Source organism: Zingiber officinale, chromosome 1A (assembly GCF_018446385.1).
Source record: "Zingiber officinale cultivar Zhangliang chromosome 1A, Zo_v1.1, whole genome shotgun sequence".
Taxonomy (NCBI): domain Eukaryota; kingdom Viridiplantae; phylum Streptophyta; class Magnoliopsida; order Zingiberales; family Zingiberaceae; genus Zingiber; species Zingiber officinale.
The window spans coordinates 183,592,591-183,736,769 of record NC_055987.1 but is presented as its reverse complement, the minus strand read 5'-3'; the positions used below and the strand labels follow the sequence as shown (position 1 = coordinate 183,736,769).

The following is a 144,179-nucleotide window of genomic DNA, read 5'->3' as shown; positions in this document are numbered from 1 at the left end:
TGAGGAGGTTTTTTCTTGGTCTCTGCTCAGATGCTTTGGTCCTGAAGATGTTGAATACGTCCTTTGTGAAATTCATTAAAGTAGTTGTAACAATCACATAGGTGGTCGAACTCTTGCCATAAAGGTCCTACTGGATGACTATTTCTAGCTGACTCTATTGATAAATATAGTTAATCTGGTTTACACTTGTGTTAACTGTCAAAAGCATCAAAATCTCTTCCAAACTCCTACGAAGTTATTGAAAACAACCATTATTTCATGCCCTTTGATCAGTGAGGAAACGATACAAGACCCAACCAGAAGAAGTTCCTCTTGCTGGTGGTCAATTATTTCTATAAGTGTGTGGAGGTTGAACTCGTAGCTCGAATGATGGAAGAAGTTGTACTTAAGTTCCTGTGGAAGAACATCATATATTGGTATGACCTCCCTCGTAGATTGCTATCAAACAATAGTTGATACTTCCAGGGGAGTAAACTTAGGGAGTGGTACGAAGACTTTGACATTCAACATGCTTTCATCTTGGTCGCTTACCTTCAAATTAATGGGCAGACTGAGGTAACCAATTGGGAGATCATTTGAAGACTTAAGATCAAGCTCGATCATGTCAGCAGTAGTTGGGTGGAAGAGCTACTGAACATTCTATGGGCTTACAAAACTACCTCTCAAGAAAACACAAGGTTGACCCCTTTCCATTTTGTCTATGGAGGAGAGGCACTTGTTCCCATCGAGATTAGCATGAAGTCCGCCAGAGTACAAACCTACAATTCCGACAATCCCGACAAGCGACTACTTGAGTTCGACTTGATCACTAAAACTCAAAAGAAAGTAGTAGCGCAACTCTCATCCTATCGATAATGAATGTGCTAGACATACAATAAGAGGGTCATTCCTCATACCTTTTAAGTTGACAACTTTACCTAAGAGAAAGTCAAGCTCATAGGGTGATGTGAAGAAGCAGGCTTCAATGGGGAACCCTATCAAGTCACTCATAAGTTAAGTCAGGAGCATATTATCTAGAGGACTCAAAAGGCAAAGAGTTCGACAGACCATGGTCAGCTATGCATTTATGACCTTATCGAGCTTAGAGACCTTGGGTACCTATCGTTTTCTATTTTATCACAAATACTCATTCACTTTGTACCTACCATTTTCCCTTCAGTAGTAAAAGACTATCTTTCCTTTTTAAATCACTCAGGTCATACATCGAGGCTATGCTTGCATACTCCCATGAAATTGAAGATACTCAAGTAATACACTAAGTCTATGTGTGCTCCTATAAAATTGAAGACACTCGGTTCATATACCAAGTCTATGCTTGCTTCCATGAAATCAAAGACACTCATATCATACATCGAGTCTAACCATGTTCCCACAAGTTCACCTTCACTCGGGACCTTCAACTTGGATCTTTCACTCAAAAATCTCAATGCTACATAAAAAATTCCATGGATATTTTCATTTAAATTTCAACATTAATTAGATACACTATTGAAAAACTATGAAAACAAAGGACAAAAGTTATAGACTACACGACATCCTCAAACTACTCGATGAGGACATCATTATAGACTTTCCTCAAATTTAGGAAGCCTTGAGGAGTGTCACCAGATAGATGCCCAGCTTCTCAGAGCTGTTCGATAGCCCCCTTAGCACCATACTTGAACATGTGAAAGATGCGGGTGCTGAATAGGTCATAGAATTTTTCAGACCTCAAAACTACTCCTTATCAGTCCAGCACTCGCCTCCCCAACTTTGTAGCCCTCCGCCCTCTAACTTTCTAGCGTCATCTCCTTAGCCTCCATCTCAGATGCTTTGCCCTCCAATATGGTCTTGAGAGTTTCTACCTCTTCTCCCTAGTGTGCTAAATTGCAAGTGCAAAATTTCATCATCAAGTAATAAAGATATCAAACTCATAAGGATTAGTTATCAAGTACTAGCTAACTAACTAAATTTAATTGTTTAAACCGATTACTAATGTAGAGCATCAACAAAGATAAAATCAAAAGACAATGGTGAAGAGAAAAGAGAGAAAGAAGGATTGATAAAAAAAACTTTAGAAAGGTAGAGTAAGTCTAGAGAAATCGATTGGTGAAGGCATTCTAAAACTTCGTTTCACCACTATGTTAGTAAACACTTGATCGATATTTCATTTCCCTTCCTCAATATTAGTTTATATAGGTAAATTATCCTATATAGTTGATGTAAATTTTTGAAACTATATCGACGTATCAATTTCAACTCAACGTCTACATTCGAAGCGGTTGAAATTAGATATTGCTCCCCTAAGGAGACCTTGTCATGAGATCCCACAAACCCTAAATAACCCTTCTCCTACTTTGTGAAAATGAATTGGGATTGATTCATTAAATCAATGATAGCTCATTGCTCCTCGTAGCATACCAATCTACTTTCGTAGCCGACTCTTTGCGTCTCAATTTTCTATAGATAGGAGGATTGGGTTCTCTTTTCATTTCATCCCCAAATCTTTGTGGAATATGAATCTCATGCTTTTGATATACTACAGATCATGTTTACATAGTAGATCTACACCACAAATCAACTCATCGTTAAATAAAAAAGATCAAACATTAATAGATCAATTAAAAGAGTGTTCTCATCACAAAGGGTTAATCCCTAATCCTCGAATTAAGAATCTACTACGTAGATATAGAGTTACAACCAGAAATCATATTCAAATGACGACAATTCATATACAAATTCATAAATTTAGAAATTGAGAAAAATAACTTGGGCTCATCATAAGATTTCTCATCCGGATGCTCTCAATCTCTCTTCCAAGAGTAGACAGTGTCAGACCCCTCTAGGTCTTCTCAGGTAGCCTTGGAGCCCTGGGTGACTTCAAATCAGAATCGCTTTCTAAGGGGTTGAAATTAGCCTTTTATGGACAAAGGGTGGGTGCTACTACATAGGTCATGCTAGCGGGCACGAGCACCTGTGTCGCGTTCAGTGGCTATAGAGGATCATTGGCCATGGGTGTGCTGGCGGGCATGGGCACTCATGGCCGGTTCAGCTGAAGTAGAGGAGCATTGGCCACAGACCATGCCGGCGGGTAAGGGTGCCCATGATCGGTTCGGTTGAAGGGGCACGGGCTCTCTGATATAGAGAACCGAACAGAACACGCCCCATGCTGACTGGTACGGGCACCTATGGTAGGTGCAGTAATTTCCCTTATTGAGCTTTAATCTCTATTTCCACTCCTTTTTGCACCCTATCATAAGAAATACACGAAAATAGTTCTCTGAAATAGAAATATATCATAAGGAAGCATAAAGAAATGATATCTTGAAATATAGGCATACACAATGGGTCAAAAGGTACATCAAAACATTAAAAAAATATATCCTATATAAAGTATACACATGAAAATCCTCAGACTAATCTTTTACTTGTCCTTAAGCAAATATCAATATATAAAATGCACGTGCATAACTCTCTCCTAAGCTTCAATAAATTCATCTAATCCTATCAAATAGTATTACCTTCCAGCGAAGGCATTCAATAAGTTTCACCAAGCCTATAAGTTAGTTTACATGCACAGTGCATAGTTTGTTCCTAATGTTTTAAGTTCTCTCCTAGTCAAGTAATCATTTTATTATGTTCCCAAGGTTTTCCAGTGTTAGACACTTACCTATCATACATGAGGTCCCCTATTTCCAACACAAAGTCTCAAAAGTATGCTCGATATTGCGAGAAATAGATAGGTGTTTTCTTAGTAACCTAACTTGGTCTCAAAAGAGCATATTTTCATTTCCACCGACAACAACTATTTTCTATCTCTTATTCTTTTTACTTGAAGAATGCAACGCTCATGTTTTACTACTTTTTAATTTTTCTTCCATTTTTTTCTTTATATGGAATTTTAATTTTTCCAAATAGGCTGACACAACTCAAGCATAATCCAATAACTAAAATATTAGGCGAGAGTTACCTACGGTCACCATGGTATCAGTCTAACAAAATAAATTATAATTATTTTATACTAAATCCACCTTTCAAAATCAAACCATGAGTGAAGTGTAATAGTCAAACTATCAAATAGGCTTATGGTGAAATTAAATTAACTCAACAACACTTTTGTAAAGTTCTACTATAAGATAGGAAGATATGAGTTACCAAAATTGAGAGAGTGTATTCACATGGTATTACCAATCACTGAAATTATGCTTCAAAGGACAGATCAATGCATATTATGCTTCATTTTAAATCCAAAAGATCAACAAGTCTAAACCTATAACGTAAAATTGAGAACTAAATTAGACTTAACAAAGGGAAATGTCTAAAACAAGTATCATCAAATGATATTTATAAAAGAAGAACTCATCCTGAACATCAAAGTGGAGGTTGAAGAGGAATATGGGAAAATAGAGACCTTGCAACTTCTCCAACATGGGTACCCATGTTTCATTCGGTGAATTCAACACGGTCATGCTAGTGAGTATGACTGCCCGTGTCAGCCTCCAAAAGTTGGTTTTCACTCTGATGTTTGTTTGATAACTTGTAAAATAAAATGACTTCGTTAAAAATACTTCAAAAGCAAAGATCAACAATTGAAAAAGTTAAAAAATTAAAAAAATAAAAGACTTGGGTTGCCTCCTAAGAAGCGCTTGTTTATGATCCTTAACTCAACCCCCTTTTAGAAGTCAACTTGGAGCTTTTGCTTTGACAGGGTTCCTCTCCCCTTCTCCAAGTGATCTAAAATTAGAAAGTCTCTTCTTTTAATGGGGCTTTTGCTATGGTAATATACTTGTTTTGTTTCAAAGGCTCTATGTTCGATTCAATATCTGAGGATTTTTCAAAATGACCCTCCAAAAGCTCGGAATTGCCTTTTTCCCCCTTTTACTTCTTCACGGGTATCACTTGATAAATTGGAGAGATCAAACTCCAACTTGTTGCTTTCCACTACAAACAAGAGCTTGTGATTCTTTACATCTATAACTACTCGGCGATGGCTAGGAAATGTCTCCCAAGAATGATTAGAATCTGAGGTTCCTCTTCCATTTCCAATACTATAAAATTAGTTGGCACGATGACACCTCCAATTTGCACCAAAATGTCCTCCCAAATCACGAGAGGATACTGGCAAGAGTGGTTGACCAACTGTAGGATCATAGTTATAGAAAAACTTCCTAGATCTTTTAACTTTTGAGGATGCTCATTTTGAATAATGACACTATATTTTTTAGTTAGTGCAATGGTCACATGACTCTCCTTTCTCCTCTTGTGAGAAATGATCTCTTTCATAAATTTTATGAACTGCGACATTTGGTGCATGACATCAAGTAATGACACCCCCACACAGATTTTCATCAACATCTTCAAGAATTTTCCAAACTCCTCATCTTGTTTCATTTTTGCCAAGTGTTGTGCAAATAGGATAGGAGGTTAGTAAGCTTGAACTGGAGGCTTTAGCAAGAGATCTTCCTTTGGCTCCTTAGGTTTGCTTGATTTATCCTCTATCACTATATATGTCTTCGGTGCTTCATTTTCTTTAGAAAGATCTTTTAGTTCATTTTTCACATTCTCCTTTAAGTCTTGCCTTGTTTCATTTTTGCCAAGTGTTGTGCAAATAGGATAGGAGGTTAGTAAGCTTGAACTGGAGGCTTTAGCAAGAGATCTTCCTTTGGCTCCTTAGGTTTGCTTGATTTATCCTCTATCACTATATATGTCTTCGGTGCTTCATTTTCTTTAGAAAGATCTTTTAGTTCATTTTTCACATTCTCCTTTAAGTCTTGCAACACCTTCCTACTCCTTAAGTTCACAGCATTACAATGTTCAATTAGATTTATTTCCTATTATCTTGGAAATTTCCCGGGAGATCTTGAACTCAAGCTTGCCACTTAAGCAACTTGATTTTCTAGCATTTTTATGTGATTCATAAGAGTATCAACCGAAGTCTTCAATTCTTTGATTATGACTTTGTGATTGGAATGTTAATGGAAAAACTTGTCATTGGCCTCAGATTACGTAGCTATGAACTGTTCCATCATCTTCTCCATGTTTGATTTTTGTGGTTGATGTTCAGTATTTTACCCATAGCCTCCTTAATTTGGGAATTGTTCTTAGTTTGTTAGATAAGAAAATTGGGATGGTTTTCCACCCCAGATTATAGGTGCCAGAGTAGGGAGTAAGTCTTGAATTGAAATTATTAACTGCATTCATATGTTCCACTTGACCACCATGTATAGATGCCAAGATTGAACAATTCTCCCTGACATGTCCTAAGTTTCCACAGATTTCACAAGATGTGATGATAGCATTAACAAGATTTATACTCATTGTATTCAAGTGCTTACTCATCGCATCCAACCGTCACGTCATGAAATCCACTTGATTAACTGCATGCATTCCTAGAGCTTGCACTGGGGCACTCCTCTCATTGGCACACTGATATTGGTTAAATGTTTCACTTTCAATGATTTCCTCTACTTCTTCAAATATTTTGTTCATTATATCCCCTCCAGTAGTGGAGTCAAGGGACACTTTAGTCGCATAGGAAATCTTATTGTAAAGCATATGTATGATTAGCCATCTTTCAAACCGATGGTATGAGCATTGTCGTAGTAGACTTTTGTATCTATCCCAAGACTCAAATAATAATTCACCATCCTTTTACATAAAATTCGTGATAAAGTGTCACATGTGAGCAATTTTACTTGGGGGTAATATTTGTTTAAAAATCTTAATTCGCATTAATCCCACGTCGCAATACACTCCTGGAAAACTAATAATAGCCACATCTTAGCTTTGCCCCTTGATGAAAATGAAAATAGCATAAGCTGGATAATATCCATGGAAGACCCATTTTGTTTTAAGGTACCACATATTTCCAAACAAATTTCTAAGTTCAAATTTAGGTCTTCCATTGGTACTCCATTGAATTGACATTGTTAAACCATGTGAATCGAGGCTAGTTTGAGCTCAAAATTATTTGCTTGAATCATTAGCTGGGCAATGCTTGATCTAAATCTTCTCACACTTGGTGATGCATGCATAATCACCAAGTAGCCTATTGTTGTTCACCATGAGGAGGTTTGAGTTTTGATTTGAATCCATTACTTAATGTTCTCTTAATCTTCAATGAAATGCTCGATCAATCTCTGGATCAAATGACAATAATTCCCTTAACTTTGTGGTTCTTGCATGTGATCATGTCTAAAATCTGCGAGATGGTGTGATGGCTCCATTGAACGATGGTTTCTGATGAAGACAAACTCTTGAAGACCCGGAAGAACTCCTCGATACTCCTACACATAATGAGATGAGCCAACAAAGCGTTAGTGACCTAAGACTGGGATGAGGATCCTTGGCTAGGCCCTCTGACGCTCAAGTCAGTTCCTCTCTTGAAGGTGGAAGAAGAAGAAGAAGTACAGTAACTAAAGTACTTGGAAATAGAATTTTAGATGCTAGAACTTGCTTACCTTGTCAACGGAGAGGATTCCCCTTTTTATACTACCTCAGATAACCTCCAAAGTCATGAGGTGGTCCCCGATTTGTTAGAAGATGAAGTCATCTTCTAAGCTTCATATAATAATCTTTTAAGGAATCTTTTTTACCCCAGATGTACCTCTTTTGTCGTTTGTGACTCATATTCATGGTGAAGTATGCATAAGAACACGCCACTATAACTGAAAAAACATCTAAAAGATATTTCTCGTTAAATTTGCCAGGCTGTTATACTTAGGTACTTCTGTTAAGCATGTCTCGACTGGTCATTCAAGCAGTCGTATATATAATGAGAATACCCTCTGTTAAACATGTTCTGGCCGGTCATTCAAGCCAGTCGCATATATAATGAGAAAACCCTCTATTAAGTATGTTCTGACCAGGAATGTACTATAAGCTTTATAAGGCTAAGTACCTTTACACTTGGTCGGACTTTGTCTGACCGAGCGCGTATAAGCATATTGGTGTTCGCTTAACCTTCACTTGATTGGTAATATACTAAAAGCATCTATAAGGATAAGTACCTTTACACTCAGTCGAGCTTTGGCTAACTGAGAGCGTGTAAGCACATTGGTGCTCGTTCGATCTTCACTTGGCCAGTAATATACTAAAAGCTTCTATAAGGCTAAGTACCTTTTACGCTTGGTCGATCTTTACTAGACTGAGTGTGTGTAAGTACATTGGTGCTCACTCAACCGATAATATACTAAAAGCTTCTATAATGCTAAGTACCTTTTACATTCGGTCGGATTTTGCCTAACCGAGCGCGATTAAGCACATTGGTACTCGTTCGGCCTTCACTCGGCCGATAATATACTAAAGGCTTCTATAGGCCTCAACATCAATTGTAACAACTGTGCTCTCGGCCTGGGTACTTCAAGTGAATCTTCTCTAATCATCAAGAAAAATCTTCAAGGAGAAGAAATGGAGAGATCAATTTCTCACGATTTGTTTCCCACGATAAAAGCTCCCTCTGCATTTTGGGCCATTAGCCGGAAAGTCCAAAGGTATCTCACTCTAGCAAGATCACAATTTAAGTGAACCAAATAAGGGGTCGAGCTAATTAATGACATAAAAAAACAATTTCTTGGGAGGCAACCCAAGTTCTTCCTTAACTTCATTTATGTTTTTATTTTTTTTCTAGTTTCTTTTCTTTCTTCATAATAACCCTAATCCCCCTACTTAGTTTTCCCTATCCACTTTCTTTTTGTAAGATTCAAAGTTATGGAGGAGTACAAATCACAGATAAGAAAGTATCTTCAGAACATGAATGTCTCAACCATTTAGAGTTCATCACTTAGTAACTCCTCTAAATTCAAAATTTTCTCCTACTATATTTTATGTTTTCATTGGGACAATGAAAAGTTTAAGTCTGGGGGGGGGGATATATTGGATTTAGTTTAGTTTTTTATCACATTTCTTTTTACATAATAATTTTTTTTCTAGTTGCATTATTCATCACATCATGATTGTTTATTCCTTAATACAAAAGCCTAGCATGTTTGTTCTAGATTTCATGTGGTTTATTGGTTACTTATGGTTCTAATATGTTTAGTGATCTATCTTTTCCTATCTGTGTTACCATGAAATGAGTAATGGTTTTACTGTAGAAGTTTGAGTGTTGGTCTTCTTTTAAGATCTCTTTACACCTTGCCTAATTTTGATAGTAGATAACTTTAAAAATAGTCATGATTCATAGAACTTGATTAGTACTAATATTTGTATGATGATTTCTTAAACTACATTTTAGTTATTGGATGAGGCTCGAATCATGTTAGGTCATTTGGAAAAATAAAAATATCCTTGCATTTTTATTTATGTGCATTAGTGTTCAAGTGTTACACCTTGCAATCACTTAGAGAAAATGAAAAAAAAATAATAAGGGATATAAAAAAAATATTTATTGTGAGTGGAAACTATTAGTGCAGCTGGGCCGGTAAGAGGGGGTGAATTACCTACACAATAAAAATACCCTTCTCATTTCTTTCAACTCAAAAAATGCAATAATAATAAAGAAACAAACTAACAGAAATAAAGAGGAGACAGAGAATTTAACTTGGTTACTGTTGGGACCGAAAAGTAGCTAGAGGGGGGGATGAATAGATCGTCGCGTGCTCGTGTGCTTCGTTGCTTGTTTCTTCAGAGATGTGCAGTGGAAATACAATGAAACAACTACAACAATGCTAACAAATGGATTTTACTTGGTATCCAACTCACAAGAGGTAACTAGTCCAAGGATCCACGCACATACACACCCTCCACTATGAATAACACTCCTTTATGGTAACTATCAAAGGCGGAGAAGCCCTACAACACTCTCAATACAAGAAGAAGGAAAGGGAAACAAAATACAAGCAAAAGCTTACAAGTTATGCAGTAAAAACCCTAACCCTAACTTCTTGTTGTTGCCCGCCTCTTGATCTTGGATCACTAGCAACCTTGCTCCAAGAACCCTTCAAGAACTGGCGGTGGAGTGGAGAAGAAGTGTGGAGAGCTGCTGGAGAGGATCAGAGATGAATCGTAAAGTCTCTTCCGAATGAATCGAACGCCTGCGGCTTTTATCGACGCTAATGGTCGGATCCCGATCGATTGGATTGCTCCCAATCGATCGGGGAGACTTTGGATCGATCGACTGATCGATCCAAAGCGCCTCTGTGCTCTCGGTAAATTGACTGGATCGATCAGCTGATCGATCCAGGGCTTATCGTGCGAAATCGCAGCTCCCAATTGATCCACTGATCGATTGGGGTATCTGGATCGATCGATCGACCGATCGATCCAGCGCTGTTCTGTGCGATCGCACACTTGTCCCAATCGATCCACTGATCGATTGGGAGGAGGTTGTCACAAAGACTCGCCCAATCGATCAGTCGATTGATCGGGCATGAGCCGATCGATCGGCTGATCGATCCAGCTCATGATTTCTCCCTAAAATCAAGTCTAAAGCCTCCTAAACCAACATCTAGTCAACCATGACCTGTTGGTTCATCGTGCCTAGCATCTGGTCATCCTTAACCTGCTAGAACTTGCTCACCAAGTATCCGGTCAATCCCTTTGACCCACTTGGACTTTTCTCCTCTTGCCAAGTATCCGGTCAATCCCTTTGACCTACTTGGACTTTTCACCAGATGTCTGGTCAACCTTGACCCATCTGGATTTTTCCCATTCCTGGCTTCACTTACCAAGACTTCTCATCTGCCTGGCTTCACTCACCAGGACTTCCAACTGCCTAGTTTCACTCACTAGGACTTTCAACTGCCTAGCTTCACTCACTAGGACTTTCACCTGGCTTCACTCACCAGGACTTCCAACTGCCTAGGTTCACTCACTAGGACTTTCAACTGCCTAGCTTCACTCACTAGAACTTTCACCTGGCTTCATTCACCAGGATTTTCCATCTGCTTGGCTTCACTCACCAGGGCTTTCACTTGGCTTCACTCACCAAGATTTTCATACTGCCTAGCTTCACTCACTAGGTCTTTCACCTAGCTTCACTCACTAGGATTTTCACCTGGCTTCACTCACCAGGATTTTCTCACTACCTAGCTTCACTCACTAGGACTTTCATACTGCCTAGCTTCACTCACTAGGACTTTCACCTGGCTTCACTCACCAAGATTTTCCTTCTACCTAACATCCCAGTTAGGACTTTCCAATCAAGTATCCGGTCAATCCCTTTAACCTACTTGACTCTTCTACAACCAAAACTGATCACGCCCTGATCAGTGGATAATTGCACCAACAATCTCCCCACATGAACAACTGCACTTGCACTTGTCCATTTCATCGAAGTCTTGTATTGTCAAACATCGAAACCCAAACCAAGACTCAAGCTTGGTCAACCTTGACCTTAGGAATATTTCACCAACAGTTACAACTCAGGGGGTTGTTAATCCAAGGCGATGAAAAAGCTCAGAAAGATTTCCTTCTTTGAAGGCGGAGAAGTCTTTTACACACTGAAAGCTTTAAACTATTGCTAGGAATTGAATACTGAGTTAATTGATTAATTTTCTAGCTCCAGGGATCTTTATATAGCTCCTGAAAAACTTATCCCGAGTGTCGAAGGCGCCTCTAAGAGGGTTGAGGGCGCCTCCAAGGAGTTTGACCGGATAAAGCTTTATCCGATTGCAAACGTTCATCTTGACTAGGTCTGAGGCGCCTCCATTGCTCTTGAGGGCGCCTCGGACTGGGTTTGAGGTGCCTCAAAGGGAATGGAGGTGCCTCCAAGCCTGCAGGTAGCGCAGGCGCCTTCAGCACTTCGTTAAAGGTGCCTCCAAGCCTGCAGGTAGCGCAGACGCCTTCAGCACTTCGTTGAAGGCACCTCCAGCTAGCTTTTTCAGCTCCTTTTGGCTCCTTTTCATCTTCCGAAGCTCTGATTGATTGGGTGATTGTGGCCAACCAAAATAGGGCTCATCTGAACCTAATTTCCGTCTTTATCCTCGAGCAGGCTTCCATCCCGGCTTCTCGTCCCTCGAATGTCGCGTACGTACTTCTCGTCCACCGGTGTACTCTTCCACAACTCTTTCATCCTTCGGACGCACCGAGCCCGTCGACTCCCTTCCCGTGTCATCCTTCTCACTAGCTGCATCTTCTGCACAACTTCCTGCGCTCCTAAGCTCCTGCACACTTAGACACTGGGATAAGAAATAAAGCAAGACCTAACTAACTTGGTTGATCACATCAAAACAACCACGGGGCCCAACAATCTCCCTCTTTTTGATGTGCATCAACCCAAGTTCAAGTTAGGATAAAACAGACAAGTTGTAATTTTAAGGAAATTACTAAACTAACATTTTTAAGAATAAATTTATAATAAATTGCAACATAAAATTTAGTTCTATCTGATACCAATTGTTATACCAATTTTCAAATAATTTTCTAACTCCCCCTTAACTTGTGTCTATCTCTCCCCCTTTGATCACAACAAAAACAGGGTATAAAACATGTTCAAAATGAATTCTAAGTTAAAAGCATTTGAAAAGATTTCTAAGAATTTGAAAAGATTTCTAAGACTTTTGAAACAAAATTCTAAGTCTTTTGAAAAAAAATTCTAAGTAAAACTTAGGTAAGACAAATTTTTAAACAAAAATTTCTAATTTTAGAAGAAATTTTAACTCAGAAAAAAAATATTATTTGAGATTTTTTTTAAGAGGAAACAAAAAAATTATGCAAGGAATATTTTTTTAAGTGTAAAAATATTTTTGAAGAATTCCCCCAAAAAAATGTTTGAATTTTTTTTAAAGTATTTTAATGCTTTACCAGAAAGTTAATTAAACATTTTATTTCAATATTTTAGTTTTCAGGTCGTGGCGAGGCACTAGGCCTTCTTGGTTATTGGAGCAACAATCATTTCCTTAGACAAAGACTCAAAAGAAATTAACTGTTTAATTTTCTCGCTATAAGCTCTAACTTTAAAAAAAAAATAAACTAGCAACGATTTTGGAACCCAGTATATGTTCCTACCTACTGAATTTTTTAAGAACTTAGGGGGTACATAACTTTGAGAACTTTTCTAAGTTGACCCTGGTGTTTTCTAATATACCAATTCAATTTTTCATAAATTTTAATTTTTTATTTTGGAAATTTATTTAGGCATGCATAATCATTTTTCAATTTTAATTTTCAAATTTTCATATTCTAATTTCAAATTATCATACATTTCTAGAGGGCATGCTTTTGCTAAGTTTAATTTTAATTTAGTATTTTCTTTTTCTAATTTTGCTAGATCTTTCGTAAGCATTTTGATAAATTGAAAGGAATAAGTAGGGGTTAGAGCACGTACCTTACTTATCTCACTTAGTGATGCTCTCCCTTCATCGTAGCTTTCTTCTTCTGATGATCCTCCTCCTTCATCTATACTCATCTCCGAGCTAGTTTCTTCAAAAAGATGGTTGGCCATCAGTGCTAATCCCGAGAAGGCTTCGACTTCAGATTCCAAGGATGAAGATTCATCCCATGTAGCCTTCAGACTTTTACGTTTGGAGGACGTCGGTCTTCGAGACTTCTCCTTGTCCCTTTTCTTTAATTTGGGGCAGTCATCCATGATGTGCCCTTCTTCGTTGCAGGTTGTTTTGTTTTTTATTTTACAGGGCTATTCAACCCCCCCTTCTAGCAGCCCAACGATCCTACAAGTGGTATCAGAGCCGAGACACTTCAGGAGGACTAACCGCCGAACGAAGCAACGAGATGGTCGGATCTAACATCCACCCGCCAAAATTTGAGGGGGACTTTGCAAGTTGGAAAAAGCACATGGAGGTATTTTTTGGTACCGATTTCGATTTATTACTAACAATGGAACTCGGTTTTGAAGCTCCCGAGGGCAAAGCAAAAAATCAATGGACAAAGAAAGAGCAGGCCGAGTACGTGGCAAACAAGAAAGCAGAATTCCATCTGCTAAGCGTACTTCTACCATAAGAACTCAACCATGTTGGCATCTACAACTCGGCAAAGGAGCTTTGGGAGAAGTTCCTTGAGATGCACGAAGGAATGTCCGAAGCCAAGCTCGCTAGACGAGATCTGCTTCGCAATCAGCTCACCAGCCTGCGACTTGGGGAAGACGAGACAGTCGCACATCTGCACTTCAGAATAAAAGAAATCATCACCGGTCTCACGAATCTCGGAGAAAAGGTAAGTAACCGAGATTCGCTCAGGTACGCGTTAAATTCATTTCCGAGAAATTCAAAATGGGCATCACTAGTAGATGCTTTTTACATTTCGAAGGATTTAGAAAAAATTTCATTAGAAGAATTTTTTTCAACATTTGAAGTGCATGAGTCAAGATGTGCAGGAATGAAGGAGCCCAAGAACAATGTCACCCTCAAAGCTTCGAGAGACGAACCTGAGTCGGAATCTTCTCTCGATGACGAGGAAATGGTAATGATGGTAAGAAGATTCAAGAAACTTTGTAAATCTAGATCTACTAACCATCCGCAGGGGAAAAAGAAAAGGACAATCCGCTGCTACCACTGCGACGAAGAAGGGCATGTCAAGGATAACTGCCCCAAGCTGAAGAACAAAGACAAGGAGAAGGGTAAGAAGCCTATCCAAAAACGAAAGGCCCTGAAGGTGACGTGGGACGATACATCGTCCGAATCGGAAGTCAAAGCATTCTACGGACTCGCACTGATGGCGAGTCATCAAGAGGACTGCGATTCAAGCTCATCCGAAATGAGCATCGATGAAGGGGGAGACACGTCGGAAGAAAGCAACATCTCAGGGGGAGAAACGGACAATGAAATCGACAAGGTAAGTCAGGTACGATCTCTTCCTCCCGATAAAATGTTTAAGTTCATTAAACTTTTAACAAAAGATTGCTGCAAATTAGAAAGTGAAAATAAAAATTTAAAGGTAATTCTAGCTAAGTCTTGTCCCTTAGAAGAATTAGATAAATTAAAACTAGCAAATGAAAAATTGAAATTTGAAAATGATGATTTGAAAATTCAAGTAGATAACTTGAAAAACTATGCATGTTCATCTAAAACTAATTTTAGAAGATTTAATAATTTAAATTGTTACTTTAAATATCACCCAGGACAAATTAAGAACATTTCAAGAAAATATGTCCCTAAAATTTTTTTGGTTAATCCAGTAGGCTGGAACCTATATTGGGTCCCGAAGTCATGCTTAAATTAATTTTAAAATTAAAATTAGCGCTTTAAGTGAGAAAATTAAACAAAGAATTTCTTTATGAGGCTTTGTCAAAGAAGTGGTTGTTGCTCCAATAACCAAGAAGGCCTAGTGCCTCGCCACGACCTGGAAGCCAAAATATTGAAATAAATGTTTAATTAACTTACTAATAAAGCATTAATGCAAGAATTAATTAATGCTTTAAAAAGGTTATTCAAAACATTTTTTTCAATTTAGAAATTTACTTACTTAATTTTTTTTAAAATTGACTAAGTCATCTTTTTTCTACTTAGAAAAAAAATTTTCCTAAAAATTCTCAAATGATTAAGTTAGAAAAATTTCTTTCAAAAATAATCTTTACTTAGAAATTTTTTATGTTTTTCTTAAGTTAAAAGATTTTCTTAAATTAAAAATTTATGCTCAAATTACTTAGATATTTTTTAAAAAATTGTCTAAGGCAGATTTTCAAAACTTTACTTAGAATTGTTTTTAACTTAGAATTTCTTTTAAATATTTTTTTTCAAATTAACTAAATTCTTAACCCTTAGATTGTTTTTCTTGGAACTCCATTTTTTTGTGATCAAAGGGGGAGAAGGGAAAGTATAAGTCTTGGGGGAGGTAGATGATTTAATTTTTTCTATATTTTTGTACTGAGGTAGATAGATTTAATTTTTTCTATCTTTTTGTACTTAAATTACAAATTAAGTTAATTTACTTAATTTTATTTAATGTCTATTTTAACCCTAGCTTAACTTGGGTTGATCACACCAAAAAGAGAGAGATTGTTGGGTGTGATTAACAAGTTAAGTTAGGTCCTGTGTGTTTCTAACCTTATGTCTAAGTGTGCAGGAGCTTAGGAGCACAGGTAGTCTAGCGGAAGACGCAGCTAGCGAGAAGGACGGTAGTCCGAGGGACGAGGTGCTGCGGAAGAGTACACCGGCGGACGAGAAGGAAGCGTGCGGTGGTTCCGAGGGATGAAAGCCGGAGCGGAAGATTGCTCGGGGAGCAAGAGACGCAGCTAGCGAGAAGGACGGCACACGGTGCGTCCGAGGGACGAAGACTGCGGATGAGTACGTCGGTGGATGAGAAGGAAACATGCGGCGATTCCGAGGGACGAGAAGCCGGAGGGAAGCCCGCTCAAGAAGACTGGAAGTTGGGTTCGGGTGAGCCCTTTTCCGGATGGCAAAGATCACCCAAGCGAGCGGATCCGGAGGAGAAGAACCGGACTGAGGCGAGACTGAACCAGAGAAGAGGTCCCGGACGAAAAAGTCAACACCTGTTGACTTTGGGCTTCGGGGCGCCCGGAGCCTTCCGGGCGCTCGTACCTTGATTTTGACTAGGATATCGATTTACGTGATCTGAACGTTGGGGGATAAAGTTTTATTCCCCCAGGGCACCCGGAACCCTTCCAGGCGCCCCGACCAAGGCTATAAATATAGCCTTGGTCCAGAAGCTTTTCATTAATTCAGAACTCAAGCATTTCTTTCAAACACTTGTACGCTCTCTGTAATTAGCTTATGTTTCCTGAGCTTCAACATTGTAAGAGGCTTCTCCGCCTGAAGGAGATTGATAGTACGATCATCTTTCTTGGATTAACAACCACCCCGGTTGTAACCAAGTCAAATCCGGTGCCTCTTCCTTTTCTTGCTTTTCCTTGTTTAAGTTAATTTTATGCAAGTGTTAGTTTAAAAGTTCGAGAAGGGTTGTTTTGTTTTTTATTTTACAGGGCTATTCAACCCCCCTTCTAGCCGACCCAACGGTCCTACACTTACCTCAAAGTCCTTAGAGATGTAGTAAGCATCTACTAAGGAAGTCTACTCTGGAGTTCGTGGGAAGGCGTTGAGCGCATACCAGATAGAATCTCGGTCCGTTACCGATTCTCCGAGATTGGTCAGTTGAGTTATCAACTCCTTAATTCTCGCCTGATGTTGCGTTATCTTCTCGCCGTTGTTCATCCAGAGATTCATCAGCTGAGTCTGGAGGATGTCGCGCCTTGCTAACTTTGCTTCTAAGGTGCCTTCGTGGAGCTCCAAGAATTTTTCCCAGAGGTCTTTAGCGGAGTCGTAGCTTCCGATCCTACTTACTTCCTAGGGCGGCAAGACACTGAGCAGGTGGAACTCCGCCTTTCCATTGACCCATGAAATCAGCTTGCTCCTTCTTCGTCCAGTTGTATTCTTCCTTGTCTTTGGGGGATACAAAACATATTTCATAATAAGAAGAATATCAAACTCAGTTTTAAAAAATACCTTTATTCTTCACTTCCATGTAGCGAAGTCTCCGTCAAATTTCGGAGGATGAATGCTTGTTCTAGTCATTGTCTTGATCTTCGTGCTTCAGTCGGTGGTTAGTCCTTCTGAGGTTGTCGGACTCTGATACCACTTGTTGATGCAGCGGGGCCGACAAGAGAGGGGTGAATTGCCTCCATAATAAAATACCCTCCTCGTTTCTTTCAATTCAAAAAATGCAATAATAATAAAGAAATAAACTAACAGAAATAAAGAGGAGACGAAGAATTTAACTTGGTTACAACCCAGGGGTTGTTAATCCAAGGCGATGAAAAAGCTCAGAAAGATCTCCTTCTCTGAAGGCGGAGAAGCCTTTTATACACTGAAAACTCTAAACTATTGCTAGGAATTGAATACTGAGTTAATTGATTAATTTCCTAGCTCCAGAGGCCTTTATATAGCTCCTGGAAAACTTATCCCAAGTGTCGAAGGCGCCTCCAAGAGGGTTAGGGCGTCTCCAAGGAGTTTGACTAGATAATGCTTTATCTGATTGCAAACGTTCATCTTGACTGGGTCTGAGGCACCTCCATTGCTCTTGAGGGCGCCTCAAACTAGGTTTGAGGCGCCTGAAAGGGAATGGAGGCGCCTCCAAGCCCGCAAGCAGCGCAGGCGCCTTCAGCACTTCGTTGAAGGTGCCTCCAATTCAGCTCCTTTTGGCTCCTTTTCATCTTCCAAAGCTCTGATTGATTGGGTGATTGCGTCCAACCAAAATAGGGCTCATCCGAACCTAATTTCCGACTTTCTCCTCGAGCAGGCTTCTGTCTCGACTTCTCGTCCCTCGAATGTCGCATACGTTCTTCTCGTCCACCGGTGTACTCTTCTGCAGCTCTTCATCCTTAGGACGCACCAAGCCTGTCGACTCCCTTCCCGTGTCGTCCTTCTCGCTAGTTACGTCTTCCACTCGACTTCCTGTGCTCCTAAGCTACTGCACACTTAGACACAGGGATAAAAAACAAAGCAGGACCTAACTAACTTGGTTGATCACATTAAAATAACCACGGGGACCTAAATAATAAGGGATATAAAAAAATAGTTATTGTGAGTGGAAACTAGTAAGTTACCCCTTTAAGACCGAGTTAGATTATTGAGGAAATAACTGTATATTTCTCTTGATATTGAGCACAACTTTGAGATCTTGAGTAGATTGAGAAAGATGAACTAAGCGTCTGGCAGGTAAGTGTCTATCGCTGGGATCATAAGGAACACAGTGATATGACAACTTGACTAGGCTTAGGGATTGATACTTGACAAATTCAGGCCACTATTCCACTGAGCATGAAGAACTATTATTTAAGTTGTATTCAAATAAGTTTTATATCTTGCTCACCAATGAAATTATTTGATAAAATTAGATTGACTTGCTAGAGATTATTTACTACTATTTAACCACATGAGTTTAGATATATTTTTTACTTAAGAACAAGAAAAAGTTTAAGTTTGGAGGTGTGATGTGTGTAAATTATATATGTTTTTAAGCATTCTTTAACACACATCTATTTGTATTTCATGCATATATTTATTGTACTCTATTTCATTATTATGTCATACTTCCATTCTATTTATTTGAAGATATGTTCTTTGTATGTTTTGATTGATAGAATATTATTTGAAGTGAAAATGGAAGAAAAGACACACATTGAAGCAACTTGTGAAGATCATCAACATGGGCCGTGTCTCCTAGCATGGTCGTGTGCTCTCTCCCGAGGCAAAGCCAAGGGAGGTCATGCCTGAAGGCATGGTCTACCTCCCACCAACAATAAACAAGGGGAGGTTGTGTGAAAAGACAAGGTCGTGCCCCCCTTCCACGACCAAACCATGTTCCGACCGTGCCATTTCCAGAGCCACATCAGGGTGTGGCCGTGTCATTTGACACGATCGTGCCCCCTTCTAGAGCCCATTCATGACTCGATCATACCAATGGCATGGCCATGCCAACTAACCAAAGTCAATTCAGAAAGGGGTCGTACCTTTTGGCACAACCATGCCTCTTCGTCCGTGTGATATGGAGTAGGGGTTGTGTCCCGTAAAATAAGGCTGTGTTGAATCTGCGCGGATTGCAGACTTATTTTGAAACAGCTATAACTTTGTGCTCGGTTAGAAATATAGGCTAATCTTTATATTGAAATATAGATAACTTCAAGATTTACAACTTTAGTTTAGGTTAAACAGAGAGAAATCATGGTCAAGATGTGCTAAAAGTCACAGCCATGTCTCCTATCCTCGGCTGCATCGGGTCCTCGCCCAGATTGTAGACTAAACTTTGAACTACCATAACTTTCAGCTTGGTTAGAGTTATGGGTTGTTCTTTATATAAATTATAGGTAAGTTCAAGCGATACAACCTTGGTTTAAGGTAGAATATGAGAAAACTAGGTTTAATAGGTGAAAACCCTATTTTGGTGGAGACCTATAAACCTGATAGATCTAGACAGTTTGGAAGAGGTATAAAGGGTCAAGAACTCATTCTTTGACTCATCTTGGGTTTGGGACTTCGTCCCTCTCCTTGGGGAAGGGTTATCCCCTTAGGGGGAAACCCTAGAGCTTCCATTTCTACCGTCCACCTCTGGAGCAAGGAAACGCCTCCAAAGACACTGACTTGAAGGATAAGCACTCTCTCTCTATTTTCATATACTGAATTGTAGTTTTTACTATTTTCATTATTTTTTTTGTTAAATTCTCTAGCAATAGAGTAGATCCTCCGATTCATAGGATGTAGGAAATATTTGTGATGCGAAGGTCGAGGTGAAGACTAGACTTTCTTTCCTTAAGACAATATTGTTTCACCCAGGTTCTTACGGTTTATTGGCAATCGTCTCCCAAGATACAATTGTTGAAGCAATCTGAGTACCCTAGGTTTTGATGTTTGGGCAAAGGTTTAAGTTAGGTTTATTGTTGTATTTGATATGCATTATGAGTATGCAGGATACAGGTAAAACAAGGAAAGTCCAAGGGTGATCTTGGTAAAGGAGGAAAGTACAAGGATGAGTCTTGGCGGTGTAAGTCCAAGCTAATCATGTAGTCTTGGCAACGTAAGTCCAAGTGTGACTTGGCAATAGATGAAGTCCCGGAGGCGCGACCTCTTAGCAAAGGAAGACCTGACAACAATGACAAGACCGATGGAAGCTCCAGAAGGTAAGACGTGAAGGATGGGGAGGCATCTGAGGGACGCAAGGCTGATGGAGGAGGCTAGATGGATAGGTCTAGGTTGGCCGAGCGAGGACGAGTGTTGAGTGAATGTATTCGGGGGTTAAATCCTAGGATTAGGGTTTTACTGTAGTGTTATTATAGCAGTACTATAGCAATCGACTTGTGTTTTCATTAGTCGACTTGTAGTAGACCATTGGCTTGTAACGGTCGAATTTCACTTATGACCAATCGACTGGTGGTTGTACCAGTCGACTGGTGGCGGGGAAACTAGTAGGTGTTTTCCTCCCGAACTCTATTTAATAGAGCTAGGGGTACTTAGCCAAGGTTGACGAAAATAAAGGTGGCTAACCCCTATTAGAGTCTTCAAGATCTTCTTAAGTGATCAAGAGCTTGTGCGAGTTTATTGTGAGATTTCTCCATCACAAGGAGCTACTCGAGCTAGCTGGAGGTTTTCCGGGGAGTCATCCACCGACGGATCGGGATCGCCTACCTTACGGATAGCCGTGGAGTAGGAGTTTTATCTCCGAACCATGTTAAATCAACGTGTTAGGTTTTCTTTCTCTTATTAGTATTTATTTCTGTATTTCGCTGTGCATACTAACCATTGTAGGAAGCAAACGTTGGGTGAGTCGCTATTTACCCCCCCCCCCCCCCCTTTTTCTAACAGTGTCAAGACCCCAACAACAACAACTTGCATCTCGAAATAGGAGCACTCTAAATTTAGAGTCCTGTCAAACTTTCCAAGCCTTGAAACTCTTAAGAGAGGAGAGAGAAGAGAACTCAAGAGGAGAATTCACATCTTGAGAATTGAGTGAAAATGAGTGATTTGAGTGGAATGAATGATATTTCTTTTATAGGGATGAAATATTATTCCTAAGAGATAAAATGTTTCTTCCAAGAGATGAAAAGACATGGGGTGTATCTTTTCACTTAAACCTTATCAATTATTATTAATTCAAACGATTAATATGATTAATTATTTACTTAATCTATTATAAATGTTAATTAATCAATTAATTAATATCATAATCATGATTATATTTTAATCAATCAATTTGATTTAATTAATGAAATTAATTATAATTTCACACCCCTCAACAGCTCCGCATACTCGAGTTACCGTTTATGCAATCTCATCTATAAATCTAACTCGTGTACGAGTTAAACTTTTATCCGATCATATCATACTAATTCTTCATTAGATATTAATTTTTCATTCGTTCAAAAAAATTAATTTACGTTGATTTACTCATGAAATAATCGTCTTATTTCTATTTAATTTATTGATCATTAAATCAAATTTCCAACATAATAACGACCGGATGAAAATGGTTGTTCAATCATAGCTGTAGTTGTGTAAAGCCATACATAAACAAAATAAGAGGATCTGATTATGAAAAAGTAGTAAATTATGATGGTAAACTCCAATTTATTAAAAGTATTCAAATCCCTAAACCCTAAATTCCTTTTCATTTATTTAATCCACACTTTTGCTGCTGATGCAGTATGGGTCCAGCGTGGGTCCAGTGCATTTCTTGGGTTTCAGAAGATGATAGCAAGCAAGACTGCAGAGACTTGAGTAGCCCAGCTTTCCATCAGACATGATAGGAAGTAAGAGCTGTTTTCAAAAATATTTTTTAGTATATTAATTATCTTTCATCGAAATAAGAAATTGATATATATATATATATATATATATAAACAACAGGACCTATTCATGATTCTTTAAAGGGGACATGTATTGATGGATGGATAGAAGTAGGATAGTAAGCATGGGGCACCAGTGGTCATCTGAAGATTTGTTTGCTTTTGTGTTTAGTTTACAGAATAATATTTTATTTGTGTACAACTATCTAATCTTTGGAAATTACAAGTTTATTATAAGTTTTTATCTTTCTTCTAACCTAAATATATATATATATATATATAATGTTAAAAAATAATATTTGCCAAATTTAAAATTTCTAATTGTTAGAAACATGATGAAAGATCCACACAATATTGTCAACTCAATGAAGTTTTCTGAAGGACTTGCATCCAATTTTCATTCATTTGTCGTCCTAATAGTTACCATAGTTAGTACCTTGCGCATAACAAATGAAGCAAGGCATGTGGAATCTCTCTCACAGACAATGTGAGAGTTGTGTGCCTCTTTCTCTCCGTCATAACAAATTAATTTTAGGATGAATTATCATCTCTATTTTTTTATATAATTTAAATGTTTGAACTTCATCTGAACTAATCTTAAAGGTAGATAGTTTTCTGTTCTAATCGTCTACCAATAAATCCGGAGTATGATTTATGCACATTTAGAGGTTGACTTTCATGATATTCATTGATATTGATATTCAATTCTAGTGTTCTTATTTGTACATTGATATTTATACACACTTAGAAGGGTAATCATCTCTATCTCTTTGTACATTAACTAGCCCAAAGGGTCATGCACTAGAATGCGAAAACAACAAACAAAACCAACAACTTTTTAATTTTTCATCGAAGAGACATCTCTCCACCTGAACGTGTCTTTGCTATGCCTCTCCAATAATTATAAAAAAAAAATCAACCATTTTAGTTATCCAAATGGAAAATCTCTCTTAAATTCTAAAATCTTCTCTTCTCCATAGTCAAAAATATTCAAAGATATTGAGTGTTTATAGAATTGATGGAACAGTTTATGTTTAAAAAGTACAATTTACACTTTCATTAACCAATAAAAGCCTAATTTATATATAATTACTATTCAAAAAACAATATATGAAATCAATGTCAAAGATTCAGAATCCAAATTGTCTGACGACATTCACAGTTCTGAGTCTAAATGCAATCAAATTCTCAGAGGAAAACGCAGAGAGTGGGACAAGGAATTGGTGGGTGAGGGAGCAAAGCCTGCAATAAGGGATGGCTCTTCAACCTTCCCAAGGCCTTTTGCCTCCCCTTCACTGTTGCCTATACAACAAACCAAAATGAATAAGATAAGATAGATAAAAGTATAATCTGGTGCACGAAATTCACGTCAGATCACGTTGAATTTATTATATGTAGTCTTATTTTACATTATAAGAGGCTGTTTTAGCAATAATTTTATCATTGTGATAAGACTCTACTTCAAAATATGATAAGATATAAATAAATAAATAAATAAAACATTGACGACAAGATATCAGCAAATATCTTCTCCGACACAATTCTGAAAGACTGAATCAGAGGAGCTCAGACAGTATCAGGTCCACTAGCTACCACAAACAAAAGAAAAACAATATTCAATTAAACTTCAGATCATGAAAATTCTGAGCTTTTCATTCACAAAAGCTGGTAAATTCTAGGTCGAAATGGCCTTTGCATGCATGATTGCATGCAGGAAGAAGCTAGCCTTCGCATGCAGTTTGTTTTGTAACTGATGGTTTCATTCTGGCCACTTATTATATTCTCTTTTGTGATCGCTGAACTGGAGACCAGATTTGACTTATGAACAAGAAAATGCATGCAGCTGTAGGTTTCTTCTTCTTTTTGAACTTCATTTAAGCTTATTTTCTTAATAAAACCATTATAGAAAAACAATCAAACCTATATATATATATATACACACACACTAAAACTGAACTTGTCAATTTGTTTTTTTATATATATTTTAAGTTTGAGTTTGGATGCTCACTCTTATTCCCTACTTGAGCCAAACAACTATGTTAGATTTGCATTCTACAAGTAAATGAATTCACATGTTCTTTGGAGCTTACCAAGAAATTAAATTAAAAGTAGGAAAAGGGAATAAAAAAGGAGAAAAGAAGAAATAAGTTAACGAAAAGAGGTGGAGTATTTAATTTGTGGCACGGGTCTTCCATGTTATACAGTATGGTTCAATATAATTTTATTACATATTAAAGTTAGCATAAGTGATATTTTGTTGAATTTAAAACTTAATTGGTAAAAATTATTGACGTCAGAACAAGTATTAGCTATTTAATAGTATTAATAAAAAAGGTATGTTGTGTTGGAATATTAGTTTTTTTTTCTTTATGGTTAACTTTAGTTACCATATTTTAATAGTTGGATAATGTAATTTAAATCAGGCTCTATGAATTACATTAGTCATGCATGATTTTATTGTTAGTTAAAGCCCTAGAGTCAATCATTTGATGATTGTATGGACTCATTATATCATATTCTTATATATTAATAAAGGTATTTTGTTTGGTTATTATACTTATTTGTATTAGTGCCAAATAGACTAAGTATAATAGCGTCCTTGAGTAGAAGGTTCATACCTATATCAATCGATTAGTTGAATCGATAGTGAGATGATATAGGCAACACTACTCTAAATCATTCCTAGTCGAGTATTAACATTCAGGGACAATGTTAATACAATAAGACTAGCATGTAGGTCAGCTCGATGACTTGATCTCACAAGTCATGGATATAGAGATATCAAGCTGACACATGGGTATGCATTAGAGAATGTATACTGAATGACCCGCCATGAGAAAGTATCATGGATCGTTATATGAGTGTCATATACTTTCTCATGTGACTATTAGTATGACTATTAGTCCTTTGACCTGAAGTCACCATGGATCCCTACATAAGGAGTTATGTACTTTGGTTTCGTCAAACGTCACCCGTAACAGGGTGGACTATAAAGGCGATTACTGGGTATGTAACAAATTATGCAGAGGGATGTGAGTGATGTAGATGGGATCTATCCCTCCCATATGACGGGAGCGACATCAATATTCTTGATAGAGTTAGACCACGAAGTGCATGGCCATGCCCAAGTGAGTCAACATGAGATGTTGAGCTCATTTGATTGAGTGAGTCTACTTGGAGTTAAAGATTTAGATTGATTAGAGGATGACACGGTCTATGCCTCACATTGATCAATCTAGATGTCTAGGATAGAAGGACAATGTTACATATTGTGAGGAGTCACAAGGTGATGTCGGATCTCAACATTCTTGTAACTTGGGTAGTAATAATGTGTTGCTAGATACCGCTCATTACTTATGCTCCTAAATGGGTTTAGGGCATTGCCAACGTTACAAGAACCTATAGGGTCACACACTTAGGACAATTAGATGGAGATTAGGTTCATATGATGAACCAAGAGGATTAGATTCATTTGATGAATCAAATTAGATTAAGAGTAATCCTAATTGGGCTAACTTGAGTTTGACTCAAGTTGATTCATGTGTTCAATGAATCTAATTTAGATTTTGACTCATTGAATCAATTTAATTAAATGAATTATATTCATTATATTAAGTTGGCTTGAATCAAATGGTTAGATTAGATCAACCATGGAAGAGATTGGGTCAAGTTTGACTTGACTTAAGAAGGAAGACCAAAGGTTAATTTTGACTTGACCTTTTGCCACCTCATTGGTGAGTTGGCATTAGGTGGATCAATGATGATACTCCACATCATCATGGGTGCCACCTCATGGAAGTTACAAAGTCATTCTCTTTAATGACTTCATATTAATTGCAATTAATGCAATTAATTTGGGAGTTTTCACCATTGAGAGTGGCTGGCCACTTTGGGTTTGAATGTGAATTCATTTTTCTATTCAAGTGGTGTATCTTCTTCTTCTTCCTCTTGAAGCTCTTCCTCTCCCTCTCCTCCTTGCTTGGCCGAATCTCACCAAGGTGCTAGCACACCTTTGTGTGAGGTTTTCTCCACCTACGTGTCCGTGTGGATACTTCTAGAGGACCGACGCTTGACGGTCTAGAGATCCGGCAACTCCTTGGACGAGCGGGAACGCGAAAGGGCACGCTTCAAGGTATATTCTTAACACATAGATCTAGGAGTAGATCTAGATATTTTGAAACTCGTACTCGTAATTTTCGTTCGGTTTTCCTTGCAGGGATCCGTTGGCCTTGGGTGATTCGGGGTTTCCGCGACGCGAAAAGCGGTTTTCACGGCCCGAAGAACCCAACATTTATATAAATTAGAGATCAGTGTAATTTAAGCTTGCATAATGAAGTTTATGGATTGAGTAGAAAGTAACGAGAAGCTTCAGACTTATAGGTGGCCTTGGAATTTGAAGGACTCAAAGGATCTTTATTAATTATGACATTATAATATTAGGTTTGGTTTAGTAAATTAATTGTCTCACATTGTGTTTAGTTAATTAGAAGATGATAAATTTATTACAATAGAGTAAAATATCAATTCACGATAGAGGCATGTTTTTAGAAAAAAAAAATTCTCCCACCATCTAATCATTTGGTGGTCAACTATAAACTGACTCTGCGATTTAGCTCTCTTCATATAAGTTAGGAACAGACTATGAGGGATGTCTGGAATGAATATAATTACCTTTTAATTACTATAGTTTAGTAAATTGATTGTATTGTTAGGGTTTAACTAATTTTAATTATTTAGAGAGCTTCATCTTATGACCTAGAAGGTAATTGACAAGTTATGTGTTTAGAGAGTTCGTTTGCTTTAAAAGGTACTTAGACTTCCTTGTTGAGATTGGGATTGCAATTATCGGCTAGAATACCTCTAGTAATGATGAGAGCTCACTCAAAATGACCTTAGTTGGCCGAGAGAAATGAACACGATCTCAATGGTGTTCTTGGGTAAATGATCCCAAGAAAAGTATTAATTTTTTAATTATATAGAATATCGAATTAAGGTTACATAGATATTATTATCCATTTTGGTTGCTTACAAGTAAGTTGTAAATATCAATACGAACCAAGCTTATTTAAGTGATTTAATTTAAGGTTATTAGGTTTTAATTTAAGGTTATTAGATTTTGGATTATTAAATATGAATTTAATATGTAGAACCTTTTATCCTGATTTGTTATCATCTATAGGTTGATAACAAATCGAAGTACCTATGTAAAGGAGAAGTCACCAAGGGGTTAGGGCATCTTGATATAACCTTTGTTCCCAATTGTTGGAGATACAATCAAAGTCTCATATTGAAAAGATATGGAAAAAATCATGTGTTTAAAAGGATATAAGATATCTTCATTGGCATGAGACATTTTGGGTAGAACAAAAAAATAAAGTCATAAGGGCTTAGGCCAAAAGTGGATAATATAAAGATATATGAATATTTTGTTTGGACACAACAAATGGTATCAAAGTCATAGTTTATACCAAATGTTATGTGGGGTGACCTTGAACGAAGTTGCGAGAGACCCAGAGCAGATTATCATGATCAGATAATTGTGGGAGGCTCAGAGTAGGTCAAAGTGACCAGATGTGGATGTTTGCGGGGAGGTTAGGAGCAAGTCAGGGTGACCGGATGCTTGCAGGGAGGCTCAAAGTAGGTCAGGGTAATTGGATGCTCACGGAGAGGCCCAGAGCAGGTCAAGAATGACCAAATACTCACGGGGAGGCTTGGAGCAAGTCAGGGTAACCAGATACTTACGGGGAGACCTGGAGCAAGTCAGGGTGATCGATACTTATGGAGAAGACCCAGAGTATGTCAGGGTGACTAGAGCAAGTCAGGGTGACCAGATGCTTGTGGCAAGGTCTGAAGACGGTTAAGATGATCGGAGCAAGCCAGGTCAGAATGATCGGATGCTTGAGGAGAAGGGTCGGAGCAGGTCAGGATGACTGAATGCTTGCCAAGAAGACTTAAAGCAGGTCAGGGTGATCAGATACTCACGGAGAAGGTCGGAGCAGGTCAAGAGTGACCGGATGCTCGCAAAGAGGCCCGGAGCAAGTCAACAGTGACTGGATGCTCGCAGAGAGGCCCAAATCATGAGAGTAATGATGGTCCTTCGTTTGAGGAGAAGATTGTTAGAGATACAATCAAATCTCACATTGAAAAGATATGAAAAATATTATGGATTTAAAAGGATGTAAGATATTTCCATTGACATGAGATCTTTTGGATAGAGCCTAAAAATAAACTCATTAGGACTTAGTCCCAAAGTGGATAATATCATACCATTATGGAGATATATGAATATCCTTTTGGACACAACACCAATTAACGAAGGTTAAGCGACACTGTCAATCGTAGCTAATTCCCTTGAAAGGTTTTTCCTATTGGTTTCACTTCTTCTTCTTCCTCAGGGATACTCAAACGATGTTATAGGAAAAGGATAACTCTTCAATCAGGTTCCTTATCGCTTTTGGTTAATACTTTTCATATAATATATCATGCTTTCATTGAAACAATATCCATGCTTATATGTTGTATTTCATATTTTGAATTCTTTACGGTTCTTAAAACTCATGCAGCTTATCAGAGCTAAGGTTTATTTCATTGGTTTCTATGGCTATATAGTTTAGATTTTTCGTCGGTCTTTTGTCATCCTACTAAATTAAGGTTTAACTAGTGTTTAACCATTGAATTACTGTAATAGAGAACCTAGGAAAGGCTTGTTCTTCTAAGTTTTTCATGATTTATACGAAGAACATGAAGAATAACGGTGAACCGCCACCATCTTCGAGAAGAACCATCGTGTTTGATATGATTTTAGGTCAACTTACGATGGTGTAATCGATTGCCTGGGTTGGACAATTAATTACCAAGCCTAAAATAGTGAATAGAATCATCTAGGATCAATTGGCTAAATCAATCAGTTGACACCAATTTGTTAGGACCAAAAGTAGCTAGAGGGGGGGGTGAATAGCTCGTCGCGTTCTCTCGGTGCTCGGCGTTGCTTGGCGTTGCTTGTTTCTTCAAGAATATGCAGCGGAAAATACAGAAACAAATGCAACAACGCTAACACGGTTGGTTTACTTGGTATCCACCTCACAAGAGGTGACTAGTCCAAGGATCCACACCACGCACGCACCCTCCACTATGAAAACACTCCTTTTCGGTAACTACCGAGGGCGGAGAAGCCCTACAAGACTCTCAGTACAAGAAGAAAGGAAAGGGAAATAAAATACAAGCGCAAAGCTTACAATGAGTACAGAAAACCCTAACCCTAGCTTCTCTTCTTGCCTTTGATCCGCCTCTTGACTTGGAAAGCTTCCAAGATCCTTCAAGAACTGGCGACCTGATCTTTGAGAGCGCTGTGGAGGAGTAGGCGAGAGCTCGAGTGAATCGGAGAAGAAGTTGCGCAGCTATCGAACGCCTATAAACGACGCCAACGGTCGGATCCCGATCGATTCAATGTTCCCAATCGATCGGAGGCTTTGGATCGATCCACGGATCGATCCGAGCGTCTGATTTCGAAAGCGCCGATCGATCCACGGATCGATCCAGGCTATCCCAGAGGGAACCCCCAATCGATCCATCGATCGATTGACATCTGATCGATCCACGGATCGATCCGTGGATCGACTCAGCGGCGGATCGATCCACGGATCGATCCAAAGACTTGGTTTTGTCCAAAACCAAGTCCCAAATATCCCAAACCAACATCCGGCCAACCTTGACCTGTTGGTATGTCATGCCTAGCATCTAGTCACTCCCTTGACCGCTAGGACTCCCTTACCAAGTGTCCGGTCAATCCTTTGACCCACTTGGACTTTTCTCTGTGCCAAGTATCCAACAATCCTTTGACCTACTTGGACTTTTCTTTCATGCCAAGTATCCAACAATCCTTCGACCTACTTGGACTTCCCAACACCGATGTCCGATCATCCTCGATCCATCTGGATTTTCCCTGCCCGGCTTCACTCACGGGACTTTCACCTAGCTTCACTCACTAGGGTTTTCCATCCGCCTAGCTTCACTCACTAGGACTTTCACCGGCTTCACTCACCGATTTCCATCCGCCTAGCTTCACTCACTAGGACTTTCACCTAGCTTCACTCACCGGGATTTCCATCCGCCTAGCTTCACTCACTAGGACTTTCACCGGCTTCACTCACCAGATTTCCATCCGCCTAGCTTCACTCACTAGGACTTCCTTCACCTGCTTCTCACCAGGACTTTTCTTCCGCCTGGCTTCACTCACCGGACTTTCATTTTGCCTAACATCCCGCTTAGGACTTCCTCAAGTATCCAACAACCTTGACCTACTTGACTCTTCTTCAATCAATATCTTATTGTCAAACATCTAAACCCAAACCAAGACTCAGCTTGGTTACCAGGTCAACCTTGACACGAGGGATATGCACCAACAATCTCCCCTTTTTGATGTTTGACAATACCACAATAACACTTACAATCCCATATGTAAGTTAGGCTAATCCCATAGCCTCCTTCTTCATGCCACTAGGTAATGAAAGCATAAATTAAGCTTTTCATTCTCCCCCTAAGAGGGCAAACTCCCTCTAGGTAATGAAAGCCTAACTTATTCCCTTTCATGAGTCCTTTCATTCTCCCCCTATGACCTTCCCATAGGTAATGAAGGACTAAGCTTAACCATACATTTCTCCCCCTATTGGCACACATCAACCCATCGTTGGACACACATCAACCTATGCTCCAATTCTGGGCACACTTCAACAAATACATTTGTTGAAGACTCTCCCCCTGAAGAGTTGCTCATCGTTGTTCACAACATCACTCGTTGTGATCAACACGATAATGAAGGTCCCACACCCTTCATTTATCCTTAACTTCTCCCTCAATGTAGACAACTACCCAACCTTGAGCATTATCTACTACTTGAGTGTCCACTTGAAATAATGAGGATATCCACTCCCCATTTCTCCCCATTTTAAGTTTAAATGCTCAACCTTGAGCAAGTTTACAACAGAAGGTTAACCACCTTCCAAGGTTCATGAAAAATAATTTTCATGTCTTTAAAGAGTCCCTCCCCCTAAAGACATGGTGGTTACTTCTGTCATTGCACCAACAATGACTTGGAATCCCTAAAACATTAGGAAACCCAAATTTGGAAGTTTTGAGGTTCAAATATTCAAAATTTGAAACAACCTCAACCTAAACTTCTACTTAGTCTTCGTTAACCAATCCATCCTTGTTTTCAACATGAAAACACCCTTTGTATGTATATAAATGTATTTAAGGGGTTTGAAATGGTTACCTAGACTCAAAGAGGTTCAAAGATGCTGAAATCAGGCCTTCCCAGCCAAAATCAGCAACTTGGATCGATTGGAGTTGGGTTCCAATCGATTGAACCTTTCTGAATCGATCCACGGATCGATTCAGACTCCCTGGATCGATCGGCTGATCGATCCAGCGAGCTTCTGCTCGCGGGAATTGCCATTTGAATCGATCCATGGATCGATTCATGGAACTCCAATCGATCCATGGATCGATCGGAGCTCTGATAGTTGCTGAAATTCCTTTTCAGTCAACTTCAGAAACCCCTAGAAAATTCTACAAAAATCCAAAAATTATGAAATTTCGTGTAGACATTATTTAGGGCATACTTAATCATGGAAAAATAGCTTTCTATGAAAATACATCATATTTTCAAAGATTGACACAAACTTGAAAACTTGCAAAGACTTTAGTGTTTTTCTTCAAGTTTGTGTCTAACTATTCAATGGTGATTACTATCAAAAGATAGCCTTCACCAAGGTTTTCCAAAAATATTTTAAAAACATTTTCAAAACCAATATCCCATCATGTTCCTTGGGCATAATGCACATGACTTGTACATTAGCTTTCCCAATGATGGGAAAACACATAACTATGTGTTTTGATGAACCTAAAACTCAAAAGAATGCACTAAATCAACATCTTGAGCTTTGTTCATCATCCTAACATCTCACTTGTATATAATATGCACTAAGACACATACAAGTCATCTTATAGGTCTTTGTGAGATGTAAGATTTTGGTTTTGCCCTATTCTAGGGATCATGCATATCTATCTAGGCATTTTGAGAGGTAGACATCCACAAAGGATGTTACTTGTTGATTTACTTGTTAAACAAATGTCACTTGTTTATTCCACTTGTTGTAAACAAATGCCACTTGTTTAACTAATGCCATATGTCCTTGATTTTTAAGGAAATAAACATAATGCATGATAATGTTATGGCATACATCAAAATAAAATAGCTTTCAAAAGAAAGATTTCTATAACTACATGATGTATGTATGGCATGACATGGTATTTTTGTATTTTTCATGATGAGTCATGAATGCAAAATACAAATAAGATAAAATATGATGTCATGGCATATTATGAGCAAACAATCATGGCATGGTTTAGCATAAATAAAATATACCTAGATTACCTATCTAAGTATCATTAATCTTAGCTAATCCTAAAACTTAAACCCTAGATTGCCCTAAAGTGCTACAAGAGAATGCCAAAGCCTAAATTTGGCATTTCTAATTTCCTTGATTTAATGTATGCCAATTGAAAATAAACATGTCCTCAAATGTTGGCATATTCCATTTTTCCTCAAGAGTAGCACTTTTAAATTTAAGGCCCGGATTGCCTTAAATTGCCTAAGAACATACCAAAATCCCAACTTGATAGTTCTTATGAATTTCCCAATATGTGCCATTTAAGTTTAAAATCAATTCTTCCACCATTAGGCACATTTTACTCTTTCAAGGAGTAATCAATAGGTCCATTTCATTTTCAAAGGTTAACTAAAACCTTGAAAATGCTCCTTAAGTGTCAATTTCCTCAAAGTTGGGTTAACTACCCTTTTAATCGGAGTTGACACTCTCTAACCCATCTATGGGGTAGAGAAGATGCTCCTAGGAACCCAACACCTATTGGTGCTCCTTGGATGCTCTAGGTACTCACTAGGGATAACTTCCCTAGATACCTTCCTAGTGACCTTGTTGGGCTTCTTAGAGGCCTTGGTCACATTTTCTAGGTCAACTCTAGGGATAGCCTCCCTTGTAACCTTGTTCGTGACTTTCTTAGACTTCTTAGAAGTCTTAGTCACTTTGGTTGCAAAGATACTTCTAGGGATATCTTCCCTTGTATCCTTGACTTGACCTCTAGACTTAGGGTTCGTTCCATAACTATATGGAACCCTATGATAACTAGGCACATCCTTCTTGGCTTTTGGTTTGTATCCCAAACCTTTATGGCCATTAGATGACCTTTGTGCTCCTAGACCTAGGTTATGCTCATTTTGCTCTAATAGGATATTTTCCATCCTTTTTAGGGTCTTTTCCATTTTATCAAGTCTTGACCTCAAGACTTGATTTTCTCTCACTAAGTCCTTAGTATTTGACCCATGAGCATTTTTGTTTCTAGGCTTGTATCTAAAATCCTTAGAGTTTTCGCCTAGATTTTTACCTACAATCCTAGCCTTAGGTGTAGTAGTTTTGGCATGTAGGGCCACATGCTTTTCCTTAAAGCCCTCATGCTTCCTATTCTTATGGTAAATCGCATTAAAATGATAAAAATTAGAACTATCATGCTTTTTACCATAATGTAAAGGAGTAGGCTCAATAAATGTTACCTTCTTCTTTACCTTGGAGGCTCCCCCTTGACTAATGCCTCCTTGAGCCTTGACCATCTTCTTCCCCTTGAGGCATTGACTCCGGTAATGCCCCTTTTGATTGCAAGAGAAGCATATGATATGCTCCTTGCTCTTCTTTGTTCCGGAATGGTCTCCTCGGCTTCTCCTTGCCCTTTTGTCACTTGACCCTTCTTCTTGGCCAAGTTGGGACACTTGCTCTTGTAGTGCCCACTTTCCTACACTCAAAACATATTATATGATTTTTATTTTTAATTGAAACATTTATACCTTCTTGTGTAGGGATGGCACTTGCTCCTCCATTTGCTATTTCTTGAATTTCGGAGGTGGCACCATCTTCTTCTTCTTCACTTGACCCGGATGTAGAAGCTTCTCCTTCTTCTTGATCCGGCGTCACCAAGGATTGCTCCCCCTCAATCCTAGAGGTGGAGGCTTCATCATCTTGATCATGAAACAAGGAGTATGCTCCCTCCTTGTTCCCTTCGTTGCATTCCCTTGAGGATGAAGCTTCTTGGATTTCCTCTTCTTCGAAGGTTGAGCATCTCTCAACCTCGGAGTCCTCCTCTTGGTCTTGCTCCAAAGAGTCACCCTCTCTGGATTCTTCATGATCTCGTACAGAGAGGATCTCTTCATGAAGCTTGGCCAATTTGCTCCATAGCTCCTTTGCATCTTCAAACTCTCCAATTTTGCAAAGGATGGTGCTTGGCAATAAATTGACCAAAAGCTTGGTCACTTTGTCATTGGCCTCGCACCTTTGGACTTGCTCCGGGCTCCATTTGCTTTTCTTTAGAACTTTGCCCTTTGAATTTCTTGGAGCCTTGAAGCCTTCCATTAGAGCAAACCATTGCTCTATCTCCATCATAAGAAAATTTTCGATTCTTGATTTCCAAGAATCGAAACTCGTAGAAGTGTATGGTGGAGCCACCCTTGTGTCAAATCCAAGCCCATCTTGGAATTGCATCTTGAAGTTGAGCTTGATAAAGTCTTGAACTTGAAGAATTTGCTCCAACTTCTTCACCCTCTAGCTTTTCTTGATATGCTTGACCCTTCCATGATGATTCCGGTGAAGAGCGGCCTCGCTCTGATACCACTTGTTAGGACCAAAAGTAGCTAGAGGGGGGGTGAATAGCTCGTCGCGTTCTCTCGGTGCTCGGCGTTGCTTGGCGTTGCTTGTTTCTTCAAGAATATGCAGCGGAAAATACAGAAACAAATGCAACAACGCTAACACGGTTGGTTTACTTGGTATCCACCTCACAAGAGGTGACTAGTCCAAGGATCCACACCACGCACGCACCCTCCACTATGAAAACACTCCTTTTCGGTAACTACCGAGGGCGGAGAAGCCCTACAAGACTCTCAGTACAAGAAGAAAGGAAAGGGAAACAAAATACAAGCGCAAAGCTTACAATGAGTACAGAAAACCCTAACCCTAGCTTCTCTTCTTGCCTTTGATCCGCCTCTTGACTTGGAAAGCTTCCAAGATCCTTCAAGAACTGGCGACCTGATCTTTGAGAGCGCTGTGGAGGAGTAGGCGAGAGCTCTGGAGTGAATCGGAGAAGAAGTTGCGCAGCTATCGAACGCCTGCAGCTATAAACGACGCCAACGGTCGGATCCCGATCGATTCGAATGTTCCCAATCGATCGGGGAGGCTTTGGATCGATCCACGGATCGATCCAGAGCGCCTCTGTCCTCGCTGCCGATCGATCCACGGATCGATCCCGCTACTAGCAGCAGCGTCCCAATCGATCCACCGATCGATTGACATCTCGATCGATCCACGGATCGATCCGAGCTCGATTGGAGTGGCCGGATCGATCCATCGATCGATCCAGAGCCCGGATCGATCCACGGATCGATCCAAAGACTTGGTTTTGTCCAAAACCAAGTCCCAAATATCCCAAACCAACATCCGGTCAACCTGACTGTTGGTATGTCATGCCTAGCATCTAGTCACTCCCTTGACCTGCTAGGACTCCCTTACCAAGTGTCCGGTCAATCCCTTTGACCCACTTGGACTTTTCTCTGTGCCAAGTATCCAGTCAATCCCTTTGACCTACTTGGACTTTTCTTTCATGCCAAGTATCCAGTCAATCCTTTGACCTACTTGGACTTCCCAACACCAGATGTCCGATCATCCTTGATCCATCTGGATTTTCCCTTGCCTGGCTTCACTCACCAGGACTTTCACCTAGCTTCACTCACTAGGGTTTTCCATCTGCCTAGCTTCACTCACTAGGACTTTCACCTGGCTTCACTCACCAGGATTTCCATCTGCCTAGCTTCACTCACTAGGACTTTCACCTAGCTTCAGTCACCAGGATTTCCATCTGCCTAGCTTCACTCACTAGGACTTTCACCTGGCTTCACTCACCAGGATTTCCATCTGCCTAGCTTCACTCACTAGGACTTCCTTCTGCCTGGCTTTACTCACCAGGACTTTTCTTCTGCCTGGCTTCACTCACCAGGACTTGTTGTAATCGATTGCCTGGGTTGGACAATTAATTACCAAGCCTAAAATAGTGAATAGAATCATCTAGGATCAATTGGCTAAATCAATCAGTTGACACCAATTGATTGCATTGATTCTGCAATCAATTGATACAACAAGATTGAATATGGGCTTAATCTTTAATTAATTAATGGTTTCGCCAATCGATTGGCGTCTGATAGAAACTATCATAATTGATCATCCTAATTGATTGGGAGCTTTTCCAATCGATTATAGCCTTAAAATCATGATGGAATCATTTTCATTAATCACCCGAATAGATTAGAGGCATCAATCGATTAGTGATTTCCACTAATTAATTACTGGTCTTCATCGGGTGAAGAAGGATTGATTAGTGATTGATTGGTAGGATCAATGGGTAATACCAATCGATTGTCATACATTACCAATCGATTAACTATTCTGAAATTGAATATAGTGGGTTTTCAAGTCGATTGGGACAATCGATTGCCATATGGTATTAATCAACTGATGAACCCAAACTTTGCTATAAGTCTGATCAAGTAGTTATCTATTTTTTTAAAGTTTCAAGGGTTTTCTTAGATCTATATACACACATGTACTACTAAATTGAGTTATTGTGTAGGCCTAAACGAAATACTTTAGGTAGGTTTAATGCATTTTGTGATAGTGGATGTATATTTATACTTGATCATGCCCGATAGTCGAGGTGACGAAAGTTGGGGATGTGGCGCTACAGTTGACCGTGTGTTAACTCCTCGCGACCTTACAACCACAACCACATCATTGCCGAGCCAAAGAAGGGGTCCCAGCGATAACCCTTTGACTCTCAAGTCAGTCACCGACGGTGTGTCGAAGCAAAGCAAAGTAGCAAATAGTAACAGCAACAGTAGATTATCACATACCTCCCCTAAACCTTGGACCCCCCTTTATATAGGGCTCCTGTAGCGCGCATGCACGCTTCCCAAGACATGCACGCTTCTCGAAGCTTTCCTTGAAAAGTTGTATCAGTAAAGTGTCCTTGACACAATACCTTAACGAGTCGAGCATATCTCTGAAGTGACAGTGGAAGTTTCTACTGTACGATCTTCTGTCTAAACCAGCAGCCAACCATGCCGCCTGTCAGCGGTGCATGCTCCCAAAAAGTTAATATCCAGCTAGCGGTGTCTTTTACTAGGCCGAGTGGGACAGGCGCTCGAAGGATAACCACTCGGCTCGGGTTCTTACTTTCTACTCAGATGAGTGTGTTATCTAGCCTAGTGGGAAGGCTGCTCGACCGGCGCTCCCGCTGTCCTGATCCATGAGCAATTATCTGAACGAGCGGGAAAGCCACTCGGCGTGCCCTTGTAGATACCTAGCAATCTTTCTGAGCGTCGGAAGCTCGGAACTCCGCCGAGCTGTTATGGTGTCAGATCAGGTCTTCATTATCCTGATCGGGCGAGTGTACTACCTGATCAGCCAGTGGTATAGGGGTGTTTGACCATCTTGACTCTGACCTCCACCATGACACTAACCTCCACCATGGCAGCGGGTGGGGCTTCCCCCCTTATCACCACATCACACAAGTCTACCCTTCAAGTCTAGTCGAAGAAGGCTATAGTCCGACTAACTTGACCAGTGTGCACCGATTTCCTCCTGATGGTCCTTCATCATTGTGTGGACTCCGGTCAAGATGTACCTGATCCTCGCCGATCGACCTTCTAAAAGTAGTCGCTTAGTCAAGCATGCTCCTTTGATCTGGTTGGGAAAGCAAAGGCTTACACTTAGAAGACTTCCTCCTCCGTCTGTCTTGGGCGAACACCGATGGGACTGACGTCACACCAATTTCTCGGGAAGTGTGCAAATCCTTTTTCATTAATGCAAAGTGGGTTCCCATGCCGACTTTAATTGTCGACCAGTGATAGCATGCCACGTGTCATGCTCACAACCACCGCACGCCTGACGTGACAGACATTGATGGCGACGTTCGACGGTTTGAATTCAATGGTCGGATCATCGCCTAAGTTTTCACAACCTAGATCGGACGGCTCCGGTCGGCCGAGCCCGGGGCATATGAGCTCGTGGCCTTGCGACCTTCTCCACTTCTGCTGTCGCGTTCCTGACTCTCGTGCTCTCCGGCGATCTCTCGTTCTCCTCCTCTGGCGGCCTTCTATGTGTTTCCTTCAACCATTTCTCTTCCGACGATCTACATCTTCGTAAGCTTTCTTCCTTCCTCACTTGCTTTCGATCTCCGACTTCTTGCTGTTCTTGGTGACCCTCCAGCGGTCTTTTCGCTCTTTCGGTCGTGTTTTCTTTCGCCGTTTTTGGTTCTTTTGCAATGGCTAGCTCTTCTCAGCCGTCGACCCCCCCCCCCCCCCCCCATGAACTCTGGTACACCGCCATAGAGACCAAGTTTGATTCGGGCGACGCTGAGAGTCTCAAGAATGTTTTTGAGATTCCCCCTGATTATGAGATCATTTTAGCTTCCACATCCGATCGGCCAAATGAACCACCATTTATCTGTTCAGGGACCAATTTATGGTCGATCTCCGCTTCCCTATCTATCCCTTCATCATTGAAGTTTGTAATTATTTTCGTGTTCCCCTTCCGCAACTTGTACGGAATTCCTTTCGCCTTCTGTATGTCGTCATTATGTTATTTTGGCTGCACGGCATCCCTCTGACTCCTCGAGCTTTCCACTACTTCTATTACTCAAAATAGTTTGAACTGGGTATCTTTCTGTTTCATTCTCGGATTGAGCTGGTATTTTTTGACAAAATGTTGACTTCCAATAAATATTGGAAGGAATACTTCTTTTTTATACGCCTCCCCGAACGGCCGAGCTTCCGAACCCGCTGGCGGGTCGTCTTACCACCTCAACCGAATCTGAAGAAATACAAGAGCCGCTCGGACTACCTTCATGCCGCATCTATGTTGGTCGACCAGAAGTATAACATCCATAAGTAGCTGCTTGAGGGTGTACTGTACATCTTTGGCCTGAGTCCGATTCGTACTAGGCTCCCGACCAGCTTAGGTAAGAGGTTCCATATACGTTTTTCCTTTGATTCTAACTAATTTTTCTGCTTCTTTTGCAATCGAAGTCATGCTGCGTGCTCGGATGTCCGACCTTGTGAAGCTTTAGAACACCGAGATCGAGGCAGTTGCTATTGAAGAATTGGCGAACTACAGCCTACATCCGGTCGACTCCTGCCCTGGCGAGTGGAGGGTCAGCTAGCCGAGCCCCCAGTGTTGAGGTTGCTGGAGGCTCGAAGCAACCATCCGAGCAAGTGCCTATCATTCGATCGGAGAGTTCAGGCTCCTCTGGTGAGCCGTTGATAAGGCGCAAGAGGCGTCGAACAGAGTCTTCGCGCTCTGCTGCTTCAGCGGTGGGATCTGCCGAAAGGGTCGAGGTCGGCACCTCGAATCCCTCCGCAGTTCCTGAGACCGCGCCCGAGATATCCTCCGACTAGACTCCTTTGATGGTCTAGCTATTGCAGGAGCCTATTACCATAGAGCCCATGGCTTTCAGGCTGCCATCACAGCCATCGAGGGTTCGCCGATGGGTCATCCTCTCAGCATCTGCGTCCCGGTCGACTTCTCCAGAAGCCTCAGCCCACTCGCCCTGGGCGACCGACGATCAATCACGACGATTCTCCATCTGCCAACGAAGGAGTACAGCGAGTCGAACACCCAATCGTGCACTCCTGAGCATCAAGTCATCATACGGGGCCCGCTCGCCTAGGTCTGGGAAGAAGCCCAAGCTCGAGTGGCGGTGATGCCCCCGAGCGTGCTCGCCAACGGTCATACCCAAATGACAACTGGGCTAAGCTCCTTATAATTATCTTTCCTCCGATCGACTCTATCCTTTTACCTGTTTGTAGTATTGGGTGGAGAGTCTGGCCATGTGCCACAGGCTGGCTCATCTAGAGGATGAGTTTAGGAAGCTCCAAGTCTCAAGCAGCTAACCCGTCGCCGACTCGAAGGAGATGGCTAAGATGAAGGCCGACCTGGAGAAGGCGACTAAGCTCCTTGATGTCGAATGAGCTAAAACCTCCGGCCAAGAGGAGATGCTGGGCCGACTCAAGAAGCAAGTCAACACTTTTGACAAGAAGATCGAGTCGGCCACTGTTAGGGAGAACCGGGCCATCGAGGACCTGGAGCTGAAGAACAAGGAGGCTCGAGATCTCACCAACAAGCTCAAGGAGGCTAAAGATTTTATGGTGACCAAGCAAGCGAATCGATAGACGCATGAAATTGAGCTCCAGGGATAGCTCTCCGATAAGGACACAACATTGAAGTTGGCCCAGGATGAGCTAGGGAAGGTGAAGGCTGAGCTAGAGGGCTCCCGAGCGATGATGAAGATTTATTAGGACACCGACCCGAGTCGATTTGCAACAATGAAACAGAACTACATTTGCTCGGACACCTTCACTGATAAAGTAGTCATCGTTATCTTCAGCTCTGTAACCTCGTGATAGACGAGACGATCAACTAGCTCAAGGCGGGCAGCCACCTCCCCGCGACCTTGAAGGACAGCGTTATCAGTCGTGAAAAAATGACTGAGTCACTACCCAACGACGCTCTAGATTACCTTGAGTGAGGTTGAGCGCTGTAAATTTTTGAAGTCTTAATGTAGGCTCGCCCGTTCGGCGAAGCTCTTATCTTTATCTTGCAACTGTAATCTTGATATGTAATCCTGAAAATTTTGGTTTTAATATATGTGCGCTCATTCAGCGAAGCATTTCCTTTCACGGTGTTTCTTGTCTTTTGATTGTAAATGCCCATGATCTTATATCTACAACTAACCGTTTAACTGTAAGAGCAAGGTCGGATTTAAAGTCGTCGCTCGACCGTAAGTGAGGACACGCGTTTAATGTCGTCGCTCGCCGATTCGGTGAAGACTCGGGTTTAAGGTCGTCGTAGACCGTTGATGAAGACGAGGTTTTAAGGTCGTTGCTTGACCGTTGATGGAGACGAGGATTTAAGATCGCCGCTCCACCATTGATGGAAACGAGGGTTTAAGGTGTTACGATTTCGCAAGTGCACGGATTCATCGTCGGTAATATATAAGATTGTCGAACTACATGGACTGTTGATTAAGCACTAAGATGTCACAAAGTAAGTTATCTAGACGGTCAAAAGTTGACTTTGACACTTACGAACTAACGAGTGTGATTAAAGAGAGGGAAAGAAGGTTGAGACGAAGAGAGAGGAGAGAGAGAGAATTGATCTTGGGGGAATGAGCTTTGGGAGATGGATTCTGGTACTTCAATTTCATTATAATACTAGGAGATACTACATAGATTACTTAATTTCTACCCTCTATGTCCATGCTCTTGCAGGAAGTTAAATTGGTCAATATCTCTAAGTATCGAATAGAAACGATTCCTATGAAATTCTGTAACGTTTAACCCTTATCACGAGGGTGCCTCGGTAGATCACAGGAATACATGTCTAGTAAATAATAATATGGATAAAGGTAGAGATTTGGTGTGGTTTCCTACTTCCTTATGGAGGAATTGTCTCTCCTTTCAAGAGAATGTCCTAGATGTCTGTGAACGGGTTACCCTTGTCATTAGGGCTGCTCGGGTATACGATCTAGAGCACTCTTTCTATAAGAGCAGCAATTTCTAAGGGATTGTTTCTCCTTTTAAGGGAACATCCTAGATGTCCGGAAAGGGTTACCCTTGTCACTAGGGCACCTTGGTCAATACGCTCTAGGACATCCCCTTTGCATGATTAACGATCCTTTATATCAATCAACAAAGTGTGCAAAGAAATATAAATTTACCAAGCATGAATGAAGGGTTTAAGTTAGGCCTTCATTATCTAAGAAGGAGGTTGCCTTCTTAGATAATGAAGGGTTTAAGTTAGGCCTTCATTATCTAAGAAGGAGGTTGCCTTCTTAGATAATGAAGGGTTTAAGTTAGGTCTTCATTATCTAAGAAGGAGGCTGCCTTCTTAGAAGGAGAATGTAAGGTTGTAACTTATGTTTCATTACCTAGTGGCATGAAGAAAGTTGAGGCTATTGGATTAGCCTAACTTAAAGGTATTGTCAAACATCAAAAAGGGGGAGATTGTTGGTGCAATTTCCAATAGGTCAAGGTTGACCTAGTTGACCAAGCGTAAACCTTGGTCATGGTTTTGATGTTTGACAATACAAAAAGACATGTAGACATGGACAATGCAGGTGCAGTTGTCCATGCGGAGAGATACTGATCAGGGTCTGATCAGGTTGGATGAAGAAGAGTCAAGTAGGTCAAAGTTGACTGGATACTTGACTGGGAAGTCCTAACTGGGATGTTAGGCAGTTCGAAAAGTCCTGGTAAGTGAAGCCAGGCAGTTCGGAAAGTCTTGGTGAGTGAAGCCAGGTAGTTTGGAAGTTTTGGTGAGTGAAGCCAGACAGTTCGGAAAGTCCTGGTGAGCAAAGGAATCCTGGTGAGTGAAGCCAGGTGAAAATCCTAGTGAGTGAAGCTAGGTGAAAGTGAAAGTCCCGTGAGTGAAGCCAGGCAGTTGGAGAAAGTCCCGTGAGTGAAGCTAGGCGCTAGTGAGAACCAAACTAGGCAGAAGGAAAGTCCCGTGAGTGAAGCCAGGAAATCCAGATGGGTCAAGGTTGACCAGACATCTGGTGAAAAGTCCAAGCAGGGAGCTTGGCACGGGAAAAGTCCAAGTATGGAGACTTGGCACGGAGAAGTCCAAGTATGGAGACTTGGCACGGAGAAGACCAAGTTGGAGACTTGGCACGGAAAGTTGGAGAAGGCTCGGTAGCTCGTTCTCCGGACTAGGTTAAGAGAGGGCTCGGTAGCTCATTCTCAGGACCATTTAGGGTTTAGGGCTGGAGCTCTAAACCTGGATCGGTCTTGTGACCGATCCAGTGATACGCCTGAGTATCTAATCGGTCTGATGACCGATCAGATAACAAACAGAAGGGTTCTGTAAGTCATAGATCGGTCTGGAGACCGATCAGCAGGGAGTTTGATCGGTCTCCACGATCGATCAGAGACGCAGCCACCTCTCTTACAGAGAGGTGGGATCGGTCCGGGGACCGATCAGACTAGGGTCTGATCGGTCCCCAGGACCAATCAGAGGTTCCCTGGACCGATCAGGCTGAAGCCTGATCGGTCCAGAACTAGTCGTTGGCTCACAACGGCTAGTCTTCTGTCTTCTGTTCTTCGCAGGTGCAGTGCAGGTTGAGTGCAGGTTATAAAAGGAGTTCAAGGGCTTCTACAGTGGGGTTGCTCTTCTTCTTCCTACTCCTAACTGTGATCGAGCTTTGCTGAGCTCTTAGCTTACTGAGCTTCGTGTGAGCTCCTTCTTGAAGCTTCGGGTGAGCTTTCCTCGACTGATCAGCTGCTGCTGTGAGTTTCCTGAAGTTGCTGCTTCGGGTTCCAGTCGACAAGAACAGTAGGCAAGCTTTGTTTTGTACATTCATATTGTCTTCTGTTTTGTGCTGTATTTTTGTACACCTTTCTTGCTGTTGCAAGAAGTTTCTGTGGCGAGGTTTCTCCACCCAGAAGGAGTGTTCTTATTAGTCGGTTTTCCGAGGACTCATCCACCGACGGATTGATAGACTTCGTCCACCTTACGGACACGCCGAGGAGTAGGAGTTTCATCTCCGAACCTCATTACATCGACGAGTTTGAGGTTTGCTATTCTCCGTTGTCATTTTTATTGTTTATTTCCGCTGCGCTAACCTTGATTTGTAGAAAGAAACGAACGATTTGGGGCGGCTATTCACACCCCCCCTCTCTAGCCGAGTACGACGATCCTAACACATTCTATAATTAATAGTTAATTATGGACGACCAACATAATCGGAAACCTATAAGGTTACACGCACTACGAGTTTATCTTAGAGACTTAAAATGAGTTTGAGAATTGAATTCTCAAATCAAGAGAAAGATAGAGTTTGGTTGGACCAAATCAAAAGGATAAATATGGAAAGATATTTATCGAACAGAAGTACGGATAGACCATGACTTTTGTAGGAGATATAGATTTATTATAATTTGATAATAAACCAAAAAGGGTTCAGCTTAGTTATGAAACAACTTGTTTTAATAATAAATCAAAAGGGTTTGGTTTAATTATGAATCAAGATGATTTCATTTTGAACCAACCTTAATCTTAATGGTAATGAATCAGGTTGACTTTGCTTATTGGATTTGGGAGATGAATTATTCCCCAAGTCATGTAGAGTTATATAAATATCCTCTATAAGGAGAAGAGAGTAGTGATTTTATTTTTGAAAGAAAACTCTAATTTGATTAGGGCTTCTTCTCATCCTCTTTTCCCTCTCCCTCTCCCTCTCCCTCTCCCTCTCTCTAGCTGCCACCCAAGCTCTTGTCACCCAAGAGTTAGCGCCAACCATCTCCAGCCACTGAATTTGGTGCTGACAAATTTAGTGTCGACCATTTCAGTGCTAACAAATTCAGTGTCAACAATTTTAGTGTCACATCACCCTCCAAATCGTGTCGTAGGAGTTCTCTCGGATTGCTTCATCTTCATGCTTGGCGAGTACTGATCGGAGATGAATGACTAGTGGCTTCGTGAAGTCGTCTCAATGATAACTCAATGTGGATACAAATAGAGGCGAGACTTTCGAGTGTCACTTGGTTGCTTTCAGTTCCACTCCTCATCAATTGGTTGCTTGCTTGTTGATTCTGAAAGAGTCTTACCTTGCGAAGCTAGCAAATGCTATCTACAAGGTTCGATCATGAATCATCAGGTACGTCTAGCACAAACTCACTTTCTGTAAAAATTTAATTATGTGATCATGTCTAGTCGTGTTATATCCTTACATGTGTATAATGTGTGATGTAATAATTAAGAATTATTATTATTTTTATTTCCGCTACACATGTTTATAAAATATATTTTAGCACGTACCACATCAGGCATTCCCCAACACTACTCACATTAGTGTCACTGTGCAGGTTGTCTCAAGAGACGACTTTCGTTTGATGGTGAAAGATACATCTATATGGAGAATGAAAAGAGGGCAAAAGTAGAGTCGATTGGTATTTTTTTGGATCTCGAAAATACATTTATGGTATCATTGGTTGACAAGGATTCCTTAATTGATAAGCTTTATAAATTAAACATTATAACTTTTATGGTTGACAATGTGACTATGCATAGTAGAGGTACAAAACACAAATTAATTAATGAGAATTCATCTTAGGCTATAAATGAACCAAACGTTCACGAACAAGCTTAGTGTTCGGCTTGGTAAGAGCTTGTTTATATTCTTTTAATATACACAAGATCAACTAAATAAACAAGCTTGAATAACTCATTAAACTAAACAAACAAGTTTGAACATATATGTGTTCAGCTCGTTAATATTCGTAAACAACGTTCATGAATAATATTCACGAACCATGTTCATTAATAAAACTATTATTAATATGCTAAATAAACAAAACAAAACAAAATAAAATAAATAGATTTGAATTATCAATTTCAATAACCAATCAAAAAAGTAAAAGTTTCAAACAATCAAACAAGATTAAATTTAGAGCTTGATAACATCTAAATGAACCAAACTCGAACCAAGCTTAAATTTAGAGCTTGATAACATCTAAATGAACCAAACTCAAGTCAAGTTTCAAACAATCTCAAGCTTATAAAAAATAAACCAAGCCAAGCTTAAATAATCATTTCAATGGCTTGGTTCATTTTAAGCTCGGCTTGGCTTGACTTGGTTACCTTATCAAACAAGCTTGAACACCCTAAAACTTGGCTCGGCTTGGCTTGTTTACAACCCTAAATTCATCCATGTTGTGGCATAGGTATTTAGGATATATATCTAAACAACACCTAAAAAGGTTAATGTTACATGGAATTTTTTATTCTCTTGACATGTCAGACTTTGATATCTACATTGAGTATTTTAAGGGGAAGACAACTAACAAAAGGAATAATAGAGCAAGTTGTTGTAGTGATGTTTTAGAGTTAGTACATATATATATTTGTGGATCATTCCCTAAGGTATCTTGAAATAGACACACATATTTTATTAACTTGATTCGACTATATGTATCTTATTCATGAGAAATTGCAATCTTTGGACATGTTCAAAAATTTCAAAACTGAAGTTGAAAATCAATTAAGTAAGAAAATTAAAGTCGTTCGATCTAACTGTAGAGGTGAATATTACAATAAATATGATGGATCAGGTGAACAACATCTAAGACCTTATGCGAATTATCTTACTGAGTGTGGGATTGTACCTCGGTATACCATGTCTGGTACATCTAGTAGAATGATGTAGCTAAGCATTGCAATCAAACCCTAAAGATATAGTGAGAAGTATGACGCCCTTCACTTCTCTACAGGAGTCTTTATGAGACGAGACACTCAAGATTGTAATTTACCTACTCAATAGAGTACCTAATAAAGCAATAACTAAAACCTCATTCAAGATGTGGATGGGTAGGCAACCTATCATTAGACATTTACACATCTAGGGTAGTCCAGTTGAGGCTATGCCTTATAACCCTAATGAAAATAAATCAGACTCAAAGACTATTAGTTGTAATTTTATGGGTTACTCTAAAAAGTCAAGGGGGTATAAATTTTATGATCCTCTAATAGATTCTTCTTGAAAATGAGAAATGTCAAATTCATTAAAGATAGTAGGAATAATAAGGTTGGAAAAGTATCTTTTGAGGAAAGTGTTAGTGATCCTCCTATGGTCACTACAAGTACAATTAGTAGCAGTATGGTCACCATACCACACATTATGGATATTGCACATCCAGTGGGAGTAGTGAGTCAAGATATTCCCATGTCACTTCTAAATCAATTGGAGGAGTCTACCATTGAAAGTGAGATATTGTTTCATATTGATGAGTAAGTACCTTAATCACCTCAAGTATAAGTGCCTTTAAGCCCATTCATAAGGGAACGGAGAACCACGATTTCTCGTGATTATGTTTATCTCCAAAAATATGATTTTACATTAGGTTAGAAAGTGATCTTATATTTTTCCAAGAGGTCAAACAATACTCTAACTCTAAAAATAGATTAACGCCATGTAAGAAGAGTTGAAGTCTATGACAAATAATAACGTTTAAGAACTTGTCAAATTACTTGAAGGTTTAAAACCCAGTTGTAAATGGATATTTAAAACTAAGTGAGATTCAAAGGACAATATCGAAATGTATAAGGCTTGTCTTGTTATTAAGGATTTATTCAAAAGAAAGACATTGATTACAAATAGACTTTCTCATACATGCCGATAAAAGACTCCCTTAGGGTAATCATGACACTTGTAGCTCATTATGATTTGGAGATACACCAAATAAACGTAAAGACTACATTCAATGGAAATGTTAAGGAGTCTATATATATGGTGCAATAGGACAACTTTAAGTCCTCAGACTCAAAGCACCTAGTATGTAGATTAAAGAAGTTCATTTATAGTTTAAAACATGTATCTCGTCAGTGGTACCCAAAATTTGATCAAATGACCATCTCTTTTGGATTTAGAGAAAACTATATTGATCAGTGTATATATGTCAAGTTTAGTGGGAGCAAGTTTGTTATACTTATCTTGTATGTTGATAACATATTACTTGCAAGTAATAATAAGGGTCTACTGTATGAAACCAAGTCAATTGTATCTAGAATTTTTAAAATGAAAGATTTTAGTAAAGTATATTTTGTTTTAGGCATACAAATATCTTATGATCGTTCAAGAGACATTCTTGAATTTTCACAACAAACATATATTAAAAAGGTACTTATGAGATGTGACATGTAAAACTGTGTTCCTAGTGATACATCTGTGTCTAAAGGTGATATATTCAGTTTACAATAGTTTCCACATCTTGAACTTAAAATAAAGGAGATAAAATAATTTTTTTATGCATCAACTGTGGGAAGTGTCATGTGTGCATAGGTTTATACACAGCCAAATATAGCGTTTATAGTGGGAATGTTAGGTTAGATATCTAAGCAACCTAGGATCGTTATACTGAAAAGCAGTAAAGAGAATGATGCGATATTTGTAGAGAACTAAAGGATATATGCTCACGTATCGGAGATCAGATCACCTGGAGGTGATTGGATATTCTGGCTCTAATTTTCCTGGATGCTTGGATAGCAGAAAGTCTACTTTAGGCTACATTTTCATGCTCATTAGAGTGGTTATATCTTGGGAAAGTGCCAAGTAAATGCTAGTAGTCACTTATACTATGGAGGCATAGTTGATATCATGCTATGAAACATCTAATCACGGGATTTAACTTTGGAACTTTATCACAGTGCTGTAGATCATTAATGGCATTGACAGACCATTAAGAAGGATGAACTGTAATAATAAAACTACAAAACTTTATGCTAAGAACAACCGCAGTTCATCGAAGTCCAAGCACATCAACATCAAATTTCTAGCAGTTAAAGAAAAGTTCAGAGTCATCAAATGATGATAGATCACATCAGCGTAGATTCCATATTGGCAGATTTACTCACCAAGGATTTGGTGCCTAAGGTATTAATTCATGCACATGTTGTGGATATGAGAGTCTTTATTATGAAAAAAGAACTCATTTAGTGAGAGTCTATATTTTCTTTATTACTTTATATTTTTGTTAATAAAAACAAACACTTTGTTTTGATTATTGTATGTGCTTATAGTTCAAAACATTAATGGAAATTTTGTTTGTTTATTTGACACTTTGAAATAAAGTATCATGATTTACAGTTGGTATTTAACATTGATGTTTATAAATATGATATAGATTTCTTGTGGAATCATAAGGTTTAGATCATGATTTGCTAGTGTAGTTTAACATAAAGTATTTTTTGTAAATATGATTAAACCTTTTTGGGTCACTTTAGGACTAGTTGAAAATTTACATGTACTAATTACATTTTATGTAATTTTTACTCTACACATCCATATTTTGATGTATGCCATTAATGACATTGGTATTATGATTACTGTTGGGCTTATTACATGCATATATAGTAGGTATGATCTCTTTTGTCCTATACTAATAAAATTAATGGACCAGATTATTTATAAGGGTATTCTGTATTCATAAAGTTTGATATCAACTAAAGTTATATTTTTATTTCATATACAACTCACATATAGCTCAAGTGGAAGATCGTTAGATATTATTATCCCTTTTAGTGGACTTAATTGTATTATTAATATGAATACGAACTAAACCCGTTTAAGTAAAAAAAAAAATGTGGAACCGCCACATCAGCGGCCCCCCTAGAGCCGGTCCCACGGATATGGAGGGAGGTAAATGCAGGTACACAGGTAGAAAGTGCATAACGGAGACGTTAACCCCAGGCAGTGACACCCCGGGGATCGACCCCTGGACCTTTCAGCCACAGAACCATGCACTCCCCATCTGTGCTACGCCCTGGGGACAACTAAACCCATTTAAGTGATATAACTTGAGGTTGTTAGGTTTTGATTTATTGGATGTGAGTTTAATGTGTAAAAACGTTTAGTCCAATTCGTTATCATCTATAAGTTGATAATAGATCAGAGTGTTTATATAAGAGAGAGAGGTCACCAAGGGATTAGAGTATCTTGACATAATCTTTATTCCTCATTAACGAAGGTTAAATGGCATCGTCAACCCTAATTCCCTTAGAAGACCTTTCCTATTGTTTCTTCTTCTTCTTCCTCATGGATACTCAGACGACACTACAAAATAAGGATGACTCTTCAATTAGGTTTTTTATTACTTTTGGTTAATACTTTTCATATGATATGCTATGTTTTCATTAAGACAAGGTCCATGCTCATATATCGTATTTCTTATTTCGAGTTCTTTACCGTTCTTAGAATTCATGCCACTTAAGTTATATAAGTTCCAACATGCTCCACATATCGCCATAGTAAAAAAGTTTTAGTAATGTATTATACTTATTTATCCAAATTTCTATTTGAAAGAGTGAATTAGTAGATATTTGAAGATGACACTTTGTGTGCACTAAGACATAGGGTAATAACAACGTCTTTGAACCACATTAGTATCAGGTTAGCACATGCTTGAAAGGATAACCTCTGTTAGTGCTCCTCACATGATTTTGATATTTGATAAGCATATTTAAATAAGCAATTTATGTTTGACAATTTAATCGAATGTGTAAATCGACTTGCTTAAACCGATGGACTAACTAAATGGATCAATTGAAAAGTATTTTGACTGTAAAGGAATACTTAAAATATTTATAAATTTGAATAAAATGTATCATATAAATTACCTAAAAACTCCAAAAAAACAGAGTTTTAACTATTACTATTTATCATTTATTGACCGAATAATTTGGTTTAGCAATCATCAAATGATTATTGTATGATAGTTATCCATTAATTGATTTGGAGATGTTTTAGTCAATCAAATAATTTTTCTAGTAGACCAAAATCACTAAATATGAATTTGAAACCTAAATTTAAATTGAATAGAGTACTAGGTAATTAGTATCATTGTAAATATTTACTCTAATAAATATTAAGATAAATTTTTAATAGATATAAAATGTTTTATTAGGTGCAGGATCTTTTTCATATAAAAGACTGTTATACAAGGTATATATATATATATATATATATATAGAGTTTTGATCTCCTGCGCGCTTGCACAGTGCACGACTGTGCGTGCGCGCAGGAGATCGGTCAGTTTTTTATTTTTTTTTAATTTTTTAAATATTTTAAATTTTAAAAATTAATTAAAAAATTTAACATTTCCTTATATAAATTTTTAATACCTTAATATATCCCCTTAACATATTACAATACTCAATAAATACTTAAATTAATTTAATTTTGATTTTTTTTTAAAACCAAACACTATAACCTAATTGGAAAGCCTAAATCTCAGAGGTAAAATCTAAAAAAAAAAATAGTTTTAACACTATAACCAAAACCTGAACCCTAAAATAAACTCTTAAAAAAATATTTTTTTATATTTTTTTATTTTATAAATTAAAAAAAAATTAAAAAAAATTAAAAACCATTGTTATCCTGCGCGGCGCGTACAGTCGCGCACTGTGGCGTCGCGCAGGATAACAAAATTCTATATATATATATATATATATATATAATATTATTTTTTACTCTAATAAATATTCTTTTGGATGGTCTTGTCATCCGTAAGTACTCGAGTTACGAGGGACGTCTTAATTTTCAAGACAATTGATTAAATACTGTAAGTATTATATATATATATATATTCTTATTTTTTACTCAAATAAATATTCTTATTTTTTACTCAAATAAATATTCTTTTGGATGGTCTTGTCATCCGTAAGTACTCGAGTTACGAGGGACATCTTAATTTTCAAGACAATTGATTAAATACTGTAAGTATTATGCACTTCTCTATATTTTTCTCATTGCAATTAATTATTCTTACATTTATTCACAAGATTTATCTTACTTATAAAATTATACTCAAACTTATCATTGTAAAATGATATAAAATATTAATCAATTTTTTATTTGTAAAAAAAATCATAAAACCTTTTAAGTATTTATATATATGTAAAAATAAATTTTAAATTTATGACTTTTAAATTACTATAATGACCTTCTCAGTCACACTCATTGTCTCTTCGCTTTCTTAATTAGAATTTAGCCTCTATATATACATGCGAAAGAAGTGAAGTGATGAGCTGTAGAATTGCGTCTCCAAATCCATGCACCCCTCCACCCGTTCTCGCCGACGCCCCATGGAGGCCGCCGCCTTGGCCGGCCGCGATGATTCCGACCGAGACAGCGTCCGATCCTCCTTCAGCACCGCCATCGACTCCCGCCGCAGTTGGATCAGCGACATCAGCTTCGGCAGTTCCAGCTCGGTCTCCCTACGCTCCCACTTCACCGCCAGCGATACCGGTGGCGCTGGCCCTCACCAACCGAAGATGAAGCCCCACAAGGCGAACCAGGCCGAATGGGAGGCCATCCGCCGCCTCCGCGTCGCCTCCTCCGGCCAAATCCGCCTCGACCACTTCCGCCTTCTCCGCCGCCTCGGCAGCGGCGACCTCGGCAACGTGTACCTGTGCGAGCTCCGCGCCCCCGCACCTGCCTGCCTCTACGCCATGAAGGTGGTAGACCGTGAGGCCCTTGCCTTCCGCAAGAAGCTCCATCGCGCGGAGATCGAGAAGGACATCCTTCGCACCCTTGACCATCCTTTTCTCCCCACCCTCTATGCTGACTTCGAAGCTGCCCACTACTCCTGCCTCCTCATGGAGTTCTGCCCCGGAGGAGACCTCCATGTCCTCCGCCAGCGACAAGCAGGCCGCCGCTTCCCCATCTCCTCCGCCAGGTAAATTTGTCAAATCCCCTTATTGTAATGCCACAACAATCCGTCTCCGTACCGGTGGAGCATTTTGACAAACAAAACTCCTGCGTTCATAGGTTTTATGCGGCGGAGACGTTGTTGGCGCTGGAGTACCTCCATATGATGGGGGTGGTCTACCGGGATTTGAAGCCGGAAAACATCCTCGTGAGGGACGACGGCCACATCATGCTCTCTGACTTCGATCTCTCCCTCAAGTGCGACGTCGTCCCCAAACTCCACATGATGCAGCGCCTCGGCAGCGGAAAGCTCCCGGCGAAGAGCACCGCCGCATCCTGCGTGCCTCCCATGCAACCCGTCCTCTCCTGCTTCTATGGCGGCGACAAAAAGGCAAAGCGGCCACCGCCGAAAAAGAACCCCTGCGCGGACGACCCGGAAGAGACGGAGCAGGAGAATCAGATCGAGGTCGACCCGGAACTGGTGGCGGAGCCGATCGCTGCGCGGTCCAAGTCGTTCGTGGGCACGCACGAGTACCTCGCACCGGAGGTGATCTCCGGCGGAGGCCACGGCAGCGCCGTCGACTGGTGGGCCCTCGGAGTGTTCCTCTACGAGATGATCCACGGCCGGACGCCATTCAAGGGCGAGGACAACGAGAAGACCCTCGTCAACATCCTCAAGCAACCGCTCGAGTTCCCGCCGACGCCATCCCCAACAGATCCCAACAAGAACACGGACGACGCGGCGAATGCCCGAGATCTGATCGCGAAGCTGCTGGTGAAGAACCCCAAAAAGCGCATCGGAAGCACCAAGGGCGCCGCCGAGATCAAGCGGCACGAGTTCTTCAAAGGCGTCAACTGGGCGCTCATCAGGTCGGTAAGCCCACCGGATGTGCCCAGAAACAGAGCAACGAGGAGCAGCAGCAGCAGAGCACCCGCTGTGACGGTGGCGCAAAAGCTGAACAAAAAGCAAAAGGATCACGAGCCTTACAAAATCCCTCACCACATTGATTACTTCTAACTACTCCGAGAGCGGTCTCTCTCTATCGCTTTTGCGTGCGTATATACCATTTAGAATTCCATCATGGCAAATTTTAATTTACCCTCTAAAATTTAATTTAATTTGATTTATTGTCTCAAGAATCAAATTAAACTTTAGAGGGGAAAAATTAAAAATTCCTCCACCTTATCCAGTTATTTAGCGTTGCACTATCTGTTTGTTATGCTTTTGCTCTCACACTTCGTTTCCTTGTTTGTCTTTTGGGTCCTTGTAGTCTTTTGACTTGAGAGTTATCATTGTCATGGTCTCTCTTTTGGTGAACTTGAAACCTTTCTTTAGGTTTTATATATATTTTGACTATATTAAAAAGGTAGCCAAGTGCATGCGTATGCATGGAAATCCTTCCTTTCCTTCCAAATCTCTTAAATACGCACGTAGCGCAGTATTTAAATACGTAGCGCAGAGGCATGCATGCAATCATGGAAGACTTTGCATGATTTGCATGCATGTATATCTGTATCTGCACCATGTTGACCAGTGGATTGAGTGGGAGAAAAAACCATAACTTTCTCATTATCTCACTTAGATAAAATATGATGTTTCATAATCACTAGTTTTAAAACATGCATGGGACTCTTGTCACTGTAATTATTCAACTTGTGATGGACAAAATGATCGATCTACCAGAGTAATCATGCATGCCAAGAATCCAATAGCTAGAAATTGTAATGGCAAATATCCATGCAATGATGGGACTCTCTTCCCTTAGATATGCCACTCCAATTGATCATTTTTTTTTTTACCTTGAGAACAAACGAATTTATGAAACTCTCCCTGATATATAGCCGCCAATCATGCCTTCACTCTCCAACTCTTGAGTGCGTATAAAACACTCGAATGATGAAGTGCAATAGATGTTGGTTAGTTTCATGATACTACTATACGAGCTATATTATTAAACCATGCATGATTAAATAAGGTGGGGTTCATGGCATAATGCGATGAGAAACTATTTACAAGGCCATCATTAATTGCCTGAAGAGAAGTCCATTTGATGCTTGCTGTAATGATATGGATGGGACTTAAACACGCAATTATAATTATTTACTTAAGCAATAATTAGGCCCGGTGTTTAGGGCTAGAATCATGCCCTCTGTGATTTTTCACTAGCAAAATGATGAGTCAGACGAACGAGATGGTACGTGCTCTCTATCAATTTTCAATTCTAAGAGATTTTCTTTGATTTTAGTTTATGGTCTTGGCCATAATATATTTTGTCTTTTCTGAAATTGTAAAATTAATCACATTGTTTGTAATATACTTTCTAAATCATAAAAAGCTTTGCAGTGTTATAGAGAAGTTAATTCTATTGGAGTCACCGATGAAAGGTGCAATACAGTGAGAACTATATCAATACTCTATCCATTTAGGATAGTGTGAGGTATTAGATAGCTCTTCGTTGGTCGAATGGTGCAAAGAAGTCCATTGAAGGTATATGATTTGTATTATAGCTTATGTTGATAAATTGTTAAAAGTTGAATGCTCTAATGAGCAACCTTACAATCAAATTTTTGTTAAGAATTTGATTTTGACATAACAAACAAAGATACTTTAGGCATGAACCCAAGCTCTTTAAAATCTCTAAGAACTTTTGATAAAAATGTTTGATGCCTTTAGAGAGTTTCAAATATATATAAAAAAGAACACTTATAAATTTAGAGGACCACCAAGTGTATTGACATGAATTTGAGACCATTAGCCCCCACGGGCGGGATCAGCCGGTTATGACATGGTATTCTTGCATCATGAGTCGGGAGGTCGAGGGTCTGCGGCAGTAATTGCGATAACATCAATATCTGTCCGTGCTAAACACCTAAGACCGCCATATCATAGCTGGGCCCGTATTCACCGTGATTTACTCCCTCTCATACTTGTGGGGCCGGGGTGAGGGGGCCGCTGGGTTGGCAGTTCCAACCTTGCATCATGAATTTGAGACCATTAGAACTTTACACTTTTGGCCTAAAGCTTTTTTGTTTGTTAGATTCAAATTTAACATGAATCTAAGATTTTTAAAATCATCAAATATTTTTAATCAAAAGTTTTTATTTAAAAACTTAAAATAAAAAAAAAATTGAGGACCACTATAAATGCAACAATAGAGTTTGAGATTTTAGTATCATAAAAAAAAAACTTTTAGTTAAAAGTATTTAATAATAATAATTTTTTTTTAAAAAAATAATTTTGGTGAAGGGGTACGAGCCGCTGCACGGCACCGTGGTATCGTCCACCAGTCCGCGATGCTAATGCGTGGAACAACGGGGCACACATACACACAAACGCCTCCCATTCGGCTCATATCCATCGTCAGATCTCCAGAACTTCCATCGCATCCACCGTCGGAAGGCTCTCGTATCCGCCTACTCCGCCCTCCTCCTCCTCCTCCTCCTCTGCCGTAGCCATGTCCATCAACCTCAAATCCCACGCGTTCGCCAGCAACCCGCTGAGATCCAGCCACCCCAATTCGGACCCTTCTTCCTCCCCCACTTCCGCCCTCGACGCCCTCAAGTCTTTCCTCTCCGGGGGAGACAATGAGTCGTCAGCCGTTGCAAGAGTTTTGCCTTTTCGAAACGGCCGAGCTTTGGCCCGCTCATCCGTCTCCACTTCCAATTCGGGTCCAAAGTGGATCCTTGGGTGGGTTTCTCCTGCGAAAGTCAGGGGTATCAGGGCGGAATCTTTTGTCTACTTGGGTTCGGATCCTGAGGAGGAAAACGGCATCGTTTTTTGGGCGGTTGACGTTTCTGACGCAGCAGACCTTGAGCTGGGTCACGGTGGCGATGGTTATGGCTTCGTGGATCTAAGAACCCTGATGGTTGCTACTGATTGGACTGATGCAGATGCAATGGGGGAGTTGGCAATTGCCGGACACGTAAGATGTTCTTATGGTTTGATTCTTTTACCATTTTGTATGAGACTCATCATCAGAAAAAGAGAAAAATAATCATATCGAGATGAATGTTTACACTTTATGGTTATTGATAGGATTAATGACAACAGGAGCTACCAAATCTATCATTGTTACCTGAAATCTCAAATAAGCCGATTGGCTTAGATTATGTTGCCTCTTGATGGTGCCCTTCCTATCTGTCATCTTACAGTTTCAGTCCTCAAGTTGGTTAAAAATGTTTGCAGACGTTTTTATCTGTTTCTTCTCTGTGTTGCCATGTTGTTTTATGTAAATTTTGAATTTTCATTCTTTTGTATGACCAGGCTGGGGCACTACTAGAGTGGCACAAAACATCACGTTTTTGCGGGCACTGTGGAACTCCCACAGCCTCCGTTGATGCTGGAAGGCGAAAGCAATGCACCAACGGGTCCTGCAAAAAGAAAATATACCCACGAGTCGATCCTGTATGGTTTCATCCCTCTACTTATGTCACTGTTCAATTGGTCACTTTGCTGATTGCTCACTGATGTGCATATGGATTATGCTTCGGAGCAGGTTGTTATTATGCTAGTTATCGACAAGGAGAATGATTGTGCACTTTTGAGCCACAAGTCAAGGTCTTCTCCTCGTATGTGGAGTTGTCTTGCAGGTTTTATAGAGGTATTGGTATTATAGTGTCATATTCAGACTAACTGATACCTTCTATTGCATCGTTTAGCAAAACAAGTATGGCATACATGTGAATTACGTTGTGATGCAATTTGAACACTTGTTGTTTTTAATGTTAGTTTAAATAGTAATTTCTGCATTATAAGATCTCAACCTTTTATATGTTCTCAGCCAGGGGAGAGCTTAGAAGAGGCAGTAAGAAGAGAAACTTTGGAAGAGACTGGTATTGAAGTTGGTGATGTTGTTTACCACAGTTCTCAGCCATGGCCTGGTACCTACCTGTCTCTTCAGTTTGATCTCTTTAAGGCATGGCATGTGGGGGTTATTTGGTCGGCTTTTACTGAATTATTGGCATTGCATTCAGAATATTCTTTTGGAAATTACTCCTTTTTGTTACACAAGCTCACAAGTTTTTAAACAATATTTAATTTTTTTTGTTATGAAAAACAATAACAACAACAACCAAGGCTTATTCTGCTAAGTAGGGTCGGCCTGTTATGAAAAACAATCCTAATCCTAATTTTTTTAAGCATAGTTTCTAAAGAGTGGAGGGGAGCCTTGGCACAATGGTAAAATTGTTGTTACATGACCTAAAGATTAAGGTTTGAGTCTCGAAAACAGCCACCTGTAAAACAATTTACAGGATAAGACTTCGTACAATAAACCTTTTTTGGGACCCCTAATGGAATAAAAGGTTCCATAATTAGGATGTTTCCAACTAACATGGCTATAGCTATTTCAGACAGCTAATACTGAAAAAAAGACAAATAATTAGAAATTTTCAGCGACTTAAACCAGTTGAAGTTACAGTCTCCCATAGTATCAAGTTTCATAAAGTTTGGCAAAACTCATCTACCTAATCTTATCAAGTTTCATAAAGTTTGGCAAAACTCATCTACCTAATCTTTTCCGAACATTCTTAGTTAAACTTGAAACCTGTGTCTGCATTTAATCATTTGCGAGATTCCTTATTTTGTGAAGATTCTGGTAGCTTTTTCCAAAACTATAACTAAATAAAAAGGTTTGTTGAATAAGGTAATCCCGAGGAACCAGACAGATAGATTTCTGCTCCATTGTTTCTTTTAAGTATATAACTCTGTGAAGATATCTTGCTCTAACTCTTTCTGGCGAATACTATTTGCACAAGGAATGAAGCAAGAGAGTGAAAATTTCATACACACATAATAAGCCCAAGACAGTGATACTCAAGTCAAAAAAAGGGTAAGGCAGTTTTGACTGTCAAGCTTAGTTGTGTATCTTAGCTACGTGAAATTTTGTTGATATTGTAATGCCCTAAATGCTGATGCCACATGGTTCGTGAATACTTCGAGAAGTTCGTGACAGAAAATAAACAAAATGTGCTGGCTCACTTTTTGCATCTTCCCTGACTAGATGATAGCAGACAAGCATCGTTGCTCATGTTTGAATTTTCTCTTTCCTTTTTTTTTTCTAACATAGGTAAATTTTTATTTTTTTTATTTTTGAAGTATTTGGTTTTCTCAGTTGGGTCTGGCAATATGCCATGCCAGTTAATGATGGGTTTCTTTGCATATGCCAAAACATTCAATATTCATGTGGACAAGGCAGAGCTTGAAGGTAACTACTACTCTCAATATGCGATGCTAAATTTTATAAACTATAAAACTGGTTTGTATTTTCCTTCTCTTCTTTCCAGATGCTCGCTGGCATAGAAGAGAAGATGTAAGAAAGGCACTTGCCTACGATGAATATGAAAGAACTCAGAAGACGGCTGCATTCAAAGTCAACCAAATCTGCAAGGGTCTTGAAGGAGCTCAGATCTCCTCGGCAGACTTGAATACTGGAAGCCGAGAGCTTATGCAGATGTTCGTTCCCGGACCCTATGCAATCGCCCATCATCTAATTTCTTCATGGGTTCATGATGGTGTAAATTGCATCCATCAGTTCCAACCAAAGCAATTGAGTTCTCTGTCCAACTTATGATTCAGCTTATTGATATTTCCAGGTCAAAACTGGAGTTGAATACAGGTAGCCATATCTGCGAAGACACTGACATTTACATCTCTTCAAGATAAGAAAGAAATTAGCATTGTCTTGTAGTTTCGTGAATCTTTCCCCGCCATGGTTTGGTGTCCGGTAAGGGACAGGAATGTATTTCTCAAGAATCATAGTTCAATTTCCACACAGAGTAATTGAACTACTGGTGAAACTAGGGCTCTACATTAGGAGGCACTGTGAGGTCGTACCATCTATTTCAAAATTTTATAAAAAAATGAATCAATGAATCTTTTGTCGTACTTCTGCGGTGTTACATGTTCTATTGTATCTGGTAGATAATTTCCCACTTCTCCAATATCCTTTTGTATGTAGATGTTGTCTTAAGGTTTAACTGAGTTGATTAGCATAGGACAAAATTATCAAATCAAATAAGAGTCGATTCTTGGTTAAATCAGAAGAAATACCTTTTCGTGTGATGATCTATTCAGTTTTTTGATTTATTTCTCGATATATAACGTCCAAGGTCCACCTATAATTTTTTGCCAAATTTTATATGTAAATGTATAAGATCATGTTTATATTATATCTTAAAGTTCAAGTGTGGTTTAAATTAACATATTGGTCCCCCAAATTGAAATAAACCGTCAAATTCAAGTTGAACCCCAATTGTGTGAGATAAACCGGTCCGAGCCACGTTACTGGCTTACTGCCGCAATTTCCGAATTATGATTTGGTTCGAACCAGGCTTCTAGCCGTTAACTTACAATACATCGGTTTCAATTTGGGCTGGCCGAAGCCGAACGCTTCACTCGATCGTGGTTCTCCGACAAAACAAAAAGCCCGCCCTTTGGTTCCGGCTTACTAGGGTTTCAAACCCACTGTTTCACCAAAACCCTCGGAGCCTTCTTTTTATTTTCTCTTCTCTTCCCCGTCTCCCTTCTTCTAGGCAGGGTCTCCGACAAGTTGAATCCCCTCCTCGGAGATCTTGGTCGAAGAGGAAAAGATGGTCTCACCGCACGACCTCCGGTCGACGTTTGAGGCGGCTCTTCTTGGTCCATCTCCTCCCACCCCATCCCAGCGAATCGAACTCTTGCACGCCGTCCGCTGCTCCGTCCCACTCTTCAAGTCCTTCCTCTCCTACCCCGTATTGTCTCTCTCACTACTATTGTCCTTTTTTTTTTTTTTGCTCACCTTCTCCGTTTGTAATTTTTTGCCTTCGTCGATTGGGGTTTTGGTAAGTAGGGTCCCAAGGCGTCAGACCGGACTGAGGTCGAATCCAAAGAAGTGAGAATTCCGGGATCATCTCCAATCTTACTCGACGACACTGACGTGCAGATTGTAAGTCATTGATCTTCCAGCGTGTTTGATTGTATGAATGCATTGCGTGCTTTATTTGCAATTACTGATTACAAGAACCAGAGGGAGTTTTTTTTATTTCTATATTTGGACTTTGCATCTAACAATCTGCATATAATAGATAAATCAGTATTGTTTGCAGTGATTATTCATTGCATGATTGTGATGATCAAGTTCTTAGCTAATCCAGGTTACACAACTTATATTAAGCCAATGTTGCATAGTGAGATTCTCAATAAATATAATTGTGCCTGTCTAACTAAGGGATAATTTTAAGAACTTCTGCATTGTGTAAAGCAATAAAATTGAGGGTTTTGTGAACTTGTTAATCGTGTAAATAAAAAATTATCCTGTCTGTATAGTTGCATGCTTTTATCATTATTTTGATAATGATGCTGGTATTTACATCAGAGATAAGCAGATACTTTGGCCTATGTTCTGTTCCAGAAATTCATGCATTTATGCTTAATTCCCCATTATCATTGTTGCATAGAGTATTAGTGGACTTCTTTAGTTATGAGGTGGTTGGAAATCAACAGATCAGAGTGGATAATATCTCAAAACCTTTCTACTTTGTCAGTTTTCTTGTTTTATGGTCGACTTTTAGTTATGTAGAACCAATGTCTTCTGTCAAATGTCAGGTTAAATCCATGTAGCCAACCCCTAATATTTTGGGCTCTTGGCCCTTGTTTACATTCTCATGTTTTTTCTGATCGCATCAATTCCTTTTGACAACCATTTTGTAGTCTTCAAGGTTACTCCTTGCAGTATACACAGTATACATGATGTTTCATTAAAGCTTCTTTAGTAAAGGCTTTTATGGTGTTCCCGGGGACAATAACTATTTTGGGAATTAGTTGCTAATTTACTAGTTATGCTATATAACAAGTATGAATAATTAGGGTAATAGCACTTTGTTTCAAACAGCTTGATCAACATGATTTCTTCATCAGTTCTCAAGTGATTTCCCATTTGAAAAGTTCCAATTGCCATTCTGCTAGATTCTCTATTCGCCCTTCTGAAGCAACATATCTATGTCTCTTAACGCTCATGGGTATTCCAAACTACAACCTATGCAATTTCATAGATGAGCCTATAAGTGGCATCATGAACTGTATCGGTGTAAATTGATGTTTTTAGGTCATGTTAATTGATAAGTTACAACTATTGACTAAATAAGTTTCAAACACATAAGCCATATAATAGTTTAGTATGGTTAACATCCATTTTAGAATTTTCACTAGAAGTATCTATGAAATATAACACAGATTTGCCACTTGAATTTGATTCATTCTGATAATCAGTTGGCATCACTACATCATGTATTGAGTACCTATATTGACCTGAATTACTAGTTTTCTCAGTGCATGATATTATAGTGGGTGTATCAGGCAAGTTGAAATGCTTCTGTTGCATTTCTGTATATTATTCAACTAATTTTTTTGTGGAAGCATCTCTTTAAGCTATCAAATAATTATGCCTGACTATCATATTTTTTTACTGTGTTCTGATATGGTATAAGTGAACTATTTTAAGTTCGAGTGTTTTTACTTTTCTTAACAATTTATTTATGTGCTTGTCTGTTAATCCATTTCGCTACATTTTTCATGCATCTAGGCGTTGAAATTGAGTGATGATCTGAATCTTAATGAAATCGAGTGTGTTCGTTTGCTTGTTGCTGCAAATTCAAAGGTAAATTAGTTTATACAATTTGTTGGAAGACTTAGATAATTGTAAGCTAGTTTTTGAGCATATCTAATCTGGTTTACTAATTGTGCTTGTTAGTGGGTTTTATTTGGACGAGAACCATTGGAGATACTTCGTCTTACAGCAGGCCTCTGGTATATGGAGAGAAGGGATCTTATAGCCTCTTTGCATGCCCTCTTACGGGTACAAACATAATATTTCTTTGGTCCAAGATTTTATAATATTCTAGCACACAACCTGCTTCCTTTCTTATGGATTTAGAGCCCCTGTCTTTCCTTATCAATTGCAGACCGTCATAGTTGACGAATGGCTTGATGCTGATCTTATATCTGACATTCACAAGCATCTGGAAGATATATTTAGTTCTGGCCTTGGACAACGCCTTATTTTCCTCATCAAGGTTTAAAGTGTGCAACGACATTTGCTATCTTTATTTGATGTTTATCCTTATGCTAACTGTATTTTAGCAACAGGAACTAAATCGTGAAGAATCTGCTGGTCTGGGGGGCCCTAGTGCTGAAAAATATGTGCTTGACTTTAGAGGTGCTATCATTGAACGACGAGCAGTTGTTGCTGGAGAAAGGCTGAGTTTGAGCCATTGCCTTGTGCTATCAATACTTATTCTACAAATGAGTAAGGATTAGATCAAGTTTTTTTTAATGATCTGATAAGATCTCATAATTTGTATTTTACTTAAATGGTTGGTTAATCATCTTAAACTAGGTGATTGTTTGGTGGTGACAAATTGTGATAGTCATTAGCCTATTTTATCTTGTAAGGGATTTTGGTAGGTTAAAATTTAACAGAACCTTGCTAAGATATGATAGTCGAACATGTCTTTTGTAGAGTACTCCTATAATGGGTTATGTATTTGTTAGGAATTAGGCGTGATTATTTCTCATGGAATCCACACTCTACTTCTATATTTGTATTGTAGATGAATAAGGAATATTACATATAGACTTCTTATACATTACATATTTATACAGGAGCTCATAGCATTTCCCTCAAGCTAGTTTGAATATATTATACAAACCTAGCTTATTAAGAATATATTCAACTCTAGATCGTTTTAATGGTTTGATTGACAAATGTGCTAATTGATTGTTAGAAGCTTGACTATATAGTTTATCCTCTCATGAAACACCAGACTCGAAGCTTTATGTGTCACGCCCCTAAGGTATGCCTACCTAACAAACGAACAACATCTCTCTCTTATGACAACATATGAAACTTGAATACATTGTCACAAGGCTGTATAAGTATAATAACTATAATCCACACGATTGGTACAAACACAAGTCACATAAAGATAAACTGAATAGACTGCGTGCTAGCATGGCTTAAAACAACACGTGACAAAGCTGAAAGAAACATCACAAGACTAAAATCCACAACCATACAATTATTACACAACTGGGTCTGAAGCCAAAATGCAAGTAAAGCAGTAGTAAATAATAAGGAAGACGAAGTATTGAAAGGGACGTGGAACTGACAAACAAGATCCTCCAAGCGACTCTATATAAAAATCTATCTGCTACTAGAAAAGAAAAGGATACAATAAGGTAGTGAGTCCAGATGACTCCATGGGTAGTGCATAGACAAATGTGTAAGGAGATTAAAGTATATAGGCTCATAGGTGGGAATTTTGTACACAACCTCAATGAATGTACTTATCTGAACCAGGTATAATGATCTGTAATCACTGTCACATGTCTGCTCGTATTACATGAGCCACAAATGATAACATAACATGGACGGTAAATAACATATATAGTAATGTTATGCATAATCAACTATCATATCATGAGCATGTACTATTGCAAGTAACGATAATAGATCTTCATATGTGGGAGCAACGTTCTACAAGAAAACTCTCATATGTGGGAGCAACGCTCCACCACAAAGAATACATTATATATGGGAGTAACACTTCACCATAAGCAATATCATCATACGTAGGAGCAATGCTCTATGAGAAACAATATCATCATATGTAGGAGCAACGCTCCATCACAAACAATATAAATGATCAAGACATCTAGCTATCTAACTAGGGATTGCGGGAGATCACAAATAATATAAATGACCAAGACAATATATAATTACTTATATGTTGTTCGTTTTTCCTTTACTTTCTCTTATAATTTCTCATTCCACCATCAAGATTCCTTATTTAGTGGTGCATGCCCCTTTGACTCCCGAGTACACTCTTAACTACTATTTTTAATTTTGATACCATTTTATCCTATGATGTATTAGACTCACCATATATTTTATCTAATATTTATACTTCTACCTTCTCCTTAAATATATTTTGCTTCCCATCCTTTAACTTCCGCCACTTAATTTTAGGAGTCGTATATATTTTCTTTCTTTTGATATTATGCTTGAGGCATACATCAAACACTACTAACCTATGTTGGGTAATTAAGCTTTCTCTAGGGATGACCTTGCAATCTTTACCGATCTTTCTATTATTTTTTCTAACAATAAAAAAGTCAATTTGCGATTTATCATTCTAATTCGACTAAGTGTTATTTTCTTTTCTTAAAATTGTATTAGCTAATATAAGGTCACATGTTATTGTAAAATCTAATATAGTTTTCCCTTCTTCATTTTTAGTTACAAACCCATAACCCCATGTACCCTCTCATATTCTTCATTTTTCACTCTGACATGCTCATTTATATCACCTCCTATTAAAATTATTTCAATTGACAAAATGTTTTGTAATATTTCATCTAAGTTATCCCAAAATCTTGATTTGGTAATTTCATTTAATGCTACTTGCGGTGCATATACGCTAATTATGTTCATAGTTTCTTTCGCCATTATTATTTTAAGGGCTATAATTCTATCCCTTTTCTAACTATTAGTGCAAATTCATCATTTAACGAATTATTTATAACAATACCCACTCCATTTCTTGCTTTACTCTTTCTTGTGTATCATAATTTAAAACCCAAGTTCTCTATCAATTTTGCCTTCTCGCCTATCCATTTTGTCTCTTATATACATAAAATACTAATTTTTCTTCTAATCATCATATTTACTACCTCTATTAATTTACAGTGAGAGTTCTTATGTTTTATGTTCTAAATCTTAGATTATTAGTTTCCCTATCATATTTGTTCTTATCTAACTTATGGTGTAAGAACTCTTGTCTATTTAACACTACACCCAAGTTCTCATGAAGATGTAGCGGTTCTTGTCGATACGTTACAATCAGACCTTGCAACGCGAACTCTTGCATATTTAGTACTACACTCATTTTTTTAACAACCCAACATAAGTTAGTGTTGTTAGATACACGCCTTAAGCATAATTTTAGTAGAAGAAAAATGTGTATGGTTCTTAGGATGAAGTGGTGGAATTTAAAGGATGAGAAGCAAAGTATTTTTAGGGAGAGGGTATAAACATAATTATTAGGAGAAATAAAACATGATTACAACATAGATAAGATGCTATCAAATTTAAAAACAGTGGCTAATAGCATAATACTCGATTAGTCAAAAGAATAGACGCCACTGAATAAAAAATGTTGGTGGTGGACTAAGTAAGTACAAGAGAAATTGAAGGAAAAAAGAACAATCTATAAATTACCGTACACTTGTAAGAATGAATAGAACTTTAAAAAGTATGGCGTAGCTAAAGGGGGGTGCAAAAAGTAGTAAGTAAAGCTAAAAATGAAGCTTTTGAATATTTGTACCGATAGCTTGATACAAAAGAATGGATAAGGGATATCTACAGAATAGCTAAGGTGAGAAAGAGAAAACAAGGGATCTTATCCAAATAAGATGGATTAAAGATAAATCCAATAGTGTACAAGTAAAAGATGAGTAAATAAAGGAGCGACAACATATGCATTTTTTTTATTACTTTTTAAGGAAGAGTTAAATGTCCAACTTAGCTTAAGAAAAATTTAAAATTTTTTATCATAGAATTCAAGTAAAATAAATGCTAAATTAAATGGAAAATGAAAAAGCAATTGGATCATATGATAATATAAAAGTGGTTAGGCTAGTAGGGTATTGAATGCTTAATAAAGTTATTTAACCTGGTATTGAAAATGCTTGATTAGTGGAAGCTTATAATCAATATTTTTAATGTCTCCCTTATGTGCTAGTCACTATTCCAAAGGCTAGTAGCCGCCCGTGATTTACCTCCTCTGTGTTGGCCTTGGGATGGGTTGGCGGGGGCCCGGGGGGCGAGCGTATTCGCCTTTTTACCACCTTGATTAGTGTAAGCTAAGGGTAATTACTATAGTATTTTGTATAATAACAAAGGAGTCCTACAAAATTATGTGAATTATAGTGACATTAAGCTAATGAGCCATGTTATGAAACTTTAGAAAAAATTGTAGAGAAAAGAGTAAGGAAACTAAGATGATCGAAAATCAATTTATTATCATGTCTTAAAGGTTGATGATAGAAGCTATGTATCTTCTTAGATCAGTGTTTGAAAAATATAAAAAAAAGTAAGACTTACACATGATATTTATTGACCTAGAAAAAACTTGTGATAGAGTCTTGGAGAAAATTATGTAGAGTATTTTAGAAAATAAATGTGTTAGCGTAGCGTATAATGAGACAATTAAGGATATGTATGATGATCTAATAACGAGAGCGAAGACTTTAGACAAATTAATTAGAACGTTTTACGTAGGGTTACATCAAAGATTAGCTCATCTCTTTTTACACTAAGTATGAATGAACTTGTTGGACACATCCAAGATAAGTTACCATGTTGTATATTGCTTACAAATGACATTGTTTTGATTGATAAGACTTGTGAAGGACGAAATGTTATGTTTGAATCTTGGTGGACAACACTAAAAGTTAAAGGTTATAAGCTTAGTATAGTAAAGATAAAATATATGAAATTTAAATTTAGTAATAGTAAATGTAACAAAACTATTGTTAAGATAAGAGATGAGAAGTTACTGCAACTAATGTTTTAAGTATCTAGGATCGATTTTGCAAAAGAATGGTGGATTTGAAAGATGTGTTTTATATATGATATAAGGAGGATGATTGAATTGGAAGAGGGTGTTTGATGTTCTTTGTAACTTGTTATGTTATATAGAGCTGAATGTTGGGCTATGAAGTGAGTACATGAGCAGAAAATGAGAGTCACATTGATGAGAATATTAAGGTTGATGTGCGGACATACGAGGATGGTAAGAATATTAGAGAAAACGTTGGGGTTGCACATATTGATGCAAAACTTTAAAAGATGCATTTAAGATATATAGATATGGACTTTGACGATCAATAAATGCTCGGTTAAGCTATTTGAGATCATGATTAATACACATTAATTCAAGAAGAGAGACTAAAGAAAGCTTGGTTAGCAATGATAAAATATTATAAAATTCATTTAAATATAGGTGATATAGTATATGATCGATACCAATAGTGTAATAGTATCTATAATAGCCGACTATATTTAATGGGATAAAAGATTAGTTGTTGTTGTTAAAGCTATAAATGAACATAATGTTCACGAGCAAGGTCGGTGTTCAACTTGGTAAGAGATTATTCATTCAAAATACACAATGTTAATTAAATGAATAAGCTTGAACAACTTCTTAAAGTAAATGAACAGGCTTGAGCACACATATGTTTAGCTTCATTAATGTTCATGAACAAAGCTTGTGAATTATTAGTGAACAGTGTTCATGAACGATCTCCATGAATAAAGTTTGTGATTCATGTCCATCAATAAAGCTCTTATCAAATTTGCAAATAAACAAAAAAAACTCTCAAAACGAACTAACAAACTTATAATATCAAGCAAGCTCACCAACCAACCAAATTTAAGAAATGTAAAAGTTTTAAACAATCAAACAAACTCAAATTGAGAGCTTGCATCAAAACGAATCAAGCTCAAACTTATAAAAAAAGAAAGCAAGCCTAGCTTCAACAACCATTTCAACGGCTTGATTTATTTTAGACTTGATATTGGCTTGACTTCGTTAACTTATCAAACAAAATTGAACAACCCAAAGTTTGGTTTGACTTTGCTCATTTACGGCCCTAGTTGTTGTTGTTTAATTTTGATGCATAGACAAACAATAAGTTTATTCTATCTATTTCTTTGGCCAACATTGTAATTACTACGTCAGGTGGATAGCATGTGTTGTCAAATGTTATCCCTTCAGCTCCTTACTCTTCAAGCTTTAAGTCCTTAGATTCCTAGTCGAAGATGCACCTTCTTCCTCTTGATTCGAAGATGCTGAAGGACATGTGAAATCTTCCTTTGTTTCTCTGAACTCACAAATTGAATCATAATGCCACTGAGACCTGGGGCAGCAGGTGAATCTCTAGCCAGAATGTGAAAGTCGCTTGTGGAAGTTATTTGTAGAACAATGGAAACCCCCTCTTTGTTTTGTGGTCTTGCGTAGGTTTCACATGCTGGTCAGTGGATGGAACAAAAATTTCGAAGCTTGTCTAGAAGATCTTCAATAATCTTTCACATAAATATCGAGTTCAATTTGGATAAATCTATTTACCCTATCCAATAATTGGTATTGATGCCTTGTCTTGTAGATTCTCAAGGGATAATGTCCTAACTTTACCTTTAAACCCATTGTGTGAATTTTGTCATTCGATGTGATGACCTATGTTCTTGTTTTTTTCATTGTTTGCAGCACCAAAGGATGTAAAAGATGTGTTTTCGATTTTGAAGGATTGCTGTGCTGAAGCTAATAGTAGCACTACACATCTTCAGGTTTTGAGTAAAACTTTGATTTTTTTGCTGAATTAATACTCAGATATCTCTTATTTCTTCATCACCACATGTGGGTCTCTTTAATCCAGGATACCATTTAAGTAATATGATGTTTTTTTTTTTGCAGATTATATTCAGTCTTCTTTTTACTCTTATTATTAGCCTTATCACAGATGCACTCAACACAGCTCCTGAGAAACCCTCCAAGTTGTTCAACGACTCATCATTTGGACATGAATTTCATGATCTGGTTAGCTAATATACTCATGGTTTTGCTTCTTACTCTTTTCTCATTTATCTACAACATGTATACTAACTGGTTTTATCACTCTTACTATTGTAGATAATGGCTCCTATTAATGATCCAAATGTTGAGGGTTTCATAGACTGTGTTAGATTTGGATGGATGATACATGTGATGATAGTTCAAGAAAGAAGTAACTCAAGAGCCACTTCGGGTGCATTACCTATTGATTTGGCTGATTTTCACTCCTGCTTGGAGCATGTTTGTTCCCACAATGTTTTCCGATTTTTTCTTTCTGGAGTTCTCCAAACAGCTGCATACCAGGTTTATGTTCTGATCACTCTGTTTTCCTGAATTCAGCACAATAAGGTTTGCAAGCAACATAATTATATATTACCCCCCTTTAATGGATTTAAGTTTCACTATATCTTGGAAGTTTTTCTTTTTGGCTCTATTATTGTAGTGCTTTTCTTAAAATGTTGCATGCTTATTTTGTTCTTGATTTTAATTGTTCTTATTATCTTGTTCAAGACCTTTGGTTTTGTTTCTTGTTATATATGAATACTTTACCAAGTCTATTGGAATCAATTCAGTATATACGTATTTGCCTTTTCTTATTTCTATTGATGCTTTTCAGAAATATGCTGATCTTTCAATTTGTTATCACAGAACCAGGATGAGCATATAATCTACATGTACAATGGTTATCTGCATAAGTTGATGATGTGCTTTCTTTCATATCCTCTTTCTAGGGACAAGGTCAGTAGTACTTTTATTTGCTTTTAGCTGTATTATCTATTAGCTTTCAGACTGTATAGGTTATTGTTTAATTTTTTGCACATTGTATGTTAATCTGCACGAGGCATAATAAAAAAATCAAGTCAACAAAACAATCAGTTTATGTTTAGCATTGTATTCAATATAGGATGCAACTTTCTCTATGTTCAATAGGCAATAGTGAATAAAAGAATTTATAATAAAATTTAAACAATTTTCCCTTCACAAGGAGGGTAAGGGACTTGGGAATATATGGAAGACTTAATTGCAGATTTGTTCATTTGGTTTTCTTTCTTCATTGAAAAAGAATACAAAAGAATTTTTGTTTGCAATATTTTTTGAACTTCAATTATGTAAAGGAGCAAGGCTTAAAATTTTGAGATGTGTTGAGGTTTTAGTTTATGACTGGAATCATACAATTTTTATATCGTATTGTGCCATGTTGAGATCGGTTTTGAAATTTTTAAATATAAAATATATTAATTAAAAAATATTTTTATTTAAATTTGATTCCTATAGATGCTTACTATTGAAAAATAATTGAGATATTAAATGTCGAGTTCAGTTTTTTATATTATCTCATGAAAAGTTGGATACTTATTAAGTAAAAGGAAATTTAGGATTAACTAAAGTCATCAAGTAGACATGGCAGGGTTTAGGTAGGTTCAAATTAGATTTAATTTGGATTTATTTTGATCTAGTTCAAATTAAACCAAATTTATATATAGAATAATTTAATTTATTATTAAAGTATAGGGATTCATGCTTGGAAGGCCAACAATAGAAGCTATATATTTTCTCAGATAATTAATTTAAAAGTATGAGGAACAAAAATAAGATCTACACATTGTATTGGTAGACCTAGAAAAAGCTTATAATAGAGTTCCAAAAAAAATTATATAGAGAATTTTAGAAAAGAGAGATATTAGCGTAGCATATATTGAACTGATTAAGGATATGTATGAAGATGTAACAACAAGAGTGAAGATTAACCAAAATGTTTTCCATAAAGATAGGATTATATTATGATCAACATTAATTATAGACAAACTCACTAGACACATCCAAGACACGGTACTATGATGCATGTTGTTTGCAGATGACATTGTTTTGTTAGATGAGATACGTGAACAAGTGAATGCTAAACTTGAATCTTGGCAGGAAACCTCGGAAGTAAAAGGTTTTAGACTTAGTAAACTAAACATAAAATATATGAAATTTAAGTTTGGTAATATTAAATGTAATGAGATAATTGTTAAGATAGGAGACGATGAGTTATCTTGAACCGAGAGTTTTAAGTATTTAAGACCTTTTTTACAAAAGGATGGAGGTATTCAGAAATGTCTTACATAGAATATAAGTATAATGGTTGAGATAGAGGAGAGTGTTGAGTCTTCTATGTGATCTTAAAATACCTTTAAAACTTAAAGATAATTTCTACAAAATGACGATTAGACCTGTTATGCTACATGGAGCTAAATGTTGGGCTTATGACTCGAGCACAGGAGCAAAAGATAAGAGTTGTAGAGATGAGGATATTAAGGTGGACGCTAGATTTTAGACCTTGGGTGCTAGATTCGGTACAAATTGTACACTCAAAATTGTACATGTGATAGATTTGTTAAAAAAAAAAAAATCAACTTTTAGCTAGAAACATCTAAAGCTTTTGCTAGAACAGTCAATTAACCTATAGTTTCAATATGCTTAGGTGGCATAGTATGGACAAAGAACATTATGGGGAGAAACATAGTTTAATGAAATTGTAGCTGCATCTTTGATTGGGACTTTCGGTTGCTAGCAAATGAAGAAAAATATGTTTTTTAAGAGTTCTACCTCATGAGCAAAGGGAGTAGGAGGATTAATGTACAGCTTCAGATGTGAAAATTATTCCAAATTCTGAAACATGCTATTATTGTTTTTTAAGTGAACAATTTCACATAATTATTGAACAAAATGGAGGATTCATTCAATATTTAAAGGATTTAATATAGGTTATTTGTGGAAGGTCGCTCTCCATGATTGATTACAGACTTCTCTTTTTTATCTTTTAAAACATCATTGGATACTGCTTTTTTTTCTTCTAATTCCAGCTGATGTGAGAGTCAGGAGACAACTATAGCTAGTTTGACCACAAGAAATTTCTCTACATGTCTCGTATGCTTTCATAAGTCTTAAAGTTATTCACTCATTGCATTGTCTAGTGGGCTCTTATAACCGTAATAAATCACCCACTTTGAAATAGTCCATGGTGTGGTTATGGAGTGTTTGCTTTTGTTAGGGTTTTATGCCATTTAGCAGTAAACACTTGTGAAATGTCTAAGCAGCTCAACATGGTATTTGCTTCTAATTCTTGATCCTGAACTTGCTAAATATATAGTACATCGATTTATTCATTGTAATATCAAATAGTAATGTTCTGTTTTAGCATCAGGAAATATAACAAGTCAAATTGTGGAAGGAAAATAAATTGAAGTGGTTCATAATTTCACATACATCATCAATGACGTTGATAACCCCGTAGAAGCTCTTTGATTGAATTTGGTGCAAAATGTTGAAGATCAATAGCTCTTATTAAAATTAAAGGCAATTAGGTGCATGAAGCTCTTGCCAGCCGTATCTTGTATTGCAAGAGGCTATTTCTGCAACTTGATCCCGTGACCTGTTGGTCACATGGTAACAACTTTACCGTTGTGCCAAGACTCCCCTTCAATAGCTCTTATTAAAATTAGAAGAGTTAAATTTAATTTGCTCAATCAGCCTTGAGAATGCCAGTCCTTTCACACTTGAGCTTTAACTTTGTGGTGTCTGTAGTAAGATATTAGACAATTTTTCTTTGCTATTCTTGCTTTGTGAATCTCAAATTGATGTTTGTGCCAGCAGTTTTTTTTTTTTTAATTTTCTGCACTGACATCAGAGTCAATTTGAATGAACATTGATTTAGCTGGTTATGGTGTTGTGATGATCTTAAAAAGGTGGAATAATTAAGTTTTTCTTTTCATTCATACTGTTTTTTTTTTAAATTCACAATATCCACTTTAGATCACAAGTTTGATATTAACCATATCGTTTATTCTGGTGTAGGTGAAAGATATGAAGGATAAAGCTATGAGTGCCATTAGCCCATATCTCTTGTCTGGAGATAGAACTCTTAGCAGTAAGCAAGTTTCGGATATTGGTTATGAGTCATTTGTATCACTTTTAGAATTCATCAGTGAAATTTATCAGGTATTTTTTTGTTCTTTTGCTTGTGTAATGTTAGTCTATCTTCTTACTAGATTTGATTGTGCGTTCCAAAATTTCTAAGATTCTAAATATAACAGATTAATTTCTCTCTCTCTTTTTTTCCTATTGTCACCTTGACAGATGCATGTTCTTGAATGAATTTCTGTTGCCATGCCTGGGTCGAACTTTACCACAAACTTGCAGAATTCATTGTAGCAAAGAACTAATTAAGATTCTTATTGCCCTATAGCCATGGTCATCAAGGAACTGTAAAGATGTTGATAGCTTTATTTTCTTTTTGGAAGGTGAATATGTAGGTGGATTTGATGAGTTTCTTCTATTAAGCCCTTTTTTCTGCACGTACCTCTATTTCCACTTTTCCTCTATTGTTTCCTATTTGCTTTTTCCTTCTGTTTTCTTCATAAACGATACAAAATAAGTCGGCAGGATCTGGATTTGCAACCTATAAGCCATCACAATTTCCTGGTAAAGAAAATACAACTGCAATTGTGGTAACCTATATTGTTTTGTACTTCAATCTATTGTGTGTGTGCTTTGTTTCTGCATAGTAGATTTAAGTATGCACTCAGTTACTAACTTTAGATGCCTGTTTGTTCTATTTATGTTTTTTTTAGCTTGATGATTTTGCCTTGTTTGATCTGCTAATGAAGACTTTGAGATTTTGTTTCAATTTATTTCTTTTAGTTTCTTTGATATGCTATTGCAGTTCCTTATGAATTCATCTTCTCAGAAAGAACCAGAGCTTTTATATGGAAATGAAGAGCTGTGGGCATTTATACACTTTGCTGGGGAGGATCATACTAATATACACACTCTTGTAGCATTTTTGAAGCTCCTCGGTACTTTGGTATGCTAGAAATGGCTTCTTTATGTCATGATCATATTGTGTAAATAGTATTTATGTTGTGTCTTTACCCAGGCTTCCACAGAGGAAGGCGCTTCAAAAGTATATGAGCTCCTGCATGGTAAAATCTTCCGGTCAATTGGATGGAGTACTTTGTTCGATTGCTTGTCTATATATGATGGTATGTTCAAACAAGCTCTACAAACCTCTGGAAATCTGCTTCCTGATATCCAGGAAGGTGATGCACAAGCCCTTGTTGGATATCTAAATGTTCTACAGAAGGTTTGGTCATTTTAGCACTCATCTAGTTCTTATTTTTTCAGTTTAGTAATTAACTAATCACAATGCTTACATGTTTATGGAACTACTGTGTTATTTTTGTAAGGCGACATTCTATGTCTCCTTGGGATTATATTGATGATGATATATGGAAAGATTGTAATTTGTTGGTATCTGTTACACTAACTTACTAATTGTTTGAACTCAATGGTGTGTATTCCAACTAGATGGAATTGTTCAAAAACATACAACAACAAACAACAACCTTTATCTCACTAAGTGGGATATGGATCCTCTTATTCCATTGGGCTCATGATGGTAGGTGATCAAGATGACAAATACGCATATTAATCATGGAAGATCAAAGAAGGCTTGATTATCAATGAAAAAACAAGATAAAATTCATTTAGTGACACTGATTCTATATATCTAAGAGGTAATTCATGAATTCTAACCTGAATTGGCACTGATTTGAGATTAAATCTCTCTAAGCGCTCCTCTCTACTCCAAGATCTATAATAAGCAATCTATTTTATATAAACTGTGGACCCCATCCAATCCATATCATCTTTGAATCTGAAAAAGAGAAAATAAGATGACTGTGAATTTAGCTTGACAAAGGTTTTGTCTAACTTACAACAAAGTTTGTCTTCAACTCTGCAGTAAAAAATAGAGATCTCCAAGATTTTGCAGTGTGCATTAGAATTAGAAGCTTCAGCCATGGTTGTGCTGAAACTAGTGCTAAATCAATAAAGCTACATTTGTACAAGCATGCTGCCATTTACATCTCTTCTAATCCAGTTTTTCATGAGAGGATAGCATTCTTCAACCAATTTGAGGGGATTGTTGGAGGCCTATCTGTAAATACTCTAATATATTGGAATCTATGTAAGATGATGATCATACAATACACAAATAGATACAGCCATATAGGAAGCTATGCTGGGATTAAACTTAATAATCCTCCTCTACAGTTTGCTTGAATCTGTTTCTTCTCATAGTCACCATGTTTCAGTATTATTGAGGAAGTGCAAAGTTGCAAAGTTTAATGTTGTAAAAAGATACGACTTGGCTTGTTTTTTAGCATACTTAATGAGTGTAACTTTCTGTTTTCACACTTCCTAAAGTTCACAAGAAATGCAAATTGGGTTCAGGAAAGGCATTAAATTAGGCAGCCTTTTTTACGCTGGAGGATGGAAACGATGTTCATCCTCTTTTATTAGAAAATTTTTATTTAACTACGTAAGGATCACTTTGAAAAGATGCGAACTTAGGACAAGTCAAACTGATCAATCAACGCATTGTTCTCTACCTTTTTTTTTAATATATATTTGAAGTTTTATGTGCATAATGCCATCGAGTGGAAGCAAAAATACAGGTTTTAGTTTTGCATATAGTTTCCGCTAATGGTTTCTAGTTTCATTATTGTATTAAACAGGAATGATGAAAGAACTATTTTCATTTGTTCATATTCTTATTTGTGAAACTATTTTAGTCAATGTTTTTAATAGGTGGAAAAGCATGAACATGTATGTCCTTTGTCAGTGACTATTTTTGAAGGTATTAACTTCTAGGCATTAATTGAAGGAAATTTCTTGTTTTGATAGTTAAGGTTGAATCATTTTTTAGAACAAAGTGAATGGAGTACCTGAAATATTTATGGTATTGTGTTTCTGTAATTAGTAGTTTGGATTGTCTGTTATGTGTATATAGTTCAAATTAATGACCTCAAGAAGTGTTAGACAGCAATATGTTGCATTGCACTTGTCCCAATAAGATTGATGGGCTAACTGATTTGGCATGGGGAGTAACTATAACTTGTGGAAATATATTGCAAATCTGTACAGCAACATTTATAACATATTTAGTATTTTTCTTTTTATGTTCTGATGCTTTCATAGCGTAATTTATTGTGAAGAAACTCCATGTTTACTGGATTTTCTTAGTGCATGTGGCTTATTTTGCTTTTCTTTTACTTAGTTCAGCATGTTGATATCTGGGAATTTACACTACATTTACCCTGGGACATGTATCTTATTATTTACTCAATGTTTTCTGAGTTAATATTTCCAATATCTGTTGACATTGTTATCAAGTTATTTAATTTTTAGCCTGAATGATTTATTTTTTCATTTATCAGAATTGACTAATAATAAACCGTGATAGGTGGTTGAAAATGGGAATCCTTCTGAAAGGAGGAGATGGTTTCAAGACATTGAACCCTTATTCAAGCTCCTTGGTTATGAGAATGTGCCACCATATTTAAAGGTTACAAGCTATTACCTATTATTATTCTTGAAATTTATTTGCTATTTTTAAACATAGATTAGAATATTTAAATTTCTATGTAGAGTGCTCTGCGAAATGCTATTGCATCTTTCATCAAAGTCTCTCCTGCCTTAAAGGATACCATCTGGAATTACCTTGAACAATATGACCTACCTGTTGCTGTTGCTCCTTTTAGTCCTATTGGACAGCACGCACCTTCACAGGTACTCTCCCTCTTTTTGTGTACCCATCTTTCATCTGTATTCTTGAAGATTTTGTTTGACAGATAAATGTTTTTAAGATCATCATTGTATACTGTTGGAATTTTGTCTTATTTGAATGTTTTGACACCCTGGAATATGTATCTTATCTGTGCATGGTTTTTTGATCACTGAAATTTATTTATTGCAGTTTCCTCTAGTTTCAACTGTTAGTTTTCTTTCAATTGATGGTGCTATCCTGGATAGTAGCTAAGATTTCTAATTCATTTATCTGAAATAGACAAGATGGAGTTTGTTAATATGATCATCTTTTCAGCATTGTGTTTTCTGTTTAAATAACTAGTAGAATTTCATCTTTACTTGATCCGTATTGGTGGTTATGTTGAATGAGTGGAATTTCATGTCCAACTGAAATGGTCATAAGGAATACATGTTCTTGGAAGACTGGTGCCTATTGTTTGAGCATATTAAGCTGGTTCAATGCAGTAGAGGATTTCTGCCCTGCCTTCGTTGTGTATTAAAGTGTTTCCAAATCATAGTGTCAACTGTTGTTCAGATGCATGTTTAGGTGTCGATCTTGATAATTAGACAATCAATATAGACACTGTTTTGACATGAATAAATGTATTGTATCAGTCATTAAGGCACAATTTTAGTGGTATCAATCAAGACAAGGCCTATTGTGGTAGGTACCGTTTGGAACAAATATCCCTTTCAGTGATTCATCCTTCAACTTCGTTTGCCAAACAAATAGGAACACTATAAATAGAAAGGGGAGAGGAAGAGGAAGCTCTAACTTGTGTTGGAGAAATCTAGATGCATCCATATTCGATTATCATAAACACCTATGCTTGTTCCAATTCCTATTATGGTTATACAACTCCAACTTATATGGGTAATTGTGATATATTTATGGACACATGGAGAAACTAGTTCTAATATGAAATGTTCTAAGAGCATCATTTAATCTGAGTCTTAAGTTTGATCTATGCTTAAAGATCAAATTCTCTTAGACGATTTTGCACCACACTCGTTTTCTATTAGTAAGTTAAATAGTTGGGATTCTTATATCTTGGAACTATTTTTTTTCTCAATATTATAATTCACTTTTTATTGCTATAATCTTATATTAGAGAGTAACAAGCTTAATGACAGAAATTTATTAAAACTCATGTTAGTTGATCTTAGTATGCTTTGAAGCTTACTAAATATCAGCTTGTCATAGTGCCAAAATCATATCATTTCTGCAGTTGATTGAAACTCTATTGAATTATTAATAAATCTTGTTTTACTGTAGAATGTATTGAATTTCATGTGAAAATAACAATTTGACAAGGTCACAAATAGAGTTTGCATTCTTAGGAGATTTCTATCCATTATTATGGTGCATCAAACACAATTTAAGAGCTCTTATTGTTTTCCTTTAAAAAAATTGCATGGCCTTGCTATAATTCTCGGCTTAGTGCATAAGATATTCAATCTTACCGTAACTGGGACTATACCTTATTGTTCTTTCCTTGCTCATTGAGAGAACACAATAATTTTTATTGGTCAACAACTATTTTGAAACTTCCATTCCTTCAACTAAAATTTAGTTAGGGATGTGGCTGAGCCCTAAAACATCATATATTAAATAATAACACTTTTATTAAAATATATATATTAACAATTTAGTTTTATTTAACAATTTATACTGAAATTATGATTTTATACTTGTTATAATCTTTTTATTATTTATATTCATACTACAACAACAACTGCTACTAAGTTTTTATGCCACTAAATGAGGTCGGCTATATAAATTCTTCTCCATGGGCTCAATCTTTTATTGTATCCTTATTTATATTTAAATGAACTTTATCCTGATTTATCGTTGCTAATCAAGTTTTCTTTGTTCTTCCACTTTCTCAATAATGTGCATATTTGTTATGGTCTCATATCACCTAATTGGGGTATCTATTGATTGCCCTAGTACATTTCCATACTATCTTAAATGCATCTTTTGGAGTTTTCCTTCAATAGGTGCAATCTAACACTCTCAAATGTTCTCAATATTGTATCATCCCTCATAATATATCCGCACATCCACATCTTTGTGACTTTTATCTTCTACTAGTGTGCTTGCTTTATAAGCCAATATTCAGTTCATATAATATAGTAGGTTTAATCGTCGTTTTGTATAACTTCCTTTTAAACTTTAGAGGTACCTTACGATTACGAAGAATAGCTGATGCCCTCCTCTATTTTAACTGCCTTGCTTCTATCTTATGTAAAATATCTCTATCAAACCCTCCATCATTTTGTAAAAACAATCTTAGATGCTTAAAATTTTCAGTTATAGGTAACCCTTCATTCCCTCTCTTAATAATTGTCTTGTTATGTCTATTACTACCTCTAAATTTAAATTCTATATATATTCCACTAAGCTTAAAACCTTTAACTTCCTATATCTCCCGTCAAGATTTTAGCTTAGTATTTAGCCCTTCATATGTCTCATCAACCAAAATATTGTCATCTACAAACAACATGCAACATGGTAACATTAAATATATTCATATTAATAAATTATATTTTATTATTAATTATTGGATATGCATTAGATATTCTTAAAATTTTAAAATATTTATTATAATCTCATATATGATGTTTGATGTCTTTCTCATTTGTTTCTGTTACTGCTGATTCAGATTTATATGAGTTCTTTGACTAACCAATTGTGATACTAATACTGATTTTGGTAATTATGCTTCTTACAAAGCCTTCATGTTCAGTGTTCCATGTCTCCTCATATTGTGAATGTAGTTTATGAATTTATGGGGCTGAACTTCTATTTTTGTATCTCAACTCTAAAAATTCATCTTGTGTGCAAGTTGTTTCATTTATCATGAATTAACTTTTGATCAGGATGTGATTTTTGAATGTTGGGATATGAAGTGAATGCTTTAACATCTCTTTTCTTGCTATATCAAGATTATGAAATTCTGATCTATTTGCTTGCAGTTATTTTGTGTTGGTTTCATAAAAAAATTATTTTCTATTGCGTGTTTTTTTTTGTGCTGCAGATTTATGACATGCAATTTGAGCTAAATGAAGTTGAAGCAAGGAGGGAGCGGTATCCATCAACTATATCATTTCTGAACTTGTTAAATACTCTTATCGCACAAGAGAAAGATGAAAGCGATCGAGGGCGAAGGTGTTATCCTTTTTCAACCTGATAAATATTTGTACTAAATGTTACTGAACTAGTTGACATTAGGGTCTTGCTAAGTTGCTGACGTTATACTTTCTTGCAGATTTGTTGGTATCTTTAGATTTGTATATGATCATGTTTTTGGGCCTTTTCCTCAGAGGGCATATGCTGACCCTTATGAGAAATGGCAACTAGTCCTTTCTTGCCTTCAGCACTTCCAAATGTGAGTGATATTGATGTATGGTATTATATTTGTAGTCACAATCTTACCTAGCCAAATGCCTTTTGGGGAAACAGTCTTTTCTTATATTGTTTCTATATGCTTCATGTTACACTATTCCAATGACATTACTGATTCTACCTATATTTGCTTGTGACTTGGATTCAGTTCCTTATAGTGTAACAAAAAGGAAAATAGTTCTGTAGTATACTTCTTTTTCACATTTATTGGGTTGTTAAAACTATAGTTGCCAAATTTTTGATATGTTTTTCTCTTGCTCAGTTGTGTAATCTTGGATTTGACTACAATTGTGATTTTGCAGGGTTCTGAAAATGTATAATATAAACAAAGAGGAGTCTGGAAAAGCTAATAACATGTCATTGTCACCAGGCGTGGCAGATACATCTACAATTGACAGCCAGATCCCTGCATTAGAACTTCTAAAAGTATGTGTTTTGAAAAGGATATAAATATTTTTTATTTATAATTTAGTTGCTAATTACAGAGTTGATGGATATTTCACTTTATAAACAATGTGGTAATACAGCTAGATTCTCACCTTTGTTTTGGGTGTTTTTTTTGTATAGAAGGATGATGTGTTTCACTCTAATTTTCATCCTATTACTTGGTTTATGCAGCCAAGCGTACTTTTCCTGAAATCTTGACTTCCTAGTCTCGTATGAAGTTTGAACACTATTCTTGTGGAATTGGATGAAGAGAAAAAGAACTTAAATCTTTTTTATTATTTTATAATTTACAAGAAGTCCAACTTAAATAGAAGGATGCAAGAGACATTAGAAAGAAAGATTACAAACAAAAGAAAAATAAAAATCTCTCTTAATTACAGATTTAATTCCTTTCCTTCTGTGTCAATCTCTATTAATCACAGATTTAATTCCTTTCCTTCTATGTCAATCTCTCTTAATTATCAAATCAAATCAGATCGGAATATTCTTTAATGTTGTCAAATCAAATCAGAATATCCCTTAGTAATGTCAACAATTCTTGTTGTTACTTTCTTTTCTAGCTGAAGGCTCATTGCAATAGCATTATGCATTTTTGAGAATCTGACATGATCTTTGTTCAGAAACTTTAGCATCTTACATAACCTGTATTTGTGACATCAAGGTTCACACTGCTCCATTTTGCCATAATAATTAGTAAATGGACATTGAATGTATTATATATACTACAATAATAACCAAACCTTATCCCACTAGGTGGGGTCGACTATATGGATCCTTTTATGCCACTCTATCTCCAACTATATCATCATCTATTTAAATAAATTTTATCTTGTTTTATTATTACTAACCAAATCTTTTTTAGTCTTCCTCTTCTACGTTAGATATGTGTGTTTGTCATAGTTTCACATCCCATAACTGGAGTATTTATTGGTCGTTTAAGTACATACTCATACCATCTTAAACGTATCTCTCGAAGTTTCTCTCAATGGATGCAATTCCTATTTTCTTTCTAATGTTTTCATTTTTTATTCTGTCCATTCTCATATGTTTACATATCCATCTTAACATCCTCATCTCTATAACTCTCATATTTAAATCATGTGCTCTGTTCGTAACCCAACATTCCACTCCATATAACATAGTAGGTCTAGCTACGATTTTGTAAAATTTTCCTTCAAGTTTTAGCAGTATTTTACGGTCACATAAAACACCCGACGCTTTCCTCTATTTCAACCATCTTTTTTGTATTCTATATAAGACTTCTCTCAATCCGTCTATCGTTTTATAAAATGATCCTAAATATTTAAAGCTCTTGGTTCTGAGCAACTCATCATCTCCTATCTTAATAATTATAACATTACGTTTAATATTGCTAAACTTAAATTCTATATATTTTGCCGTTATCGGAAATACTTCAGTTACTCTACTTGAAGTCTTTACTCTAGTTGTTACATCATTGTACATATCCTTAATTAGTTCAATATATGTTACACTAACATCTCTCTTTTCTAAAATTTTCTATATAATTTCTTTTGGTACTCTTTCATAAGTTTTTTCTAAGTTAATGAATACCATGTGTAGATCTTATTTTTTCTCTTGATATTTTTCAACTAATTGTTTAAGAAGATGTATATCTTTTATTGTCGACCTTCCAAGTATGAATCCAAATTGATTTTCGGTTACCGTGGTCTCCTTTCTTAATTTTTTTTCTATTATTTTTTTCCAAAGTTTCATTGAATGACTCATTAGTTTAATACTCCAATAGTTTGTAAAATTTTATATGTTTCCCTTATTCTTTTATAAGGGAACTAGAGTACTTATCCTATATTGATCAAACATTTTTTTCATTTTAATATTATGTTAAATAATTTTGTAAGCCATTCAATACCTTATTTCCCTAGGCACTTCCATACCTCTATCGGAATATCATCTAGTTTAACGACTTTTCCATCGTGCATCCCATTTAAAACTTATTCTACTTCTGAAGTTAAAAATCTATGATAAAAATTTAAATTTCTATACTCATTTGACCTACTTAAATTACTTAACCTTCGTTAAAAAATTGATAAAAATACCTCTTTACCGCTCTTTTATTTCTCCATCGTTTACTAGTACTCTATTACATTCATTTTAATACATTTTACTTGGATAAGATCTCTTATTTTCCTTTCTCTCAATTTAGCAATTCTATAAATGTTTCTTTCCCCTTCTTTTGTATCCAATTTTTGATATAATAATTAAAAAATTTCATTCTTTGCTTTATTCACTACTTTCTTAGCCTATTTCTTGGCTATTGTATATTTTTTTTTAAATTTTCCTCGTTCTTACAAATATATAATTCCTTATAAGTTGTTCGTTTTTCCTTTACTTTCTCTTGTAATTTCTCATTCCATCACTAAGATTCCTTACTTAGCGGTGCATGTCCCTTTGACTCACCAAGTACACTCTTAGTTATTAGTTTCAACTTTGATATCATTTTATCCTATGTCGTATTAGAATCACCATATATTTCACCTAATACTTATGCTTCTACCTTCTCCTTAAATATATTTTGTTTCTTATCCTTTAACTTTTACCACTTAATTTTAAGAGTTGTATATATTTTCTTTCTATTGATATTATGCTTGAGGCGTATATCCAACACTACTAACCTATGTTGAGTAGTTAAACTTTCTCTAGGGATGACCTTGCAATATTTACAAATCTTTCTATTCTTTTTCTTAACCATAAAAAAATCAATTTGTGATTTATTATTCCCACTTTTAAACATGACTAAGTGTTCTTTTCTTTTATTAAAAAATCTATTAGCTAATATAAGGTCATATGTTATTGCAAAATTTAATATAGTTTTTCTCTTTTTATTTCTCGTTCCAAACCCATAACCCTATGCACCCTCTCATATTCCTTATTTTTCATTTTGATATGCCTATTTAGATCACTTCCTATTAAAATTATTTCATTTGGTTAAATGTTTTGTAATATTTCATCTAAGTCGCCCCAAAACTTTAATTTGGTAGCTTAATCCTACTTGCGATGCATATACGCTATTTATGTTCATAGTTTCTTTCGCTGCTATTATCTTAAGGGCTCTAATTCACTTCATCCTTTAACGAACAATCTACTACAATATCCACTTTATTTCTTGTTTTATTCTTTTCTGTGTACTATAACTTAAAACTCGAATTCTATATGCCTATCCATTTTATCTCTTACACACATAAAATACTAATTTTTCTCCTAATCATCCTATTTACTACCTCTATTGATTTATTCGTGAGAGATCTTATGTTCCATGTTCCAACTCTTAGATTATTAATTTGGGTATTATATTTGTTTTTATCTAACTTATAGTGTGAGAACTTTTGCCTATTTAACACTATACCCAAGTTCTCATGGTGATGTAGCGATTCTTGCGGACCCTGCAATGCGAACTCTTACATATTTAGCACCACACCCAAGTTTTGGATATGTAGCTGTTCTTGCCGAGACGTTATAGTCGAACCTTGGAATACGTTCTTTCCGAGAAACAACCTAACATTAGCACAATAGTTTAATGAATCAATTCATTGAATATTTGTCATAATTTTAACCTAGGTTGTTAAAGGCGCGCCCAAGGCGCGCCTGAGGCGTTAGGCACACAAGGCGTTGAGAAAAGCGCGTTCTACCGCACGCGCAAGGCGGGCGTTGTTCATCAGGCGCGCACCTGGCCGCGCCTAGGGCGCCTTCGTGCCTCACTGAAGGCGCGATCGATGCGCATCGCGTGATTGAAGCGCATCGCGCGATCCTTCAGGTTCACGATTACTAACTAAAAAAACATTTCAAACCTAATTTGGTTTGGAATTAGGGCATGGAGAAGAAAAGGGAAGAAGAAAAGAACGGAAGGAAACGAAGAAACAGTCGCGCCATCGCCCAGGTATTTCCTCCGCCGCCGCCATCGCCGCTGAGTCGCGCCCGTCGTTGCCTAGGTATGTATTTTTTCCATCTTTTTTTTTGTTTTTTTATTCTTCACTTCATCTTCTTCTCCTCTTCTTCGTCTGTTGTAATCTTCTTCTTCGCTTCTTCTCTTCTTTTTCTGTTAGTTCTTTTTTTTTTCTTCTTCTTCTCGTCGTTTTTAGTGTTCAATATTTCAATGTTTTTTCATCACCTTCTTTTCTTCTTTCTGTTATATCCGCTTCCTCTGTTTTCTTGTTTTTTTCCCTTCCTGTTGACAGCAAAACTGCAGCTTCTCTCTGTTATATCTTCTTCCTCTGTTTTCTTTTTTTTTTCCCTTTCTGTTGACAGCAAAACTGCTGCTGTTGTGATGCTGTCCCCTTTTTTTTCCTGTTTTTCTTTTTTTTTTGTTTTCTGTTGCTGGTACTGTAAAAAACTAGATAGCTTCTTTTTTTTTCCCTTTCCTATTTTGTTTTCCAGTTTTTTATTTTGTTGTTGGTCCTATTTTTTTTTTCTTTTTTTCCCTGTTTTTCTTTTTCTTTTCCTATTTTTCTATTGCTGGTAGTGGTACCAGTAGTACAGTACTTTTCTATTATTGTTGATGCTAGGTACAGTAGTTTACCATTCTATTAATTCATTAAAATATTTTTTTATTTTGTTTTTAATTTTTTAGGTTATTTTCTTGTTCAATTATCATGGAAGGTAGTAGTGACACTCCAACATATATATTAAAAGATCCGGCATGGAATTATTTTCAAAGAATTAATCCGAATAACAAAAATGATTTGATTTGTAACTTTTGTCAAAAAGTTACAGAAGGAGGTGTGCAAAACAACATCTTGTTGGGGGGTTTCTAAATACTTCGACTTGCAAAAAATGTCCGCCTCATGTACGTGAAGAAATAAAAAATTTCATGGAGAAAAAGGCAGAGAAAGGCAATCTTTCTAAACTTGCGACATTAGACTTTGAGGATGTAGACCCTCTTGGTGATGATATTGATATGGATGATATTGGAGCTAAAGCTGTACCACCTATAAGTACAAGTACAAGTTCTAGATCAGTGAATATGCAAAAAAAGGCCAAGACAAATAGGTCCAATGGATACGTATTTTGCTCCTAATGTGCAAAAAAAATATTGAAAGTAGAAAGGGTAAAGAGAGGCAAACTACGATAAATGAGGCATACAAGAAAGAATTGATGGAAAAAACTTGTATGACTATAACTGAGTGGATGTATGATGCGATAATTCCTTTTAATGCCGTTAACTATTCAAGGTTCAAAAGGATGTTGGACTTGGTTGGCTAATATGGTGTAGGTCTAAAAGGTCCTAGTTATCATGAGGTGCGGGTTCCTTTTCTAAAAAATGCTGTTGATAGTGTGACTAATGATTACATTAAGTCGTGTGAAACAGAATGGACAAAGTATGGTTGTAGTTTGATGGCAGATGGGTGGACAGACAAAAGACAGAGGACATTGATTAATTTTTTAGTGAATTCTCCTAAAGGTTTAGTTTTCATCGAATCGGTTGATGCTTCTGATTATGCAAAAACTGGAGAGAAAATAGTTCAGTTGTTTGATCGATTTGTGGAGCGTGTAGGAGAAGTTAATGTTATTCAAGTTGTTACGGATAATGCAAGTAACAGTGTGCTTGCTGGTAAGAATTTATTTAATTTTTCTTATATATGTTAAAATTATCTAGTTTTCTAACTTCTTTTATAGGAAAATTATTAGAAGCAAAAATGCCACACTTGTATTGGACTCCTTGTGCTGCTCACTGCGTTGACTTGATCTTAGAAGATATTGGGAAATTGTCTGATTTTAAAGTAACATTGAAGAAGGCAATGAGTGCGAATGCTTACATTTATGTTCACCCTGGTATGGTAAATATGTTGAGGCAATTCACAAGATAAAAAGAGCTTTGTCGGGCGGGTGTCACAAGATTTGCTACTGCTTTTCTCACTCTTGAAAGGATGCACCTACAGAAGCAAAATTTAAGAAAAATGTTCATTTCAAAGGATAGGACAGAGAGTAAATGGGCAAAAGAAGCGGCGGGGAAGAAGGTAGCTAAAATCATCATGACACTTAGATTTTGGAGCAGTATTGTGCATATTTTAAAGATATATGACTCTTTAGTTCGTGTTCTGAGACTTGATGGCGAAAGAAAACCTGCAATGGGCTATATTTATGAGGCTATGGATAGGGCAAAAGAAACAATTATGAAGGCCTTTAAGGAGAAAGAAGAGAAATACAAAGAAGTGTTTGAGATCATTGATAAGAGATGGGAATGCCAACTTCATCGGCCTCTGCATGCTGCAGGACATTATTTGAATCCAGAATATTTTTATTCATACACAGATTCAAATATCTGCGGAGAAGTGGTGAATGGTTTGTTTGAAATTATGGAAAGATTGGTTTCAAACGCTGCCGAGCAAGATAAAATCACTGCCAAACTCTCTATATATCGAAAGGAAGAAGGGTTATTTGGGAGGAATGTGACAATTAGACATAAAAGAGCATTATCTCCAGCAGAATGGTGGGAATGCTATGGAGCAAATACCCCAGAATTGCAAAAGTTTGCTATTAAAGTGCTTGGCCTCACTTGTAGTGCTTCTGGTTGTGAGGGCAATTGGAGTGTATTTGAGCAGGTATGCAATAAATATAAATGTTTAATACTATTAGTATGTTACTTTTATAAACAGAAAATATTCTTTGTTATTTTATTATACTTATTGTGATTTTTGATATTTTGTAGATTCACAGCAAAAAAAGGAATAGGCTAGCTCAGCAGCGCTTAAATGATTTGGTATTTGTGAAATACAATCGTGTCTTAAAACTTCGGTATAACGCACGTGATAAGATTGACCCCATCTCTTCGACAGATATTCATGATAGTAATGAATGGTTAATGGGTAGAATGGATGGAGAAAGTGATAATGAAGAAGATGAGTTGGTTTTTGAAGGTGATGACTTGACATGGGATGTCGTTGCTAGGGCTAGTGGAGCTGAAGAGCTTGAATATTGTACTAGAGGAAAAAATATTGCATCCATGACCTCTAGTTCACATGCTATACCTAAACAAGTCGAGAAGGGAAATACATCTTCCTCTATGAGACACTCATCTCTAAGACTTAGAGATGAAGAAGAAGAAGAAGAAATTGAATTTGAAGAAGATGAAGATAAAGAAGAAGACGAATACAATGAGGATGATCTTGAACTTGATGATTAATTTGACTTATTACGCTTGTTTTGATGAACTTTGTTAGTTTAGATTAGAAAATTGAAACTTGAAAGTTTGAAACTTTTATTAATTTTATCATGGTGCTGTTTTGCTTGTCGTATTTGATATTGATGTGTGTGAAATATTAATAGTTATCATATTTGACATATTATATGAGTGCGTGAATAGTTTAGTAGTCATCAACCTCATGTTCAAGAGGCGCGCGCCTCAGGCGCGCCTCGGGCGCGCCTCGGGCTCTATGAGCCCTTTGCGCCTCGCGCCTCTAACAACACAGGTTTTAACACTGGCAAGCTAACGCAACACTCCTCCTTTATACGGGCTTGAAACCGACCATGACTGGTTCGTCATGGGCGGAGTTATTGAACGTATTATATATATATAATATAATTATAAATTTTTTGTTATATGCTAAAATTTCCTTTGTTGGTTTATGATTGGATATATGGTGCACATTTAACATTTTCAGCAAGAGCCACAATAGCCCACTCTCACCAACCCCACCCACACACATAAAAGCCATTAGTCTTGTCATAGATGTGTTGAGATTTTTCGAAGGATAAAGTAAAACATACTATTATTCAAGAAGGATTAGGTAAAACTCTAATAGAGTGGAAGATGAGCAGTAGATTCTATAGTGAGATAAGTTAAATCTTTTAGAGTGGAAGGAAGATTTTACTGGAAAGTTTTAAGAGGGACAAAAGAAATTATTAGTCAGTGTAGTAAAAGTGATTTAATTAATTTAAATATAAGAAGTGATATGACCTTGTATGGAGCTCATGGAGGATAAAATTTATGTAGTTGATTCCAAATATTTGCTACAAAGGTGTTGACATTCATCAATCCAAGCTGCATAAACAGTCTGTTTCTTGATTTCTCCATTGACAGAACACATTTCAATATGCCGATTCAAAACCTTAAGATTAGATGATTCTAGGGAAAGTGTTATTATTTTGGTTGGCAAATTTACCATTGGACACATCTGAAGTTTGAGTTTCTTGACCTTTCAAAATACTTAATTCACAAACCTCCCTTCAAATACCTAAGTAACCCTAATTTGCCAAGCTAAATTCCTCTTTTAAAATCATTTTGACAGCCAAGCGTTTTTGTTTTTGGCCAAAAAGTTATTTATTAGAAGGTATTTGAGAATTTGACGTATAACCATAAACTACATTGGAGTTGAAACAAGACAAGTCATCCAGGTTATTTTCAAAAAAAAATCTTGATGGCCCAAATCAATTCATTTTGACCCAATAAATTACCAAAGGTTTGATGGGAGCCTTGGTTGGAGAGTATTAGTGTTTTTATTGGAAAATGGTCATTAAAATAATTTTCTTGAAAACCTATCATTTTAACTATGACAAGGGCTCCAAAGACTTCGTAGGAGTCTCATGTACAATTTCTAGGTGTTTAAGTTCAAAACGGTGTTAGAGTGATTAAATCACAAATCACCTTTGTGACTTAACATGTTACTTTACCCAGAAAGTCATAATGGATCCTTCCTGAGAGTTATAAATGAAGTTTTCAGTTGTTTCTGATTATAAAATTACCATCAAGGTCATTTTTTAATATCTCTTTTATGATCCAAAATATGTCATTTTGATTAAAATACCATACCAAAATCTTCTTGCCAACCTCAGTAGAATGTTAAGGTAATCTTCGTAAATCACCTTTGTGACTCAAAACATGTTATTTTGTCCAGAAATTCACAATAGAGCCTTACTGAGAATCCCAAATGGAATTTTCTGTTGTTTCTTATTATCAAATAGCCATCAAGGTCATCCTCTAAAATCTCTTTTATGATCCAATATATATCATTTAAAATATCATACAAGTCTTCGTGCGAGCCTCAAGTATAATGTATGATTTTTTTTATTTTCAAACATCAAATTATCTTGATCGCCCAAGAGGTCATTTTGTACATACCGTAGGCTTCCTAGGACTGTTAAGTGGAATGTTTAATGAATTTTGGGTCTAAAATGTTATTTTTGAGTTGAAAATGGTTTATCGCCTTGATAGCTTAAAGTAAGTTTGGCTTATACATTTATACCAAAGGCTTCTAAGTAGTATCATGTGGACTTTCCAGGTACTTTTAAGTTGAAAAATTTTGTTTGTGTTGAAGTATCATACTAGAGACTTCCTGTGTCTTAGGTGGAGTGTTGAAGTATATTTGTATTGAAAAGAATTATTTTTGAGTTGAAAATGACTGCTAAGATGATTATCACCCTTTAGGTTCACCCTTCTTTGTTTGTTTTTCTTGGAAGTTCCTTTTTTTTTTAAACTATAACTATCAGGTTTTATCCTAGATTAAATTTAGTTTATACTTATATACTCTGGTAGTTCTGTCTCAGTGAGTTTTAAGAATGTAGCTCTTCCTGCAGGACTTCATGAGTGGTAAAACTGCTTTCTGTAACATCATGAGCATCATTTCGCTGGGTGCTGACATCATCATCTCTGAGAGGACTAGTCAATCATATGGTCAGCTATTAGAGGAAGCTGTAAAACTCTCTCTTGAAATCCTTGTCCTTGTTATGGACAGAGATATATTTCTTGCTGATTTCTGGCGCCCTTTGTATCAGGTTTTAATCTAGGCCTATCTCGCCATTTTTCTCCCATGCCATGTCATTGATTTTATCGTATTTTCTTTGATTGCACAGCCTTTGGATGTCATTCTATCTCAAAACCCTAACTGGATTTTCTCACTTCTGGAGTACATCCGATATGATTTTTCTCCTCAAATTCAACAAAATTCTATAAAAATCATGAGTATACTCAGGTACCATCAGATAAATTTCCATTTTTAAGCTTGGCACTCTTTTTCTTATGGCGCTTGAAATTTCTGAATGATTGTTTGTCAAAAATCCTGTTTGGTTCATATGATTGAGGATTTACATCTAAGCTTGTCCTTGACAGTTCTAGAATGATTGGCCTCGTACAGTTACTGTTAAAATCAAATGCTGCTAAATGTCTTGTTGAGGATTATGCAGCTTGTTTGGAATCACGCTTCGAAGAGTGCGAGAGCATTGAGAATGCTAAAGATGATCTTGGTGTTCTTATTCTGCAGGTACTTCATTATTTTTTTTTTCTGTATTGGTGTTAGTATAGTAAAACTATAATTCCTGTGGCAATTATTCCTTGCACTCCTTAATTTTCTCTTATTTTTTTCAGCTTCTTATTGATAACATAAATCGCCCAGCCCCAAATGTTGCACATTTGCTTCTTAGGTTTGATATAGATAGTCCTGTTGAGCATAGTATCTTGCAGCCAAAAGTTCATTACAGGTACAGTAAGCAATTGTATAATTTCTTGTGTCTGATAATGACATATTGTTTAGTGCTGGATGGATTTGTGCAGCTGTTTGAAGGTTATGCTTGATAATCTGGAAAAACTTTCGAGGCCAGATATTAACACTTTACTGCATGAATTTGGTTTTCAGGTCAGAATGCCATTTTTTTTGTTTGGCTCACTATATTTCTGCTCAAGTTAGAATAACATTTTCTTCGGATATGATAATTTTTTCTCTTATTGCAGCTTCTCTATGAGTTGTGCATGGATCCCCTAACAAGTGGTCCAACAATGTATCTTTTGAGTACCAAGAAATACCTTTTCTTCTCGAAGGTGTTCTTCATTTGTCATTTAGTTGACGCTAAATTGGAATTTCTCTATTTTTATTCCTAATCTGTGTATTGATCTTGAAGCATTTGGATACAATTTGTACAAACCCACTGCCCAAAAGAAGTCATAATCAATCTCTTAGAGTGAGCATGCTTCATGAGGTATCTGCAATACTTCCTCCTTTCAGCGTCTAGACATTGTTTACTACCATTTTTTACAATCAGGATGGTACTTGTATTCATTCCTTTGAGTGGTGCCTCAAGTAGAATTTGGTTGAGTTTTTGACTCGCACTTATCTTTTTGTCATTTGCTCAACATGGTTGAATATATTTAATCTAGAAGTTTGGGATGGATTCCTTGGGCTCTGTTTCTTTGAGAGATTAAAATGAGGAAAAGAAATAGGAAGAGAGGAGATATGCAGTTTTTTGGAAGGAAAGTTCTCTAGGAAAAGAAAGTTTGAAGGAAGCTTTCTCTTCTATTTTATCAATTGATTTCTTTTGGGTCATGTTCAATCTCCAACACTTTAATGGAAAATAAAACTGTAATATAAATTATTATTATTTTTCTGTCCTGATTTCCATCTTTTGGATGAATTTCAGTTAGATTAAATATGATATCTTTGTTTGCTTTCCCTATCTCTCTCTCTTATTTTCTATTCCTCCTAAGCTTAGCCAGTTGAGGACTGTCTAATACTGATGTTAGGTAAGATTTGACAATTTCTTAGGATAATTTTTAGTCAATGTTATACACTGATTTTCGAAGAGATGCTATTTGTTTGATCTTTTGAGATAAGCATTGATATTACTTAAAATGTTTCGTTTAATTGCATGGAGATCATTATATAAAAATTTGATGTTGTTGTACATGCATATGCAGTGGCCTCATTGATATTGCATATGCATTCCCAATATGCATCAAGGCTAATTTATAACCCAATAACATTGAAATCATACTGGATATTGGTTGTGCAACTGCAAATCAGGTTTGGGCTATTTTTTTCATCAATAAAAATCAAGTGGAATCAAATGTGGTTGATCAATAAAATTTGGAGTCTATTGGAAAAAGAATTTCTAATCTGAGTATTGATTGCTACATGCTCCATGTTTTAGACTATATGGATTGCTATTGTTAATTATTGAGATTTGTTATGGGATATATGTAGGTTTATAGAAGGTTGATTTTTTTTTTTGATAGATTGAAAAATCATTTTACATGGATTCAGCCTTCCTGGTTGGTGTATTTTGCGGTTTATGTAGGATATATATTTGTTTTTAAGATGTTATGCATTTTTTGTAAATCTGATAATCTTGAATACTTTTTGTCTCTAATCTGATTGAGTAAATATTCATTGCTACCCGCTGTGTGTTTTATGTTATATGAATTTCTATGTTAAACGTCCAATGTGTTATGGGATAGATTTAGCTTTCTATAGAAAGTTGATTTATTTTTTATGTTATGTGGATTCCTTAGTCTCACTGGTTCATATATTATGTGCATTATGTAATATATATATTTTGTTATATGTCATGTTATGCATCTTTGTGAATGTTTATTTGGTTTTTTTAATTGGATCACATAAGCAGCCTTATAGCTTGTATATGTTTTGCTCTATCATATATCACATCTTGGCAGTGTCTCAACTACATACCACTTTCCTTTCAATCCTTCATGAAGATTTATTAAGTTTTGCATGATAGCTTTTTCTATTTTTTGTTAGTTCTTTCACAAAAATTCAAAATATTTAGTGTTCAGTATTGGTAGCGTGACTGTGTAAACCTTTTCTGTTGCATGCAAAAGTAATATTTCAATAGTGGAAAACTGCTTCTGACTCAATTTTATCCATTTATGTTTGTGTACTTGTTGTTCTACTTTTAATTGGTGCATTGAAACAGTTATACTACTCAAACTAAATATTCTTGATATGGAAAGTCATATTATTCTATTACATATCTTTTGTAAGGCTGGTATGATTATGCACTTTATTTCCTGTTTTGATATATTTTTGTCATTTTGTGTTTAATATGTTGCTCTTAAGTCAACTAGGCTTTGTGGATACTACTCTCTGTCTATTATAATGCTTCTGGTATATAGTGCCAAATTTATGGGAAATTGATTGTATCAAATGCAAACCATTGTGTTCCAAAACAATATATGTTGTGATGATTCATTACTTGTAACCCAATGAAAATAAAGGTCTAGTTAAAGTGAAAGATGCCTAAAAATTGTAAATTCGTGTGTTTTTATGTTCAAAAAGCTGATGTAGTTTTATGATACTTTGACTCTTTATCCTTCCACTCAGATATCAATATACAGATCTGACACTGATTCTATTGATCATTTGTAAAAAACTTTAGAGATAGTCACGTTGGGCACTTGATTTCCATATGTGGATATTTCTACCAAGGATATAAATTTCGTTCCGTGCCGAGCAGAACGGGCGAAACTTATTGTTTTGTCCGCACACCGAAACTGGCACTGACGTTTAGAAAGTTTCGAAGCCCATGGTCGGCCTCAAAGGTGTCGCGCGAGCCTTGTGGCTGCGGAGGAGGCATCGCGTGAGCCTCGCAGATGCGGCGAACTTGTCGCGCGAACCCCTCTATCGTGGCAAACTCGTCGCGTGAGCACTGCGGCGGCGGACTCGTTGCGTGAGCCTCACGACCTCGGTGGAGTAGCCCTGCGGTGGCGGCGATGAGGTGAAGGTGGAGAATCGCGAGAATGAGAAAAAGTTAGGTTTTATAAAATGTTTTAATTGAAACCATTATATTATATATATATAATATCTAATTTCTAATTAATTATTAATTTATATTTTATATAAATTAATAATTAATTAAATAAACTGTTAATTAATTAATATAATTATAATGCATATTTTTATTAGAAATATAAAAAATTAAAATAAAAAATAGATAATTTATATAATATATAGTTATATAATTTAAAATAAATTTTAAAATAAACTTTAAATTATTTTTATAAATTAAAAATAGATTAAAATTTTATAAAAATATTTAAAATAAGTTGAAAATTTTATAAATAATTCTAAAAAAATAATTGTTAATATTTTTTAATAAATATATATATATATTTTTTTAAAAAAATTGATTTTAGAATTCAATATAAGCTATACACACACACACACCCTATTGTGATGATACGATACCGAAACCGTATCGTTCTAGTCTAGGACCGTAACATCGGCACGGGTCGAGATTTTAAACTTTGATTTCCACCAATTTGAGAAACAAAATTCTAGTTCATATGCGTTTTTGACTAAATATTTGTCTGAAATGATATAACAAACAGGATTACATCAAATGTTATGGTGTGTTCTTATTAATCTATTGTATCTAGAATTTTGATCAGTTTCATCTTTCTTCTTACTGTTTCTTAGATTCCGAATGATATTGTGCTTTTAACATCTCAATTTGTATTGTATATCGAGGCTATGTATACATGGGTTAATAACTGAACTTATTCTGCATTTTTTTAAAGGCTTTAAAGAGAATCTTTATATGAATTTTCAAAATGCCTATACAAGAATCTTTGTAAACGTTGATTTTGGGAATCATCATGTTTAGGCGGATAAGTTATTTGATGTGAATTTTAATTGCTAATTATCTTGTTAGGACTGTATGAAAATATTGGCATATGTTTAATTTTCTTTGGTTGTTCCCCAATTTATAAATTGATTTGTTTGCTAGTTTAGTTCTTTTACGTGCAATGTTATTCCTTTCTTTGTCGTCTCCAATTATATTTGTCTTGGATTTTTTAAAAGGTCCCTGATTGTCAAAATGTAAATTGATTTTTGCCTGGTATATTCCACTGTGTGAGTTTTTCGTTCTTGATGTTAGTTTTTTTATTTCTCGATTTGAGGTAGTTTTCGCTCTTGTCCCATCAATTTTTATCCCAATTCTTTGTGGCTTCAATTTTGATCTTCATCAATTTGGTATCACACGTCTTTGAGTTGGCATCAAATTGGTATTAAAGCAACTTTCTGCTGCCATTATTTTGGTATTAGTGTGTCCTTGTTCTATAGTAGATGTCTAAGCCTTTTTAGGATATGTATCATGTAACTAATAAAAGTAATTCTGTATAATACATTTTTTTTTGAATTACCTATGATTAACTATCATTGTGGAGTTGAATTTTAAGATAGCTACTTACTTTGGTTGGAGTTCATATATTCATTTCTTATTTTGCAACTGAGTAATCACTTATTTGTTTGGTTATTTGCTTCAAAAATTTTAAGCTTAAGAAATGGATGACAACATACATTTATAGAGGTGAATGGTTAGTTGTATATTGGCTATAGTGACGCACTAACATGAATTCATTGTCATTATTCAGAGGGCATGGCTGATAAAGCTGTTAGCATTGGAATTACATACAGCCGATATGGGTGAATCAACACACCGAGAAGCATGCCTTTCTATTTTGTCTTTATGTTTTACTCAGATTGCTGGTGGTAATTACCAGAGTCCAGAATTATCAAGAACTTCTGAGTTTGATGCCAGCAATTTTGCACAAAGAACCACAAAGAAGAAAAAGGTGCAAATTTGATACTCTTTGTTTCTCATATGTAGTTGATTTTCACAAGTACAACATGTTATTTATGGGTTTAAAATTTAGTGGTTGAAGCATATGGATAGGACAAGTTGTTTGCATACAATTGTGAAGAAAAATATGGTGTGCCCGGAATGGCTAGCTTTTCAATGGTGCAAAACTTGACTATGGATTTGTGTGTGTGTTTTTTTGTTGATATTAGTTGATTAAATTTATTGTTTGTGCATTCTTGTGCTTGCTGTTTTGTGTCCCTGGCAGGGCCATACTTGGCACTCTGTTTTGCATTTGTATTGTTCCTCAATGAAGGAAATGAAAGAGGTGAGGCTAAAGCATGAAGTGGGGCTAGTAATTATTACTTAGTAGAATGGTAACACAAGGTAAAGCAGCAATGGTAGTGCAAGGTGGAATTGTATGTGCTTGGGGCTCATGCACATTTAGTTCTCTAATCTTGTCCAGAAACCATGTAATTATTTTTGGAAGTTTATTGGTTTGTATGCTCCAGCACTTGTAATTGTGTACCACCTTACCAGTCAAAAATATGAAAGTTTTAGCCTCGTGATAATTACCTCTAATGCTGAGTGTTCTTTGTGGTAGAAACTTGAGAAAGGACAACTTGAATTTCTCCAATCCATAGGAGAAAATGGACCTTACAATTCCATAAAGCGCGTTTGGTTCAAGTTATCATATAGGTAATCACAGAACCGATATTATGGGGAGTAAAATATAACCTAATATTATTTGGTTCAACCTTTGGAATACTCGTATTTGGAAACAAAAAAATTGGAAAAAAAATTTCGGAATCATGTAAAACCTCACATTTCCAAGGTAATCATATTTTGGATTATATCTCCCATTTGCTGACGTGACGGGCATGCTCCATTACTTGCAAATTGCTCAACTTTAACCAAACAGTCAACCAAACATGCCCTTAATATGATAAATAACTCTGGGCAATTTTTTCATAAATTTTTCTTCTGCCTAGAGAGAATTCAAGTAACCTTCTTATTCAAATACTGAAATGGCAAAATAATATTTATCTCTATTCTCTTTTGCTTTAGTCTATTATTGATTTTTTTTCTATGCTGTTTAAAACTGGCTTAATTTTGCTTTCTTATCCTTAAGGTGTTGGAACTACTCGATGTTGTGCAGTTTCGAACTCCTGATATAGGTTTACAATGTCCTCAACTCCTTCCAGCTTTTAAATTTGATGCACAGGTCGCCTCATTTAATATCAATTGTTGTCTTTTTTATCATTTCTTTCTTAGTTACCTTTCAGTCATCATTTCTTTCTTCAGGTTAATGATATCCTAAAAAGTTCTTCAACCTCTGAAAAAGGTGGTGTTTATTATTACTCAGAAAGAGGAGATCGATTGCTTGACTTGGATGCACTGCATGAGAAACTTTGGCAGGTTTTTAATTTTTTTCTCTTCTTATTCTTGTTTCATTTTGAGTTATTGTTAGTGAAATAATTGACTGGCATATGGTACCTGTTTCTGTGTACCCACAATTTTTTGGTATTTATATCCAAATGAAATGCAGTGTTTTCTTGGGACCTTTTTCAGTTATGTTCCCAGGGAAGTTATACTATTAATGATGCAGAGAAGACTGAGCTAAGAGCATCAATTCAACAGTTTCTTAGATGGGCCTGGAGGTATAACAAGAATCTTGAAGAACAAGCAGCCCAGCTTCATATGTTGTCGGGGTGGTCTCAGATTGTAGAGGTATTTTTTTCTCTACCCATGGATTTGACTATGTTAATGGTCTATATTGTTTCACCTTCGCATAATGCTGATTCTTTTAGGTTTCTATTTCTAAAAGAATGCTCCTTCTGGAAGACCGGTCTCAGATATTGTTTGAGTGAGTGTCTGATTTTGTTGTCTAGCTTTTGAAACTTGATCACATCTGATAAGCCCACCTTTTGATTTGAAGGTTGCTTGGTGCTTCATTGAGTGCATCAGCATCTCCTGATTGCACTTTAAGAATGGCATATGTATTAAGCAATGTAAGATCCTTCTGCTACTGTTTTCTTTATATACTTGGTTTGTAATTTTTTTGAGCCTCTGTGTTTTCTACCTGTGGTTTTTCAAGGTTGCGCTTACTTGTATGGCTAAATTAAGAGATGAACGATTCTTATGTCCTGGAGGTGTCGATTCTGATAGTGTCACGTGCCTTGATATCATATCAGTAAAGCAATTGTCCAATGGTGCTTGCCACTCTATACTTTATAAGCTTATGATGGCTATTCTAAGAAATGAATCATCTGAAACTTTGAGGCGGCGGTACTCTCCTAAAATTTCTGTTTCTTGAAATTTTAAGCAGACATCTTGACCCTAATCATGCTGCTCCTTAACTTTCCTCCACAGGCAATATGCATTACTACTTGGTTATTTTCAGTACTGCCGTAGCATACTTAACCCAGATGTTCCTGCATCCATCTTGAGATATTTACTTAGCACAGAGCATGATGATGATGATGAACTAAATCTTCAAAAGGTTCCTTTACTTTAATGTTGTAAATTGCCTTGAACCAATCTGTCTCTAAATACACAAGTGTTTTTGTCTCATTCAATGACAACAGATTGGCAAGGAGCAGGCTGAACTGGAGGGTGCCAACTTTTCCATAATAAAGAAGGAAGCTCAAGCAATCATTAATCTGGTAAAACCTTTATGTCTTATTGCGTGAATATGTATGTCTGATATAGTTGGCGCTGTATGATCATGTAACTGGTATCTAAAATGGCAATGTTTGGCATCAGTGAAGCTTGGTCACTAAATTTTATGAAGTGTGATTTCCTGTTGTGCATCATTGTGTGGATTAACTTGGAAGAATATTGAATCGAAGATCTAGGAGTAAGTGTGACACAGCGCCAAAATCTAACCTCGAATCATCCAAGATTTGAAAGAAATTGATGAATCAAGGGGATAAGTATCTTGCAAAAAGAAAATAAAAACTCAGAAAAAAAAACTTCAAAAAAAAATCTCACACAAGAATTAAAGGAAAATACATTAATTCAAAAGTGTCCTGTTACATGTGTTTCTAAACCTTTGTTATAGATTGACAACAATTTTTTCTTGGTAGAATAAACATTATAAATTCTAAAAGATTTTTTTTTCTAAAAACTGAACAAGTGTTTAAATTATCCAAATATTTTTTTAGAAATATAACAAAGTCTAAAATTTGATAATATCCAACTGTGCTAAATGCTAATTGATATATGTAAACATAGGATTTACTGATCTTGATGAATATCCTATTCGGAAATTATGGTGAATTTTAATGCCACCAATAGAAATTATGAAATTGAATTGGGTCAACAATATATACAATATTGATTCCAATTTAAATCTGCATACATACTGTAGACATTATATTTATCATCATTTTGCAAGGGGAAAGGTGTAATGCATGCCCAATACCAAGCTAATCCATTCTAGCAGCACATTCAATGTCTTGCCTGTTTTTTTGGCTGCATTTTAGGTTTTGTATCATTTATTACAGTTCTTATATGATAGAAAATTTCTTTATTGAGAAACAAAATCTCTTAATACTACACTGTAATTAGCTCTGAGATTCTTCTAAATTTTGTTTTTTTTTAAACATGTATCAAGTACTCTACATGAACTTTTAACAGTAGGTTTGGCACAATAATTGTTGAAATTGTTAATATCATACTATGAAAAGAGTATGGTATCATACCATATATATTTTATCTCTCTTGTTTGCTAATTCCATTTCCAGGTAACAAAGGATGCCATGCAAGGAAGTGAAGTTGGAAAGCCTGTGTCTTGTTATGTCCTTGATGCATTTCTTAGTATTGACCGTGATAAATTTTTCCTAAATCAACTTCAAAGTAGAGGAATCTTGCGGTCATGTCTAACGGAAATAAACAACTTCTCTTGCAAGGTATGTCTTCTTCCATAAAAATTTATTACTCTCAACTGGTACATGAAACTCAAAGTTGTTTGTGAGGAAGAGTTTATAGTTTGTAACTTTATAGGCTGAGTAGTTCGATCACCTAGAATTCTTCTATCAATACAAAATCATGTGCAACCTTGGAGTTTTTCAATATTTGATTACAACCCGCACCCTATCTTCACATGTTTAGAGACAATTGGCAGTTAGTCTGACATAACACAAGCTATATATGTGCCCCATATGACAAGTTAGATATGGATATCTAGCACAAGTTAGATACAGAACCCAAGGGGTTACCTGTTGCAAGAGAAAGCAAATTGGTAGCAAAAAATTGTGTTATTGAATGGATGATCAGAAGTTAGATATGTAATTTTTTTGTTGGTCTTACAATAACCAAGACTAGGTATGCCAGCAAATTTAAAGAACTAATTGAATGTAAAACCAAGACTATCCAAAATAAGCTTCATTGCCAATTTTTGCAAAACAAAATTGGTGTGTTCTGATCTCATGATCCTGCATGTCTCAGTTTTCTATCTTGCAAAAATGAAGATTTTTTTTTATTGAACTGGAGATAAAATTGGATTACTAAATTGATGATGTACAATGAGATATGGGCTCCATTTTTAGGTCTTACAATAACTTGTCTCATGAGATTGACAAAAAACAGACTAGTGCTAGAAAAGTTGTAAATAATAATAACTCAGAATGTTAAATAGAGAATATCTAATATTTTCGATATGACTTGATTCAAAGCAAGTAAAATAAATGTTCTCCAACCTCTCAATGTTGTATTCCTCAGTTGGCCATCCCTCAAAAGTGAAGAAAATGCTGATGAATGTTTTTTTATTATTGATTAAATAATAACTGGTGAGATGGGTAACCCCTTTCGTTGGCCATAGAATAACATGGTCACATAAGATTCAAGCAAAATAGATTCTCTGTTCATGCAATAGTAATAGTGGCATTAAAATAAAATAAAATTTCCATCAAGTAGAATTTTTGTAAAATCAAAAAATTTTGACCCTAAAATACTTTTTTATGCTTCACCTTCATGACAATTTTTTTCTGTGTCAAGCATAAGCTACTCAAAATATATTATGCTATCATTTCATCATTCTACATGCTTCATTAGATTAGAACATATTTAAGAACTCATAAATTAAATATGTTTCATTCTCACTTTTATCTCCTTGGTCCCATAGATCTATTTCCAGATCATTGTGTGCATGCTTAATTTGGGTGTTTTGAATCTTGTTTTCTGTTCAAATATTGTCTAGGTCATTTGAAGGTTGCTTGTAACTTGACACTATATTTGATTATTGTGCTTCACTAAATTGAAGATTGAAAATAGGGCTACACAGATGTTTCATCTACTATAATATTTTCAGCCTGTACAGGATGCTTTGTGCTCATTGGAATCACAACAGAGATTGTGCACCCTGGAGGCTCAACTTTCTTTGTTGTTGAGAGTCAGTGATAATTATGGGAAGCATGGTGCTCAAATCCTTTTGTCTATGGGTGCCTTAGATCAACTTGGTTCGTCAAAGGCTGTGTTATTGCAGAGCCAGGTAGTGTTAATTAGTTGTTAAGTTGATTGTAAGATACATGTTTCATGATTAGGTGACATTTCCAGGGAACCTCAAGATGGTATGGCACTCCTTCTGCAAGAGATAGACTTGGAGAGGCTGATAAGAAGAGATTGCTTGTAATTCCAGTTCTTAGATTGGTTTCTAGTTTGACATCACTTGTTGAGTCATCAGAGTACTTGGAGGTACTATTATTTTAATGTATTGCTTCAATTTTTCAGTTAAAGCAAAGTGACAACAGTGAACAAACAGGTAGGAGAGTGATCAGAATCAACTGCAACCATCAAATGAATATTCTATTATAGTAATGTACTAAAATTCCTTCTGTAACATGAAATTATCAAGTGCCTCAAACTAGAAGTCAAAATTCAGGAAATAGTATAGCCATCATTCCTAGGTTTGTTTGTTTTGTTAACTATGTTGTTCGTATGGTGAGGTTGTTATTCTTGCATTTGGTTATTTCTAGTGATATTTGGTAGAGTTTAATGACACATTAAGATCCATGTAGCCAGACTATAGTTGGGACTCTTAGGCTTTTTGGTTGATGATTTTTTTTTTATATTCAGTTTGCAGCTTTCAGAAAGTAAAATTAAGGTATTGAAAATTGAAAATGAAAAGATAAATATTTATCAGATCGTTCGACTTTAATAAATTCAAATGTGACAAAAAGTCATTTTTAAATATTTATTTTTTGGCTTTTTAATTTTATTTTATGAGAAACAAAGAAAGTATTGAGAAAAGCTTTCCAACCAAACAAAGCCTTGGCTTTGTTAGTGGCATTAATGTTTTGTAGTATTTTCACAGTTTTGGTAAATGTTGATGCTCAAAATTGGTAAAGTTCTGTTATGTCGTGTTAGGTCACATCAATTGTAATTCATGCCCCATTGTTGAATACTTGTATTAAGTGTCATTTGAATAAATTGCTTATGGTTCTACCCTTTTTTTCGTGTTTGTTGGAACTTTTTTTCATAGATGCATATCTTTGTGATCATGACAACAAATAGTTGAATGACAATGTTTTACAGAAAAATATTTTGTATGTGGATGTCTGACATAAACTGTAAGTGGATGCTGAATAAAGATATTATCTATCGAACTTGTTTTTCTGTCTTTGCTTGATGTGGTAAGTGACTATGATTGATTAAGCTTCTTGCTAGCTTAAGGTAGGTTTTGACTTTGCCTAGTTGGTAGAACGCCTTATACAATTGGTTATCAATGTACCTTAAGTACAAAAATGAGTCATGTGCAAGAAAGAATTACTTCTAGCAAAGAGAGATTCATAACTTCTATTCAAGATATTTATGTACTTGTGAATGATTTCACCAACCTTGCTTCTATTAACATTTGCACATTTTGATGCTACTATAATACTGTCAAGTGCATCAGCTGCAAAAGGTATACAACACCTTTAGCTTCAACGTCTTCTTCTTTGTTTTGGACAATTTCCAAAACTTGTTAAAAATTGTTTCTTGTCTGGTAGAAAATAGAATTTAGAAGTTGAAAATAAAATAAAGTAAATACTTAGAATTAATTTTTTATATTTTAAATTTATTATTGGTGGATGATGTGATAAATATTTTTTAAAAACTTTTGAATGACTTTTATTTTCTAAAAAACGAAAATTGAAAATGAAAATGGAAATTTTTAAGTTGCCAAAGGAGAAAATTTTCAGTTGTCAAATGAGGTCTTACAATCTTGAATTATTAGTGCACAACATTCTGAGACTTCACAAAGAGTTAAGCAATCTTCACAATATTAGGTAAAACTTCATACCATAGCTTTTTCTAGGTTGGACAAATTATCTGAAAATCATTTAATTGCAGCCAATGCATGAAAAACAATGTTTGTATCACAACCCTTCTTCCTTGTAGAACTATTAATTGGTTCTGCTGGAGAGTATCTTGGTCTTGCAAAAACAATTAGTGGGCTTTCAATTGATTCTTTCAGAAGAATTATAATGACTTGTGGTGTGGGCTTTTTATTTGGTGGGTAATATAATTGAAGCTACAGAGAAGCTATCAGCTTAGAAGGGAGAGCAAATTAAAGAAATGATTTTAAAACTGTGTATTACAATGATTAAATCTTCCTATACTAACTCTTAACGAATTATATGGGATTCAAAAGTGAAAGAAATCATTTTATCTACTAATGGTTGGCAAATTGGCATATCACCAAACCATTCTCTCATTGGCACTGTTAGAGATATATAGGTCTTTACAAATGACCAATGGTTAATTGTGGCAAACTTCAATTCTCCTCAATCTTTACTCAAGAAACATCGTAGAAGGTCATCAGCAGGTAGTGCAAAGTAGAATTTCACTTGTTTTTGTTATCAAATCTGTATGTGAATAACTTATTCAGAATAAGGTTGAATTAAATGAATATTCTAGTATGAACAACTAACAAAATAAAGTTATAACTGCAATGATTAGAATATATATCAGAGCATGGCCTTTTCTGTTGAGAAATAGAGAGATTTTGTTTCTTGCTCACTTTTCTTCTTTTGCAGCCATTGTTTGCCCTTTTTTTTGCTTAACTTACCTCCCAACTGATCCTCAAAAGTAGTAATGGATTCAATTACCTTGCAATAGTTTTTCACTAGTGTTATTTATTCTGTTTGCTTCTGGCCTTCTTATACCCCTCCTTGTTTCTCTGTCCTGCTAGTTTTGTATTCCTGCCAGTTTTCACTAGTGTTATTTACTCTGTATGCCTCCTTTGCCTACTACCTATTTTGCCACCTTAAATTATCTTGAGTTTGCCCACTATCTGACGACGGTGATGTTTATTAAGATTGTAGCTTATAGATTGCTAGATTGTATAGCTTCTTTTGAAATTTGACTAAGGTAATGTAATGTGGAGCAAATAGAATATGAATAGAACAATACCATATTGCAATAGGATTTTATCCAGCTTTCATATATTCACTACATATTTTGGTTTTCTTAATAGTTAATATCTTGTTTGTAAGGGACAAACTAATCCATTGAATTTTTTTGTAAAATTTCTTTCGCAGTCACACCTCTAGTGTTTCCTGTTTGATGGATTTGGCAATGATGTATACCTAGCTGCATGAGAAAATCTCAAGTTTCTAGATTGTCATATAAGTCTCACAAATATCTTAGATGGAAAGTAGAAGTGTCAAATGGGTTAAGCCAGCATAACATATGCACTTCGCATGATCCAACCCTATATGAGTTGGGTTGTACTTGGATATGGACTAAGGATGACAATTTCTTCTGAATTTGATGGAGGATCTGATATCCGACCCGAATGGAGGAGGGTATGGATGGGCTATTGATATTCGACATGAATATCCAATTAAATTATATATATATATATATATTAAGATTTTTTTTTTTTGCAAAACCTGCTAACTATTTATATATATATCTGCCCATGACGAACCAGTCATGGCTGATCCCAAGTCCGGATAAAGAAGGGTTGCCTTAGGTTGCCGGTCAGCATTAAAATTATGACAAATATTCAATGAATGGATTTATTAAATTATTGTACTAATGCTAGGTTGTTTCCCAGAAGGAACGTGTTGCAGGGTCCGACTGTAACGTCTCGGCAAGGACAGCTACATCTCTAAAACTCGGGTGTAGTGCTAAATATGTAAGAGTTCGCGTTATAGGGTCTGATTGTAATGTATTGATAAGGACCGCTACATCTCCATAAGAATTTTGGTGTAGTGTTAAATAGGCTATAGTTCTCACACCATAAGTTGGATAAGAACAAATATGGTAGGAAAACTAATAATCTAAGATTTAGAATTTGGAATATAGAAACCTTGTAAATCAATGGAGGTAATATATACAATGATTAGGAGAAAAATTGATATTTTCAGTGTACAAGAGACAAAATGGGTAGACATGTAAGCAAAACTGATAAAGAACTCGAGTTTTAAGTTATGATACACAAGAAAGAGTAAAACAAGAAATGGAGCGAGTATTGTTGTAAATAGTTCATTAAATGATGAATTTGCACTAGTAATTAGAAAAGAGAGAGTTATAGCCTTAAAGTAATAGTGGCGAAAGAAACTATGAACATAATTAGCATTTATGCACCGCAAGTAGGATTATATGAAGTTACCAAATCAAGGTTTTGGGATGACTTAGATGAAATATTACAAAATATTTTGCTAAATAAAATGATTTTAATAGGAGGTGATCTAAATGACATGTCAAAGTAAAAAATGAAGAATATGAGAAGGTACATGGGGGTTATGAGTTTGGAACGAAAAATGAGGAAGGGAAAACTATATTAGATTTTGCAATAGCATATGATCTTATATTAGCTAATATATTTTTTTAAGAAAAGAAAAGAACACTTATCACTTTCAAAAGTGGGAATAATAAATCGCAAATTGACTTTCTTATGGTTAAGAAAAAAAATAGAAAGATTTGTAAACATTGCAAGGTCATCCAAAGTTTAACTACCCAATATAGGTTAGTAGTGTTGGATATACGTCTCAAGCATAATATCAATATAAAAAAATATATACGACTCCTAAAATTAAGTTGTAGAAGTTAAAGGATAAGAAACAAAATATATTTAAGGAGAAGGTAGAATATAAGTATTAGGTGAAATATATGGTGACTTTAATACGACATAGGATAAGATGATATCAAAGTTGAAAATAGTAACTAAGAGTGTACTCGGTAAGTGAAAGGGACATGCACCACTAAGTAAGGAATCTTAGTGGTGGAATGAAAAATTATAAGAAAAAGTGAAGGAGAAACGTACAATTTATAAGGAATTATATATTTGTAAGAATGAGAAAATTTTTTAAAAATATATAATAGTCAAGAAATAGGCTAAGAAAGTAGTGAATGAAGCAAAGAATGAAACTTTTGAATTATTATATCAGAAATTGAATACAAAAGAAGGAGAAAGAGACATTTATAGAATTGCTAAATTGAGAGAAAGGCAGATAAGAGATCTTATCCAAATAAAATGTATTAAAATGAATGTAATAGGGTACTAGTAAACGATGGAGAAATAAAAGAACGGTAAAGAGATATTTTTATTAACTTTTTAATGAAGGTTTAGGGGACCAACTTAACTTAAGTAATTTAAGTAGGTTAAATGAGTATAGAAATTTAAATTTTTATCGTAGATTTTAAACTTCAGAAGTAGAATAAGTTTTAAATGGGATGCACGATGGAAAAGCAGTTGCACCAGATGATATTCCGATAAACGTATGGAAATGTTTAGGAAAACAAGGTATTGAATGTCTTATAAATTATTTAACATGATATTGAAAACGAAAAAAATATCTGATCAATGTAGGATAAGTACTCTAGTTCCCTTATATAAGAATAAGCGAGACGTATAAAATTTTACATGCTATAGAAGTATTAAACTAACGAGTTATACCATGAAACTTTGTGAAAGTAATAGAAAAAAGATTAAGGAAGGAGACAAGACGACCGAAAATAAATTTGGGTTCATGCTTGGAAGGTCGATAATAGAAGATATACATCTTCTTAGATAATTAGTTGAAAAATATCGGGAGAAAAAAAAAGATTTACACATGGTATTCATTGATTTAGAAAAGTTTATGATAGAGTTATAAGAGAAATTATATGGAGAATTCTAGAAAAGAGAGGTGTTAGCATAACATATATTGAACTGATTAAGAATATGTACGAGGATGTAACGACTAGAGTAAAGATGTTAGGTGAAATAACTGAAGCATTTCCAATAAAGATAGGGTTACATCAAGGATCAACTCTAAGTCCCTATCTTTTTACACTAATTTTAGACGAATTCACTCCACACATTCTTAAGATAGGAGATGATGAGTTGCCTGAAACCAAGAGCTTTAGATATTTAGGATCGTTTTTGTAAAATGATGGAAGGATTGAGAGAGATGTTTTACATAGCATGCAAGCAGGATGGTTGGATTTTATATGATCGTAAAGTACCTCTAAAACTTAAAGGAAAATTCTACATAACCGCAGTTTGATTTGCTATGTTATATGGAGCTGAGTGTTAAGGTATGACTCGAGCACATGAGCAGAAAATGAGTTGTAGAGATGAGGATGTTAAGGTGGATGTGTGGACATACGAGGATGAACAGAATAAGAAATGATATCATTAGTGAAAAAGTTAGAGTTGCATCTACTGTGGGAAAACTTCGAGAGACTTGTTTAAGATGATATAAACATGTACTTTGATGACCAATAAATGTTCTAATTAGACAATGTGAAACTATGATAAACACACATATTAAACGAGGAAGAAGAATACTGAAAAAAACTTGGTTAGCAACAATAAAAAAAAATTATTTAAGTATAGATGATGATATAGTAGGAGATAGAGCTCAAAGTGCAAAAGGATCTGGATATCCGACTCCACCTAGTGGGATAAGGTTTGGTGGTTGTTATTTGGAGTATTCTATATAAATGTTTAATCCATTTTTTTAATTATATAAATATGATATTAATTCTAATATGCTTTTGTTGAATGATAATAGTTAGATGGAAAGAAGAAAAATTATAAAAGGCCAGCCCGGTGCACGAAGCTCCTGCCATGTAGGGTCCTGGGGAAGGATCCATTATACGCAGAAAAATTATAAGTAAAAAAAAAATCCAATCCTTTAATGGGTATGACTATAGGGATGGATTTCCGATACCTGATGGGTATGGGGACGGAGGATATGAAACCCGACCTGAACCTGACATTTTGCCATCCTAGTGATCCTTGACTTTGCAGTCCGTAGATCAGAATTCACTCTACAAAAAATCGAGCTGTGCCTGGTGTAGCATGTGCATCTTGTGCCTCGCTAGCATGTCTATCCTGTCTTGCATTCCCATATAAATTTTATCATTTCTCTTCTTTACCCTAAAGCATTTTTGTTAGAAAAAAAGACATAAGGGTATAAATTGCCACAGCAGCTTGATCTTAAAATAAACCTATTCCTTAATAATCTCCTACATTTCATTCCAATTTCCAATCAATCTATCTCAATCAGTGAGCACTGTCATGGTGACATGGCCACTCATATCTCTGCGTCATGGTGACATTGCCCCTTATGTCACCTCTCTTTGTCCATTTGTTATTCAATAAAGAAAGGGGCACTTTTAGTTTCTGCATTTCAATATTTAAACATTAACATTTTTTATATGTGTTTTTTACTTTTTAAGTTTTCTTTATTCTCTTTTTGTAGAAACATGGTAGGTGTGTTGTACTGGCTCTAATGGTCCTGAAATAGATTCATGTAATGTCAATATATTTGAATGGGATCAGTTCAATACTGACAAGAAATTATGTGTTATAGAAGATAATAACATCATTGAGTTTCTGCCAGTACCAAACATTAGATTCATTGCAGGTGAGGTTGTAGGTGGCGTGAATACCTAAGAGGCTAAGACTGTTTTTAAAACTGTTTCAGGCTAAGATAGTGAAAAACACATATTAGCTCACCAACTGGTTAACATGGTAGCAGTAGCAAAAGCTTGGATGGAAATATTATACCCAGCAGACTAAATAAATAAATAAAAATTTTATTATAATTTTTAAATTAAAATAAATGAAATATAAAATTAATTAGATAATTTTATTAGGGTTTAATAAAGTTTCTTTAGATTATCTCTCCACCATAACTAGGAGTTGAAAAAAATAACCTAAGTTTAATTAAAAAAAATTTGAAATCCGACACCACTCACGAGCTAATGCTGTCTCTAGTCTCTAACTTAAATCTTGAAGAAGTAAACCTCTGTTTATTGGGTCATTCTTGCTGAATGTTTTGCACCTGTCTCTTTGAGTAAAGCACTCAATATATCTTATAATGGTACATTATTATTTGTGTTATGCTGACATAAAATGCATTCTTAGTATCTGGATTTGGCAATCTGGAGTATGGAATGAAGTTGCTCTGTTAATTTGTGTTGAGTTATATTAGTATGTATATTTTTATCCATCCTGTTCAGCCCTGTAGAATCTCCAATTGTTTTTGTTCAGGTTAAAAATAAAATTGTACGTGAAGTCTTAGATTTTGTCAAGGGACACCAATCAACTTTCAATCAAATTCTGAAGGAAGATATCTCAGATGCTGATGAGCTGACTTTGGAGCGGAGTAACCTTGTTGTCTCTATTCTCAGCAAGGTATCATCTCACGCTGAAGTTTCTTGGATTCTATGTCATGGGTGTTCATTCAGTTCAAACCAAATCGAACCTAGCCAAATTAACCAAACCAAATTTTATATATTAATTTTTAGTGATCAAACCAAAATGAATAAGAATGTAAATTAATTGTAACAAAATCAAATTTTTTCTGTTTTATTTGGTTTTGATTGAACTAAAATTTCATCTCTACATTATAATTTTTAAATTTTATTATAAATTAAATATTTTTTGATCAATTGTTATTTTATAATATGTAATATGTTAGATTAAGTTGTTATATTATAATTTTTTTGTTATAAATTTAATAAATAATAAATGCTACACAATGAATTTCAATGAAAAATGTATATTTTATCATTAAAAAAGAAAAAGATAAGTTTGGTTTACAAATTATCAAACCGAAATCGAACTTTGAGTGTTTTGTGCTTTGGTCAATCCAAACCAAACTAAATCAATTTGATTAAGAATTCAAACTAAGTCAATTTTAATTCAGTTTATTTTGTTTTAGTATTGAACTCCCCCTTTCTGTGTTCTTTCCATACTATGTTTTGCTTCACTAAAATTCCAATGTCTTTGTTTCATTGTTGTCATAAATTTATTCATTCAAGGTATGGCCATATGAAGAAAATGATGAATATGGTTTTGTTCAAGAACTTTTCTCCATGATGCACATTCTTTTTAGATTTGAGTTTGCATCTTCCAATTTTGCCAAATCATCTGATGCGCTTGAGGTATGCTCTCCATTTGTTTTAGTTTTTTATGGTAGAGTACATATGTTCACATTCTGTTTTGTGATGCATGTTAACAACTGTGCAGAATCAAAAATCAGAGTTTCTTACTTTTCATCTGTGCTTTAGCTTGAGTTCATATCTGTATTCGCTGTTGAAGAGGAAACTAATCAGGTTGCAGGTGGGTATATGTGCATTTCCTGCTTTAAACTCAATGTTTGATGCCTGTAGTAGAATATTCTTATTGCCTTGTAAACAAGTGTTAATTAGCTAAATAGTGTCCTAGAATATCTTGGAGAATATGGCTTGATATTACCAGTAACAGATCTTGCATGGTCTGTGTCGAAGATGCTTCAATATTCAACTATACATACAAACCCTTTGATGTACTGTACAAATCTTGAATGCTGCTTTGTATTGGTGCAGTTTAGAATTTTACTTTAATTGACTTCCCACAATAACAACGTAGAAAATAAATTGCTTTTAACTATAAAATATATTTTCCTATTAGTTTCTCATAACATTAGTAGTCTTCAAATAAGAACATTCCTGGTTCCTCTAACCTTCTTTTATGCTTTGGTTAATTAAATTGTTTATAGGCTTGCATTCTTGTTGGTATTACTTATGTATAAGATAATCATGCTCTTTGATTAGCTGAAGCTGTATATTAGCTGCTTTACCTTGTATATTTTAATCCCTCTTCTCCTCTCAGTGTTCTTGTATGTATAGGTTGCTCCATATGTACTTTTCAGTATGCTTATCTTGTCAGATAACTTTTGTACATCCATCTGGTACATCTGCAGCATTAGTTTTTAACCAATGAGAAAACTTTTAACAGAATTGAGATGGGCTACAAGAGAAAAAGGTTGGAAACAACCGACACTTTATGTTTAGGCATACCCTTTTGCAACTAAATGTGTATTGTAGCCATCAAATTTATCATTGAAAATTATTTGATTGCACTATTTTAAATATCATTCCATTGTGCCTGATATGGGCAACGTAGAGTTCTACTCCTGCATCGCGACTTGACATGGGCTGTGTGATGTAACACACCTGGGAGAGGTCTCTGGAGATTTGATGTGGAAGACTCCAGCATACTGCCGTGTGCATGTGTTTTCTTCTGCACCACCCTCATCGTGTTACTGATGCTCTGTTATTTGAGGCGTGGATCGAGAAAGGAAAGGAATCCCTGCAAAAAAAATCCTTCAAAGCAAATGAAGAGAAAGGCAATGGATGGGTAACGAATCACTGTAGAAAGGAAGACGGAAAGAGAAACAAAAAAAAAATAGCATCGTTACTGCCGGCCGCCCTGCATGAGCAGCCAGCCGTGCTGCATGCGCGAACAGCGGCGAAGGCTGCGCGAGCAACGGCGAAGGTGGGAAAGGAATCCTTGCGGAAAAAAATTCCTTTGAGTGAAGGAATAGAAAAGAAAAGACAGAGAAGGGGAGAAAAAGGAATCCCTAGAAAAGCCTGCAGAAAGGAAGAGACGGAAAGGAAGAGGGAAAGAAACAAAGGCGAAAACGCGCGAGACGGCTGTGCAGGCTTCTAGGCTTTATTGGCATCAGCATGGTGCTGGAGGTGGACAGCTGACCTCGTTTGATGCCAGCTGGAGAGGCTATAGCCGTGGAGGTCAGGAGCGATCGCCTGAAACCTAACGCCGACGAAGGAGAGCATTGGTGTCTCCAAGAGTACCGTATCTCAGTGAATCTATGGAGGAAGAGCACAGTGTCCAATTTCCCTGCAACACAAGGAAAGATTAAGTTGGAAGATGCATGAAAGGAAGGAGGGGGGATTAAATTAGCCAACCTTGACCAGTGTGAGCTACGTGGAGGCTGAAGCCATTGATATCGAAGTGAGCATGCTCTACGTTATCCATCATCACCTGATATGTTTTACTTCTGGTTTCGTAGACGGAGAGGAACTCGATCTGCATGTCCTGGATGGACGAATAGGGGAAGTCGCTGTGGTCCTGGCCAGTGAACCTGGAGACGGCAGCCAGGGTAAGGGGGAGCCAGAGGAGGGTGAACCCTAGGAGGAGGTTCCTGTGCGGCGAGCATGGTTGTGGGCGGAGACGTGATGGCGGGAAGGCAGGAAAAGTCGTTCTGCCCGATTTTGAGGGGACAAAAAATTGTTTACAAATGAATCTGCGGATGGATTCATAAATCTGTCTGCACATTAGTTGGTAACAAGTAAACAAGGGAATGGATAAATAATCCATCCTCTTTCATGAAATAAACAATGGAAAATTTTCGGTGCAGAAAATTTTCCTTAGTCTTTGAATTCGCCCTGGTAGCTATGCTCCTTTCATCATCTTCTTTGTCTTCTTGTTTTCCTCATGCATGGCATGCTTTTTATGGGTCACCGAAGGCTTCCTACTATGATCTGTGATTCTGTGAATAATTACATTGACACTAGAAACTTGCAGAAAAGAGGATCTCAAATGTGTGTACGAGATAGACTTAGTAATGGATGCATGTGGATGTGTTCTTGTAGGAATGACCTCTAAATTTGCCTGTTGGTAAAGGTACTAAGAGGAGAGGATTTGTAGATACAAAAAAAAAAAAAAAATACAGGTAAGGGATTGTTTACAAGAATGATCTCTAAATGGAAGGAGCTGCCTACATCGATGAAACACTTGAACTGGAGTTTGAGTTGCACAATTCTGGCAATTTAGTGAACGTGGAATAGGTGGAGGGACAATACTAATGTGGATGAAGAATATTGTGTAATCTCAACTAAAGGAAGAAGGGTGTTGGGGCACTAGGTAATCAGTGGAGATACACTTAGTAATGGATACAGTGGAATGATAGATAGATAACCTTGCCTATCACTAAAGGTATTAGTGGTAAGAGGAGTTGTAGATGTACAAAACAAATACTAGTGTGATTTGAGGATCTGATGGAGGAAGCTGCCTACATCAATGGAACACTTGTAATGGATGTTTAGTTGGACAATTTTTGCAATTTAGTGAATGTAGGAATAAGTTAAGGGACAATACTATTATGCATGTGAGGAATGCTGTGTAATCTCGACGAAGCTGACATCAACAGAGAAGAATGTTGAGTCACTTGACGGTATAAATGATTTTACTGTATCGAGCTCAACTAATGACGTTATTTTTCTTAGAATTTAGGTAAAACATTAATCTAATACATGAAATTTATATTGGTTTTTTTACATCTAATTCAATTTAAGATTGTAAGAAGTTATAGATTACTATATTTTTACATATTTGGATAGACAATTTGAGAAATAAGTTTATAATTAAGATTTAGACAAATTAATATATACTATGTATAAATTTTACATAAGATTTGTTCATGAACATTAATGAACCAAACTCACCAGTGTTCAAATTTGTTTATTTTATATATATATATATATATATATATACTATTTTCAGAATATAAACGGGCTTTTATTGAACCAAACACCAAGCTTGGCCACGAATATTTTAGTCATTTACATCCTAGAGGTACTAGCTAATTATATTATTGTCTTTTTCATACCCAAAATATATAATGAGTTGAACAAAAAAAACTTAGCTTGTGATACCTTAAAAAATAAGGGTGACTGAAAATTATCAGTGATAACATGTAAATGTTTTGAATTAGTCTTGGGTGTCAAAAAATTAATAATTTTAGTTTCTAGTTTGATAGTTCTTTTGATGATTTGAAAATACTTTAGTGAGATTATTGGATTCCACATTAGTCATCATTCTTTCCACTTTTGTTTGTATTTAAGTTGGTGTAAAGGGGACAGATTCACCAGTTCACAGATTCCTCACTTGACACTGTTGCTGCTCACCGAGCACCCGCTGCCTCTCAGTCGGCAACTCCATCCATGACTACAATGGCATGGCCTCTGGTTGACGGTGCCACATCTCTGTCTGCTGCACTTCACCACTTTCTGGGTTCCCGATTTCTTTGAGCCTAGACGGAAAGGAAAAAAAATAGAGTGCTCTTCTGCAACATAGCTTGCTGTCAGTTGACAATTCGCTTCCATTTGTCCCAACACCCTCTTTCATCCATGAAAGCACTCAAATTTTCCATCACTGTACATCTTTACCTCCTCTCTGTTCTTGATCTCTGCTTGATATCAGGAACTCTAGAAGTAGCTTCTACAGCCATCTCTGACTGCCACCCATCTGTCTTTTGTTGTGTCAGCCTGTCTCCCGAGTCACCTGCCTTTGGCGGCCTAGATTGGCAAGTCACTTCCTCACAAAACCACATTGGAGTTTCAGCTCGACAATCCTACTGCCTTCCACCAATGATGACTAGAATCTCGCTGCCATCTGTGTGAGATTGGTTGACAATTACTTTAATCCCACAACCTGACCTCTGTGAGATTGGGAATTGGAAGAAACTCAGTTATCAATTACTTTTTGTGGGCTTGAATTACTAGCAGTAGTCAAAAAAGGGGGGAAAGGTATAGTGAGTAAACAAAAAAGAAAAAAGAGTTGTTTAAGTGGTGAGTTCATCTTTGGATATAATACAAGGTCAGGATTCACTAAAACTTATTATCGCAAGAGGAATTTAAAAATTCCTAGATGGAGCAATATCATATGCAACTCATCTCATCAAACGATACATTTTTAATTTTAACAAAGTTAGTATGATTTTGATAAATTTACAATCGCTTTTTCTAAAAATTGATTGTGTTTGTTTAGGCGGTCAATTTGAATTTCCTGAATTTAATTAGCATTCTTCTTTTTTGCATTTTAATTTGCTTATCATGTATCCTTTTTCATGCATTTTATTCAGTTTCTCACATTGCTTTATTTTACCATTATCATTATTTATTAATACTTAGATCAAGATGATGAGAGGAACTGCCTTAACTTCTTTTAGATACATGGGAGATTTGTGGCTCTTGGAATTCAGATCTTTGTGGGCTCATTTATATCTTTGTAGTAGTTGTTTCATAACTTGTATACAGAAGAAGGGTAAAAAGAGGTGCTTCTGCAAACTCTGGAACTTAATCAATCACTTGTTTCCCATAGATGAGCTAAAGTAATACAGATGGACAATCTTAGAACAACAATAAGATTCAGTCTTTAAATACATGGGAACATTTTTCTAAAGACTAGCATATCGGGGAACATTGTGCTCCTGGCGACAAAATATCAATTGTTTCTTGGTAGACTATGCAATATTGGAAGCCTTGCGCGAAAGTTTTATTTTCTTTGGTTCTCGTCTGAAACTTTGGCATATTGAATTTAATATATGATTTGTGCTTATGTAAACAAGGAACGACACTTTGACTTTCTGCTCTATTGTTTTTCCTTGTGTGTAGACTTGATTACATTGCTATGTTTGTTATAATATTGCCTTTTCCTTTATGCTATAATTTATAATTTGATCATTCAATTTTTTAAAATCTAATAAATTCTCTCTCCTCTGCTCTGAGGTGGCAGACTATGGATTCTTCTGGGGATCGTGCTGAATCTGGTGCGCATCAGCATCCAACATTGTATATGCTATTGGGTCTTCTCAATTCTGTTACAACTACTCTCGAGAGATCTGGTGAAGAAAAGTTCTTGTTGCTTAACAAGGTAAAATTATTAAATGATATAATTACCTTTGTTGCATTTGTGTTTCAATTGCACTTGTATTTTCTTTCTTATTTCCGCCTCTAGGTCTAATCTACTGATCGATATGTGGCCTTAGTATGGGTAATCTTGACATCTATTGGATTTCTAGTGTAACAGCAAAAATAACAAATTAAACCATATATCTCTATCATGTAAACTCGATAGTCATGCTTGAAATTGGAGAAAAGAGCAAAGAATGAGCATGACAAAATGCAGTAGAATAGAAATAAGAATGATTGTATCCACATGATCCAAATATATCTAAATAAATGCTGCCACTCTTATTAGTACACAGTTGCTACTATCTTGCTTACTGTTCTTGAAATAAGAGCATGCCTGGATGAGTTGGGTTTCTTGCATTGCTGTTATCGATTATAGTAGTTCACATGCCTGCTGTCACACTTAAAATTTTTGAAAAATTGATTGGCTCGAACCGTGTTGCCTCCAACACCATCACCCTATATTCATGTTCTAAAATTTAAAATGAGTTCAAAATTACACAACTAATAAAATATCATCGGACGCAAACTAATATCATCGGACACAAACTCAACATCAAATTTATTCTACTTCATAATTTTAACAACTTGTTTTTCATCAGACACAAATTCAATATCATCATTGTGATCCTCCTTTTCTTCTTTCGATGCAAAATCATCCTTGTGAAGTTCTCACATTCTAGAGGTTCTTCAGAGTTGTAGATTTTTATCTGCTCCACTTGTTTCATCAATCATTTGCTATCTGAGTCCAAAACCTAGTTCAACTTCATCATCTTCTCCATCATCCACAATCCAACCTTGTGCATTTGAAGCATCTTTTGCAAGGACATCAACATTCCTTTGTTTTCAATAATTTAGTATTAAATTGGACAAATACTAGATTGTTCAATCGACCAATCTATTTCTTTTCTTTGTATGAATATAAAAAAAGAGAGTAAATATTATAGTTAGTAACATGAATATGAAACTTTAAAAATTAATACATTACTTTAATTAAAGACTTAGGCTATGGTTGGTAAGAGGTAATCTGCCTTATAATGTAATCAAAATTACATTACAATATTGATTACTTTATTTGGTACAGTGTTAAAGCTGTAATGTAAAGTAATCTGGTTTATAAAAGGTAATAAAGCTTTGTAATATGGATTACAAGGTAAACATCATGTAATTCGATTACATTATGAGGTCACCGTTTAACTAAAATTTAAATGTCAAATATACTCCTATTCTATTTTCAGCATCAACCATTACATTACCAAACATAGTAATATAATCAAGATTACATTACATTACATTACAAATTTTATTACATTACAAGATTACATTATCTCCAACCAAACGTAGCCTTAAAGTTTAAAGCTTACTCCTCCGAATGCACTCTTTCACACCCAGATGAGCATGTAGTTGTTGAAAGTATCCTTAATGCCACTCTTAGCTAGTTGGGTGTGTGAGCATCGTATATACTCCACCATGCATTATAATATATCCTTCATTTTTGACTCAATAATCACTATGATAGGCTGATAGTTTGATTCCACGTTGTTCAGGCCACCTTGATATCTTCTTTAGCTTGAAAAAGCTCCCCATATAGAAACCTCATGCATGACTTTCTATCTCCATCTACCAATCGAATAACTCTTACCAAGGGATAAATATTTTCAAACAAAGTGTCAAACTATTCAAAAAACTCATGCTCATCACAGTAGAGTAAGCTCATTTTTCTTTATTTGTTTTTGACCATTTACATTTCTCCCACATATCACTTGTAAACATGACCCTTAAATTATTTTTTTTTAATCAAACTTTGCAATGTGAGGAAATTTTAAGCACACCTGGTAACTCTTGGTCAGACTAAATCTCTCTTCTTCGTGAAACCTCTTATCAATGGCAAAGTCCTATGGTGAGCATAAATGAAAATGGTAAAAGACTTGGCTTGCTCAATAACTTTTTTATATCGTGGAAGTTTGCCAATACTTTTAAGGATGAGATTAACAGTGTGAGTTGCACATGTACTTCAAAAGATCCTAGGTCTCTTTTCTCTCATCAATTTAGCTGCAGCTATATTGTTGGTGACATTATTTGTTACAATCTGAATAATATTTTGAGCTCCTACTTATTCAATACACTTGTCAACATACTCAAAAATAAGTTCAGATGTATGTGCCTCGTGTGAAGACTTCTTAGACTCTAAAAATGTAGTACCTAGCTTGCAATTAACACACAAATTTAATATGCTTTTTTTTTTCTATCACTTCATGCATCTGGCATGATCAAGCACCCATTCTTTGTCTATTCTTCTTAATGTTTCTTCAGCAGTTACTTTGTTCCTTCTAGTCCAAATTGACCCACTGCCTCCATTAGTTGCTTGAAGCTATCATTATCAACAATATTGAATGAGATTCCATTTTCATAAACCCATCTCCCAATATATTGTTGAACTTGTTGAGTTCTCTATTTGAAAAATGCTTCATTTATATTTTTTTGGCAAAGCACTTTGCTCCCACTGGAACCTACATTTTCTGGAGCAATTATCAATACATATATATTCATGGGGCCAAGTGGAAGAGGTTTGTTTAATTCCATCTATCCCTTCAATTTCAGGATCTTCTTTATCTAGAGAAATAGTCACTTCTATTCTTCAACATTGTTCTTCCATTATTTTATTCTTTTTTTTGTTCCTCCCATCTAAAATAGCCAGTTTGCATTTATTTTTATCTTCTTGAGATATTTTTCGACAATCAGATACATTTTCAGGTATATTTGCTATCTACTCCTTGATCCTATACACTCCCCAGACATCGTTTTTTCACACAACTTGTATTTAATTTTGTCGAGCTTATTAGGATCAATCAACATCCTAAACTCCCATCCAATGTCAATGGACTTTCTCCTAAGAATTCCAGATTCGGGTTGAGTGACGGATGCTGTCGAAGATGGATTGCTTGTCATTGCAATTGTGATGATCTGAAAAGTGATTTTAGAATAAATAGAGGATATAAATCAGTAAAAAAAATTAATATAAATTAGTAAAAAAATATTATCATAATATCAATGTGATTTATATGAATTAATAAAATTTATTAGATTTTTTTTACATTTAAAATATAAAATTATGAATATAAATATGATTTATATGAATTAATAAAATTTATTAGAATTTTTTAATTTTAAATATAAAATATCAGAATATAAATTAATTAATAATATTTATTAAAATTTTTAAATTTTAAATATAATATCATTAGAATATAAATAAGTTAATAAAATTTATAAAAAAATTTAAATTTTAACTATATTTTTTATATAATTTATTTGGATAATTTAATTGGGTATATAAAAGCCTATTCAAATTATCCTATTTAAGTGAGGAGTTGTTGAATTAAATAAATAAAATAAATAATAAATATATTTAAAAAAAATATCGCGAGGCTGCATTGAACACGATGCGACATCGTTGTGCTGAACTCTGATGGCGGCAGGCTCGTTCTTGATCGTGTTTGGGGTCGTTGGACGATTCACTAGAAGCTTCCGACGACTCGTTCGACGGCCCCAGATGCGTCCCGCGAGATCGGAAGCATCCGGGAGGCGAAAAAAATTGCATAAAATAAATTTAAAAATTTACCGATTGTCGAGCTGTTATGAAAGAGGCGAGAGGCAGTCGGGGGTCAACATAGCATGAGATCAATTAGGATTTAGACTTTTAAATGGAATTTTTTTTTTTTTAAAAAAAGTCCAAAATTTCTATAACGCCCAACGCCGTCTAGCACCTTTCCAGTGCGGGTGTCGGCCGCCAAGCGCCTATGCAAGCCGCCTAGGGCACATTTTAGAACACAGCCCTATATCATAAAATAGCATAAATATGCAGATAAAAAATAATCATGTAGGAATTAAATATTGTGAATAACCATATATATCTCATTCAATGTAACGGAATTTAAAATGATGAAAGGGATTCCAAAAGAGAAAGAATCAAATCCTAAGGAACTCTACAAATATTTAGTAATGAACATCAATTCTAACATCCATAAAAAAAATTCATAACTAGTTCTACCCTCTCTTGATCTCGACTACATTCAAGCAAGGAAAATGATGTCTTCCTCTTCTAGCATAGAACCAACTGAGGAATAGTAGTCCACTTATAACATTTTCTCAATTGTGCCATGCTGACTTACCTTTAATAAATCTCTTAGTCAACTATTTAAATCGTCAACAACACCCTTCCATCTACAAATTCTAAACAAACCATGCTTATGTGGAATCACCACACAATCACACCATCCAACTAACCAAAATTAATAGCACAGTTATAAATCCTTCTTGAGAACCTTGATTCAAGAAATAGAGGGTTTCATTGTAGATGATATACCAACACCAGACCAATCAGCAACCTTTCCCTAATTATTTAGAGGTGTATACAGAACAAACTAACACAGTAACACCAACCATTTAAACATCAAAAAATTCATCATCAAACCATTTACTCAATGATGGTGATCCAGCATAACCCAGCAGATGACACTACCAGACCAACTACCATCCAACTGATCTTTCTTTCCCCAATTCATACAACTGTGGATCTGGAACACACTAACAAAATAAACTTCGATCCAACTAATTGTGTATTTAAATTTGAAGATACGCCACTGAAGTGGATACTTCAAAGCTGGCAATTCCTAATATATCCTTTCAACAAATCCAAAATCCAACAACTTGAACACACTACCTTGGAAACTAATGTGCACAGATTAATCAACCCAATGTTTATGTAGATTTACACTTACATTAATAATCCTCATCAATATACTGATCAATATAGATTGGAGAAACACAATTAAATCAGAAATACTTGGTCATGTCTTCAGCAATTATCAAATTCATGAGATTCATTATTTATATCAACAAAAGAAATTAACAACTGAATCTTAACCATGAAGCAGAAAGTTCAACCTTACCTCTGTTGAACATGATCCGAGAGACCTCTTTTGCACAAGCTCAACATTGTGGCTTCCTTCAATCATCAATACCCAAATGCAAGCCAAAACAAGTTTCACTTGCCATCAATGAAATTTTAGATTATATTGTGCACAGTTCAAATTAATCAAACCAAAGTTAAAAATTATACTAACATTTTTAGTCCAACTGAGAATCATAATATATAAAATTATGAAAAATAGAAATATATTTTCACTCATATTGTTCAGAAACCCTTGCATCGGTTATGTCTAGGTATTATATAAACTATAGAAACTATCATAATTAAAACATAGAGTAGACATGAAAAAAAAATGAAATGAAAAATAATAATACACAGGCCAAAAAAAGGAGTTAACAAAACAGATAACTAGATAACTAAAGATTCGTTCGATTTTTTATCAGCAAAGTTCTAAACAAAAGTTGATAACACACAAGTGGCTGAAGCATGAATAGAGGTTGTAGTATCTTCATGTTTATGTTAGGTGTGTCGTCAACGGACTATTAGTCGCATCCCTTTCTCTCCTTGAAGTTCTCGTGGCAAATTGAGGCAAGTACAAGAGGCTGGTAGTGGCGGTGTACATATTCTTGGAAGTCCTCACAACGAGCAAAGGCAGGTAGTTTGGTTTCAAATCGAGGTTGGTAGTGGCAATACTCCGTTTCCCCTAGTCCGATGTTGATTTCATAGCTTTAAAGGAGGGTCTATAGGACTTGGTGAGTTGGCGAGGTGCATCGCCTCATCCTCTTGAAGAGAGTCTAGGATACCACTAGTAGGTGTGAAAGTAGTGAGCTTTGTTGTTAGAAGTATTGTTTTCAAAATTAACCAATCCCATTTCTTGACTGGCCAAAGTGGATCAGCATTGACTACGGTCAATCCTATTTTAGCTAATTTCTTGGACAAAATCATAATTGGCTTAAAACCTATCAAATTTGATTCAAAAGTCAAAGCAACAACAATAACAATCAAATCTTATCCCATTAAGCAAGGTCGACTATATAGATCCTTCTACGTCATTAGGTTCTATCCCCAACTATATTATCATTTGTATTTAAATAAATTTAATCTTGTTTTATTGTTGTTAACCAAGTTTATTTTGATCCTCTTCGTTTGATGTGCATATTGTCATAGTTTTCTATTGCCGGAGCATTTATTAGTCGGTGCATGTTCGCATCATCTTAAACATGTTTTTCTCAATAGGTGTAACCCCTACTTTTTTTCTAATATTCTTATTTCTTATCTTGTCCATTCTTGTATGCCCGCACATTCACCTTAATATCCTCATCTATGTAACTCTTATCTTCTACTCATATGTTCGAGTCATAGTTCAACATTCAAGTCTATATAACATAGCAGCTCTAACCGTCGTTTTGTAGAATTTCCCTTAAGTTTAGAGGTACTTTAGGATCACAAAGAGCATCTGACGCTCTCCTCCATTTCAACCATCCTGTTTATATTATATGTAACATATCTCTGCTTAATCCCTCTATCCTTATGCAAAAATGATCTTAAATACTTAAAATTTTCGGTTACAAAAAATTTATTATCTTTTATCTTAATAATTGCCTCATTACGTCTAATATTGCTAAACTTAAATTCTCTCTACTAAACTTAAAACCTTTCACTTCCAGTGTTTCCGCTTAGATTCGAGTTTAATATTTACTCTTTCACGTGTCTTATCTATCAAACACTATTATCTGTAAACAATATGTACCACGGTACCATGTTTTGGATATGTTCGTTCATGCTTAATGTAAAAAGATAGATACTTGGAGCTAATCCTTAATATTCCTATCAAATTTGATTCAAATTTAAGAAAAATATATGAGGTGATAAAATAAGTTTTAAACATGTGATTTATGAAACAAGAATTGTTAAACATATTACTAAATATTAAAGGATAGATTTGTTAATGACATCAAGATTTGAATTTCCTATATATTTCAAAAATATATAATATTAAATTATACAATTACTTCTATATGATACAGTGAATAAATGGATTGTATTTGTCAGAAAATAGATATCTTAGCAATTAATATTAATTATAAAATGAATATCAAATAATCTAATTTGATTAGCTCAATGCATAAAACAATAGAACATATCCTTTAAGCTTCCCTCTTATTCCCAATTCAAATATACGATATTCCTTGTCCAACCCTATTGGATTCAACTGATTTGATATGACTGGTATTAAGATCCATTATTGGTATATATTTTGCAAAGTATGAGAAGACTTATTGGGTTTTGAGGGTAGAGGTGTCAGTGCATGAGGATGGCTGGATCTGGAATATCTTGACACGAGCAAGCTGGTGGCCTGCCCCACAATGGTAGCTAGTGCCCTTGACTATTCTTGCCTAGAGGATTTGAGGAGTCAGGTTCAGATAAGAAGAAAGTAAGGAGCCCCTCTCTCTCCTTGGTGTGGGCCAACCAGTTGCTTGGCACAGAGAAGAGTGCTCAAATGGAATCCGTGAACAGATTCATGCGCTGAGATTTGTCTAAGGTGTTGCTGCTTTCAATGGCTTTCTTGTAGAGGTGGCCACACAGGTTGGAGTGAGAGGTGTGACAAAGAGACTTGGAGCATCAGACTAGGAATGATGCAGGGATCGTCTCTGACAGATGTGGTGTCGCCGATGCCTCAATACCACCTTGATATGCGCTGGTGGAAGTGATTGTAAGCAGAGAAGATTGAGGAGTGAAGGGTCCAGTTTGGATCTCGTTGAAGAGCATGTCATTGCCAGAGAGGTTTGTCATGTGGCATTGTGTTGAAGATGTCATGAGCACCTAAGAGGACAAGCAGAGGATGCACAAGATGTGGATCTGGTGCTAACATAGGTCTCGGTGTGACTGAAAGGAGGGATCAAATGCATGTTGGTGGCTGCCAAAATAATGCTGCATTCATCGGCAAGTAGATGAATAACACAGATGACAGTGAGATATATGTGGAAAGGATAAAGGTAAGGCCGGTAACTTTTTCTTAAGGAGAAAGCCTCTTGAAAAACCCTAACCTGAAGAAAGGGGTCTTAGACTATGTAGAATTTTGGTAAATATTGTACTTCATTCATATTAAATGAGACAGGGACTGAACAGATATCAATTACACTATTAATATAATATCTCTAACACTTCCAAAATATAAAATATTTACTGTGTTGGTAAATCCCTACAATTCTATTAAATTCTTGACTTTATTTACTTTTTTTTGGCTAGATAATTGCTTTTATTGTTGTTTAAGTACTAGTAGTTCAAGTATATTGCTTCATGTCTATTATGTTTTCTAGATTCAGGATATTAACGAACTATCAAGGCTGGAGGTTGATGAAGTAATCACCCTATGCATGAAACAGGGTTATGTTTCTTCTTCTGATAATATAAGGAAAAGGTAATGATAAAATCACTTCAACCGCAGTTCTTTTGAATTGTCTTTAATGCTCCTGCATTTACTAGAAGCAATATCTTTTTTGCGTTGAAAAAATATAAAATTATGTTCCACCTGTTTTGAAATTTTAAGGGGCTACATTGTTTATAGAGATTGTTTTCTGTACCTTATGTTAAAGGAATTTCTTTTGGCAATTCATGATTTCAGTTATATGACAGTAAAGAAGCAAATATGCTTTGTAAACAAAAATAGGACCTAGGTTTTAATTTGCATTTGCTGAATATATCATCCATGACTAACAATAGAAGGATTGGCTAAAAACTGTCAAAGGTGGCAGCCAATCATATTTAACTTTTCACACATGGCAATTATTAGAACAATGTTCCCACTTAAGATATGATGAATATTGTAATTTCTTATGACTGGAGAACCATCAATAAACAGATTTTGCTTCAGGGGGAAAAGGAGAATTCTGTAACCAATTTAATGATTGGCTTCATTTACAGTTATTTATTCGTCATCAGTAACCACATTGCTATTATTGGTAAAACAAGCTTTGGTATGAATTTACTTCCAACAACTTATAGCTTCTATGGACCACAATCTTTTGTCAAGTAGCTGAATATATACATTTCGAGTTGGTGTCAAGAATATTTCTATTGAAGGAATCACATTTATTGGGTATTAGGTGTAATGAGTTTAGTCACATTAGTACTTTTACATAGGGTTTTGATATTATATATATGTACACATGTAAAAGTTATTTATATAATAAGGCAACATAACATTTCTTTTCCTTAAGGGTAAGACTTCTGATTTCAATGTGACACCTGGCCCACTCCACCTCCATTAGATCCTCCTTTTATATGTCCACAGTTTCATGCGCAGACCCAATAACATGTTGAGCCTTCCTCTTCCATGAAAGTCTTACTATTTCTTGATGATACTTCTGCCTTGAGTTTGTACCTCATACCATCTGAACCATGAGTTCATCTTGTGAACATGCATTCAGAACATCATACAGTTTTTGCTTGTTCAAAACACCATTGGGCATCACAATACCCTGGATGTTTTCCCTACCATGCATGACAATCCCCCTCCTTTTGTTCCATTTTGACTTTGTCCTTCATGAGACTCAGTTGTTCTCCATCTGCTTCCTCATCATTCAGGACCGTGACAACACCAACACTTTGCACCGTAGGCAGTCAAGCACAATGCAAGCTACCAAGAGGTCGTTGTTTTTCTTCATTAGATGAAGGCCCCAAGGCTTGCCCTACTAGTGTTGTAGCCTTCTTCTCTGTAGACCGTGTTGTGCCTACTTTGAAATTCCAACAGCCAGCAATCCTCATATGGACCAATCATATTTCATCTAGATTAATGCAGATGAAGACCAACCATAAACCATCAGCCTTAGTGTTGCTACTAAGTCTTTCACGACCCTAAAGGCGTCGTACCTATATGAGGATAGCCTCCTTTCTCATGACAATATTTACCACTACATCATAACCATAGAATACCACTACTAAAAGGAATAATTCATTCAACTAGAAATAAATATATAGACACTAATCAAAATCGTTTTCAATATTGTCAGAGGGTATCTCTAAACATGAGCATCATAAAATAATTAATCTAAACCATGAAAATTGACTTAGGTCTTTGAACCTAGAAGTCAAACGAAAAGTTGAGAGTGAACACGCAATACAAAGTGAAGTAAGAGGCGATGTGCATGATATACTATCATAGAAAACAAAAAATAATATTGAGTAAGTTAATTGAATTGTATGTTTTTTAGCATCGTGGCAATTAATCAATTCTCCTTTAGTTCTGAAATAGTTTCATCATCTTCTCTTGTTTCCTCTTTTCTTCTTTTATATTAATACATTTTCATTCTTTCTTTAATAAATTTATATAGAGGTAAACGATCCGCAATTCACTCGGTTAGTAGTAGTTCATTTAATCTTGTATTACTTAAGTAGAAACAAGTTGTATTTCAGTTTCTTTATTCTTCATTATTCTTAAGGTCGTTCAAATTCCTTTTATTATAGTTTCTATTACCTATCAGCTCCTATTAAAGTTTGTGTTATCACTCATGACCATGGTACACAAGTATAAAACAAGGAGAAATTAAGAGCATTGTAAAAGGTCAAATGATAAATATCAAAGGAAAGATTGTACAATAGTTTTTGAAGTTAAACCTTCATATGTTTTATCACCCACATATACATTCATCTTAATGTATATTAATTAGGAAGCAAGTGCAATAAAAAGGGCAGCTCATTGCATGAAGCTTCCGTGGGGGAAGGGTCTATTGTATTGCAAGAGGTTGTTTCTGCCACACGAACTTGGGACCACTAGGTCACATGGAAGCAATTTTACCATTGCGTCAAGACTCTCTTTTAAGCAAGAGCAATAAAATATTAAATAAAATTTCACTCTTTAAATCGTCTTGATTTGTAGAGTAGTTTTTGAAAGTAAACTCTCCTCATGTATATTACTCAAATATATATCAAAATGTATAGTAGGAAGAAGTACAGCACAATAAAACATTAAATTATTTTGTAATCGTTCTAATAAATTTGATCTTTAATCCGTTTTATGACGCAAGATTCTTTTAAGTTTTCCCCCTTTGAAAACACATATTCAATTAATCTTTGTAATAATGTTTCATCAATTTAATAATGCACAAGGAAAATATCAAATAGAATCAATCAAGAAACACCCACCTGAACAAGAACTTTTTGCATCGGTTCGCCCTAAAAAACTCTAAACCTCTTTGGCTGATGGATCTACAAGGATACACCAAAAGAATCTTATATTAAGCCCTAAATGACAAGACAAACACGAACAATGAAACACAAAGGCAAAGGGCTTAGGCAAAACTTTTTGTGCATGCATATAGGATTAAACTCTTCCTCAAGAAGGATTAATTATCTTCCAATGAAATAGCCTAAAGAATAAATTTTAATTTAATGACAACTTAAATGTAAGGTACTAAAATCAACCGATAGAGCATACAAAAAGGATTTTAATCTTGTTGTTCCTAAAGGAGAACGATAACACTAACTATGAATGACAGAGATCAAAACAGTAACTGAACAAAATGGGACATATGTGCTGAATTGATTGAATAAGTTCCTAGTTTCAGCTTTAAAGGAAGATAAAAAAAAAGATGGATAAAAGGATTTCACGATCAATAATACAAGAAGAGGAGAGACGAAATAACTCCACTGCTGTTCTTCATGGTTTGCTGCTCGTGCCAAAGTCGTAGGTGCAAGAATAACAGCGTTGTAGTGATGTTATCCAGACAAGAGGGGAGAAAGGAACAACAATGGTGGTGTCACTGCGGTGTCAGCAGTGACACTGTAGAAGCGACAGAGGTGCAACGGTGGAGGCAGTGGTGTTATGTGCGATGATGTCGAGTGGTGATGATAATGGAGATGCAGTGTGTGAACAAGGAGAGTGAGAGGGTGGTGATGATGTTTAGTTTCTGTTTGCGAGGAAGGGGGTAAAAAAAGGTAACAAACAGGCAGGGAGAAGAGTGGGTTGGGGTATCACTTGCAATTTTTGCAATTAAGTTTACTGTAGTTTGGATCTGGCTTTGTCTCAGATTTGTGCTGTGCAATTAAGTCAGCAACCTCCCTCGAAGCAGCTGCACTTGAGAAATCTTACATAAATGGCTAGCATGCCTTTGCTACCTCGATTCTGCTGATATTTCTTTCATCAACGGCATCAATTATTGCATGTTTTTCCTTTCTTTGCAACCTTTGGGTCATTCTAAGCCTAAGCATTATCAGGCTGCCTCCAACCACTTCTGGCCAAATTATTAACTGCCTCTTCAAAACATGGGAACAGCCACTTCTATCTTTTGAAATTTACCAACACATCGACTTTTTGATGTTGAATATCCTCTTTCTGATGACCTCTCTCTTGATTGCTAAAATTATATTCATACTCATCTAATGGTTGATATCCATCTGTATCATGTTCTGCTGCATTTTCTTTTTTTTTTTATCTGTATCTCTGATCTTCTTTTACTATCTATGTCTTCAATCTTCTTTTATTTCTGTAAGATTTGAACAGAGAATTTTCTCATTCTCATGTTGCTATGTCCTGTAAAGAGTTGAGTTGTACTATGCATTTCCAGTGAAGATCTTTCCTTGCTTTCCTATGCCTAGCAATGTCGAGCTATGGTATGTTGTATGGCATTACTTAAGCAAGAAATTCAATAGACTTGTTCCTGATATCTCGTCATATTAATTTCATTTCATCCTTTCTGTTTTTATCCTCTGTGGTCCAACCCATTTCCCAGGACCCACACTGGCAGGAGCTTCGTGCACCGGCTACCTTTTCTCTTTTTATCCTCTCTTTCATCATTGTAGTGTTTATGTGACAATGAAGCAATATAATATTTCTTTTTCCCAAATTCGACACCTCTAGTAGTGAAATTTGCAACCCTAGCACCACCAAATAAAAAGAAGCATTTCACAATATATCAAATGTTTGAGACTTGACCACATGCTGCGTTACTTAGACTCAGTTATGAGTATTTGACATGGTATGGATGCACAACTATTTCTAAAAAATTTTACATGTGATCAATAGAAATTTATGTGTCCACTTGAAATATCGAAATCTGAGTGTTATTATTTTTTTTTTCTTGGAGTAATTTCTAACACCTATGGATGTGGATGGATGTGTAGAGCTAGAAGGAAAGGCAAGGCAGAAATTAATGTTATAGTTGACTAGCTGTTGGATCTAGTTTATAGTAAGATAAAATTAGTTATAATTAAACGAGTATTTTTTAAGATGCCCAATTGAGCATTAGATAAATTAGTCAGTTAGAATAATGAAGTGATTGAAGGTGTGCAAAGAATTTTTTTGGAAATGATCCAGGTATTGCAATTAGTAAGGTTTTACAAACTAAATGGTTGGTGCAATTGATGTTTCTATTGTAGCCAGTGCAATTGGCATGTTAATTTTCTTTTATTAGTTTTCTGGGCATCATTAGCTACAATTGTTTCATTCTTAGGGTGAAGTGAAACACTTGTGGTTCATGCTTAAGTTTCACATTTTTGTGATGCCAAGCGTGCTAGGATTGTGTTTGAATATTATTTATTTATTTTGTAAATTAGTATTGCCATATCAAGGATACAAGTTTTTAAGAAGCTGCATGCCAATAGGGAAATGATATTGTTGAAGCCATTTACACGCTCTACAGTATTTTCCTCCTTTTTTCATCTGTTGCCTGAGAGTTGAATTGACATTTTAATCAAGTATTGAAATTCTTCTTTTCATTGATGATATTTTCATTTGTTTTGTGAAAGCATTCCACTCAAGGGACAGCATTTGTCTCAACTAGTGGAGCTAGTGTCAATAGAGTTTTATCATTTGATACTTGCATATCAGCTTTTCAACAATTGAATGATTATTTAATTTTAGAATACAAGGGGAAAAAACATTTTTGAAGTTGCTTCAAAATTCATTACAAATGTTGAGATATAGATTGATTTCGAATAGAAGGAATAGGGATGAATCTGTGCAAGTACCATTCAATTTGTAAAGAATTAACATCACGTCCTTGTTTCATGCATTGTTATAGCATGTGGGATTTCTTTTGTGCCTATTCTTTTTCATTTATTACACGTGCTTATCCTCCTACTTTTTCCAGAGTAGGGATGAATCTGTGCATATGAGTTTTTCTTTAACAGTGGCTTTTTCATATTTATCCGATACAGGAGATACATTGCAATGATAGAGATGTGTCGCATGGCTGGAAATAGGGACCAGCTTATCACACTTTTGCTTCAACTTGCTGAACTAATCCTCAACATCTTGCTTTTTAGCCTTCAGGATGAGTATGAATATTTTACTTAGCTAATCCGTGACCATCCGTGTATTATATAAATTATCGTTGGCCTTAGTTGTATAGCTTTCATAAGGGAATCACTAAGATGGATTATCCATAGGAATGCAATTGTCCATCCCCAATTTCTGCTAGTTATGCACTTTCTTTACCTTTATGGTGGATGATCTTATATGGGTTCAGGGTTTAATTTTTTTAAAATGAAAAAAAAATGTTATAGCCTTGGATGACCTAACAAAGAGTATCTTAGGTTGTGAGGCACAGTAGCACTTCATGCCTGGCCTTCCAAAATAAAAATTATATGCAACAAAAACATGTTTTATTCAATTCCTAATCTGTTACTCAATTGTTGTTTTGTTTGCCAGGATAAGTGATTTGCAGTCATCGTTTAGTGACAACATGCATCCAATTTTAGATAGGATCGAGCAACTGAAAGAGGTATGTCTGGAGAATTTGAAGAACTGGTTACTTATAGTTAAGTGTTTATTATTTTATGACGATACGTGACTGTAACTGACTTACATTTAGTTGTGCATTCTTGCTGTTCTATATTCATCTCACCTTACTGTCATGATGTCCCAGGGTTCCAATAATTTTGTCTGATAGTTGAAGTTGATCAAATGTTTATTTATTGCTAAAGCAGATTTGACTATGAACTGAAATGTTTATGAAATAGTGTAGTCAAACTTTGGTGCTTGTTTAGGAACACTCAGGTAGGAGCATTTTTATGGCAGTAGCCACTCAAGATTTCGGCACACATCACATAGACTTGATATTTTACTGAAGCCTAGACCATTTATTTTGGCTTGCCAGATACAATTTAGTTTTCTAAATAGCTAGATTTGAATCCTCATATGTTTTGAATGAGCAGGACAAAATAGGGCACAGCTTGAAGTTTTTACAGAGAACTGCCAGCATTCTCAAGGATATTCTTATCAGGAGCATAGCAATCTGAATTAATCATGACTTATATTACCTTTCAGGTAAGTGTACCTCATCCTCTATTTTCCAACTTGATCCATCTTCTGTTCTATATATGTTGTCTTCCCCCTGTAGAAATACAATTTGCAATGTGTTCAGGTTATATGCTCTGTCAACATTGCTAGTCAGCACGGAGATTCTAGTGTATGGTCTATGAGTCTCTTATGCGATGGCTTTGATCGCTTGCTGGCAAATTTCATGGGATAGCTTGAGCGTCGATGCACTGGGACAATGTGAACAGCTTCATGATTTTCTTGAAGTCGAATAGCGCATGCATGGTGTACATTTCAGAAGGATTGTTGAGTTGAGTTGTGCTACGGAAAACTGCCTATAGAAGAAGAGTATCTCTTTGCTGCAGTCGAGAAAGTGTATAGTAGAGCTGGATTTTGAATGATTTTTCAACTAGGAATGTAACGTAGAAAATCATGGTTGGTGAGCAAAGCTATATTATTATTATTATTATTATCATAGCGGTGACTTGAATCTCCTTCGTATGCCACAAAATGTAATATAATTTTGCATCTTGCTAATTATTGAATAATGTTTTTTTCCTATTATGCGAATTGGTGAATTATTGCTAAATTTGGGTATATATATATATATATATATTGTTATTTCATCAACTTGATCGGTTCTTCCAGCCTGCCTGCCCGATTGATTGATCAATTAGTCTGCCCAATTTGACTAGCCCAATGGCCTAATCAATTCACTTCCCCACCTAATTGGTCCGGCCTGACTGATTCAGGTGACAGGCTGATTTTCTATACAATGAGAGTTTCAGTCAATTCAGAGTAGAACTTTCTTGTCCCTATGGATTAGCACAATTGATATGTATTTGATATAATAAATTTTAAAGTTGATTTTCAATGGATGAAAAAATATCTTATTAAAGTTTGATCTCTTTTATGTAAAAATTGTTGTACTTAAACAAATGCCTTAGAAGAGCCGCTGAAATGATAACTTTGTTTTTTTATACAGAAGTAGAACTTTCTCCCAAATATCTAATTTTTCACACGATTTTACCATTTATATTTTCAGAATTAACATGTAAATAATTAGATTAAGCATTCAAGAGAAAATTTGTGATAAAAGGTGATTCGTTGTTAATCTATTTTTAGACTAAGAGGGTGTTTGGTTAAATTTATTAAAAGTATCTTATAAGATCTAATAACTTATAAGTTGTTTTAGGAGCTTATAAGCTGTTAGATTTTATTTTAAAAATAAGTCGTTAAAGTGTTTGGGTGAACTTATTATAATCAACTTAAAGGTATTAATATGTTTGGTATTATAAGATCTTTTTATTAATAAAATTATTAAAAAGGGTATACATGTATTTTAATTATTGCATGTAATAAAGTTACGAAGGTATAACTTAAATTAAACATATGTTAAGCATCGATTTTTTTTAATAAAGTTAACATAAATTTCAAACAATTAAAAAGTTAAATAACAACTAATTAGTAATAATTAAAAGAAAATTTAAGACAAAAAAATTTATAATCAACAAATAATTAAAAAAATAAAAATATTACTTTAACCATGTGTTGCAAGTTCTTGTGGAACTCCATTCTCCAAATGCTTAATTATTTGCGTTGCTTTCGACACTTGTGTTGCCTTCGGATAATAGAGTGTTTTGGTCTTCAAATTGTTAGCTTTCACGATGTCCACTGCCAACTTCAATCTCATTAACTCAAACACTTGCTAAGCATATAAGGTAATCAGGAAGGACAACCAGTTAAACATAAATTTGGTAGAATTGAAAATTGAGTTGATGCAACCGAAAATTAATAATATTCAGTGTCAGAACAAAATCTCATTTCAATATAAAGCAAAATGATATTAATGAAAACAACAAAGTGAAATATGACGAAACAATTTAAGCAATTGAATAGCAAATACATGACTAAAAAAATCTAACACAAATTATCGTCCACTTCTTGCAATTTTCATAGCAATTGAATCACGCACTGCCACCCAATATATATTGCCAGGACTATCTTCATTCTCCATCGTAGAGTTTGTTGTAAATATATTGTGTTCGGTAGATAATTGATAACTTTCATACTCCGTTATTCGGAATGCCTCATCTGAAACATTTTTCTTTCTTATATAGTCGTGAACGGCCATTGTCGCCAGCACAATTTCTCTGTGTATCAATATGATAATAAGGCATATCAACCAAAATATTCTATCTTGCTTTCCAAACTCCAAATGTTCGTTCAACACAATTTCTACATGACGAGTAGTAAAAATTGAATTTTTCTTTCAAATTTCTAAGTGCAGATAGTTGCAAGGTCCTAGCTCGGCGAAAGTCTTCAAAATGATACCTTACTCAAAGTTGGATTTGATGTGACTCCTTGGTTTCTATTGTCTTGATTTCCCATTTCCAAACTAACAAAATAAAACAACCAAAAAAGTAAATGAGGAAGTACAATCAACAATGGAGTTTGGATAGGGGAATGATAAAACTAAAAAGATGATATTGATATTTTTTGCTAATTTACGATTCATATTTCTATGTCACAATATAGTGTATAAGTGGTTTCTGTTGGTCCAAATTAAGCAAGTTTAATGGAATTCTTGCCGTGGATGAGAATTTAAAGCATTTCCATCAGCAACATAGCTACAAATTGTTTTATAGGACATCTTCTCATTTTATGATGCTGAAGCATATTAAATTAAAATTCTGGAGTATTTTACAATGAAAATTATCGTCTCATAGTAGTCAAAATATTTTTGAAACCATAAAATTTATAACTTAGGGAAGCAAGAAGGCCGAGACAAGTCAAGAGTCTTCTTGAAACAGAGATAAATCTATAATTGATGATATTGTAAATATTTTTATCATCCCAATGATAAATCGTCTCAACACACTAATATATTTTGGATACCAAAGACTATGGAAAAAATTTAACAGATTTGCATACATAAAGACACTTTGATCACAAACTATAAGATACCTTCAAAGCATGAGTCATAAGATTGATAAACAGATTTGAAGACAAAAACAATACTGAAATCCGAGAAAAAAACTGAACCAAAGCATATTCAATCAAGGATTACTAATCTTGCAACTACCATTGGACGATAAGCATATAGAAAGAAATTTGATAGAAAAAATAAATTCTAACCATACATTGTTGAATTTCTGCACCAGGGGAGAAAAGAATTGGAAAGGAGCGTCGATGGAGAAGATGACACAACGCTGGAAGAGATGTCGACGGAGAAGATGACAAGTGCTGGAAGAGATGTCGACGTAGAAGATGACAAGCGCTGAAAGAGAAATCGACGAAAAAGATGACAAGTGCTGGAAGAGAAGTCGGCGAAGAAGATGAGAAACGCTGGAAGAGAAGTCGACGATGACAAGCACTAGGTTTATAAAATTAATGGATAAGATAGAGATTTATGAAATAATATAAGGATATTTTAGAAAAGAAAATTATTAAAATAAAATCTTTTTTAAAAAAGTAGAGTCTCCCATATTTTTTTAAAAACAGCTTATAAACTTCAAAACAACTTATTTTGACAACTTATAAACTATTTGAAAAAAATTTTACCAAACAAATTTGAAGAGCTTATAAGCTCCAAAACAGCTTATAAGCTATTTTAAAAAGCTTATAAGCTCAACCAAACATCCTCTAATATAAAAAGGTAAATAACCGATGATTATTAGCTATTAGTACAGTTGACCAAGGTATAAGGAAAAACATGTTCGGATATATTGAGTTTTGATCAAGACCAGACCTCATGTGACAACACTTAATGCTTCAACTATCATACCATCCAGGGGACCTTTAAGAGAATTTATGGAAATATAGAGGGAAGACCATTTCCAAACAAAATTACGAGACAACCAAGGTTTCTAGTGTTGCTGGTGCAATGCTGTTACTCAGCTACTTGTTCTACCACAGGAACGCTATTCCGCCACCTTTCTTCCAACCCATTACTCTTCAAAGGAGGCAGCGAAAAGAAACTGACCGTCGAACTTCTACTCCTAATCTGTTTCAAGGACCGCAGTGCTACTATCGTGCTCTTCATGTATAAGCTCTCCATATACTCGATCTCCTCCAACTCTGGAACCCCTGCGGCCAAACAGGAACCTGATTGTGCTGGCTTCCTTTCTCCGTTCTCTGTGTTGCTTTCTCCTGAAGTTGATGGTGGGTCGTTCTTGGAGAAGAGGTGGTCAAGCATCGCCACACACTCCTTCACAAGTTTGTTAAGCAGATCGGTCGTAAAGAATGGCTGCTTAAGAACCTTTTGGATGAAGGGCTGCCTGATAAGTGCTCCAGTTCTTTTATCATACTTTTTCAGTATTTTCACTAGACCTGAACATCACAAATAAACGCAATCAGACAAAGGATTGGCCAAAAAACATACATACCAAAAGAAAAGAGAGCAGTTCATCAATAATACTGCAGCCATTTGTAATTTACAGGATCTTAAATATAGTATATATTGTATCGCTCAGTAAGTAAATATATCATTAAACAAACAAGAGATCCACAAAACAAAGACTATATATATTGTTTACTAACTCAGAGGAGTATCCCTTGCTTCTGAATAGATAGTATAGTTGCCAGGCGAACCATTAGCGTCCATCCATTTCAAAAGTTCCCACATCAAATAGCAAATGCCGAAACAAGTTAAAAATCATGTCCAATATTATGGAGCTATATTTTTCTTTTTCATATAATAATTTCTAGATATTCTACTTCACATATATCATTTTCTAAGTTGTTCACAATTGTTTATAATTATTTTGTTCAGCACCAAGCTGCAAAACCCATCTGGATAAACAAGGCTCAGCTATAAACATTTTGCACTGGGCATTAACCATTAGAAAAGGGGGAACTTTAATTACATTAATTCAAGCAAGAATGATTCTTGGTGTTTGATTTAAAGTATTCTCATCATTCAATTCTTTTTTCTCCATTTCTTCTCCATACGATGTTTAGAAAGTTATATGAAAACATACCTAGGGGATTTTTTTTTTAAAAAAAAGAGCTAATTGGTGTGATATTTTCATGAATTTGAACTATGCTGAAAATAAGAAAAAATAGATTCAGCTACGTGCTACAATTCTAACCTTTCAAATAATGGCCACCTAGTCAAATTAGAGGTAATCCAATTCTAAAATATATGTTGGAATCATAGCCAGTCTTATTATTTTTAAAGAACATGAATCCGCTCCACTCAACTGCCCACACACCTGGAATAGTTTTGATAGATGTTAAAGCATAACTCTCAATAGCATAAGCTTTTCGGAGAAGTGCTCACTCGATCAAACATAAAAGTAGTTGTTTCCTTATTTATCAGACTCAGATCATGACTAACATAACGCGAGCTTCCTTCCTAACAACTTGAAGAAGTATGATCGGAAAATTTAACAAATAATACATGCAGTATCTAATATATTAGTTCAGTGTTTGAAAACCTCAATAAGTCAAACCCATTTGGTTAGTCTAAATCAGTTAAACTGCATCAATAGAGTTCTCTGTTATGGAAGTTACAACAGGAGCTGCTTAATTGTGTCACCATTGATCAATTCGTCAATGTGTCTGCTGAGTGCTAACATGTCATAGCCTAGCAAAGCAAAATTACTAAGCGATATATCATCAGCCTAATGAACCTGATCAATTCGTAAGTGAATGTAGGATAAAACCCACAAATTGCCTCAAGTTAAAAATACCCTACACAAAAACAGATCAAGAAAATGATGAATACTTGGCAAGAAATGGTATGAAAACCTACCAGTGTAGTTCAGGGCACTGTAGTTCTCGAGAAGAACCATCTCTCCATGAAAGTTTACAATTTCCTTCCTTACTTTCATCAACTCCTCCTTGGAACCCCTAGAGATGGCTGCAGTGACTCGATCCTGCAAGTCCTGCACATTCACAGATTCATGTCGATGCAATTGAGTGAACTATCCCATAATTACCAACAAATAAAGCATTCTTTTCTTAAAAAAAAGCGCGATCTAGCCATGAATCAGTCTAAAAAGTCACTCTAAAAAGAGAAGATAGGGGAAAGAGACACGATCAACCTATTTACTCGTTCCATCGCGAGGAACAAGAAGTGTAGATTTAACATACAAATAATAATTTATTTGCGCCCACGAGTTTCAGTAGCCATATTACATTTCCGCCTGTCCAGATTTCAAAACAAACTATAACTCCTCAAACCTAATTCTCCATGGAGTAGCGGCGCGTCAAATCAGAAAGTTTACCATACCAAACGATTTAGTTGATGGTATCTGAAATTGAGATCGAAATCGAAACCTAATTCCAATTTCCCGTCCTATTTATCATTCATCAATTCATACAACCACCGGAAACCGAACAAGAAAAGCCACACACCTTTTGGCGGATGATGTACTCCTCCTCCTTCTCGACGAAGAAAGTATTAAACTTGTCAAGCTCGGCCTCAAGGAGACTCACGAACTCCTCCTCCTCCTCCTCAGCCGTGGAGGAAGGCGCGTTGTCGCCGACGGCCACCTCATCGGCCAACTTGGCCCGCTTGGCCGGCAGATCGGCGCCGGATATTAGCTTGAGTCGCCGCTTGAGGTCCTTGTAGGAGAGGAACTTATCCCTCCACTCCGGCAGCGTCTCCTCGATCTGGCTGCTGAGGTTCTTCCCAAACTTCATCACCAAGACGCAATCTTTCCGATCTAGGATCGAAGCCAACGAGGATCACGAAGGAATGAGCGCAAAAGGGGGGAATTTTGGAATAGAGCGAGAGGAGAGAGAGGGGGTCATATAAAGGAAAGAGATGATAAAGAAGAAGAGGGAATATGCCGGACGATGAAGAATGGAATATGCGGGAGGGGGAGGCGGAGAGGATATCTTGGGTTTTATTCCGTTGCTTTGTTTGTGTTTTTTGAAAATAAATTTATTCTTTATTCATGGTGACAAAAGATAGTTCGTTCTTCCCAACGCATCCATCAATCGATCAATACGGAGGAGATAAATCACAGGAGATATTTATTTCAACTTTGCCAAAATTCGAATCCTAGACCTCATGATGATAATACTTCATGTGCTAATTATTAGAAGTACTTCACCATCTTTATTCTTACCCATCGAGCTGAACACAAGTTTCAATTTATTAATTTAATTTAATGAATTATATAAATTTATTCATTTTAAATATATTAAACTAATATAAATAAATTTTTATTAAATCAAAAATCAAATTTATTCATAATCGTTTTATTTATTTATAATCCTATGGTTTTATTTATTTATAATCCTATGATAAATATGATGTACTCATGATGCATGAAACACTTACTAGTCATCTTCGGAGTCATGATGTCATGATAAGATGTCTAGGTTGTCTCTCAGGTATCCGTAGTTCAAACCCTAACTACGATGTATTTGTAAGAATTTTTCCTCCAAATGGGAGGCGTAATCAAATGATGCTGGACTTTTGGGTTGGTCGTCGTGTGTGCTTCCCAATTTATACTGGTGGACGATGGGAAACTTTTGTGGGACTAAACTAATCATTTCAGAGATAGCCAATGAGACTAACTGAGATTATCATTATATATATTTTTTTAATAAAACATACTAGTGGGGAGGAAAGTGATCATTGAAGGGATTCATATAATAGAAACTTAAAAATCATTTAGAAGTTATGTCTAATATGTTAGATGAGAGCATTTGGCTCATTCACTTGCAAATATAAAAGAATTTAAGAAAAAAAAATGATTTCGAAGGATTATTATAAAAATAACAATTAATAAAAAATGTAATACTATATTAACATAGTAGAAAAATCATTGCATTGCATGGTATATATAGCAAGGATTTAACACACTAAAACATTCAACATGAGACTAAATTCAATGATAGTTATAATAACCTAATACCTTAATAATTTCTAAAGGTAGTGTTTATCTCACTTATCTCAATGTCTTTGCCTCTCATGAGTTGTATCTCACTTATATCCATCCTTTACTTTTTATATTTAAGGAGTAGAATGTCTATTGTGATGGATCTTATTAATATATTATATATACTATCTTTTTTTTATACTAGATATTTATATTTTGCAATCCAACTAATTTTGATCCTAAAAAATAGACCCACATTCTGCTCACATAATCGATCATTCTTATCCTAAAAAATTGAATTTATTAATAAACAACATGATAAAATTACAAAGTGCGTTTATGTTGACGTGTGGATGATCCTGATTTAATAATAAAATTATAATTAATTAATGTAATGCTCTTAGCAAATGATAGCACTAAAAGGTCAAACCGGCTAAAGGTTTTAGCAAGATGCGCTTAATCCTTTTAAAAAGAAACTCAAATCTTAATTAAAATATGATATTGATTGAATTATCCCCGTCTTAATATTAAACGATAGTATTAAACTCATAAAAGTATTTTTAGAATTATTCATTGAAAGCGTGATGACTCGTCGGGATCTAATGTTCAAGAATATGAGCATTTTATTTATTTGAAAAAATATATTTGAAATAGAGATTTTTTTTTATTACAAAACAACAAAAATTATCTTATTTCTAATTAATAGTTTTTAATTTTTTAATTCTTCAGTGTTACTTTTTTGTTTTGTTTTGTTTTGTTTCTCGTCAATTTTTCATTAGTTTCTTTATGTTTAATTTAACATTCTTTTTCAATAAATGTAAGGCAATTAATATTAATTTCTTTATTTTAGGTTTGAGAAATTAGTTAAATGATCCCAAGGTTTAGATATATTTAGATATATCCAAAATTATTATCCCCAATTTCTATGAAATACAAGATACTCATTAAATGATAAGAATAAAAAACTAATGTATACAATTATGACAAAACTTTTACGCCTCATTCTAGATGAAAGAAAGTAATCAGACTTTAATTCAGAATAATCTAAAAAAAACTTTATTTATATTAAAAAATTAGGAAATCATTTAACTCTAATTGATACCTTTTTTAAAAAATAATTTAATGATTGCCTTAATTTTGGAAAGGCATCTTTAAATTCATTTTTAATACTCCTAAAATTGTGTTGGTTAAAACTTTTTTTTTTATAAAACTAATAATATATCATTTCTTATTTTCTTATAATATTTACAAAAGTCATTGGCAAATAAATACTAATTTTTAATAAAAAGATCTTAAATAATTATCCACCCGAAATAATTAACGTTGGGAAAAAAATAATGTAATAATTTTTTCATGTGAATGGTGGAATAAATTTGCATTATATTTTCTGCTATACATTAAAAAACATTTTATTTGTTTAAAAAAAATAAAATAAGCATAACTAGGAGTGGAAATGAATTACATCGAGCTGAATAATATAGAAATATTGATATTTGAGTTTAAGTTTGAAAAAATATATATGATATTCGTGTTTGTACAATCATGTTCTAAATGAGAAGTTTTAATGATTGAAAATTATTTAATTTTAGGTTAATACGTTGGATCTAGCTTGAGTTACAAATTTGTAGGATAAGAGAAGTTCAAGAATGTCAAGGGCTGAATTCTTGGCAAGATGACGTCCTTGCAGGTTGGAAGATTGGATGCAAGGTAAGAGAAGTCCAAGAAGGTCAAGGGTTGGATTCTTGGCAAGATGAAGTTCTTGCAAGTTAGAAGATAGAATGCAAGGCAAGAGAAGTCCAAGAAGGTTGAGATCGGATTCTTGGCAAACGATATAAACCCGAGCAAATTGGATGCTAGGGTAGACGAAGACCTGAAGATGATGAAACTCCAAGCACAAAGTCAAGGGAATATAAGGTTTTTGGCATGAGGTAATTAATTGAAGTCGGTTGATGTCTTTATCAATCGATTGGTAACTAATCATCACAAGCACTCAATGGTCCCAAATTGATTAGGTAATCGATTGGCACAATCGATTAGAACGTTGTGATGCATAAAGAGTTTCTGATCAATTGGTGCAATTGACCAGAGTTCTGTGACTCACAGAAGAGGTGTCAAATCGATTAAGAATATCCTAATCGATTGGTGCAATCAATTAGGGGTTTCTGTGACACATAGAAGAATTGTCTAGGTGCAATTGATTAGAGGCTATCTACAAACTCACAGAAAGCTACCAAATTGATTGGCTAATCAATTAGACATTACCAATCGATTGGTTCAGTAGTTTATAAGGCTTTCTTAGCGAGAAAAGAATAGTGCCAAATCGATTGCTTAATCAATTAAGGGTATCAATCGATTGAAGACTTCCACCAATTGACTAGGATTCAAAATGGAGTAATCTCAGCTGTTGATCCGAAGTCAGTGATCGTTTAACGGAAAAGTCAAAAAATCCGCAATCGATTAATATTTTCTTCTAATTGATTAAAGGCGACAAAAAGCTGAGAAATAACTAGATTTCAAAGCATTCAAAAGGGGCAATTCGGACACTAAGAAGAAGAACTGTTACATTGCTCACAAGTGCTCAAGCTCTCATCATTGCTACATTCTTAAGCTACCCAAAGAAGAAGAAGTTGCACCAAACCCTAATCTCTTCTCTTCTTCTTCCTTGTGAGCTATTTCATTTAAGAGAGAGCTGTAAACTGTGTAAGATTTCTCCACATTTGGTGTTGTTCCGAGAATGAGAAATTTATAGTGGATGTTGTGATTGGTAGTGTGATCCTTGGATTAGTCATCTCAAGGAGGTGGATATCAAGTAAACACAAGGAGTTAGCATTGCTTCTAAGTTTCCGCTGTGCAACCATCAAGAAATCGAAGTGAGCTATTCATCCCCCCCTAAGTCAATCGGTAGGTCAATCAGTCCTAACAAGTGTCATCAGAGCTTGGTAGCTTTTGAAGACTCACATCCAAGGAAGCACAAGTTTTAGAGCTAGAAGATGTTATTGAAAGAGGGACACAACATTTCGCGACCACCATTCTTCGAAAGCAACAACTTTATTTACTAGAAGAGATGCATGGAGCACTATCTCATGATTGAAATTAACATGTAGTTCTCAATCACGGAAGGATTCATGGTGCCAATGGAGGATGGACAAGTGCTTGAATCCTCAAAATGGACTATTGAACAAAAAATGAAAGCTCAAGCTAATGCCAAGACAATTGTGACTCTTCAATGTGGATTGAGGTTAGAATAACTCAACAAGATTAGACCTTTCAAGTGTGCCAAAGATTTATAGGACAAGCTCATTGAGCTAAATGAAGGCACCAAGGATTCAAGAATTGCCAAGAGAGATTTTCTAATAAACCAACTGTAAAATTTCATAATGAAGGATGGAGAAACGGTAAGTTCATTACATGGGAGATTCAAGGAACTCCTAAATGGTCTCCATTCAGTTGGAGAAAGTGTAGAAAACCGAGATCTCATAAGGTATGTACTAAAATCCTTCCCAAGAAATTCATTATGGTCATCAATGGTAGATGGATATAAGGTTTCAAGGAACTTGTCAATGGTAAAGTTAGATGAATTATTTTGTGAACTTTAATTGTATGAGCAAACTAATGTAAGCTATAAAGAGAAAGGTATAATATTGGTTACAGGTGAAAAGAGGAAGAAGCACAAAGAAAATAAGAAGGAGAAGAAGGAAGAGACCTCTTCCGAATCCGAGTAAGATAGTGATAGTGATAGTGATGAGGAGTTATAGTCAAGTGAAATGGTAATTTTTATCCAAAAGATAATGAGACACTCAAGGAAGTTTGACAAGAAAGATGTCAAGAAGATCTTCACTGACGACAAAAGAAAAGGTAAACCTCTTGTAGTCTAAAATTGATGTAATTTACTATGAATGCAAGAAAAATGGGCACTATAAAATAGAGTGTCCAAAATTGAAGAAGCAAGAAGAAAAGATTAAGAAGAAGAAGGAGACTTTGAAAGCCATATGGGATGAATTATGTTTGAGCTCATTGGAAGAGGATGAATGGAAAAGCTCAAGGTACGTGACACTCATGGCCTTAAGCCATGTGGAAGATAACAAATGGGAAGATAGTCATGGGAAGGATGTGGAATCTTCAAGTGAGTCATCATCTAGTGATGACGAGGTAATCTCTCCCAAGCTTGATAAGATGTATGCCACTATTGCATGTTTAACTAATGCTCTAGAAAAATTAAAAGATAAGGTTAGAAAGATACAAAATGAATTAAAATCATTTAAGAATGAAATTGTGTCATGTGAAACTTGCATGCATAAAGAAAATGACATGAATGAATTTGATGAGCTTAAGGATGAGAATGCATCTTAGAAGTACTTTGGTAAAGTTTACTTCAAACTCAAAATATTTGGACATGATTCTAGGAGCTCAAAAGGGGTTTTATAACAAAGCGGGCTTAGGGTTTAAATCACAATATAAGGAAGTCAAATTCATGTCTTTAGTTAGTAGAAACCATGCTCCAAGGGTTAAAATTATGCAAGCTTGGGTATCCAAACAATTTGTTGTTGATGCTACTGGACTCAAAATTTGGGTACCAAAACATTTAGTTTGCCATGTTTGAACAGGCATGCGCCGAGGGAAATCATCCAACATTATGGTTAATAGATAGTGGATGTTTTAGGCACATGACGGGAGACTCATCAAAATTTTTATCATTTAGACACAAAAGTAAAAGTACCGTTTCTTTTGGTAATAGTGGTGAGTTAAAAGTCATAGGAAGAGGAGATATTAGAATTTCTAAAAAATTTATGATAAAAATTATTTTATTAATGAAATGCATGGTCTTTAATCTTCTAAGTGTTAGTCAACTATGTGATTCGGGTTATGGAGTTGAGTTTAACTTATCTCAATACCTAATCAAGCATAGTGAACTAAACACCATTATGCTTATAGGCCATAGAAAAGAAAATATTTATAAAGTTAAATTATTTGGTGTGACTAATGTGATTGCTAAGTGTTTCATGTCTAAAGAAGAGAAGACTTAGCTTTGACACCATAGATTTGCTCACACTGACATGAGAAATATCAAGAGACTTTCAAAGAAAGAGTTGGTACAATAATTACCAAAGTTGAAGTTTCAAAAAGATAAAATGTGTGATGTATGTCAAATGGGTAAGCAAACCAAAGTT

At 35.8% G+C, this 144,179-nt stretch overlaps 4 protein-coding genes across 5 annotated transcripts; 3 read left to right on the top strand and 1 right to left on the bottom strand.

Moving 5' to 3' along the window:
- Nucleotides 1-51,874: 51,874 nt before the first annotated feature.
- On the top strand, nucleotides 51,875-53,883 carry LOC122038611 (protein kinase PINOID 2-like). Its single transcript, XM_042598417.1, has 2 exons — nucleotides 51,875-52,565; nucleotides 52,658-53,883. The coding sequence occupies exons 1-2, from the start codon at nucleotides 51,940-51,942 to the stop codon at nucleotides 53,553-53,555; spliced, it is 1,524 nt and encodes a 507-aa protein (XP_042454351.1). The 5' UTR covers nucleotides 51,875-51,939; the 3' UTR covers nucleotides 53,556-53,883.
- A 1,993-nt stretch (nucleotides 53,884-55,876) lies between these two features.
- On the top strand, nucleotides 55,877-59,225 carry LOC122038610 (nudix hydrolase 19, chloroplastic-like). Its single transcript, XM_042598416.1, has 6 exons — nucleotides 55,877-56,460; nucleotides 56,802-56,942; nucleotides 57,034-57,138; nucleotides 57,319-57,418; nucleotides 58,651-58,743; nucleotides 58,823-59,225. The coding sequence occupies exons 1-6, from the start codon at nucleotides 55,993-55,995 to the stop codon at nucleotides 59,107-59,109; spliced, it is 1,194 nt and encodes a 397-aa protein (XP_042454350.1). The 5' UTR covers nucleotides 55,877-55,992; the 3' UTR covers nucleotides 59,110-59,225.
- A 711-nt stretch (nucleotides 59,226-59,936) lies between these two features.
- Nucleotides 59,937-131,734, top strand: LOC122038609 (nuclear pore complex protein NUP205-like). 2 transcript variants are annotated; one of them, XM_042598414.1, is made up of 46 exons: nucleotides 59,937-60,268; nucleotides 60,367-60,462; nucleotides 62,098-62,172; nucleotides 62,266-62,370; nucleotides 62,477-62,587; nucleotides 62,661-62,820; nucleotides 68,843-68,922; nucleotides 69,050-69,172; nucleotides 69,266-69,490; nucleotides 69,836-69,925; nucleotides 73,025-73,168; nucleotides 73,917-74,033; nucleotides 74,106-74,312; nucleotides 76,476-76,577; nucleotides 76,661-76,801; nucleotides 79,861-79,991; nucleotides 80,092-80,211; nucleotides 80,531-80,654; nucleotides 90,222-90,419; nucleotides 90,498-90,616; nucleotides 90,754-90,904; nucleotides 91,009-91,121; nucleotides 91,195-91,276; nucleotides 91,372-91,458; nucleotides 91,539-91,616; nucleotides 95,806-96,006; nucleotides 97,144-97,236; nucleotides 97,317-97,430; nucleotides 97,584-97,742; nucleotides 97,823-97,878; nucleotides 97,951-98,023; nucleotides 98,110-98,300; nucleotides 98,385-98,514; nucleotides 98,600-98,677; nucleotides 99,761-99,925; nucleotides 101,326-101,505; nucleotides 101,571-101,708; nucleotides 109,492-109,635; nucleotides 110,265-110,387; nucleotides 110,473-110,565; nucleotides 115,804-115,941; nucleotides 124,233-124,333; nucleotides 130,069-130,188; nucleotides 130,562-130,634; nucleotides 131,068-131,179; nucleotides 131,277-131,734. In XM_042598414.1, the coding sequence occupies exons 1-45, from the start codon at nucleotides 60,128-60,130 to the stop codon at nucleotides 131,149-131,151; spliced, it is 5,574 nt and encodes a 1,857-aa protein (XP_042454348.1). In that variant the 5' UTR covers nucleotides 59,937-60,127; the 3' UTR covers nucleotides 131,152-131,179; nucleotides 131,277-131,734. The 2 variants fall into 2 exon arrangements, with proteins under 2 accessions (XP_042454348.1, XP_042454349.1); XM_042598415.1 differs by having other exon boundaries at nucleotides 59,938-60,268; nucleotides 101,335-101,505.
- Nucleotides 131,735-134,821: 3,087 nt separating this feature from the next.
- Nucleotides 134,822-137,994, bottom strand: LOC122038608 (SPX domain-containing protein 1-like). Its single transcript, XM_042598413.1, has 3 exons — nucleotides 137,534-137,994; nucleotides 136,929-137,061; nucleotides 134,822-135,502 (listed from the first exon to the last, which is right to left on the bottom strand). Exons 1-3 carry the CDS (start codon nucleotides 137,819-137,821, stop codon nucleotides 135,063-135,065), a joined length of 861 nt encoding a protein of 286 aa, XP_042454347.1. The 5' UTR covers nucleotides 137,822-137,994; the 3' UTR covers nucleotides 134,822-135,062.
- Nucleotides 137,995-144,179: the final 6,185 nt, after the last annotated feature.

Excerpts from the sequence above, each read along its gene's own strand:
- LOC122038608 (XM_042598413.1), bottom strand. The coding sequence starts at position 137,821 with ATGAAGTTTGGGAAGAACCTCAGCAGCCAGATCGAGGAGACGCTGCCG. Across the intron at positions 137,062-137,533 it reads AGTACATCATCCGCCAAAAG|GACTTGCAGGATCGAGTCAC; the intron begins GTGTGTGGCTTT and ends GTGAATGTGCAG. Across the intron at positions 135,503-136,928 it reads CAGTGCCCTGAACTACACTG|GTCTAGTGAAAATACTGAAA; the intron begins GTAGGTTTTCAT and ends TGTGATGTTCAG.
- LOC122038611 (XM_042598417.1), top strand. The coding sequence starts at position 51,940 with ATGCACCCCTCCACCCGTTCTCGCCGACGCCCCATGGAGGCCGCCGCC. Across the intron at positions 52,566-52,657 it reads TTCCCCATCTCCTCCGCCAG|GTTTTATGCGGCGGAGACGT; the intron begins GTAAATTTGTCA and ends CTGCGTTCATAG.
- LOC122038609 (XM_042598414.1), top strand. The coding sequence starts at position 60,128 with ATGGTCTCACCGCACGACCTCCGGTCGACGTTTGAGGCGGCTCTTCTT. Across the intron at positions 60,463-62,097 it reads ACGACACTGACGTGCAGATT|GCGTTGAAATTGAGTGATGA; the intron begins GTAAGTCATTGA and ends TCATGCATCTAG. Across the intron at positions 130,635-131,067 it reads GGATCGAGCAACTGAAAGAG|GACAAAATAGGGCACAGCTT; the intron begins GTATGTCTGGAG and ends TTGAATGAGCAG.
- LOC122038610 (XM_042598416.1), top strand. The coding sequence starts at position 55,993 with ATGTCCATCAACCTCAAATCCCACGCGTTCGCCAGCAACCCGCTGAGA. Across the intron at positions 56,461-56,801 it reads AGTTGGCAATTGCCGGACAC|GCTGGGGCACTACTAGAGTG; the intron begins GTAAGATGTTCT and ends TTGTATGACCAG. Across the intron at positions 57,419-58,650 it reads CAGTTCTCAGCCATGGCCTG|TTGGGTCTGGCAATATGCCA; the intron begins GTACCTACCTGT and ends TGGTTTTCTCAG.